Genomic DNA, 133,853 nt, shown 5'->3' on the forward strand with positions numbered 1-133,853 from the left:
ATCTCCATGCTCACGATGAAAGAGAATACAATCATTACAGCAAGCATGGATGGTATCATAATCCATACCCACCGTTGTTAGCATCTTTTTCGCTTCATCTCTTGATGCGGGCATGGTATTTGGTGCAGGCAACATCTTTTGGAGCAACCTATCACAATTCAAACATACATAGGCTTTGAACAATGATGATTTGGTACACTAATCCATACATAATGATTCTCAAAACAAACAATATCCAAATAATGAGTCAAATTAATGCAAGAGCTAACCTCATTAAGGCCGAGACACTTGTATCCAACCACCCATACTTTACTTGCAGATTCAAGATTGAGAGACAAGCACATAGTTTAGACATCCTAGCACCCTCGTACAATTGTGTTGATTACAACTCTCGCATTTTGACCTCAGACTCTGACATCACGTGTACATGGGATGTAGTGCCCCTAAAAATAGAATCCATCATGTCGACCATACCCTCGTCATCATCCCGGAGACTATAGTCTTGCTCAAAGTGTGAAGGTATATGTGTACCCTCATTAGCCTCCTCATCCTATTTTAAGATTTTGTGTAAATATAAGATCTTGTATTTCTTGGTATCCAATATTAACCGCGAACTTAAATAGCTTTGACTTATCAATAATTCATCAACATGTGCAACACCAATGGTGGGTATTGGTTCAGGCTCCTCCCTATACATCTGCAAGTGGCGCATGATAATACGACGTTGATGTCATACTTCTCGCTTGCAATGAGTGCAATGACAATATAACCTGGTCATAAGCCACTTTGTGCTCCCAGGCATTGGCGCATCATCGGATGAGCTTCCACTTGTCCCTTCCATCTACACTTATAAAATCACAACATAAGTTGCAAGGAAATATATTAACAGTAATAAAATAGCATCTATGAGCTTCTTTTTTAACTTTAAACATAAAGTGTCTTGAAGCATCGCTATATAGTGACATTTTGACCTGTTCCATTGCTATATAGTGACGATTTGCTCTGTTCCATCGCTATATAGCGACACTGTGGGTTAAAACCTGAAACTCCACGCGATGCGTGGAGCTTTCTTTAGCACTCTCTAATCTCTATTGTAAGCAAAGCAATCTCTCCTCCCACCTATTTCCAATGACCTCCCACTCTATTCTCCACTCCTCACCACTACTCACCCCTCTCCTAGCACTTGTGCTCCCTCTCCACCCTTCTCCCTCTTTGGTTTCTTGAAAGGAAGTTTTTCAAGAAGGTGAGTTTTTTTGAACAATGTAGGTAGGTTTTTTGTGAGATTTCATTTTGTGAGTACTTTTCCTTGTATTGCTAAAGCTGTGTACTAGTTTTCATGCTTGATTTCAAAGGATTGAAACAAAAAACGAGATTTCAAGAAAGAAAGAAGACTCACCTCTTCTAGTCTTTTTTGTATTTCTCTTCCTTCTCTTTCTCCTTGTCTCCTCAATCCAATCTCTTTAAGAAGTTGCTTTTGTAATCTCCTCCTTCCTCTAACATCTTATTTGAAAAATGGTATGTTTCTTCTCTTTTATAGGGCCAGTCCACAAAACACCGAGCGGGATGTACTAATCCAAGTAAGTGCTTCCTCTTTTTTCCATTTGTTATTTTTGTTATTTGCATTGGCCTGCAACTAGTGCCTTAAGCACTAGCTGCAGTGATGGGCGTAGGAACCCTCTCTTCCCTCTTCTTTCCCTCTTCTCTCCTCTTCTTTCCCTCCTTTCCTTCTCCTTCTCCTTCAATCTTTCAATCTCTTTCCCCCTCTTTTTTCCTCTTTTCTTTCGTGCATAAGCATAAGCATGAGCATATGTCTCCTTCTCTTATGCCTTATGCTTATGCTTATGCTTATGCTTATGCATAAGAGGTCTCCTCTTATGCATAAGCATAAGCATAAGCATAAGAGAAAGAGACATATGCTCATGCTTATGCTTATGCATGAGCATATGTCTCCTTCTCTTATGCTCATGCATAAGCATAAGCATGAGCATATGTCTCCTTCTCTTATGCTTATGCTTATGCTTTTTCCCTTTCCCCTTTTCTAATGTCTCCCTCTTTTCCCTTTTCCAATCTCTCTTTCCCCTTTTCCAATCTCTCTTTCCTTTCCCTCTTCTTCTCTCTTTCCTCTCTTCCAATCTCTTTTCCTTTCCCTCTTCTTACTCTTCTCCTCGTCTTTCTCTTTTCCCTCTTCTTCCTCTCCTTTCCCTCTTCTTTTCCTCTTCTTCTCTCTTCTTTCCCTCTTTCCTTTCCCTCTTCTTCTCTCTTTTCCTCTTCTTCTCTCTTTCTTTCCGTCTTTCCCCTTTTCCAATCACTCTTTCCTTTCCCTCTTCTTCTCTCTTCTCCTCTTTCTCCCCCTCTTTTCCCTCTTTCATGCTCATGCTCTTATGCTCATGCATAAGCATAAGCATGAGCATATGTCTCCTTCTCTTATGCTTATGCTTATGCATAAGAAGACTCCTCTTATGCTCATGCATAAGCATAAGCATGAGCATATGTCTCCTTCTCTTATGCTTATGCATAAGCATAAGCATAAGAGAAGGAGACATATGCTCATGCTTATGCTTTTGCATGAGCATAAGAGAAGGAGACGTATGCTCATGCATAAGCATGAGCATATGTCTCTTTTTCCCTCTTTCCTTTCCCTCTTCTTCTCTCTTTCTTTCCCTCTTTCCCCTTTTCCAATCTCTCTTTCCTTTCCCTCTTCTTCTCTCTTCTCCTCTTTCCCCCACTCTTTTCCCTCTTTCATACTCATGCTCTTATGCTCATGCATAAGCATAAGCATGAGCATATGTCTCTTTCTCTTATGCTTATGCATAAGAGGAGTCTTATGCATAAGAGGAGTCTTATGCATAAGCATAAGCATAAGCATAAGAGAAAGCATAAGCATGAGTCTATGTCTCTTTCTCTTATGCTTATGCTTATGCTTATGCATAAGAGGAGTCTTATGCATAAGCACAAGCATAAGCATAAGAGAAAGAGACATATGCTCATGCTTATGCTTATGCATGAGTATAAGAGAAGGAGACATATGCTCATGCATAAGCATGAGCATATGTCTCTTTTTCCCTCTTTTCTTTCCATCTTCTTCTCTCTTTCTTTCCCTCTTTCCCCTTTTCCAATCTCTCTTTCCTTTCCCTCTTCTTCTCTCTTTCCCCTCTTCCAATCTCTTTTCCTTTCCCTCTTCTTCCTCTTCTCTTCTTTCCCTCTTCTTTCCCTCTTCTTCTCTCTTTCTTTCCCTCTTTCCCCTTTTCCAATCTCTCTTTCCTTTCCCTCTTCTTCTCTCTTTCCCCTCTTCCAATCTCTTTTCCTTTCCCTCTTCTTCCTCTTCTCTTCTTTCTCTTTTCCCTCTTCTTCCTCTCCTTTCCCTCTTCTTTCCCTCTTCTTCTCTCTTCTTTCCCTCTTTCCTTTCCCTCTTCTTCTCTTTTTCCCTCTTCTTCTCTCTTTCTTTCCCTCTTTTCCCTTTTCCAATCTCTCTTTCCCTCTTTCCTTTCCCTCTTCTTCTCTCTTTCCCCTCTTCTAATCTCTTTTCCTTTCCCTCTTCTTCCTCTTTTCCTCTTCCTCCTCTTTTCCCTCTTCTTCCTCTTCTTTCCCTCTTCTTCCTCTTCTTCTCTTCTTCTCTCTGTCCCCTCTTCCAATCTCTTTTCCTTTCCCTCTTCTTCCTCTTTTCCTCTTCTTCCTCTTTCTTTTCCCTCTTCTTCTATCTTTCCCCTCTTCCAATCTCTTTTCCTTTCCCTCTTCTTCCTCTTTTCCTTTGCCTATGCCTATGCCTATGCCTATGCTTATGTTTGTTTTTTGTTTTTTATTTTCGTGTTTGTGTCTATGTTAGACATGGGATCACCTCACACATCCGATGAGTATGGACAGCCTCATAGGAGGAGACACATCATGATCTATATGCTCCAGAGAACTTTGATTCCTCTTAGGCAACACCTGAGGGGACTACCCCTGGTCCAACTCCTCTCAAACCTAGCATTGCGACTACCCCTGGTCTGACTCCTCTCGGGCGTAGCACTGCGACTACCCCTTGGGGAACTCCTTTGCTAGCCATGCATGGCTTTGTCGGGAGTCCCAATGAGTTTGTAGCACAAATGACCAATGAGGAGGCAGCGAGATTCTTCTCTCTGCTATCTCAGAGGACCTTAGCAATTCCCTCCCCTACATTGATAGCTGGACCTACTACCCAGCCATCCCCTTGTGTCCTTTCGACCGAAGGGTCATCACCTGCGCATGCCTCTCGTAAGGAAAGGAAGAGTAGAAAGGGCCGTTTATGTTGTGCTGACTCGGGAGATGTAGATGAGTCAGCACACTCACATCCCTACACATCTCCACTTGGTCCGGAGACACGGTATCAATCAGGTCCCTTGCCCTTTCATGCTCCCACTACTACTCCTCGCTCCAAAAGCGCTCGCACAGCTTCCACTCCTTCTGACTCTACTACCATCAGTCCTCCTTATTCAGTCGAGGATCTCTCCTATCAAATCACGGCTACAAGAGAGATAATAAAAGATAGAAAGGGCAAAACAGTGATGGCCACCATGAGGCGGTTGATGAGCCATCACTTCAAGAGCGGCATTGCTATAGATTGGCAGTATCAAGATGACCAAAAGAAGTAGGCGGTCATCGATGAATTAAAAACAAAATACCCTAACCCACTAAATTTGGAGTTTAATGAGAATTATATGCGAAAGCACATGGGTTTGTTCTTGAAGCATCGTAGATCAACCTTGCATACTTCCATCGCAAAGGGGTTGGCTAAACCTAGCTGGGCAGACAAAGCTGATTGGAAGTTCTTCAAGAAGCAGAATAGGGACCATCCTAAAATATTTGAGGGTCAGAGGAGGGCTGCGAAGAGATGGCTGGACATTGTAGGTACTTCGCACTCAACTTGGATCTCCCCAATCATAATTGTCCCAAAAAAGAACAATAAGTTATAGGTGTGCATAGATTATCACAAGCTCAACACTCCAACAGTGACCGTGATCCTTTCCCTCTCCCCTTATGACAGTAGTTGCACTGAATGTTTAACATATTGGTGGATGCATTCTCTCATCCTTGGAATCTCTCTCGGTTGGAATGATTTCCTCTTTGCTGATGTTGATATTGTTGAGGATGATGCTGATACTTTGATACTAATTTTGTTACTGATGATGACCACTTCATTGGAATGATCTACCTCTATCTCTACCTTTGCCTCTGCTTCTATCTGAAGCTGTGAATGCTTGATCATTGGAATGACTTTGCGTGCGTGAACGTCTTGTGTCCTAAGTTCTTAGGTAAATTGTTGGCCATGTACCAAATGGCATGATCAAACCAAAGTGGATGGAATCTGTAATTCATTTTTTCTTCCATGCATGATTTGCATTCCAGATAAGGGCAACCCACCTTGAAAATATCATTCAAATACCATAGAGAAATGACCTCACTCAACATCTAGAAAAACAAATTGGAAGATGGAGCTCTTAACCATGCAAGGCATGGAAATTTGATTTTGAGACCTAGCTAGGGAAATAGACAAAAACCTCTTTTTCTCAAGTAAGAGGGAGATTTTTGGTGTCCATGCTTCTTACTCAGACTCACCATAATCCCCATATTGTTCTCATATTGCTCTTCTTGATTGTCTCCCGAATTCTTCATATGCACCATCATATATGATATTGTTGACCAAACATGGTTACACAGATAATTTTCTACTTTTTATATTCTTAAACTCATTCTTCTTCCCTCAGTGGCTTTCATTAAAGAGTAGACCCCTTTTCAAAATTTGAGCAAAATTTTAAGACACAACTAATAGACTTGTTGAAAAGAGACACTCTTCATAGGCCCCAGATTGTCAATGGTTTTTTTTGTGAGCATCTATGTGTAAGGAGTGTAAAGATGCGATTGGATGCAATTGTTCGTTTCTTTTCATAACATTTAAAAAAGTGGCATTTCTTACACTTTAAAATGCAAACTTTAAATCTTCATCTTATTTGAGCTCAAGGAGCTATGTAACTTCAATTAGGGGGACTATTCTAAAGGCCCTTAATCTCAACAATTTATTCCTTAGATATAACATGACCAACAATCTTAACATATTATTCCATACATAACTTGACCCATGGAGAAAGCTAATTGAAAAGGCCTTTAATTTTCAAGAAATTCAATTAATTTCTTGATTGAAAAGATGGAGATCCCACTAAGATAAAGGTCAAGCTCAAGATATCGTTCTCCCACTCATAGGGTCTTTTTACTAGGCTACATCCTGCCTGCAGATTTTGTAAAGAGTCTTTGTAAAAGGGTTTTGAATTCTCACCCTCATAAATAAGAGTAATCCCGTTGCAAACATCTCTTCTACTTTTTGTGTATGGTTAAGCATATCCGCTTCAAATTTCTGAATCTCTAGCTTCCCATCCGCTGCCCACATGCTGACTACGAGCAAGCCTTAGAATTCCAACAGTGCCAGTCGTTTCTCCCCTCAAAATCCTACGGTGCTTGGATCAAAACCATTGAGGAAGCAGAGGTGCCTCTAGACCAATCAGTTCTCTACCATTATCATGATTGTTCTGAGTTCTTAGTTAAACATGGACTGCACCCTCGAGTAGTAATATAACATGCCCTTTTTGTAAAAGACAAATCTGTCTCGCATGCGGTGTGCCCTGGCATTATAGTCTGAGCTGCTATGACTATGAGAAACTACCAGTTGATGATCAGTGTCCCAAAGATGTGAAGTTATTCGCGCTAGCAAAACGTGAAGGATGGTGCCAATGTCCTAGGTGTCGGCACCTAATATCACGAGATCAAGGTTGTGACCACATGATATGCAGGTAAGCATCTTCCATGCAAAACAGATAGTAAATCTGTTGTCGTGGTCATGGGTCAGTTTGAATCCGTCTTTGGGCACTTCAACCATTTTTCTGCAAATTGTATGCTTTCAAACAACATCTCCATCGGATGGCCTTTCTCATGCAAATTTTTTTATGCGACCACATCTTTCCTGATGCCCCTTTGAAGCATATGTTTTCTGTAGGTTATGATCTATTTTAGTAGGAGATGTGTTTTTGAAGTACAGAGTAGACCAGAGGATTCACGTCAAGTGAACGCATATGCCTGTGTGCGAACTAATGTTATATTGACACGGTACAAAAGGTAATCCAACTTGAATGCAATTTTAGGTGTGGACAAAACTTTTCCTATCGGTCTCGACAACTTTGACTGCGCTCTTAATTTGATCGCCGATGGACCTTAAGGAACTCTCTCTCTCACATTCTCTTGAGGGACTTGGGGGTGCATGGTCATATTTAATGAGGACCTATCCTTTGAAATGCTAATGATAATTGCTCCCTAGCAGCTTATAACCACCTTTTCCTCTTTTGAAACATGTGCCCTTCACATATCTCACCTCAACAGGATGCCTTATGCTTTACTTTTTCATGTATGATTTTTGGAAAAACCCATGAACTTGTCTTGATGTTATAGTATGGGATAACTTCCTCATGCCTATTTTTCTATTACTATGGGTTGATGTTGTTCCAAATGTATCTTATTCTTTCAAAGCTAACATGAAATAGCCAATTCAAAAATGTGTTAATTAGTGGAAAAGGTAGGAGGGGAGGCTTGTAAAGAGGGATAAGCATATGCCACAAGGGATCATATGACGACGTATTTGAAAAATTGTGTTCTGCATACTTCTCGTCTTCAGCTGCATGCTTCTCATGTGCATCTTCTCCTTCCAAACACTTGATCTCGTCTTCATCTTCTCTTCTCTTCTCTCTCTCTCTCTCTCTCTCTCTCTCTCACTCACTCGAACTTGTGAACTCAGTTGTATTTATTAGGGACTCTCTCCTCAACTCAACTATATTTATTTGGGACTCTCTCCTTGAACTCAACTATATTTGTTAGGCAATTTCAATTTCAGTACAAGAACAAAAACAAAACTATATTCATTAGGCCCCCTAATAATGGTTTTGTGTCTTGTTAGCTTCTTTTTATTTTGCCCAAATTTTTAGCCTCTAAAACAAACAACCTCTCTCTCTCTCTCTCTCTCTCTCTCTCTCTCTCTCTCTCTCTCTCTCTCTCTCTCTCTCTTCTCCCCTAACCCTCCCCCTCACCCAACCTAACCCCCCTCCAACCCAATCTCCTTGTAGCGCCAGCCTACTGTCGATGGCGGTGCTTGGCCAACAACACTTGCTTGCTATGCCTAGCTTCCCTGGTGCGACCATAGCCCACCCTCCCCCACTCAGCCCCCATTCGCCTCACAATACCTCCCTCCAAACCTCCACCACCCCTCCCACACCTAGCCATCGTCCCAAAAAAAAAAACTAATCCTAATCCGAACCCCACCCATTAACCTTAGGTTAAAATAGGTGAGATTTGGTTAGGTTAGGTTAATCGAGTAGTTAGGTTAGTTTGATTAGTTGAACTAATTGGTCAATTAGGCTAATTGGATAGTTAAGTTAGTTAGATTAATCGAGTAGTTATGCTAACTATTTAGTCAGGCTAACTAAGCTAGTTTTGTAATCTTATGTCTAGGTTCTTCATACCTAACCTTAAGCCCCCCAAAAGGCCTAAGTTTGACCCTAATTTAGTCCTCTATAACTCACCCATTTGGGACTCAAATTGAACCCTATTTGAACCCAAATTTCACACGCAAAAAACACCACACTATGCGGTATTTTTCCATACCATTATGCACCATTTTGTCATGCTTAGCACTTGTTCATTTGTGCCCCCGTGTGGGCTAATTTTTACATGAATTTGCTCATACCTTTTGCTCATGACCTCCAATTGACGGTCAGTTTGCATTGGCACATTCCCACTCTCAAGAGGGACATTCCTAGGCACATTTTCTAGCATGGCATTCCCCAAAATACTAACACATCTCTAACCCCATAACTCTTGCAATTCAATTTCTAGACCAAAGGAGGAAACACTCAATCAACCACTCAGCTAGTGCACATGCAATTACAATCCTCAATCCTCCTCATCGAATCCAACTTTTGCAATTAATCAAATCCCTCTTCCTCTTTCAATCAGCAACATGGTAGATCACCGTCATGCTAATGATGCCATTGACTTGGATAACGATGGCAACAGCACCCAAACTTCAGCAACCATGGAAGAAGACCCCCTGGGAAAGCTTAAACTTCTAAAGTACAATGGCGGGGGTGATCCACAGAGATTCAAGTCAACTCTTTGATGCTGCATGTAGAGAGGGAGGTGATCAATCCAATGAGACCAAAGTCGCTTGTTCCCTATGGCATTGGTGGACAAAGCCTCCGAATGGTACTTCGATCTTCTGGTCGAGGAATGCAACACATGGGCCGTCCTTTCAAGCCAATTCAAATGGAGATTCTAAATTGTTCACGCCTTCAAGATGACTCATCTCTCCAACTAGGCAAGATCTAATACAACTGTAGAGAAAAACTCCACATATTTGGGCTAAATGAAGCACCTCAGGGGATGAAGAGGGAAGGCTTTTATATCATCATCACAAGATACAATATGCCAACCAAGGTAAGTTTCAAAATTGATCTTTATTGAGGTGATGAAGGTCAAAGTCTTTTATACTCATCCCCCAATCCAAGATCGATTTAAAAATTAATTTTGGATTAGGAGATGAATGTGATCAATTTCGCTAAGATCTATTCTAAAATAGGTCTTGGATTAGCCTTCATTATACGACGACACTTTGTGACTCATGTTCCCTTCAGGATGTTCCTTTCACTCCTTTTGGAGTTGCTCATGCCTCAGTAGACACATGATGGGAGATTCTTGATAGCATTATAGCATGGCATATATGGAGGGCCAGATGTGCTTCAATTTCAATTTCACTAAGATCTATTTTAAAACCGGTCTTGGTTCATCCTTCATTATATGACAACACTCTATGGGATCATGTTCCCTTCAAGATGTTCCTTTCACTCCTTTCAAAGCTACTCATACCTCCATAGACACATCATGGGAGATTCTGGATAGCATTACAGCATGGCATATATGGAGGGCCAGATGTACGGAGGCAATAGAGGGATCACAATTTCATCTCTCCCAGTCTATGGCCACTATATGGACTGATACTATACATATATGACACTCTGATGGCCATCTGGTTAAGCGTGCGGGGTTCCTCTAGAGCAACTATTGCTATGAGGGCCACCTTCTTCAGAGTTTGGAGAGGATCTTCCTTCTTCTCTGAGTCTTCTTCAGGTTGAGGTAGCATTTTTACCCTCCTCCGATTTTTGTTAGCTTTTTTTTAGCTTTTTTTTTCTTCTCATGCATGGCATGTTTTACTCCTGCATTAGAGCTTGCTCTTGTGGTTTTCATGAAGTGATATTTTTTATTAAAAAAACCCGGTCTTGGTTAGGGGATGGAACACCTAGCCTTTGTCCTTCATCTCCCCAATCAAGATGGGCTTGAAGAGCCATCTTGGTTGAGGGGATGAGGGCTAAACGACTTTACCACTTACCCCAATCCAAGATTGGGTTTAACTACATGATCAGTTTCAAAACTGATCTTGAATTAGCAGATAAAGGCAAAATCCTTGGTCTTCATTCCCTTCATCCAAGATCGGTTTCAAAAATGATCTTTGTTGAGGTGATGAAGGCCAAAGGCTTTTACATTCATCCATCAATCCAAGATCACTATTTAAGCCGAAATAGGAGATAAACACCATCCCTCAATTCAAGTTCAATTTCACCCAGATCAAGATTGGTTTGAAAACCAATCTTGGTTGGAGGAATGAAGGGCAAAATCTAGGCTCCAAGATCAGTTTCAAAACCAATCTTGGATGAGTAGATGAAGGCTAAAGTCTTTTACCTTCATCCCTCAATCCAAGATTAGGTTTAAATCCAAGATTGGTTTTAAAACCAATCTTGTATTGGGGGATGAAGGAAAAATCCTTTGACCTTCGCCACGTTCAACCAAGATTGGTTTCAAAATCAATCTTTGTTCAGGTGATAAAGGTAGAAGGCTTTTACATTCATTCCCAAATCGAAGATCAGGTTTAAATCCAATGTCGGTTTTAAAACCAATCTTGGATAAGGGGATGAAGGTAAAATCCTTTGGCATTCATCCCCTTCAACCAAGATCAGTTTCAATTTGGAGTATGAGATGAATGTCATTCCCCAATTCAAGTTCAATTTCACCCAGATTGGTCTTAATACCGGTCTTGATTGGGGGATGAAAGGCCTAGCCTTTTTATTTCATCTTTCTAATCAATATGGGCTTTGAAACTGATCTTTGATGGAAAGATAAAGAGGAAAGTCAATCATTTCAACTGGGGTTGAAGGCCAAAGGCTTTTACCTTCATCCCCTAATCCAAGTTCAATTTCACCTAGATCGGTTTTAAAACCGGTCTTGATTAGGGGATGCAAGGCCTAGCCTTCTTCCTTCATCTCTCAATCAAGATTGATTTTGAAACCGATATTCGATGGAACGATAAGGAGCAAAGGAAAAGTTTTTGATTGGGGTTGAAGGCCAAAGGCTTTTTCCTTAACTTCAGTTTCACCCAATTTGGTTTTAAAACCGGTCTTGATTGGGGGATGAAAGGCCTAGCCTTTTTCCTTCATCTCTCCAATCAAGATCGATCTTGAGACCGATCTTTGATGGAAAGATAAAGAGAAAAGGAAAAGTTTTTTATTGGGTTGAAGGAAAAAGGCTTTTATCTTCATCCCCTAATCCAAGTTCAGTTTAACCCCAATCGGTTTTTAAATCGGTCTTGATTGGGGGATGAAAGGCCTAGCCTTTTTCGTTCATCTCTCCAATCAAGACTGGTTTTGAAACTGACCTTTGATGGAAAGATAAAGAGAAAGGCAAAGTTTTTGATTGGGGTTGGAGGCCAAAGGCTTTTACCTTCATCCCCTAGCCCAAGATCGGGTTTAAATCCAAGATCGGTTTTAAAACCGATTTTGGATTGGGTATTGAAGGGTGAAGGGCGAAGGTTTTTCGTCTTCATCCCCCCGAATCATAAGAATTGAAATCCAAATTATTGAAATTTCATTCATTTGTTTTGAATTTTCTATTCTAAAAGGATGTGAACTATGTAAAAATATTCAATGATACTAACACTCCCTTGGGGGATAAAGATGAAATCCTTTGTTCTTCATCCCCTCAACCAAGATTGGTTTTAAAACTAATCTTGGTTGAGGTCTTGACAGACAAAGTCTTTCACCTTCATTCCCCAAGACTTTTGCTCTTTATTTGCTTTGGAGAAAATTAAAAACCCATGTTGTAATTTAAATCCAAAATTTCAAATTTTCAAATAGTTTTTCCAATTTGAATTTTGTGAAATAGCAAAAACTAATCATGTGACTTTTGTTTCTAACCTCCACCAATATCAATCATAAAATTGATCTTGGTATAAAATATCTAAGGGGAGAAGCTTAAATTCTTTAGAATTCAAATTTAGCTTGTAATTTTCATGTTACTATATTTAGTATAGTAAGAGAGAGAGAAAGAGAGAGAGAGAGAGAGAAAGAGAGAGAGAGCATGAGGGAATGAGAGGTTCAAGACAGAGAGAAAAAGAGCGAGGAAGCATGAGGGAATGAGAGGTTCAAGACAGAGAGAGGTCTTCCTCAATTTGCAAAGCTATGGTGAAGCACTAGAGCAGAATGACCTTGAGGGGACCTCAGAGCACTTGACTGTGAAGATTGGAACGAAAGCCTACCATGAAGACGATCATGAAGGAGAAGACAAAGGCGTACTTTTAGGAGGCATCAACGACATCCTTGAGGGAATGGAAGGTGTTGAAGGCATTGGAGGAGACCATGCAGATTGTGATGGCAACCTCCGCGATGCCTTTGGTGCAAACTGCAAAGGATAACTTGCAAACGGTGAAGGAGAACTTGCAAACAGTCAAGGAGACCTCCATTATGGCAACCTTGTAGATCATGAAGGAGAGCTTCACGATGGGCGTGGACCACAAAGGAGAGCTTGGTGATGGCACAGACCGCGATGGAGAGCTTGGCGATGGCACAAACTGCATGGAGCATCGTGATTGCGCAACCCTCTGTGCTACAGACCTCCCAAATGGTGCAACCCATTCTCCAAACCTCTGAGATGGTGTGGATCTCTGTGATGCAGCATCCCTCTATGATGTAGACCTCAACCTCCGAGATGGCGTGGATCGTGAAGCAACAGCCCTCTGTGATGCAGACCTCCAAGATGGCATAGATTGTGAAGCAAGAGACCTTGGAAGGTGTGCTGATAGCAATGGTGGTGATGGCGACCTCGATCATGATGGAGAGGATAACGATGGCAATGGCCCAAAGCTCCATAGGGGTAGGTCATCGGACGTCCTTACACTTTAGGTTTAGCTTAGGTTATTAGGTCCTTATGCTAGCTTAGGTTATTAGAACATTACCTGTGGCTCAAGAGCTGAATGTTGCTGGCCTCCCCTTTCTAAGGACATACGAGTGAAAGGGTTCTCCATATCTGCTAAAATCGTTCAGCCTAGCCATCCAAACGTGTTGGATATTGTCCCTCTTAAGCTGGAGGCTACGAAAGGAGCAGGAGAATGAGGTGGAACTAGGCTAGAGTAGGGGGCTTTGGAAGCCCTCAAGGTCTTGCATTTCCTTGTTCAAGCTCTCCGTCTTATCGGAGCTAGAAGGATCCTCACATCGAGGCCCTAGCACTGAATGAGAGCTAGGAATGGAGCTCCCGATTTTAGCCAATCCCAAGCTAGGGCAAAAAAGGCTGAGCACAGTTCAAAACACTATCCTCAGGCTCTGGTTCTGGGCTCCAGTTCCTTCGACAAAATTCTTCCAGACCTCAAGTGCATGTATAAGATCTCCGCAAAGGTACACTATGCCTGAAATTTAATTCTATTTTTTGACCGTGGGTCTGTCCCCAGAGCTATCCTCATGGTTGGAGGGTTAGCTATAAGGCAATGGTCATAGTGATAGACTTATAGCGATGGGTTTAGGAATCCTTATAACGACGGGTGTGGTGATAGGAGTATGGCAACGGGCATAGGGATAGAAGTATGGCAATGGGTGTAGGGATAGAAGTGTGGCAACAGGCGTAGGGATGGAAGTATGGCGACGGACGTAGGCATAGACTGTTGACATGTGTTGGGAGGTTGGGAGTAAGGATGGTATTCCCACAGTTGAAGGGTTAGGATTAAAGCAAGAGGTGGTAGTATGTTCGAGTTAGCGGGATGTGAGTATGGCGATGGTTGTAGGGTTAGCTTACCCTGTAGGGATAAATGTATGGCAATGATCGTAGGGTTAACGGTATGGCAACATATCAGAGGGATAGAGCTAAGGCAACAGGACAACGCTTGTCAGACCCATGGGATAGCAGATTCTAACGGCAACGAGTTAGTTGGCAGACAAGTGTTAGGTCGTGGGGTTAAGCCTAGAGCGATGGGTCAACACAGGTTTGACAAGAGGGATAGAGTTGAGGCGATGGGTCAATGCCTATAAAACTGGCGGGATAGCAGATTCTGACATGTATTAAATAAGGTGATGGGTTAGTCGGTGGACAAGTGTCAGGTCGTGGGGTTAAGCCTAAGGCGATGGGTCAACGTAGGTTTGATCGAAGGGATAGAGCTAAGGTGATGGCCATGGGGATAGGAATGCACAGTGTTGCCAACTGGTTTTTGATGATTCTCGACAATTTTGGAGTTTCTGTTCAAGTTATGAGGGGATGCCAAACTACCTAATCTACCTACCCAATGCAAAAAACAACAAAAAAGAACAACATTTGAATGACAAAAGGGGTGTTTTGCAAAAGGTGACTGTTTCTTCTTCCAAATCAACTTCAAAATTCACTCAAAGCATCACTTTTGGGTGTTTTTGTTGGTGTTTGCTATCAGCAATCGTCTAAACTATCTTCCTATCAGTTCAAAGCACTAAAAAACATAAAAAGCAAGCTTCAAATGATAAAAAATGCTTTCCAACAGAAAATTATAGTTTCATCTTTTTCCATCACAACTCACCCTTCTTTACTCATTCCTCTTCTACAACTCTACTATCAAAGCTCCAAGCTAAGCTTGAAACAATGAGCAATGGGTAAATGATGAGAGAAAGCAAGTCCAATGCAAAAGGATACCTTGAACTCCCCAACAACGGCTCCAAATATGTGTAGTCTCAATGATGACGCACATGTCATGGGGATCTTGAAGGAATGCCATCGAAGCCTCCACTCCAAGCTACTCCTTATGAGACCAATGCAAAGCACCAACCATCTACAAGTGTCACACAAGCAGCTCCTGGATTATTGCAATGTGTTTCCACGAGAGAAAAAGGGAAAGGAAAGAGGGGACAAGAGAGGGGAGAAGGAAGGAAGGAGGAGGAGGGAAGAGGAGAGTGAAGGATGATGGAGTGGCAAACACAAAGGCACTACAAAGGAAACAAGAGAACACCCAAAGACACTTTTGAAAGAGAAGAGGGAGCTTGTATTCCAAACTTGTACCCTTTTCCTTATACCACTCTCTTTCATCCCTCTTTTGTTACAACCACTTAGGCCCATCTGGTGCCAAGGCATTTGCTATGTCTCTTGACCTCCTCTCTGTCTGCAAATGGCTCTTGTGTTATCTTTATATGGGATCCAAATGGCTCTTGTGTTATCCTTGCCAATTTGGATGATCTCGGCGACGACTACCTTGATCATGAGCCATTTGTGGCTCAAAACCTGTAGGGTTTGGATGGGGCAGATCCGTTAACATGCTCAAAGGCTATTAACCTATTAACATTGACCAAGAAAGAGTCAAAAAATCCCGGAAGGAGAAGAAAAAAATAAAGAAGAAAACTAGCAAAATGGAAAAGTTGTTGAAAGAGAAATTGAAAAGTTTGGCGAAGCGACCAAGTTAGTGTCCTAGATAGCATGCACAATCTACACCAAAAACCATCCAATCAATGTGCATTGGTATAATCCTAAAGCTCAAATGAATTCAACATAGCAAGTGCCTCGAATGCTAGCAATAAGGAGCCAATCATGTGGCAATCGATCCAGTGGTGGTACAAAATGTGGCATAGACTCAACAAAGTAATAACTATAATTAGAGAAATAACTGGAAGTAGAGAGGTAACTAGAATCCACAAATGGCATGGGGCCGAAATTTTGGCATTGATAAAGATTGTAAGTACTGTTTAGAAAATGGACGCCAAAAATGTGGTGTGGTCTCAGCGGCGGTGACTCATGTGTCATGGGGTGGTTGAAGATATGCCGACGAAGGTTCCACTCCCGGCTACTCCTTGTGGGAGCAATGCATAGCACGAGCCATCCTCAAGTGTCACTCAAGCGGCCTCCGAATTGTTGCAATGTGGTTTCACACGAGAAAGAGGGAAGGGGAAGAGGGGAGGGAAGAGGAAGAAGGAGGGAGAAGGGAGGAGGAGAAGGGAAGAAGGAGAAGGGAGTGAAGGGGGATAGAGTGACAACCACAAGGACACTACAATGGAAACAAGAGAACACCCAAAACACTCTCTTGGAAGAGAAGAGGGAGCTTGTATTCAAACTTGTACAAACAACAATGAAGACCAAAGTCAACCATTTGGCCTTTTATACAAGTCACCTTTTGAAGGGAGGGCCAACCCTAATCTCTTTATACCACTCTCCCTTCTCACTCTTTTACCATCCTCTTGGGCCCATCTAGCTCCAAGACACAATCTTGGCTCTATGGACTTGCCATTGTCCCTCAAATCACATCACTTAACCAGTGGTGGCGTATTGTTAACCATTATGCTAACAACTATCAAAAATTTTCCTCAAATCCTATGACATGGCCTAAACTATTCATAGTCAGAGTGCCACTACCCTTGATGCAATGAAGCATTGAACGAACATGAAGTACGCTCTCACTGTGATGGTCCAAGAAAGGCACCTCCAATGATGGAATGCTATCTACATGGGAGCCACACAACTGGATAGTAACCTTGTCACCTCCACGTAAAACTATCTTCCTTGTCAAGCTTGGAGTTTGGGTAATGGGCTACACACAATTGCAGCTGTAGCAATAAGATTGACGATGATCTCGGCTGACACGCGTGTCGACACAAACCTCGCAGGAGTATTCCATAAGCTACGAATTCAGATTTGTGAGCTCAAGCAATCCGCTCACTTGCAAAGTGAAATGAATAAGACCATTCAAAACCATTTTGAAAAAGCAATTTCTTGAGCGGCATAAGTTTAAAAATTACATTCAACCGTATCTAAGATTCCCCACTTGAGTGACAAACACTTATGCTAGCTCTTCTCTCTTTGGTCCCTCTGGAATGTTTGCCAAATTTGTGAAGTCAAACATGCATAATGTGTTTCTTACGGACATGTACGACACATTCTTCAATGTGTACATTACAATGCCTTCTTCATTGTATTCTTTGACTAGGCACGCAAAGAGGCCTTCCACTCATTCACAAATGTGAGCTGTAAAGTTGAATAAATTAACATGTACTTTTAAGATGAGGAAAGATTGCATTTAAAGAAGTGTCCAAGGGGAATTTCTCACCATAGCATGATCTTCATTTATTGGGTCATTTGCGATGATGAGTTGATCTACTGCTCCCCCATCCATGTCAACTCTGATTACTAAAAATGAGATAGTGCCCATTGCCATATTGATTTGTTTTAAAGACTTGCAATTCTTTGTCACGTAATGCACATACTTTGCAAGCTTATGGTCATTCAATAGTGTGATAGTACCTTGGAATGATTCACCCTTCAGTAGTATTGTTGTTGTTGCAAGAGTTTCCCCTCAAAGGCAGACCTATGATTAATACAATCGGTGAATTGCCATATGTATAATATAGGGAGTGAGTTGGTCATGCAGGCCATGGGTAATTGTGGGAACTACGGCTTGCTTGTTTCCATCATCATTTGCTAATAGTATGCCCTTCTCAAGCCCTTGATGACTTTACCTCATCCTCAGGGATCTTCACTGGTGTTGAAGACACTTTGCTTGCTGCAAGGAATTATAAAGTTGCAATACGTTCTTTCATCTTTGTTTTTTCCCCAAGGCATTTACTATTAAAGAAATACAATGTGTTTGCTATGTTATGATCTTTCCACGTAAAGTATTGACAATCTTTTTTAGTGATCTTACATTACATGAAGGCTTTTTTTCCGTAAAGAAGATAGCAATGCAATTGCTATAATAAAATGTAATTATAGTGCATAGAAAGGTCAATAACAACAATATTAAGAATTTATTTGAGTGAAAGAAAACTCCATGTGCTAATAAACTTTACTTATGTTGTAAGCATGTCATTCGTAGCATAATAAATAAACATCAATTAACACCAATCACTATGCAAAATGCATTGCCTTGCATTTGTATACTTCTCTCATGTTGTACCAAAGAAAAATGGGCAAAGAGACATTAAGCATAAAGTAACAAAGCTTTGCATAGTAAAGCACAATTCCACAATGACAACACGCATATCAAATAAACTTGAACACATATAAAAGCGGTTTGCTAAGGTCGTTGCTCAAATAGGGTAGTAATCTTTTTTACAAAATTTGATTTGGCTGTTTTCATATGAGAGAAACGAAGTTGCACAAAATGAAAAAATAATTTCACTATAGTAAAGGAAAGATCAAAGTTTGTGGACCATAAGACTAGCCACGTTAAAACATTAACCGTGAGTTGCAAACACATAGAAGTCTATACCTAACCAACAATGGTATCATCGAGACCACAAAACGTTAGACAAATGAAATAGATGAATGAGATTTACTGAGATTGTCGAAGGCAACAAAATGCGGTGACTCAGGCCCGCCATCAAACACGGTTTCCTAGTGACGAAAAGTTATAAAAACAAGGAGACGGAGGTGTTAGAGCTAGTTGGTTGAAACTAGGACAGATTGTACGCACGAATGAAGCTTGTAGTTCTTGCCTCATCTCTACCATTACTTCGTAAGAATGAGGGATTAGTAATGGTTCTGCAACGTTCTATAGGCGTTGAACAACAAGCAGCACTTCGAATGTAAGAACATCGAAGATAATATTAAAAAAACTAGAGAAGTATGTTAGTCAGGTCCCACGGTAGTAGTAAAATAACACTTTTTCTTCACACAAGCTTCCCAACAGTGTAGGGGAAAACAAAACTTTGCACAAATGAACGGACAAAGGAAAAAATGGCAAACAAAACCTGCACCTTCAACAAAAATAAGAATCATGCACACTCAAAGAGATCGACCTATTGCACACACTGTATGTGCAGCGATAGGTGGAAAGTCGACTATTTTTGTAGAAAATACTTGCGCAAAACAAAGGAAGCAACATGCGGTCAATATGGTAATTCCACAAAAGCGAGATACATTCAACGGAATTTCCAGTGGACCTTCACCTTTAGCATAAGCAGCTTTTGCAGTTGCCTAGAATGCTTTGCGTAAGGACCGCTTTGTAGATTTCTCGATTGAAGGTTGCCTCACGGAAAGCCCATCGTTTGGGGGTTTTCCAATGGTAGTAGTCAAACCTGGAGTGCAAGGAGAAGCAACAGACGTTCATAGTTTGGAGCTTCTATTGTCCTGAGCTTGCCGAATTTGCGTGTAAAGAATTGAACAACAGACAATCAAAATGAGGAAATCTCTGTGTGCATCACAATCGACACGAGGAAAATAAATACTTTGGGCAAACCAACAACCCAAGTTTTTGGCATGCTCATACTTGAGACATGATCATTTTCATCTTGCCCTTCCTCGTTAATTTGCTTTCCATAGCGCTTCGCAAGTTCTGGAAAAGACCAAATTCAATCAGTAATCACACTGCATGGTTTCGCAAGCACATAAAATATAAGACGAAGATGAAGTATGAAGAATACGAAGTTAAAACCCACCTTTCCCAAACGTGTTGCTCTCTGTTTCCATAGCTTCAGGGTACTGGTTGTTTTCAACCATAGCTAACGAGCTGCCAAATACAAGCATGAACATGCAAAGCTGTTGCATGCCCTTGTAAGGAAATCGAACTGCACTCCAACTCACAAAGAACTGACGGAATATCTCCTCTATCAAAGGGCAAATTTTCTCTATTCCACAAGAGAACAAGAGGCCATCAATTGAAGAACAATCTTGTAGAGAGAATCGTCGAACTTGTAAGAAACAAACGATGCAACCAAAGTTAAACAGCCGATTAGTAAAGCAAAATTAGGGCCTCCCTTAAAAACTTGTGAGGGACCAATAAAGAAATGCCACTCTGACATGCACAAGAAAATCCAAGCAAAAGGAATTTCTCTTCTTAAGTTGTTGAATCTTGCCTATACCCGTCAAGGTCATGGGTTGGTGAAGATGCAATCCCACCGTTGGATCAAGCTCTCTTAAAAGGGTGGAATGCACCTCCCAAAAACCGGCAATCATACCTGCCACATGGCGACCACCGCCCCTTCCCCACTTTCGTTGACGACCAGGAAAGGTCATGTGTAGGCCTTCACAGTCGGAATCCGACCAGATCTGGCTCCCGGCCTATCGACCAGCCATGAGTGCCGGATTCCTCGTGGGAAAGGCCTTCCCCATGGCCCTTCCGTACTCCTCGGCTCTCAGGCAAAATAAAATAAAATATTGTATTGCCAAGTCTCTTTCAATAGCGGAGTGCATAAGCATGTGTACCTTCCGGCTTCCTTTGACAGATCGCGAAGCCGAATTTGGGTTTGTGGGCGAGAGTCAAGTTCAGATTTTTCTACGAATCTAGTGGGATTCAAATTTCAATTTTATCCCTGAATAAGCTTGATACGATTGCAAAACTAGCCTTCAATCCACCCAAATCATCGGATTGCACAGTGACGGGAGTCTGCTAGACCTGCAAATAAGGTGGGTTTCGAGTACTGCGAGACATACAAGAGGTAAGTCCTATATAAAGAAGTATCGCCCAAGTTCAATTTACAGTTTTTGCTCTCAGCGTCCATCTAATTTAAAAATTCACAACTATTGGCATCAGTGCGCAGCGATGGACCCGGAGTTGTTGCAACTGCAGAAACTCTTCGAGGCAGCTCAGGAGGCCAAAGCAAGCGTGCGGCTTTCAGAGCGCAATGTTGTGGAACTTGTCGCCAAGCTGCAGGAGCTGGGTCTGCTTGACTCAGACCTGCTTTACACAGTCTCTGGCAAGGAATATCTGACGCAGGCATTATAATTACTCCCTCTGAGCCTTCTTCATTGAATCGTATAATTTTTGAACTTTCCGATAGTTCATATGATTCACTGGACTGCCATGCGCAATTTCTATGTGATAAACTTAATGTATTGCACAAATTCTACAAAATGTCGCACGAGCAGTCAACCATGGTCAATTTAATTGAAAGGACTCTATGAGCCTCGGCATTGCAATACTACTCTCTCTCTCTCTCTCTCTCTCCCTCTCCCCCTCTCCACACACACACACGCTCACACATGCGCATGAGCATGCGCACGTGCACACACACACACACACATACACACCCCCCATTGATTTCAAAGAGGGTTCTTATATGCCTCGAAAAGTGCACGATCACTAAGCTTTGATGCTGCAAAGGCTGTTTTCTTAGCAGGAGCTGAGGTTCAGAGTCATGCAGATGGCCAAGGAAAATACTCCTGGCCCTGATGGAACGCCTGCTGAGTTCTTTCAGTATTACTGGGGTACTGTAAGTTGCAGAGGGTACGTCTGATTAATTGGTGCTGCTTGAAGGGTGAACTGCCTAGTGCTCTGAACACCGGGTGATCAAACTGATTCCTTAGGGCCGTAGTAGACTGAGACCCAGTCAATGGAGACCTCTCTCCATGCTGAACACTATTTATAAGATCATTGTGAAATCGATTGCTAATAGGATCAAGTTGATATTTGAAAGGCTGATTCACCCTAACCAGTTCGGCTTTGTGGCTGGAAGGAACATTCATGAAGTGGGGTTAAATGCCTTGATAGCAGTGGATTATGCATTATCATAGAATGAGAAGAGCCTTGAGGCCCCTCCATTCAGCTCAACTATCAAGAGGTCAACCAAGTTATCCGAGAGGATCTCTTGCAGCTACACACATTTAACACCTAACGAGCTTCATGTGAAGCTCAACCTCTACACAGACCATTGCTTGCGAATTTCAAACGAGGGCTTCAATGACACACTAAGATATATGCAAATTCACCCATCCCATTCCTTGAGGATATCAATCGAGCACTTTTATACTAAGAGAAGGCTTACGAAAGTTAATCTAAAATATTTTAAAGAGGACACCTCAGTGATAGTTCTCGAGACAGCAAGAAAGCAGTGGGGAAATTTCACGCTCCACTTGACAGTTTGGCTGTGTGGTCCTTTTGACTTAGAAGAGTTTGGGAGGTTACTCCCTCCTTTAAGGTAAAATTTCTTTTATGGAGAGTGATGGTTGGAAAGCTCCCAGTGAGCTAGGATTTCTAAATGGAATCCAAATGTGAGTTCAGTTCACCCGCTATGCAACACTTGCAGGATGACGCCCATTTGCTCTGGGACTGTTTTTTCACTCGTGAAATCTGGAAGGAAGTAGTCAGAAGCCTGAGCAAGGCACATATTCAGATTAAGATTAAGTGGAAGATGGCCCTACTAGGTGACCGGGGGATTTTGAACGATTCGTTATATGATATATGGCAGGTGGTCAGGGGCTTAGTAATTATGCATCTATGGAAGCACAGGAATGATGTGGTTTTTCAGAGACCCTAGCATGGGACGTTGCTTGGTCCTGTAATTATCGAAGAGTCCAAAAGAGCTTTACAGTTTTTTGGTAAAAGGAATGAGGTTTTTAGGGCTTTAGGTCAAGTTTGGGTTTGTTTGTCTTTGCCTCTTTGCAAGAGGCAGTCGGATTTTTCTTTCATTGTTTATATCTTTTGTTAATACAAATTTGGAGTTTTGCACAAAAACAAGAAAAGAAAGAGGGTTCTTATATCCAGATAGTGTAATGTGTCTTGGTTTTTTAATGAAACATGCAATACTCATGAAAGTCCCTGCTTTCATTCAGAATGGTTTTCTATTTAAAGAGGGAATGAAATAACGACTCTGAGTTTGATGTAAAATTGTGTAAAGTGAGTGAAGGTCCCTGCTTTCCTTTGGACTTATATTCTGCAGTTTTTTATTTTCTTCCTCAATAATGTAGGACCACCTGAAAGCTGAGATGGAGGCAGAGATTAAAAGGCTTGGTCGTATATCTTTGATTGAATTAGCAAACACAATTGGTGTGGACCTGTATCATTGTGAAAGGCAAGCTGAAAGACTTGTTGCTACCCGTGATGACCTCATGTTAGTTCATGGAGAAATCTTGTCAGCAAGCTATTGGGACTCTGTGGCTGAAGAAATCAATGATAGTTTGCAAGAAGCAGGCCAAATAGCACTAGCTGAGCTTGGTGCCCGTTTGAATGTTGGTGCGGAAACACTGACAGCCATATTGCAGCCTCGAGTGGGAATACTTGTAAGCCAAATTTTTTTACATCCATCAATTATGTTGTTTGTAGACAAACTTAGTCTTTTGGTTGGTGCCTGATGTTAAATACAGATTTATCAATGGATGCTCAAGTATGCGTGGGAGTGTGGATATGTATGTTGTGAAAGCATTATTGCATACTATAGTCTACACCCACTGTTATGCACTCACGATATTGGTGGAGATGTCACAGTAGCTAGTCCCTACTATGCGTAATGGTTTTCAACCTTGTGAGTGACTGTGATGAGATTGAAACTGCATTATGCGTTGTGTTACAGTGGATGAGTTAGGGCATGTCCGTGGATTCATCTAGATGTATATCTATCAATGGAAATTTTATTTTTTGCGTTTGAATCAAGCTGACATAGAAGTCATGCTGGATCTTTAAAGAAATAGGCCAAATATTCTATACGTTTTAGCAAAGCTAACCGTTGTGAACTTAGAACTATTGGAGGGGCTGGTTAGATGATGCTGGTCGGTATCATGGACAATTTTTGTTATTTTACAATCGAAACTTGTGTGATAGCTCTATGCTTGGTGTTTTGGAAGTGTTCTTATGACGGTGAATTCTGAGATGGGTTCTTGCTTAATGAATGTCTAGTTGCGTTATGTTTTTGAGATGAGTAGTTGAAATTTACTGCATCCTGTGGTGTATAGTTTTGATTGATTTTATTTGATTTTTCATGTTGTGCATTCACTAAAAACTGCAGATACATGGGAAGCTGGAGGGAGGGCAGCTTTACACGCAAGCTTATGTTTCAAGAATAAAGGCTATGATTCGTGGGGCTATCAGGGCACTCATGGTTCCTACAAATCTATCGACCGTATGGTCTTCGTTGCAGCAGCAACTCTTGGAAATGGATGAAAGTGCAGGTGGACTTCTAGGGGAAGGAAAATTATTTCAAAGTCTATTCAATGGGTTATTAAAGGAAGGAGCATTTTCTGGCACACTTCGAGGTGGTGGCTCTGTTTGGACTCCTGCTGTAAGCATACCTCTGAGTCAAGCTCGGCCATACTGGCCTGCTTTTGAATTATGCCCTGCTTTTGCTTGGTGTAGATTGTTATGTACTTCATAAATTTCGAACTCTTATGGAAACATATATGGACAGGGATTGGGTATGTCTACTTTCGATTAGAATCCTCCATTATTTTAAGAACGAAGTTTCACATATGTAGTTTATAGTTTTGCCACTGTTCTTTCTATGTCGGTGGCAGAATGGATCGTAGAGGATTGCATTTGATTAGCAATCATGGCTGCCATGTAAAGGGGGCAAAGTTGATCTTTATAAGGAGATTATGGAGCATAAAGCAAGATCCAATATTGCTTACTTCCTAAGAACTGGGAATTGCCAGGCTGGATGGTATGATGAAAAGTATGACATATGAGAGAAGGTCAAGAACCTCAGAGGAAAAAGACTTAACATCGAATGGAATGATATGTGGGGTTTATAAAAAGTGCTCACATGCTCAAAGCTATTGAAGGGACAGACTCACAGGTTGAGGGGCATGGAGATTTGGATATCAGAGGAGTTCATTCCAAATCAGTGTAAAATAAAGTAAGGGAAGCCAAGGAGGGCAATTGGTCTTTTTATAGCCTAAACTCAAAAAGTCTGAGTCTTAATGAAAGAGCTCTCATTTTGTGTAGTTTTTGCCATTCTATGTCAAATAGACTTCCTTTTTAGTAATGATAGAGGTGCTTCATGCACTCGTGTTTTGGGATTTGATGTAATGGCTACTTATTGATTGTGTAGACCTTTTTGGCCTTCTGCGAATGTTAATTGAGCTTTCTTTTCTTTCTTTATACCAAAGAGCATTTATTGGCCTTATGCGAATGTTAATTGAGCTTTCTTTTCTTTCTTTATACCAAAGACACTAGGCTCTTTTGGGGGAAGGGTGGTGCCAGCTGCCATGGGTGCTGGAAAGAGTATCCAGGAGGATACGTGATGGGACGTTTCCGGAGATGGTAATCAAGCACATCATGGACGTGTCTAATTTGCTGCTCCCCATGGATGAATTGAGAACCTTGTGGAGCAGGTTCCAAGGGGATGTTTGCATAGTGCCTTAGTGGACCGCTGAGTTCTATTTCTTTTTCAAAGCTTAATCCGTAGTTCTCATTTCTGCAAAAAACTCTGTTCTTAGCTGATGTCAAAGATCACAAAGCTTAATAAGCGTAAATTGTTGCATGCATCTAAAAATGGTGTGGTGATGGTGTCTTTGATATTATTGATTATCCGATTTTGGAGCAATACATATTACTGTTTCTACTCTCATGTGCATGGTTCGTTTCATCTATCTATATTCACTTGTGTACACAATAAGGAAAAGGAATGAGATTTAAGTTAGCCAAGTGTGATTTCTGGGCAACTTTTTTACAATCTTCCACGCAGGAGTGTTGCAACAGAAAGCATCTCTTTTAGAAAACTGAAATCCCACCAGAGGGTACCCCGCAGCAGAAGACTTATAGATAGCCCAGGAATTACACGCGGAAGTGTTTCAATATGGAATCAAGCTTCATCAAATGTGTGTACTTCACAACATTCATGTCTATGTGCAGACTAGCAAATAGACTGTGCTTCAGAGCAAATATAGAAGCAACACTTTATATTTCCATCCGTCCACAAACTGGACAAGATACAATACCAAAAAGGTTCTCCTACTATATGCCTAGCACCTCTAGATCTCTGAGCCCACATGCTCGACTGAGCGTATGTAGACTCTCTGTCCAAAGGATCTCCACCTTGCTGTCCGGAACCTCAGCCTAGGTGGGCTGCCACTCAAGCTGAGTCTGCAACTCCTTCAGGGTCACCTTCACCTCCTGTGTATAGGTCCAAGACTTCCCTTCTCGCTGCTCCTGTCTAGGATGCCTCCAAATGGCCCACTGAATCAGGGTCCCCCCCCCCCCCCCCCCCCGCCCCCCCCCCCCCAAAACCCAACTTCCTTGTAGTATACCAGCCCCTTGTGGGGGCACAAAACTAGGCCCCTTCAGGGCCATTTGCATGACCTGCCACGTGGCATTGCGCCAATGGCCAGGTCCCTACTGCCTCAGATCCAGGGCCTATTGCAGGCCTCTCACCTGCCCATAGCCCTCGCTATCTGCCCCGCCTACTTGCTGCTCCAGATCTGCCTCTTCAGATCCAGGCCCTTGAAGTTCCCGCGATTTGCTCCGTTCTTGGTGCCATCTGTTGCAGCCTCTGTCGCCTCTCTCTGGAGCTCTATTCAGCCATTGATCTGCTGCTGGTCTTTCCTCTGCCAGTCGCCTCATCCAGTGTGCTGATCCATGCTCCTAGAAGGTTCTAGGTATGTCTTTAAATGTGCTGCCCACATGACAGCCATCATGCTGTCCCATGTGGCAGCCCCCTCTTTCCTTTCTTGATGTCTGAATGATGCCCCCATGGCAGCTAGGATGCTGCCCATGTGGCACTTCCTCAAACCCTAGGGTCACCCCCCCAATGCTTCCTCATATGGGGGGCTTACAGATGGGGAGGTGACCTCTATATTTCCAACACCTCTATCTCTGTCTTTTAACATGATATCAGAGCTATGAGGAAGACTCACAAGTGTGGGAAGCTTGAAGGTGAGAACCTTCGGAAGGAGATCTCAGTTTTGGCTGTACTATTCATCTCAGACAAGTGTGTTTCAGTCAGGGAACTCCTCCTCCTTGTCATAATGGAGGAGGGGGTTAGTACAGGATCACATCACTAAGATGAAGCTAGTAACAGATCAATTGTTAGCACAAACGGATTTGGCTTGGATAGGCAGGCTTTTTGCATGGTATGCTCCCTGTGAGCTACAAAGATTTAAGGACAACGACGATTGCAGGGTAACAGCTGGTACTAGTTACATCGGAACAACTAGTGCCGCTACTTCTGCGGGGGAGAGTGTATATGGGAACTTTCTGACACCTTGGGTGATGCTCTTTATCACATATTGTGTGATTGGAATAATCTCACTTCTCTCAAGCTTGAAATATATATTCTCTCAATATGGCTCGTTAACTCTGGCCTTTTTGGGCTGTACTCATGGTCCAGAAAGTTTCACCGGAAATTTTGGGGTTCCTATGTCTGTTTTGGTTTTCGTTGAGTAAGTTGTGGAGGAAGTGGGCCTTTATAGAAAGTGGTTTGGGAGCTTTTAAAAGAGATGGAAGTATCAATGCAAAGCTGCCAATGATTTGTTTGACTTTTCTGAGTTACATGTATTTTTTTTGTAAGAGAAGGTTAGGTTCTTATAAAATAATTTGATAACTAATACTCTGATTTTGGCTACAACCAAGCAAAATGGTAAAAAGCATAAACAACCAAAATAACTAACATAAGCTATTGCCACTTTCATCCCCCAACCCCAACCCCAACCCCAATCCCAACCCCAACCCACCCAACCCCAACCCACCCAACCCCGCTGTGAATCCCTACATTACTTTCCCTGCTCCACAGATTTGTATTTAAGAAATTTGTCCTCTACGAACAAAGACCTTGCCAGATAAGAGGAAAGTCAAATGAGAAGGGAAAGGCAGGAGTCCTAGAAGACAGCATAATTCCACTGGAATGCCAGCAAAATGTGGAAGATGGGGGCCCTGGAATATTTAGGACTAAAATATATGCAGTGGAGGAAAGTTTTGAGTGGTAATGTATTACCCTTTTCATCTCTTTAGGCAGACCTGGCACTATTAACGTAAGGCTTTGCAATTTGGAAATGCACTTGTGACTTGAATAGCACGTTATTCTTGATCTGAGTTTTCTAATGCTGTCAATTGCTCAATTTGTTGTAGAAATCGGAATGCCAATGAGTCTCACACACATCGTGTTTAATATTGTTCTAGGATTGGAGTCTAATTGAGCACATCATGTAATGCAGGTGTTTGAAAAGGCACAACGTGAAGGGGTAGAGTCTTATTACTCACAGGTATGTCTTCCATTTTGAAGGCATTCATTATAATGCATAGGCCTTAAAGTATGGGATATCACAGGATACGATGCTCCGGTGGATTTGAGATTTTAACATCCAGGCTTTGATTCTACAGAACTCATACATCACCTATGATGTGCTTCGAAGACTTGCAATTTCACAGCCCAAACAGTTCTTGCAGGTTTGCGTTTGATGAATTAGATGGACACATTACATTGGGCTTATTTTATTTGAGGCATCTGAAAAGATTTTGTGCTTTGTACTGGCTTGGATGGACATGCAGGGAAAATATGCTGATGGTATTGCTCTGGATACTGTCTTTATACATTCTTCTGTCATTAACATAATAGATGCAGCCGCAGAGGAGGCAATTGATAGTGGTGGATGGTAAATATCACAATTATTTGATTTATTCTTCATAAGCAGGTGTATTTTAATAACTACATATTTGCACAATCTTTTGACATTGTAACACATTTTTAATCCACATCTTTGACAGGGTTGATATTATGTCAATTGTTCCTCCATTGTTTACTAGCACTGACATTACGAAGTTGGTGCCCTTCTGCCCCTTTGTAGGGAGAGCTCTAAAAGTAAGCTCTACTTTTGTCATCTTGTTGCTGCTCACTAATCACTCCATACTTTTGTACCACGTTGTGGACAAGTGACAGATACTAATTTGCTCCTATGTTCTGGTGCAAAATATTTGCAGGAATCAAAAGCTATGATCTTAGCAGACACTTGCCTTGTGAGCATTGTTTTCCTCAAGGTTCCAATAAACCTACATAATTCACTTGTGTTGGCGGTGTAGTAATTTTAGTCCAATATGTATGCTTCTCTCTGTTATCATTGACTAATAACTTTTTCAATTTTTGAAAGGGTAAAGCAACACTTATAGAAAGGCTGCCCGCAAACAACAACAACCCCCCCCCCCCCCCCCCCCGCCCCCCCCCCCCGCACGCGCGCCTTCCTTTTCCCCACCACCACCACTACCAGCTTCACTGGGTGCTCTCTAAATACAGCATGCAAGTACTGCTCAATTTTTATGAAATTAACCAACATATTAGCATCTTGTAGCACTGGTTGTACAAATGGCAATTGCCCAATATCTTTCAATAACAAGTTGAGAGTATGCACACCACATGGCATGTCAGCATGGGATATATCATATTATTCCATGATTATCTCTCATGCAGTCTTATAATTGGAAACGTTATCTTTTACTAATGGAGTAACATTATTGCTACCACCAATCTTAGCAAGTGCTCTTTCATAGACTTTATAAATGTAAGGTGAAGGTTTTTCTTTTAGAGAAGTATCAATACTCTCTAAAAACATCATTCCCTTTGCAGTAATGCACATTATATTTATTAAGGACATGTCTTGCTTACTCATCCACCCATCAAAAGCAAGAGTACATCCATATGTTTGAATAAAATCTAGAATCCATTCTGCCACTTTTTTAAAACTTTGTTGAGATGGACCGTTCTCATTTTATTATAATCTGGCAAGAGAAATCCTATTCTTGCGCATGATTTTAATGCATTACCAATTGTCTCATCTCTTATGACATTGAATGCAATGCCATTCTTTATAAACGCTTCCGTCCATCTCAAATGCTTTTTAAGCACTTGTTTCTTTTGCAAACCATTCTCCATGGATGTTTGTCCTGCCTTTTTTCTCTTTTTAACCGACTCATATTTAAGGCATCATGCACCACCTGTGATCCACGTGTTAATAGATCTACATCCTCCACTGCATCTCTTACATTAGAAGTGACACATCTCCTCAAACCTCGAGGGCTTCTGCTCTGCTAGTCCACCCAGCCATGGATTCCTGAGAGTCACATGAACTTACTTTCTTTTTTCAGTTCCTTCTGGAATCCTCCCTCCTAGCCTAGTGCCGGCCACATGGTGTTCTCTTGAGTGCCATGTGTCCATTTGGACCTTAGAGTCTCTATGCCCATTTAGGCCTTACTTATGCACTCCGTATTGATGCAAGCACTATCTAGCCCTCTAGTTTCCCGCTTTACCATAACCACACTAGACGATTCCGGGATTATGGCTGATGTAACATTCCCTTCCCCTTAAGAATTGTTTACGTCCTCGAAAACAAAATTGGGAAACCTCCTCTGGAGACTGCTTACCTTTTCCCATGTTGAACTCTCTTCAGGTCTATCTGTCCACTTAACCAGACATTCTTTCCATATAGTATGTCGCGTTCTTTTTTCTTGTGTATCTAAAATTTTTTCTGGTTCATGTGGTAAATATGCGGGTTCAATAAGTTCAACTAGGACTTCATTTCCAAAGGCTAATTTGTAAGCAAGTTCTCTAATCCTCTTAAGTATTGTGAATGGTCCACAATACCTAGGAGACAACTTTGGACATTTATCTGTTTTTAGAGATTCTGAGGATTCAGGTACCTTAAGGTAGACTTTCTCATTTACTCCAACTTGTTACGGTGGGGGTTTGCATAACTTCGTGCTCTTCTTATGCTATCTTTAGCTAACTTAAGCATTTGATTCATATCCTCAAGAAAGTCTTTGGCCGCTTGAACCTTCTCTTTTTCAAGTCCCACTGTCATTGGGGCTCTAGGTTGAAATCCATACATCATCATGAATGGACTAAAACTTGTAGCTGAATGTTTGGCACTGTTATATGCAAATTCTAATATGGGCAAATACTGTTCCCAATTACTTTGCCGTTTATTTACATATGCTCGAAGCATATCCTCAATGATCTGATTGACTCTTTCAGTTTGACCATCAATTTGTGGATGGTCCGCGGTGCTCATATTCAATGAAGTTTCTAGTCTCTTAAACATAGCCCTCAAAAAATGGCTGTTAAAATTGCTATCCCGGTCACTAATAATACCGGCTGGTAGCCCATACAATCTATAGATATGCTCCACAAATAGCCTAGCTAATTTTGGAGTGTTAACATCTTCATTCACAGGAATAAAATGAGTCATCTTGGTCAACTGATCCACAATTACCCACACAAAGTTGTGCCCCCTCTGTGTCCTAGGTAGTCCCATAATGAAATCCATGGAGATGCTTTCCCATTTGCCAGATGGAATCTCCAATGGGTGTAGGAGACCTCCTACCTTAAGGCGTTCAGCCTTATTGACCTGGCATTTTTGGCACTTCAATACATAATCTTGGACATCCTTACCTATTCCAGGCCAAAAGAATTGTCTTTTCAGAAGTACATATGTCTTCTGAATTCCCGGGTGTCTAGCACTCGGACTATCATGACATTCAAAAAGGATTTGGCGCCTAATGTCATTATCATCCGGGACACATACTTTGCCCTTGTAGAGTAGGTAGCCATCTTCAATAGTATATTTTCTCCATTTGAGTCCTTTATCACCAACCTGTGGTTGTGTCGCGATTTCCATGCGACTCCTCAGTGAAAGCCTCTCGATTAGTTGGATCCCTGTTTTTAATTGCTTTCCATATTTCAGAGAAGTGAGGATCAAATTCACATTTTCCTTTTAAGGACTCTAGGAAATCATTCTGAAATTGAGTAAAACTCAATTCATTAACAATTGGCATTCGGCTAAGGGAGTCTCCTATCACATTAAACTTCCCTTTCCTATATGTCAATTGTATATCAAACTCTTGCATTAACTCAGTCCATCTAGCTTTTCTACCTTTAAGCTTTGGCTGATTACAAATCTATTTAATGCTTTCTTGATCAAAGATGATCTCAAATTTTGCACCATATAAATAGTGCCTCCACTTCTTTAAAGCATAGACTATAGCATATAGTTCCTTCTCATATGCCGAGTAATTCCGTTGGGCACGATCTAGCTTTTTGCTTTCAAAAGCTACTGGTCGACCTTTTTGTATAAGTACCGCCCCAACAGCAAAATCACTGGCATCTGTCTCAACCACGAATGGTTCATTGGGATCCACTACTTTTAAGACAGGAGCTGCCGCTATAGTTACCTTTAATTTTTCAAAACTTCTCTTTTGAGGTTCATCCTATATGAAGGTGCTTCCCTTCCCCTGAAGTTGGTCCGTCATCGGAACAACAATCTTAGCATAATCTTGGATGAATCTCCTATAGAATCCTGACAAACCTAAGAATATCTGTAATTCTTCTAGATTTGTAGGATGTGGCCATTCCAATATGGCCCTTACTTTGTCAAGGTCCATTCGAACCCCTTCTTGGGATATTATATGTCCCAAGTATTTCACTTCCTTTGCAAAGAATTCACATTTGGATTCTTTTGCAAAGAGTGAATTATCTCTAAGCAGTTGGAACACTTTTTGCAAATGTTTCAAATGTTTTTTTTTGGTTTTACTATAAATAAGGATATCGTCTAGAAATACTACAGCAAATTTCCTTAAGACACTATTCATAAGTGTCATGAAAGTTGCTGGAGCATTTGTTAATCCAAATGACATTACTTTAAATTGATAATGCCCATACCTAGTACGAAATGATGTCTTAGGGACATCTTCTTCCCTAATTCGTACTTGATGATATCTTGATCTTAAATCAATTTTAGTAAAGTATTTTGCCCCTTGCAATTGATCAAAGAGCTCATCAATGCGAGGCATAGGATACTTATTTTTTATGGTGATTTTATTTAGTGCTTAGTAATCTATGCATAAACGCATAGTACCATCCTTTTCTTTACCAGTAAAACTGGTGCAGACCAAGGTGAACTACTTGTTTGGATTTGGCCCTTTCTAAGATATTCCGTTAATTGTCTTTTGGCCTCATGTTCCTCCGTTTGACTAAGCCTATATGGTGGTTTACAAACAGGGGTAGATCCAGGAATTAAATCTATTTTATGATCTACTTCTCTCTCAGGAGGTAAACCATCAGGTAAATCAGACAAAAAAACATCTTTAAATTCAAACATTAAATCTTTGAAAGAAGATTTATGCTTTTTAACATTATCAAAAACAACATTACTTCTTTCCGATGCAAAAGACATAAAATCACCAATAAAAGTAAGTTCACAAAGATATACCTCGCATTCTTCTTGGTGTAGTAGTCGTTCCAATTCCATCGAACAAATAAGGGGAGAGTTAGGCACATCATGTTCTCCTTGAATCTGAAAGAATCTACCCTCTTTTTCAAACATAATGGAGTTATTAAGATAACTCCTCTGTAAGCTATGCCCAAGACTATACAGCCATTCTCGACCAAGCACTACATTTGTTCGGTCGAGATGCATGATTTGGAAATCCAAGGCATCCTGATAGCCTTGAATATCCATCTCTACACGATATATCATGGTGTCCCAAACTTTTTTATCACTGCCCTTCGCCAAAGAGACCACATATTTATGGGCACTGGGACTCTCAGGCAATTTTAATTTCTTAACTAACGAGTAGTTTAAGAAATTATGTGTTGCACTATCATCGACCATTACTCTTACTATGACACATCTCCTCAAACCTCGAGGGCTTTTGCTCTGCTAGTCCACCCAGCCACGGATTCCTGAGAGTCACATGAACTTACTTTCTTTTTTTAGTTCCTTCTAGAATCTTCCCTCCTAGCCTAGTGCCTGCCACATGGTGTTCTCTTGAGTGCCATGTGTCCATTTGGACCTTAGAGTCTCTATGCCCATTTAGGCCTTGCTTATGCACTCCGTATTGATGCAAGCACTATCGAGCCCTCTGGTTTCCCGCTTCACCATAACCATACTAGACGATTCCGGGATTATGGCTGACGTAACAAGAAGGCTCTCCCACTTCCTCATTTTCATCAACCTCAGTGCTCGCCGTAGAAACACTTCTAGGTTAATGGGCAGTTTGGGCCCTATATGAGCGGGTATCATGTAAAGTCAGGACTTCGACAGGGCGGACAGAGGAGATCATGAGCACGATTAGAGTCAAACAAGGTTGTCCGTTATCACCAATCTTGTTTTGCCTGTACATCAACGAGCTCAAGTCCATCACGACTCTAGGAGGCGCAAACTCTTCATTAGTTGGCTCCTTGATTCAAATTCTACTATATGTAGAAGATGTGGTCCTACTCTCCTCAGCTAAAGGTCTCCAATGACATTTGGATGTGCTCTATCTTTTTGTGATACATATGATTTGAATGCCAACTTGAACAAAACTAAGGTTATGATCTTCAAAACATCTGGAGGGGCCACACACAGAGAGCAGTTTACCTTCGATGGGGCTTCGGTAGAGATTGTTGTATCCTACACATATCTGGGTGTCCTCTTTTCATGATGAGACCAGCTATGCAGACCTGCACTAGCCATACTTGAGCGCCAGTGCTTTAACTCACATTTTCAAGATCCCAGAACCAAGTCTCTTCTTTTTGACTCATTGGTCCGCCTAGTAGGAGTCCCTTTGGGGGACATACTTATAGGAGACAGATTGGTCCCACATAGAGAGACTTCAGGTTCTGCTTCTTGATCGGATGATCCGCTGTAAGCCATTGGTCCCGCATGAGATCATACTTGTAGAGTTTGGGACCAACTCTCTACAGCTTGATCCAAGAGAGAGCTAGAGGACACGACTCACTAGATCGGACCTCAAGTGGACACTCACATGAGGGCCCACAGACATAGCCTCTCTCTTCAACATAGGGAAAGTGACCATTGGAGTGACCATAGTAGTTGTCAGACCATTGGAGTGCCTATTTTAGTGGCCCCCACCTCTGGTCTCTTTCAGTCTCATAGACCCTTTGGTCTTTCGTAGACGTTAATAAACTTTCTTTCTTTCTCTCTCTTTCTCTCTCTCTTTCTCTCTCTCACCCTAAAATATGCAGGCAGATCTGATTAAATGGGTAGGTTCGGAGGCATCTAAGTGGATAGGCAACATGTTGATGCAACTGCAATACGAGGGTTCCCAGAAGACTGAACAAGCAATTGGATCAAGCCCCTACACAAAGGGGGGGGGACATAGGAAATCCTAGAAATAACCATGATCAGATCCACCCTTGCTAGGCTCTACGATACCATCCTCAAAACTAAAATCACCAACGAGGCAAAAAACCAAGGCAAGAGAGCAAAAGAGCAAGGGGGATTCCAAAAGGCTCACAACACAATCAATCATGTGGTCACACTCAAAGGCACCCATGGAAGTGAACTGGCTGTAGGGGCGGAGCCTGACTTGCTGCTTTGTAGATTTCCATAAAGCCTTTGAAATGTTACCCAAGAAATACCTCTAGTAGTTTCTTCTTGCCATCCCTTCATGTCGTCATTCATTTGAGCACGTAGGTTTGAAAACTCATCCTTCTTGTATTCTTCCAATCTCTTTGTAAGCATTCAATTTCAGCACCTTGTAGCATACATACCTCTTTGATAGTGGATAGACGTGCTTTGGCATTCCCATCCTCTACTTTCTGTCCTTTGGTCCAAATCATGCTGTATTTCCTGTCTTTGTCCCCTCTGGTTTTCTGATCGGGTGGGCTTTCCATGGCCCCTTTTTCTGATTTTACTGATTTTTCTGCTCTTTTTTTCCAGGCCCTTCTTGGTTGGACTGCCCACCACCTAAGGGCTGCCCATAGCAACCCTTGAGCTGCCAAGAACGCATCAGCAACTCATGAGAGGGGGGCTGAACGCCCTGGCGCAGGTTATAGCAGCTCACGATGAGCTCACGGGTTCTAAGAGCCCTGGACTCGATCGCACAAGGAGCTCACGGAGGGCACAGAGCCCTGGCGCAAATCATGAACAGCCCGGGGGCGTTGAGGTTTTATTTGCAGATCGCAGGGGACCTTGGGGCCCTGTTTGCAGGTTACGGGGCCGGGGGGGGGGGGCTTGGGGCCCTTGTAGCTTGTGAAAGTGGCGCAGTAGGTGGTGGGGAGTGGTATGGTAGGTGGCAGGGGTGGCGCAGGTGGAGCGGGTGTTGGCGCTGGAGCCTTGGAGGCCTGATGGCCTGTTGCAGCAGCAGAACAGCAGGAGCAGCAGGGTGGCCTGCTAACAGCCCGCACGGAGGCTGGAGGGCAGCACTTGGGGGTCGCAACCACAGGTTGGCCTGCTGTAAGCCCACGCAGGGGCTAGAGACCACACGTGGAGGTAGGAGAGAGAGAGAGAGAGAGAGAGAGAGAGAGAGAGAGAGAGAGAGAGGGGTTATTAAAGTCTTCGGAAGACCCTTCCCTCCCCTCCTCACCTCTCCTCCCCACCCCCCTCGTGCGGCGCTGCCATACCTCCCCCTCCCCTTCCTCTCACCCCCCTGCGCTGCGCTGCCCCCCCCCCTCCCTTTCTTCTCCTCCTTCCTCCACCACCCCCTTCGTCACCACCCTCTCCCCCCCGCTTCCTCATATCTCTCCATCCCTCCTTCTTTCCTCCCCCGCCTTAATCCCCCATCCCCGCCTCTTCCGTTTCCTTCCCCTTCCCCCGCCTTGGAGCGTTCGCAGTTAGTCAATGCGATATGGCAGCCACGTGCCCGGAACCGGTGGCCCAGACGGACCCCCCCCCTCCATCAGCCTATCGCGTAACATTGACAGAGCACCAGGTCTCCTTGGTGAAGCAGGCCGCCATGGACTTCTCCCAGACATCCGTTTATGGGAGTCATTGGCTACTCCCCTTCACTAGCAGACATCAGGGACTGGTTGTAGTCCACCCTCTACCTCGAGGACAGTCACATCGAGGAGGTTGCACTCATGGGACGGGGCATCTTCTGGCTCAAGCTCTCCTCAGCACAGGCTGCGAGCGATATGGTTAGGCGATCCCCTACTTCTGTGGGTGGGAAGATCATCCTCATGGTCCCATGGTACAAGGGTTTCAGTGTAGCGGACTTCGATGCCCGCTTTCGCATTTCTCGCCATCCAGCTACCCTTATCTTCCCAGGTCTCGCAACTAAGCTTCGCTCAATCATCAAGGACCTGGGGGCGCACTTTGGCTGGCCTATGCAGGATACCTACGTCGATGCGGTGGCAGCCCAAGGGGTGCCACGTGTCAAAGTGGCCATCCTCGATCCACAGAGCATCCCTTCGGAGTTCGAGATCGTGACAGACACAGGTGTGGTGACGCAGCGCATTCTGGTCACTGGTGGTCGCCCAAATCAGTGTCTGAGATGCCATGGCTTCGGGCACCAGGCATGCTCATGCCCTCGCTTCACGGGTACAGAACCTCAGAAGACCCCCGTTCAGGCAACTCAGGATCCTCCCCACCAGTCAGCGACATCCCCTCCCGAAGGGGAAGGCTGGACGGAGGTCAAAAGAAAACGGAAGGGAAACAAAGCAGGCCCCAAAAAACCTGCCCAGCTACAGCAAGAGCCCCCTTCGGTGGTCCCTACTAATCAGTAGCCCGGTAAGGGGAAGGAGAAGGGAAAGGAAAAGATCAGCCAGCCTCCCCCTCATCCTTCACCCCGCCCTCCTCCCCCTCCCCCCTCCTCCTCGATTCTCCGACCCCCACCCCCTCCAGGATCCCCCTTTGCACCGGTGGTTTCCACTCCACTCTCTTCCTCGAGCATGATCTAGAGGGAATCCCCCCCTCCGCCTGAGCCACCTGCAGCCCCGAAGCCAGCACAGACCTCACCCGTGCCTACCCCTCCTGGCCCGGTGGAGGGGGGAGGCCCTTCCCCGCAGGTGGCCAGCACCCCTCTCTCTAGTTCAGACTCCTCATCTTCGTCCCCACGCCCAAGGGCTGCTCCTAGAGCTCTCCCATTGGAGTTTTATCGAGCAGGTCCAGCGGGTATTGGCTCCTTCCCTGCATGCCTAGACATCAGCATCTTCTTCCTCCGCAAGGGGGCGAAGGGTAAGGTGTCCGTCCTTGCCCCACACGATGGTCCTAGCTATTCCTTCACTATCTCCAGTGAAGGGAATGAGCAATGGATGAATGAAAATGTTTGGGAGACGATACGAGATCAGTCACAGGAGCGAGTGCAGGACTGGATCGGTAGTAGAGCAGCGGAGCTTCTTCAGCAGCAGTGCCAGGAGGGTAATGTTCGTCTGCGATGGCGCCACAGCGTCAAACGCTTCCGACTCCTAGTCATTATTAGGCCACCTTTGGAGTGGGCCTACGCGGAAGGGCTCCGCCCGTGGAGGACCTCAGAGGTAGCGAGCTTCTACAGGATTTCCCTGGCAGAGGCGTCGAGCTGGTTAGGGAGAGCCTACCACCACGGGACGAAGGGCCTCTCCCCTCTGCTGAAGGTTTTAGAGGATGGGTCCGATGATCCGGCCTCTCCTTCGAAACCTTCACAGAAGCGCCTTCGTCTCCACACAAGACATCCTCTGACCACTTCGACATCCACCGCAAGCAGACAGCTGTTTGTGGCCCACCTTCCCTCCTCATGAGTATACGCATTATCTCTTGGAACGTCAACGAGTTCCACTCATCAGGAATCCGTGGCCCCAGGAAGATGGTGCTCAGGCAGGAGCTCCAGCCAGCCTTGGTGGGAAGGGTAGATGTGCTCCTACTACAGGAACACAAGCTTTCGGCTTCTCAGACCAGTATTTGTGGGAAGGTCCTCACAGGACGCTCCCACACCTACTGGGAACCTTCGATTGGTGAGCAGGGGAGGAGCGGGGGTGTCTGTACCTCCATCGACGCTTTTCTAGTTCAGCATGTGTGTGGTTTTGGCACTCTGATCCCAGGACGTGCGATTTGGGTGGGGGCTTGCATATTGAGGGACTCCGTATCGGCATCCTCAATATCTATGCCCCGATTGATCTCAGATGGAGAGCCGTTTTTTGGAGGTCCTTGACAGACTTGTTGCCAGAGATGGACTCTTGGATTGTAGGAGGGGACTTCAACAACCTTGAGACCCTAGAGGATCAGCTGGGACGGGGCCCAGAGTTCCTCGGTATAGCTCAGGCAGAGCAGGCAGATTGGGACTCCTTCCTCTTCACAGTGGGAGGTCGGGACAGTTGGAGGGAGCCTTCCATTCGCAGATGGTCAGGGAGTCTGGACTTCTCTTGGGGTTATAGGAGGGAGGGAGGCAGACTTCTGGAGCGGCTGGACCGTTTCTATGTCAACGATTGGGCGCTTGGCAGAGGAGGAGAGTCAGGAGTGGTTCCAGGGACGACACTCTCAGACCATGCCCCAGTCATCCAAGTCCTGGACTCAGCCTTTCACTCCTCACCTCCACGCTCATGCCGGATCCTAGACTCCATTTACTCCAGAGCAGCGGTTCACAGCAGGATTGGGACCCCACCAGGGACATGGCAGCACAGGTAGCTCAGGCGCTTACTGAGTCTAGCCTCATCTGCCAACAGGAGGCGAATTAGGTCAGGCAGGAGTGTTGGGCACGGGAGAGGGGTCTCAGACGTGATCTTGCTTCGATTCAGCGGATGCAGCAGTCTTCTCTAGGTTATGAGGAGCTCAGACAGCAGGAGGTTTGAGCCCGAGCCATGCTAGAGGAGATCACCCAGCGTCGCTTAGAGTTCTCATTTCATGCTTCCAAGTCCTTCTGGGCTAGGAAAGGCCACAGGATGTGCAGAGAGTTCTTCAGGACTCATGGACAGAGGTCAGCAGGGGAACAGCTCCGTTCTCTTAGGGCACAGGATGGTAGTGTCAGGACAGATCCAGACGAGGTTCGGGACTTGGCGACAGATTTCTACAGATCATTATTCCAGTAGGAGTCCCCAGACCCTCGTGGCCGCCTATGCAGGGAGGAGGTGTGGAGATCTACACCGTGGCTCGTGCAGCCCAGCATGAGTGACGCCCTTCTCGCCCCTTTCACCGTGGCGGAGATGCAAGATGCAGTGAGCGCTATTGATGGGCAGAAATGCCCAGGTGAGGATGGCCTCTCCAGAGCTTTCTTCACCACCTTTTGGGAGCAGATCCACCGGCCCTTGCTCGCAGCCTTCCAGCATATCTTCTCCAGCGGGCAGATGCTAGAGAGCCTTGCGACAGGCTTGATTTGCCTCATCCCCAAAGGGGGGGATCGTCAAGAGATCAGACAGTGGCGCCCTATCACCCTCCTCCCGACCGTCTACAAAATCCTCGCCAAGATGATCAGTAGCCGCATCCGCCCCCTGCTACGCGACTTGATTCATGACACCCAGACTAGTTTTGTCCAAGATCGCAGCATTTTGGATAACATCTTCACTTTCTCAGAGGCGACGGAATGGGCCTAGCACAGCGGCTAGCACCTTGCCATACTCCTCCTCGACTTTGAGAAGGCGTACGACAGGGTAGATTGGTTCTTCTTGGAAGGTACACTCTCTCGGTTTGATTCCCGGACGAGTGGATCAGAGGTATTGCTGGCCTTTACAGGTCGGCCTCCAGTCGGGTTATCATCAGCGGCATGATGGGGGAGAGATTCACACTCGAGTGCTCGGTGCGTCAAGGCTGTCCGTTAGTGCCCTACCTCTTTCTATTTTTTGCGGAGGCGATGACCCACTTCCTTCGAGCCCGTACCACTGGTCTTCGTGGGATGCGTCTCCCTATTCGAGATGATGGAGAGCTTCTGGACTCCGAGTATGCAGACGACACAGCCCTATATGTGCAGGATGATGTCGAGTCACTAGAGCGAGTGAGACTGTGCCTAGAGATTTTTTGCCTTGCGGCTGGGGCGAAAATCAATTGGCATAAGTCAGTTGGTTTTCTTACGGATCCGGGAGCCAGCTCACAGCGGGGTATTTTCCTGGGGTTTTGCTGGACTCCTAGAGGACAGACGACATGTTACCTGGGATTCCAGGTAGGCCTGGACATCGCACCGGCTCAGCAGTTCTTGCCGGTCCTAGCTTCCATATGACGGAAGCTTGCTTTTTGGAGCACGGCTCGGCTTTCCTTGGTAGGCAGGGCCCTTGTGGTCAACCAGGTCCTTCTTGCCACTGCATGGTATGTGGCCTCTTGTTGGTGTTTCTCGAGATCATGTGTAGCCCAGCTGAGGAGACTAGTGCGGAACTTCCTATGGTCTGGTTCAGACGGCTTCGGCACCACCAGAGCCAGGGTCGCTTGGCAGACGGTCATTCTCCCCCAGACAGAGGGCGGCATTGGCATCATAGATCCAAAACTGCAGAGTCAGGCACTTCTTGGCAAGTTAGTCATCCGCGGTCTGATCCCGGGAGGGCAGACGTGGAAGCTCTTGCTACAGCATGGTCTCAGCGCGTGTACTCCCACCAGAGAGGGAGTGTTTGGCAGCCTTCTATCCGATGGATCTTCACCTCTGCTCCTTTGACTTAGCCCCGGTCCCCCTTCCTCCGTAGTCTCATCTCGGTCTGGAGGAAGTTGTGACACAGCCTCTCCTAGGTTCCCCCTAGCAGCCGAGAGGAGATAGACAGACATCCCCTGATCTGGAGCAGCCAGGTGATAGATGTTACAGGTCGCCAGCTTGGAGAGAGATCCCATATCCCTTGGGCGCTCTGGGCGCGTGGGCCCGCGCTCTCGCTCCGGGTTTGGAGGGACGTCTACAGCCAGTTGAGCCCAGGCGAGCTGGCAGCAGCAGTATGTACGGCACGTTGGATCCAGGCTCGGTGAGCGGAGATTGATGCTGCCATTCCTGCAGGTTGGAGGATTCCCATAGTCACCGGACAGCTCCTCCCGGGAGATGAGAGGTGGCTAGGACAGTTCACTCCACGAGGCATTCCTTTGGTGGTTGCAGGCCTTTTCTCGGACTCCTCGGTACACTTCTTCTCCGTCACTGATGATAGCCGCCTACAGAGCAGAGAGGCCGTGATCGACCCCCAGCTTCCCTGGCAGCGCCTTCGCATTGTAGGGCTGCAAGGGAAGACGTGGCATATAGACCCCCTGATTATGCAGGACCAGGATTGGAGACTCTAGATATGGGAGGGTCGTTCCTTGACAAAGGTGGAGTGGGACCCAGGAGAGTGGCGCTGGCCACCATCGGAGACCTCAGGGAACCCTATCCCTTTCTTTTCTTACAGTGCGCGCACGGGTAGGCGTGCTCTTGGGGCTCTCCAGCGCGGGCTACCTACACAGGCACATAGGTGGTATGCCCAGGGGATATCTTTGGTCTTTCTTTGCACTTTCTGAAAGACTCTTTGGGCTAGCTGGCGGCTGAGGAAGATCTCCTACTTCCTTTGGATGGTGGCACACAAGGGGCTACCAGTTGGCAGTTGGCTGAGGCAGATGGGGTAGGAGGGGCATTGCCAGATGTGTTTTCAGGAGGAGTCATCCCTGAAGCACTGCCTCTGGAGCTGCTTGCATGCGCAGACAGTTTGGAAGGGAGTCATGGGGATCTTAGCGAGGGCTACACCCGAGCTAGGACCGATCACTTGGGGAGCCGTTTGCTGGTGCAGCACTGAGACGGGACACCATTTGGCTTATGAGTTCTCTAGACAGGATCCCGTCTTTTTCATCACGCAGGCCACCTGGGCATGCATGGACAGCTTCCCTTGGCATCTAACAGAGACAGATGCAGGAGCGATGCCTCGGCACCCAGTTTGGGAGATCATAGGGAGCATTGCAGGCTGGCATATCTGGACTTCCAGATGCGCGCAGACTGTAGGAGCTCAGACTTCTTCTGCTACCCAGACCCTAGCAGACATTTGGAGCACGATTGTTCACACGCTCAAGGGTCAGTGGGATCAGATTCAGGGTGAGTCCCAGGCAGGGAAGGAAAAGAGACGACGCTTCCTTCGCGACTGGGACCACCGGGAGTTGTTCTTCCAGCACTCTACTCAAAATCTTCAGTGGCATTACGCCCCTCCACCGTGGCTGTTTGTCCACTCTCCGATGATTATGCCCTGAGAGGCTTGTATTTAGCATTTTGACTCCTTGGGCTGAATCCGTTTTGTGATTGCAGCCCGCTGGCCTTTAGGCCTTCTTGTACTCTCGCTTTCAAGTAATATAACTAGCACTACTTTTTGCGAAAAAAAAATGAGACTGTGAAAAACCTGGTACAAAACAAGCTGTAAGGGTGAAGCTACTAAACGAGCATCCACACCAATGCAGAATGCAAAAATGCAAAATGATAGTACTAAGTACAACATAGTCATGTTAGTGGTCGACTACATATCATCATCATCATCATCATCATCAAAACATTAGGGTGGATGAGGCAATGGAGGCATAAAATCGGCGATAGAGTGTTGTCGGCTGCTCATGGGTGCAGCCTTGTGACGTCTCCAAGTCGTAGCTTTGCGCCTAACAAGGCCACAATAACCCTAGTAACCCCTGTTGGTCGGGCTCTGATTTTGAATAAAGAGGGGATATCCCCAAGTCTAATCTGCGCGTCAACCCTCTGTCTGAGCTGTCGGGTCATTGGCTCTAGGTCACGATCATGTCGAGGCCTCGTCTCGTGGGGGTCCATGTGATCTGGCAGGAAGAACTCCGTGATAGAGCTCTAAGAGGGATCTGCAAAGGAAGAAGTATGCTTTTGTCTTTGTGATTGAAGTATCCTCTCGCGGTGCCTGACTACCTCATGGGTGAAGTCCACCAAACATCTCTAGTCTGGGTAGGAGAGGAATTGGGACAAAACTCTAGAGCTATCTTTGAAGAGGCAGTAGAAACACCCTTGGATCTCATAGTAAACAGGGCACCTGAAGATGAAGTGCTCCTCCGTCTCAACCTCTTGTATGTCACATAATGTGCATATGCGCCTCTTCCTGGGTAGGCCCTTTGCTTTGCCGCTCTTGATACAAAGTCTATGTGAAGAGACTCGGAACTAGCCAATAGAGATCCTCAGTGAGTGGGGTAAGTGGATCTGCATGTATCCTGGTGGGTCAATGAAACCCTCCTCTGTGATGTGCAAGCAGTGATCTCTGTAGAAGTTGAGCTTCACTTTGAGTTCGCTTGGTCCCAACCAGGTCCAGAATGTGTGTAGGTGTAAGAGGTCCTCACGGATTATCTGGTTAACCTGTGTGACAGGAGGGGAGAAAATGGAGCGTCCATACTGTACTGGAAGGGAGGGAGTCTCTCCATGTGGAGCCGTAGTCGCTCAAACCATCTATATGTGCGTGTATACCAGCATCTGTTGTCCCCCCCTGCTGAACGTGCCATAGAGGAGGACAATGCTAGCCAAGGTAGTCTGCTACGCCCAGAAGTGTAATCCCTGTACTACATGACTCGGTACATATACGTGATGACATGAAATGTAGCATCTAGCTATAATGGGGATGACCCAAACTCAACCTGAATGATTTGGTGAGGAACGGATGGCTTACCACTGTTGGGGTAAAGGCACATTGCCACCCCTTTATTAAAGATATGACACCTATGACTGTCTTAAGACAGTCATAGGGTGAAAAACCTAATCCTAATAAAACCTATGAGTTTGTGGTGTGGCTCATTACTTCACACCCGCATCTTTTGTGTCACCTCTCTCTCTCACTCTCTCCCTGTTGTACTTCTCCCTCATTCTTTCCCTCTCAACTGGTATCAGAGCCTTCATCTCTCCCTCCCCACTCTTGCCTACCTCTCCCTCTACCCCACCTTATCCCCTCGGGATTCGTGCCCTCAGCAGCGTGCAGGCAGCGTGGGCGGAGCTGGGCATTGCGCAGGCAGCGCGGGTTGCAACGGGGTAGCGCGGGCGGCAGCGTAGGGTAGCGCGGGCGGCAGCGCGGGGCAGCAACGCGGGGCAGTGCGCGTGCGGGCAGAACAGGGCGGCGCGGAGCAGCGCCAGCAGCTGCAATAGCAGCAGCTAGCTACTACCCACTACCAAGCGGGCGCAGCCAGTGCGCAGCACCGGCGCGCACCCAGGCAGCCTCAGGGCCTCGAACAGGGCGGCGCGCAGGGAGCTTGTGTACGGACGTACGGCCGTCCGTACCGCCGTACGGACACCGTACAGGCGTCCGTACTGTACGGACGCCGCCGTACGAACTGAGTCAGGGAGCTGCGTCAGGGAAGTGCATTTCGAAATTTCTTTTGGATCTGTACCCTGCACAGGTACAGCAGGTACAGTGGTACCCTGCACAAGTACACAGGTACAGAAAGTACAGCAGGTACAGCAGTTTTTCTTTGGGGTAAGAAGAAAAAGAGAGAGCACTCTGCTCTTCACATTCCCGGCTGTTCAGTTCTTAAAACTGTGTGTTGAAGGTATAGCAAGTACCCTCCTGTCCCTCGTGCTTGAGGTGACTAGTACCACAGTGTGTGGTGGTTGCACAGTTATCTTGATTCGGGAAGGTAATGCCTTGATTTTGCAGAGGGCTTTTATGCTTTTGCTGAGTGCAAATCTCAGCTTTTGGGTGACATTTTCAAAGGGCTTTTGCCTGGAAGCTTATGCAGTGTATGCCTTGAGGCAGTGTGGAGCCAGGGAGCCCACATTGGTCTTGTTTCCGCAGTGTATTCAGTGACATTTCTGCAGGTCACATTTTGTGTACGACACCTTGGAAAATCTCAGTTGAGCCATGCTTGGCCAGGGCGCATCGAGTTTACTCGGTCCCTAACTGTCCATCGTTGACAGTGCTCAAAAGATTTTCTCTTCAGTGTTTGTACGTTGGGATCTGTGTTGTTATTGTGTACACAGGGCTGTTTATGCATTGCATTGTCAGGTGAAAGTGCCAAGAGAGCGCTGTATTTTGTATGCTACCTCAGTGTTGAGGTGTTTTTCACTTGGTACAGGTGTCAAATCAAGGGGCTTTTGCCCAGATTTTGCTTGAGAGCACTTGGGTTACTGTTTGAGACCTTCAGATGCCTTTTATCCCCTTGGCAGAAGGGTGATTGCTTGGGATTTGTCCCATTTAGGTAATCATGTTGTTGCCATAACCGAGCTGCCAAAGGTTTCATTGTGGCATAGCCGGTTGGGACACATGTCCGTTAAAGGAATGCAAGAATTGTCACGTTTGGGTTATCTGCCGTCTCTTTCATTTTCAGATTTGCCTACTTGTGATCATTGCATATTTGGCAAGCATTCTATGACTCCTCATAAGAGGAGAACTCCCCAAAATAGAGCACCGCTTGATCTAGTGCACACTGATTTGTGTGAGATGCCACAGTTATCACTAGGGGGTGCAAAGTATTTCATCACTTTTATTGATGATGCCACACGCAAAGTGTGGGTCTATTTCTTGAAGCATAAGAGCGATGCCTTAGATGCTTTCAAGAAGTTTGTCGCTCAGGTTGAGAATCGGACAGGTCGCAGGCTGAAATGCCTCAGATCCGATAATGGGGGTGAGTATGTGTCAAATGCTTTTGTACAGTTTTGCGAAGCTAAGGGCATTAAACAGGAACTCACAGCCCCTCATAATGCATCTCAAAATGGTGTGAGTGAGCGGATGAATCGAACTATTCAGGAGAAGGTTCGATGTATGTTGTCTTATGCTGCATTGCCCCATGGCTTTTGGGCAGAAGCCGTGCAAACAGCAGTTCACATAATTAAGAGGTCGCCGAACAAGGCTTTGGAGTTGAAAGTGGTAGAGGAGGTGTGGTCTGGCAAGCCACCTTCATATAAGCACTTACGTGTGTTTGGCTGCGAGTGCTTTGCTCATATACGCAAAGAACTGTGCACCAAACTGGAGCCAAAGTCTTCCAGATGCATCTTTATGGGTTATGGTGACGAAGGTGAAATGGGGTACAGGTTATGGGATCCCGTTAAACAGAAGATTATACGCAGCAATGATGTCATCTTTAAAGAGGATAGTGTACACAAAGAACCCGTGCAACCTGTGGAATACAGGAGGGTTATTTATGATGATGTCGGACAGCAAAGAATGCCCATTTATATGCAGCAGCAGGCTGCTGCAGATAACCCTGTTCAAGAGGGTATACAGGCTGAAAATCAGCCAGATAATTTTGCCAATGATGCACCACTGAATATGCCAGCAAATGGGGCTGTAGAACAGCCAGATATGGTGGTACAGCCACCCGTCATGCATGACGAACAGGCTAGACAGCAGCCTAATCCGGAACATTTTGTTAGGAGGAGCACCCGTGTACAACGGCCTCATGACAGGTTTGTTCCAGGAGCCAATAATGTGGCTGATTTTATTATGCTGACAGATTGTGGTGAGCCTTCCAGCTTCAAGGAAGCTATGGGAAGAACAGAGAAAAGGAAGTGGGAGAAAGCCATGCAGTCAGAAATAGACTCCCTACTTCAAAATGATACATGGGACTTGGTGCAGCTACCTGCAGGCAGAAAGGTTTTACCATGCAAGTGGGTTTATAAAGTCAAAGTGGATTCAAATGCTTTACCGAGGTATAAGGCCAGATTGGTTGCCAAGGGATTTAAGCAGGAGAAAGGCATTGACTTTGATGAGATCTTTTCCCCTGTAGTCAAGATGACTACTTTGAGAGCAGTGTTAGCTCTTGTTGCCCATGAGGACATGGATTTATGTCAGATGGATGTGAAGACTGCTTTTCTTCACGGAGATCTCCATGATGAGATCTATATGAGTCAGCCAGAGGGATATGCTGTTAAAGGGAAAGAGCAGCTTGTGTGTAAGCTCAAGAGGAGCTTGTATGGACTCAAGCAGGTACCAAGAGAATGGTACAAGAAGTTTGATGCCTTCATGCAGTCCCAAGGGTATCATAGGTGTGAGACCGATGATTGCTTGTACACCAAACGGGCAAAGGATGGCAGTTTGATGCTACTCATTCTATATGTGGATGACATGCTAATTGCCAGTAAATCTCAGCATGAGATTAGTGCTTTGAAGAAACAACTGCCTAAGTCTTTTGACATGAAAGACTTGGGTGATGCAAACCATATTCTTGGCATGCGGATTACTCGTGACAGGTCCAAGGGACTTTTGTTTCTGTCACAGAAGGAGTACATTGACAAAGTAATGCAGAGGTTTAAAATGGAGGGGGGGAAGTCTATTAGTACCCCGTTGCCTCCACATTTAAAACTCAGCAGTAAGGACAGCCCCAGATCAGATGATGATAAGGCTGAAATGGCCAAGGTTCCGTATGCATCTGCAGTTGGTTCTTTGATGTATGCCATGGTTGCCACTCGTCCGGATATTGCTTTTGCGGTGGGAGTCATCAGCAGGTATATGGCAAATCCAGGCAAGCGGCATTGGGAAGCAGTGAAAGGTGTCTTGAGGTATCTCAAGGGTACCAAAGACTTGTGCATATGCTATGGTAGGCAGGATGCATTGGTGCATGGTTTTACAGATTCAGACTATGCAGGGAATGCAGATAACCGAAGTCTACTACCGGTTATATTTTCACATTTGTAGGAGGTGCTATATCATGGGTGTCTCGGTTGCAGAAATGCGTTGCATTGTCAACTACTGAAGCTGAATATGTTGCAGCCACTGAGGCTTGCAAGGAAGCAATATGGCTTACTCGGCTGGTGGGAGATTTGGGCATTACAGGAGATATGCCAGTTTTGCATTGTGATAGTCAGAGTGCTATCATGTTGGCAAAGAATCCGGTCTTTCATCAGAAGACCAAGCACATAGATGTGAAATATCATTTCATCAGGAAGGTATTGGAAGACAAGCGACTTGAGCTTGTGAAAGTGCATACTGATGATAATCCTGCAGTTTTGCTCACTAAGAGCTTGCCTACAGAGCGGTTTGCACATTGCCGCCACATCATGGGATTAGGATGAGACCATTCTTATTTTATGGTCTTGTATATAGTAACTGTATATTGCTGTAATTTTTATTCTTTTCTCCCCTTTAGGCACATTGGCCTTTAGGTGGGAGGTTGTTGGGGTATAGGCACATTGCCACCCCTTTATTAAAGATATGACACCTATGACTGTCTTAAGACAGTCATAGGGTGAAAAACCTAATCCTAATAAAACCTATGAGTTTGTGGTGTGGCTCATTACTTCACACCCGCATCTTTTGTGTCACCTCTCTCTCTCACTCTCTCCCTGTTGTACTTCTCCCTCATTCTTTCCCTCTCAACCACGAATCATCCACGATAGCATGAGAACTTGTAGCCGTTCCACACGAGCCCACTCTATATTCGACAAGTCTGGCCCCTAGTAAGGGCTGGCATACATCCCCACTGGGCAAACCAAGGAGTAAAAGAGCAGCCCCTTGGACTGTGGATCCTGAAAGTGCGAGCGGAAGCACTGTCTCTCTAGTTTGGCCAATGAAGCGTATCCCCTGCCTAGACGGGCCTGCATTGCGGGTCTCAGTGAAGATGGGTCCGGAGAAGACAACCCCAAGATACGTGTATGATGAAACTATCTCAATAGGTGACCCATCAAACGTGAATTGCTCATGGCGCATGATGGCTCGAGATGTATTGAAGATCATAACCTTGGTTTTACCAAGGTCGACCTTCGAATCATGAGACTCACAAAAAAACTGTAGTGCGTCAAGGTGTCTCTGGAGCCCCTGCTGAGGAAGACAAAAGTGCCATGTCATCTGCATACAGCAATATCTGGATTAGAGTGCCAGCAAGAGAGCATCCATCCCTCCCTTGTGTCTGCATCATTGTCTTGAGCTCGTCAATGTAGAGGCCAAATAGGGTAGGTGATAAAGGACACCCTTGTTTGACCCCAATAGTGCTCATGATCTCGTCTGTCCACCCAGACCCTGCCTTGACTTTGCCTGAGACTCTTTCGTAAAGTGCCATGACAGCCCAAATGATCTCTTGGTCATAACCCAAATCCTATAGGCGCCGGAGGAGGCGGGCTCTCGGGACTGTATCAAATGCTTTGCGGAAATCCACAAAGCAACAGTAAACTCTTTGCTTCCATGCCCTCGCCTCCTTGATGATACAGTTGACCGTGAGAATGTGATCCATGGTTCCATGATCCTGCCAGAATCCAGCTTGTCTTGCTGCTCTAAGTCCTTGACACTCTGCAAATGGACTGACCTCGGAATCAAGCACTGATGCGTAAATCTTGGACATGACATGTCCAATCATAATGGTCCTGTAATTCTCCGGGCTCATGGGATCCCCTGCCTTGTGGATGGGTGAAATAGTGTTAATGGTCCAAGTGCGTGGAAACCCCGAACAAACAGCTTTATTAAAGAGCTTTGCTAAGATCAGGGCTAGGAGGTGAATCCCATATGCTAAGATCGGGGCTAGGAGAGAGAGAGAGAGAGAGAGAAGGCAGCAAGTAGGAAGGAGGAGGGAGAGTAGATAGGATCAGATGTTGCATCAAAACTTAAAAGTGAGTACAATGGAAGTGAGGTGGCTTATATAGTCCCTTCACTACTTAGACTTATCCCACACTAACTTAGGCTAGTTTTGCCCTTCATTACAAACCATCCCCACCAAAAATAAAATTTCCCTCAAAATCGCAAGTGGTGGCTGGAAAACGAAGGCTGCTTGCTGCTGCAAAAAGGTCATGCCACCTGGCTCAAATGGAAAGTAAGATAGTTCTTGTTCCCATAAGCTGTAGCACCACCACAGTCACATAGAGATTGGCTGTCCCCAAGGCAGTGATTTTACAGACTGCTTTTTACCACGTCAGAAGCATTCATTGTTTTGCCATATACCTTCCAAAGCAGCTTTGATGAGCTGTTGTTGCATTGTATTTTTATCTGTGCTCGCCTGCCAAATGCTAAGAACTGAAAATCATTCTCATTATAGCTGCTGTACTGAGGCTTCAATGGCTCCAGAAGCATCTTTGCTTTCTCAATATTTGTTGGGAGCACAATGACTGTAGCAGTGCTCGCCTGCCCAAATTCTAAGAACTGAAAATCATATTCATTATGGATGCTATTATCGCGCTCGAACAGTTCCAGTAGTTCTCGTGCTTCCTCAACATTCCAGGGGTTTTCAGTCCTCACATGTAATGCCTTCAGCCCTGGGTTGGACCATTGTAATCACCTTTGAGGTCTTTGAAAGCTTCCCATGTATAGTGCTTCCAAGAGGAAGTACTTGTCTTTAACCAGATGTGGGCATGGCACTGGCCATCATAAGGAATCTTGCCCTCATCATCCATTGGATATAATTTGAAATATCCTTCCAAAGCTGAGAGCCATTCTTCCTGCATTAGGATTCTTGGTTTCTCCTTTGAATCTGTGGTCCATCAAACTAACTTTTAAGTGTCTACCACACACTTTTCCAACCAGGTCCTTGCCATTGCCTAATGTGAGAGAGACAAATTATGTCCAACCTCAGATGGTAGGTCCATGTAAGCATGGTGCAGATTTGACAAGGGAGCATAAATGTCCCACTCACCATGCAAATGCATGTGCGTATGGCATCCTTCCAGATAAATCTGTTCAGGCTGCATTTGCTGTCCAGGTGGTCTAGACTCTATGTAGAGCCTTTTGTTTGAGGCCAACTCCTTTCATAGGCATTGTGTTGAAACAAATCTGAGAAATAAATGCTAGAGCGATAGGCTCTCCCAAAAGCATCCACACTAGGCAGTAGTGAAGACTGGCTTCTTTCGACTCGAGGACATCACCCCTTGGAAGAGTCATTGGTGGAAGTCTTTCGCCGAAATCTCCAATTGGCAAGATCATGGTGGACTGTCACTATCTGCCTGTTGCCCACTGTGCACCTGGTGTGGGCTTGCAGTGAAATCCACATGCATTTGTGTACGTTGGTGCTCTACTGACAAGGATGCAGCATTATCATGCCCTATGAGATCACAACCCTCAGAAAGAGGCTCTTTATTCTTCAGGATCCTCAACTTCTGTTGTGGCAAGTGTGCCTCATCCCCAACTATAGACTTACCTTGGTCTCCTGCAATAGCACTTCCTTGTGCACCTTTTCCATCAAGTTGCATATCTGCATTACCTTGCTGCTGTGCACTAATGTACTTCTGGGGACAGTAAGCAATGTGGTTGTGCAAGGGCTGCTTGCCAGCAATATTATTATGCCCATTTTCAAAACTGTCATAACAGCCATCTTCCTTTTGTTGTTCATTGTCTTCATAACTTTGGCTGTCATTTTCAGGTTGTACCATGTAGATGCCACTTTTGTCATTGGCAGGGGTCATGAACATATAAAGAATCAGCTGTAGGGCTCTGCCATTTGGTATTAAAGACGTTCAAAATGGGGTTGTGAAGGTCTATGAGTTTTGAGGGTTTTTTTTTTGTTGGGGAGGAAGGGGGTTCCTATGTCGCCTAGGACAGTTAGGTCACGGACCTCGGACTTGCTAAGACACTTAAGTCACAGGGTTAGTTGAACCTAACCCAACCCTAGTTAGTTTAGCTCTACGTACCTATCCAACCTAACCTAACCCCAACTACTAACCTAGCCAACCAAGCTAACTAAATTTAGCCTTAACCAAACCCCAATAAAACTAACCTATGAAATAATTGAAGCCTAATCTAACCTTAGGGCTGATTGAAGCCTAATCTATGACCTTAGGGCAATGGACGTCGAGGCTGATGACGGCAACGACGTGGGCGGCTGCGCGGGTGAATCTATGGAACATCTGCTGCATCCCCAGTACTCATATACGATAAAAGATTTTGTTTTTTGTGCCTATGGTACATAGCTGGGAATATGTGTTGGATCCCCAATACTGGTCCTTTCCTGTTTTGTAATGGATGTTTGTTTGAGAAGCATGTTTTGATGCCTTGGGAATTCTAAGGGATCTTTGTTTGCATCAATAGCAGGGGATTGTTCAGATGCATGTTGGTGTGTAATCTGAAAATTTCAATCCAGAAGTCTTGTTTATGTTTCTCTCAAAGAGCATCTATAAAGGGATGAACTATGTATTTCCTAATGAGAAGGTTAACATGTCCATTTTTGCCATATACATGATGAACAGAATGATGTTTACATTTCAACTAAGGTGATGAATAACTCAAAGCATTTTGAAAAATTTCAGATCTTATTAGAGAGGCTTGAAAACGAAGTTAAAGAGCTAGCGAAAAAGAAGTCATTGACGGATCATGTGAAAGATTCGAGGCAGGATACTCCAAAGATAGGTGTTGATGCTGGGGCCGAACTACCCTATACAACAGCTTCTAGAGATGCCAAAGAGCTAAGTTACAAAGAAAATAGTTTGCAAGGAAAAGTTGGGAAAAGGAAGGGAAATAGCCTTGCACCTTCAAAAAGCACAAGCTTTGAAACTGCAGAAGAAGAAAACATTGTTGGAAAGGGAGCAAAAGGGAGAAAGAAGGGTGGTAAAGTGAAAGGAGGAAATAGTTCTGTGACTGTAGGAGACGTGGGAGCGTCATCCAGGAAGGGTTCCTTTGAAAGACCGGATTCACATGAAGATGAGGTGCTATCCGAAGAGCAAATTTCAAGTAGGATTCTTGAATGGTTCCCAGAAATTGAAGGTGCTGGCACAGGTATATATGGTTGCATCGTTAGATTTTAAATATAGTTCACGTTTCATTTACATGCTTATTTTGGTTGGATGGTTTACTTTCATTTGGCATTTTGGGTCACCTTGTGAGGATATTGGATGCTATTTTCTGGTTATGTCTTGGGCAATCATCTTTAGTAAGTCAGTTCATGTAATGTACAACCCTGATGTATTTGTTTGAACTCAAGGCACAATGCTGTATGTATGACAGTCTGTATACATGCGCATGTCACTGTATGTTGTCTTCAGTTAATTTTCTCTTCTAAACACGATATACTATACTATCTGGTATTGATGCTCAAACACACATGGCGGGTTGGGGTTGAGAAGTATGCTTAAAGGATGGGGCAACCCAAGACAAAACCTTGCTCATGAATGTGGTTTTCAGGAACCTGCTAGTATGTCTGTGCCATGGCAGTTTAGCTACCCATTTATAGTTAGGTTGAGGAGCAAACCCAAAGGATGCGGCCAGAAGGAAGTTGTCTTTGTCCTATGAGTTTGTTTGTGCCATGGCAGCTTATATTAAGAAGCAAGGGTGGTTGACCTGAGAAGGAAGACCCCGTACATCGATAATTCTTTTGTTTCATGTGCAAAATTTAACAAAGGAATCATCTCGTCATCATTTTCAAGGAGTAGCCATCTTTTTCAACTGATTGACAAGAAAGGTTGGATGAAAATTTAACAAAAGCAATCATCTCGGTATCATGTCCAAGGAGTAGCCATCTTTTTCAACTGGTTGACAAGAAAGATTGGATGAACTCATTCTCCTCCTGGTAGAGATAAACTAATTCAGCTCACCCCAAGTCTGATGAATGTACAGATGCCATAGGTCATCTGTAATAATCCATGATTCTTCTACTGTGTTAGACACATCCAGGGAGTACTGGTTTCTGGTGGGTACTCAATGGACATGCCTTGGGAGTGAAATTATCTGTTGCTGACAACTGCATACAGCAATCTGTCTGCCGGCTTCAGTCCGGCGATGCTGCTGAACATCTCTACGTAAAACCTTGCTGGAAACTCTGCCACCACTCATTGTGTGGAGTGTATCTCTTCCCTCGAATCATGCATGCCTCCCTCCCTTGAATACCTCTGCTGCTGGTCTCACTAGAGACACAAATTGAAGGTATTTTGTGTTGATGTGCAATGTGATCCCAATCAATGTTAGGTGAAATTTCTGAGTTCATTGCCTCTCGTCTCAAACTATGCTTCAAAAAATCACCCGATTCTAAGTAGAAAAGCATTATTGGCCCTCCCTTGTTCTTTGTGATCTACTTGGAGGTCGGAAATCCACCAATCCGTCTGGTAATCCCCCAATTCTAAGTAGGAAAGTATTTTTGGATCTTGCATTATTCTCTATTATCTTGCTTGGATGTCATCTTTGTTTACTTTTGTGTCCATTCTATTGTAATCTCTGCTTTTATTGACTTCATCTTTGGAGTAATGATATCTTTAACAATAGAAACCAATTGTGAAGTAGGCGGTGTATTGCCTTCGAGTGGTGGTCCATTACCTTTCTCCTTCTCTAGCTTCCCAATTCTTTACAATCTCTGTAGTAATGATATCGTTAACAGTAGAAACCAACTGTGAAGTAGGAGGTGTATTGCATTCGAGTAGTGGTCGATTACCTTTCTCTTTCTCCGGCTCCCCAATTCTACCTACCATAGTTCCTAGCATCTTCTCTTTCACTACTACCTCCTTTCCTTCTTTCTCCGTGTTGTCGAATTTTAACTCCTTTACTGTCAGCTTATGCTGAGCTCTTGTCCCTTGAGCTATGGTAAACAAATCTGTTTCTCATCCATTTTGCAAGTATAAGTCCTTGAGATTTGTTGGAGTTGTTGAATCACTTGGCAGCAGTCTTTGGAAAAGTAACGGAGTGTTTAAGGAAGCCAATGTGTAGCTCTTTTCGTAGATCCCTGTTGTCCTCCAGGATCTATGTTGTACCTCTTCTCTCTTATCCAGTGAGCCATATCAAGAGTGACGCCTTGGCTCGGGCGGTCCCCTCTAAGTAGACCTGGGATGGATCATGGGCTTAACCTCCATCGTGTGTGCTCCGGTCAGCCTTAGCATCGTGCGTGGTCCCCGTATCTCTAGCTCCACCACTTGTCATCGTCTCTTCCCACTGATCCTTGTTGCCCTCATGTTAGCTATCTCCTCTTCCTCTACTCCACTGTCTTGGGGCAGACTCGAATGCGTAGAAATCCGTGACATGTCGTTGAGCTTGATCCATCTCCATCTCCCGTGCCACTGTCACCTCTTGCTATTTGATTTGACGCAATAGGGTACCTTTGTGTTGCTGCATCTCCATTAGATAGAGACTAACACAGACCGAATCAACCAGGATAGTGGCCCAAACATGTGACGAAGCTTTTGTAGCTCCTGGAAAACATGCCAAGCAAAAGCCTAACCATCCTCGTCAAATCCATCACTTGACAAGTTTGTTGAAAGTTCTTCATTTTAGAGACGTGGTCTTGTATGCTATCCCCTTCCTCCATGTTCATGCCGTATAGTTTCGTTTCAACGTCAAGAATCGTCGTGTCATTATTCACCTTGTACATATTCTTCAATATGGTCCACGCAGCAAAGAAGTATATGCTGGCTGAATGTGAGGAAGTACCACATCCACCGTGGTGCCAAGAATAATGGCCAAGGCCTCCCCATTGCACGTTAGCCAGGCTCTCAGTAAAGCAAGATCTGCTGGTATTGCAACCACCACCGCAGTTGCAATGGACGGAGTCACGGTGGCTGAAACTCAACACCCGTGTTGACCAAGGGCATGACTAGTACCACAACATGATCGGGCCTCTTGTGGCACGGGATTGGACTAGGACCACTTGTGGCACGGGACTGGACCAGGCTTCTTGTGGTATGTGACCAAACTTCTTGTGGTACATGACCGGACCCGGTTACCTATGGTACATGACAGAGAAGCGAGGCGGAGATATACGGCCCACCACGGGTCCCAATGGCCAAGGTTCGCTGAGAGTACGCACATAGATACTATACTCTCCTCCACATGCAAGAGATAGGCATCGCATAGGAGTTATGGCACCGTCCGCCCAGTACAGAAAATGACACCGCATAGGAGTTATGGCACCATCAACGAGTTAGTGCCGATGCGGAAGACAAAGTATCATAAGAGATATCATGGGTGAGCCTTATCGTGGAGAGGGAGGACCATCCACCAATGGGGAGGGAGGTATATCATAGCAGCCAATGGAGAGACTGCCAGAGGTGAGAGACGGGAGGTGACGAGAGGAGAAGAAGAGGAAGGAAGGGGGATTCAACCGCATTCGATCATTAAAGGGGAGTGGAGATAGAGGCTGGAGTCATGAGCTCGCCTGGTGTATCTCCCATTGGGTGTATCTTGCATTGGGTGTATCTTCCAGCGGTGTATCTTCCATCGTTTTATTCTTTCAAGTGTTCCCATATACATTATGCTCCCTTCCACCTCTGTTTGCTATGGTAGTACTTCCTCTACATCATATCTCTCTCTCCCTTCATCTTCCTTCATCGAGTACAACGGAGGACCTTGGGCCATGTGGCTTAAGTTCCGTTTTATTCATGTTGAGGGTTGGCTTTTGTGAGTGTACTCTACTTTTGGTGTCCTTGCTTGGTCACATCAGTGACTAAGGGGACTCTTGTACTTCTCCGTAATCATTCTGCACTTGCATAATGATCAACACCACTGTCCACTACTCGTTGCCCACGTGCACCATCACTGGTACCACAGTCACTTACACATTACCACATACTCCATTGCACCGTCGTTTACGATGAAGCCTAATGGGTTTGCATCCGCATCCATAGCTGCAAATGTCACGCACACTTTGCTCCTCGAAACCTCCGGAAGTGATCGGACGTCCCCTCAGACAATTTATGGTGATCATGGTGGGACATTGCTAGTATTGAATAGCAAGAGTGAGCTGGTATCCTAGGGTCCTAGAGGAGAGGTGTCTTATGCCGAGTAGTTCTGATAGCCTTGAAGGAGCTAGTGAGAGAATGTCACGGGGACATGAAAAGTGATGTAAAGTATCTTTGTAACTCAATCCACGCTTAATCCGCGGTTAACCATGGTTAATTGTAGTAATGGTTTGGCCGTGAGGGAGTGGCTAGAGGAAGTGCACACTTTCTAGGACTTTAATGAAGGGCCAAGTGGCATGCATGCAAATGCATGTGCTTCCCTCCACCTACCATCTCTCTCCCTCACTCTCCTGGAAGCATCTTCCAAGCTTGGGAGAAGGAGAAGACTGTGCTAGACATTTTCCATTGTTCTTGTGCTGTTTTTGAGTTGTTTCAAGCATGCTTTCAGCTGTTTTAAGCCTGTTTTAGCTGTTCCAAGGCTAATACACACTTCTAGGAAGTGTCAGAAGTGATTTTTTGACTTTCTGAAAAATTTCGTACGAACGTGTATGGCTGCCTCCAGCAGGTGCCCAAAGTTGTCTTTTGCTGTTTTGGACCTTTCTGCACGTGTTTCTGGCTGTGTGGTGGCTTCTAGAGCTGTTTTGGACCAATGCAGATTGTAGGAGAAGTTTTCCCTACTGCTTTTGGCACGCTCTCTTAGGAGGACTCAGGCATAGATCCCGAGGTAGTCATTCCGGGACAGATCTGTGGACCATCTTTCCTCTACACCTTTTTCTTGCCTTCCTTCTGCTTTCTTCCTCTCCTTTTCTCTTTATCCGGAGGTTGGGAGTTACCTACACCCTACTGGGAGACTGGACAGGGGATAGGTGCGAGAGAAGAACTTGCCCCTCTTTCACAGATAGCTGGTATAGTTGTATTTGATTTCCTTTTCTTTAATTTTTGTTATTTGGAAGATTTTGCTTTGCATTTTGTTGCTTGGAGGGCCCTCCTGGGCCTTGCAGGCTCAAGTAGACACCCAGTTATAGAGGGTGTGCTTGGGAAGAACCCAGAGGGTCATTTGGATGCAATTGAAAGCCTTGAGGCTGTTTGAGCAGAATTTGGGGATTTGTATTTGATGCCTTGATGCCTTTAGTTGGCACAAATAGAGGGGAAATGCCAAAGCATGCTTTGCCAGTTGGATCTCAGTGGTGCACCGTGAATTAGATGCCCAAAGCTTGACATAAGAGTTGGAAGAGGAACAGTTCAAGGGTGAGCCCTTGTTGTAAAGCTTTTCACATTTCATAAGAAGTAAATAAATACCGAAAGGGGCGCCAAGCATTTAGGGCCAGTGGGTGTCTTGTGTACTATTTTGCATTGAGCAGGGGCATTCTAGCCTCCCCTTGTCGTTGAAGTTTCTTTTTGAGAATTGCCAAGTGGTTGAAGTAAATAAAGTTTGCTTTATGGCTGTAATTGAAGTTTAAGACAGAGTAGAAGAAGATCACTACCCTTTGGATTCCTGAAGGCCTCACTCACTGTGGCAAAACCCACGTTCTTGATGCCAAGTTGAAGGGAGAATCCATCCCTGTTGTATCTTTTGCCATTGGCAACGTAATGAAAAAGTACCTTTCAGCGTACTTAGTGTTTGCATCTGAAAAGAAGTCGGTAGAAGAAGAGTCTCATTTTTCTAAGTTGGAAAAGCAGCGGATTTTCTTTTTTAGTTTAAAGAGTGGTTCTCTGATTCTCTTCCATAGTTGTTGCCCCCTGAAGGGCTAGAAGACCATACGATAGACATAATCCCTGGTAGCAACCCACCTAACAGACCTCCTTATAGGGTCAGTGCAGCCCAGCAAGAGGAAATTATGAACCAAGTCAAGGACCTGTTGGAGAAGGGGCTGATTCAGCCGAACTCTTCACCCTACTACTCACCCGTGCTTTTGGTTGAGAAGAAGGATGGATCTTGGCGGATGTGCATTGACTACCGAGCCCTTAATAAAATTACAATTAAGAACATATCCGCTATACCCAAAGTCAATGATATTCTGGATAGGTTGCAAGGGTCTAGAATGTTCAGCTGCATTGATATGAAGAGTGGTTATCATCAGATCAGAATTCAAACAGAGGACGTGCACAAAACAGCATTTTGTACCGTATTTGGTTTGTATGAGTTTCTTGTCATGCTATTTGGGTTAATGAATGCACCTGCCACCTTCAATTGAATGATGGACATGATTTTTAGAGAACACCGAGCCTTTGTTGGCACCTCATGTTCTCTCAAGACGAGCCAGAACATAAGAAGCACCTGGCAATTGTTTTTGAGGAGCTTTGGAAGCATAAATTGCTTGTCAATGCCAAGAAAAGTGATTTTTTCATGATGAGATCCACTTTCTTGGGCATATTGTCTGAAAGGATGGAGTCAGGATGGACCTAGCCAAGGTAGAGGCCATGAGAAATTGGCTGCACTTGAAAAACCTCCACGAAGTAAGCAGCTTTCTGGGCTTGTGCTCGTACTACAAGAGGTTCATCTGGTATTTTGCAGAGATTGCATCTCCTTTACATGCCTTACAGAAGAAAGGGGTCACCTTCAGATGTGGTTCCAAAGAAATTGCAGCTTTTAACCTACTAAAGGAGAAACTCTCACTCTGCTTAGATCCTGTTATTATTCTGCTAGATCTTCGCAAACCCTTCGCTGTCCAAGCAGATGCAAGTGGGAACAGCGTAGGAGGGGTACTTATGCAAGATGGTAGAGTGGTGGCATACAAGAGTAGAGTGCTCTAGGATGCTGAAATGAATTTTGGCATCTATGAGAAGGAGATGTTGGCTATCATACATGCTCTTTCGATATAGAAGCATTATCTTTTGGGTGCTGATTTTCATGTTTAGACCGATCACCAGTCGTTGTAGTACTTTCTCACTCAGAGAAAGTTATCCGAGAAGCACATGAGGTGGGCGAATTTTCTTTCTATGTTTCATTTTCAGATTGTGCATGTGCCAGGGAAGAAGAATGTTGTTGCAGATGCACTCTCTTTTCAAGCCCACAACAAATGCAGTGTCTGTTAAGCTGCAAGTTTCAGCAATGACCATTGCATATCATGATCACCTTGATGCCATGAAGGATCAATATGCCAATGATGCTGATTTTGCATGGATTTATGATTAGTTGGTCGATGGACAGAGGCATGAGCACTATACTCTCAAAGACGGTTTTCTGATGATGCAGAAGGATCAATATGCCAATGATGCTGATTTTGCATGGATTTATGATTAGTTGGTCGATGGACAGAGGCATGAGCACTATACTCTCAAAGACGGTTTTCTGATGATGCATGGCAGATGTAAGCTCAAATGCAACAAATGCTACTTTCCGTAGTATGGCACAAGAGATATGGACATGCCAATTTCAAAAACTTGATTCAGCTTAGAAATCAGAATATGGCAATTGGAATTCCTAGGCTATAGTTTCTTGGAAAAGTTTGCGAAGCATGTTGCTTTGGTAAACAAAAGCGAACCAACTTTTGGCAGCACCTCTCAAGCTAGAGGTATTCTTGATTTGATACACATAGATGTATGGGGTTATGCCCAGACCCGTAGCATCAATGGTTCACTTTACTACTTGACTTTCATCGATGACTACAGCAGATATTGTTGGGTCTATTTTTTGAAAGATTGCTTTGGTAAACAAAAGCGAACCAACTTTGGCAGAAGCACCTCTCGAGCTAGAGGTATTCCTGATTTGACACACACAGATGTATGGGGTTATGCCTAGACCCGTAGCATTAATGGTTCACTTTACTACTTGACTTTCATCTATGACTACAGCATATATTATTGGGTCTATCCGGCTTCTGTCTGTCATACTTCACCTTCTGGCAGGTGAGGCACTTCCTGACATAGCCTCGACATCCTTCCTCAACGATGGCCAAAAGAAATAATGCTCCACAGCTTTGATGATGGCATCAATGCCTCTGTGTCCTGCATAGGGTGGGGCATGACTTTCAGTCAATACTTTCGGCCTCACAAAATATGCAGAGATGCCCAATGCGTGGCTTGTGTCCAGTGAATGATTCATAAGGTGTCATATCCTGAATCGTTTTGGTAAGAATCCATTTAAGCAAGTAGTTTGCAGTGGCAATTGCTTCTACCCAATACTGATTCAGAAGATGCTTCTCACTGAGCATTGCTCTAGCACTGTCTGCAAAAGTACCGTTCTTCCTTTCAGCTCTTGCATTCTGTTGAGGGGTATCTATACAACTGAATTGTTTTTGAGTGCCATTACTTCTACAAAAGGTTATGAATGCTGAAGACATGTATTCAACTCCTCTGTCTGATCTCATGACTTTGATCTTTCTGCCTGTCTGGTTTTCGACCGTGGCTTTGAATTCTTGAAATCTAGAAAAGACTTCAGATTTCTCTTTCAAAAAGAATTGTTGCAGCCTTTACCTATTCCCGATCGGCCCTGGCAAAGCATTGCCATGGATTTTATCTTCGATCTTCCTTGTACGCCATCAGGACATAATGGGATATGGACCATTATTTGCAGATTTAACAAGCAAGCCCACTTTATTCCCGTAAGGACGAAGATTACAGCAGACCAGATGGCAAGACTTTTTATGTCTCATGTGTTCAAACATCATGGGATGCCTCAATCAATTGTCAGTGATCGAGACCCGCGGATGACAAGTCTTTTCTGGAGAGGTATCTTTGAGAATATGGGTGCCACGCTGAATTTCTCCTCCTCTTTCCATCCTGAATCTGATGGGCAGTCAGAAGAAGGCAACTCCACTACCCTTGATCTTCTCAACTGCTATGTTTCGGATCAGCAATCGAAATGGGAGCAATCTCTGCCACTTGTTGAGTTTGCGTACAACAACACTGTACACTCATCCACAGGGAATGCACCCTTTGAAATTGTGGCAGGAGAATTGAAGGTACCCCTCCCATTCTACATACGAAAGAGAAGATTTTTGAAGCAGATAGATTTGTATATGTTCTTCTCATTCTTGACTGATTCTAAAGCATTGACAAGGCATCGACTTATCACTAAAAAGTTTGGATGCTGCTTACTAGAAGGTCAAAACAGCCCTCCAGAAAAGCCAGGAGAAGCACAAATAGGCAGCAGATAAGCATAGTTGAGAGTAACTCTTGAAAGAGGGCGATCGGGTGCTGCTGCATTTTTAGAAAGCACGACTTAGGAAGATGAAAGACAAGACCAAAGTGTTCACAAAGATGAAGATGAGGTACTATGCTCCTTTCCACGTTTTTGAACGCATTAATGATGTAGCTTATAGGCTGAAGCTACCTGCCACTTGGACCATGCACAATGCCTTTCATGTGAGTTTATTGAAGCCTTTCCAGGGTGATGTGCCTGCTGACTTGCTTCATGAGGATCAGCCCGAGATTGAAGAGTTGGATAAAATCTTGGTTCCGGAACATATTTTGGTACATATGGAAAGAAAAGTAAAAGGTAGAGTTTCCCGTCGCTTACCTGGTGAAGTTCAGGAACTATCCTGCACTGGATGCGAAGTGGTTGGAGGAGATGATCTGGCAGAGTCACTTCAGATTTTGCAGCTCAGCATTTCAGCTTGAGCCCACTGTGGTGCGTGCTCCTACAGGTTCAAGAGAGCAGAGTTATGGACCATTGCCTTGTGCTCGAGAGGAGGGTAGCACCTCCACTTCCTTGATGCAGATTGCTCACGTCTCTGGAGATCGCTTGGTGACACGATTGTCTTACTTGAGATATTGCTTGTTGATAGTATTTTTGCTGTGAGGTATCCATGATCGGTGTTCGCGACACTCGACACAAAGGATGCATTGATGTATGGATGGACTCTCGAGCTCTCCTGGCCCATATTATCATTGTAGGTTGTATCTCGCAGATGATGATCTTTTGGTATGGGCTAATTTCTGCCTCTTTACTTTACTTTACTTTCACCGTAAGTTTTCAGCAGCAACTTGGGTAGTTTGCTGTTTTAAGAGGAGGGTATGTCACGGGGACATGAAAAGTGATGTAAAGTATCTTTGTAACTCAACCCACGCTTAATCCGGGGTCAACCATGGTTAAGTGTAGTAATGGTTTGGCTATGAGGGACTGTCTAGAGGAAGTGCACACTTCCTAGAAGTTCCTAGGGGCAAAGTCTAGGTGTACCACTAGGCCCTAGGGGCAAGGCAAAGGCTTTTAAGAGGAGTCTAAAAGTTGGGCCCAAGGAAACCAACGTTGTCCTTGGTATGGTGGTTAGGACTTTAATGAAGGGCCAAGTGGCATGCATGCAAATGCATGTGCTCCCCTCCACCTACCATCTCTCTCCTTCACTCTCCTAGAAGCATCTTCCATGCTTGGGAGAAGGGGAAGACTGTGCTAGACGTTTTCAGTTGTTCTTGTGGTGTTTTTGAGCTGTTGCAAGCATGTTTCGAGCTGTTTTAAGCGTGTTTCAGCTGTTTCAAGACTAGTACGCACTTCTAGGAAGTGCTAGAATGTAGGGCAGCCTTTGCATGGCTGCCATGTGTCCAAAGGAAGTGCCGAGTAGGAGGGTCCCACTCCCCTGCCTCCTAGCCACACATATCTTCCCACTTTCCGAAAAAGAGCCGGTTGGGATAATGGGGAGAGTCTCAAACCCTTCTTTATATCCCAAGATTCTTGTGATTATCCCATGCCTATGGGATTTCTTTTTCCTTACATATCCACATGTCACCTACACGTGCCAAGGGCCACTAAGACCCCTCTATTTCTTTATTTGTCCATGGTACCATGAGGGGGTTTAGGACCACACCAAGGCCCCTTATTCCAACACCCCCCATGGGCCTAACACCCGAATGTAGAACTGCTAACCAGGTCTAATACACTGACTACCCCTGGGCCAGCCTAACACATGGCAACCACCCATAACTGGGCCGGGTCAACCATCAATAATACCTGGGCATCACTTGACGACTGGCCCAAGCTAAGGGCCAGAGCCGCCAATGCATAGTTCATAGGCCACCAATTCCCGCGTCAGTCATCAAATTAGTATATAGCACACGAGGGTCATCACTTCTTGTGTTTGTAGCTGCCAGAGAACTGCACGTGGCTTTCCACAGACAGTTGCCGAAACTGTCGCATGCGCAGAGGACCAGAATCGCCACAGTCCGCAGGCCAGCCACTTGCTCTGATACCAATGTAGGGCAGCCTGCCATGTGTCCAAAGGAAGCGCCGAGTAAGGGGGGTCCCACTCCCCTGCCTCCTAGCCACGCATATCTCCCCACTTTCCCAAAAAGAGCCGGCTGGGATAATGGGGAGAGTCTCAAACCCCAAGATTCCTGTGATTATCCCATGCCTATGGGATTTCTTTTTCCTTACATATCCACATGTCACCTGCGCGTGCCAAGGGCCACTAAGACCCCTCTATTTCTTTATTTGTCCATGGTACCATGAGGGGGTTTAGGACCACACCAAGGCCCCTTATACACAGAAGTGGTTTTTCGACTTCTGAAAAATTTCGTACGGACGTGTACGGCTGCCTCTAGCAGGTGTCCGAAGTTGTCATTTACTTTTTCGGACCTTTCTGCACGTGTTTCTGGCTGTGTGGTGGCTTCTGGAGCTATTTTGGACCAGTGCAAGCTGCAGGAGGAGTTTTCCCTGTTGCTTTTGGCATGCTCTCTTAGGAGGACTCAGGCACAGATCTCGAGGTAGTCATTCTGGGGTAGATTTGTGGACCATCTTTCCTCTACAGTTTGCCTTCCTTCCGCTTTCTTCCTCTTCTTTTCTCTTTATTCGGAGGCTGGGAGCTACCTACACCCTACTGAGAGCCTGGACAGGGGATAGGTGCGAGAGAAGAACTCACCCCTCTTCCACGGACAGCAGGTATAGTTGTATTTGATTTCCTTTTATTTACTTTTTGAAGACTTTTTGCATACCAAACTCGATACAAGAAGCATTACGTACGACGGAAGTTTCCGAAGTCCTTAGGGTGAGCAAAAAGTGAAGCCATTGGAGCAGTAGCCAAAGCTAGCAACTTCATTGACGCTCTCATGTACTTGGACCAGCAAGATCCGTGGGTGTCAGATCGGGACTCTATAGGGGAAGAAGAAGTGCAAAGTGGTGAATGAGTGAAGGAAGAAGGCACTAAGGATTAGGCTTCATTGGAAGCTCGTAAAGTTGAAGACAACTCCTTCACGCCTCTCGAAACTATGTCATCATCATCTATGGGCGTGGCGATGGCATGGGCATTCAATTCGACATGGCAAATTGGTCAGGCTACTATGCCATCTCTCATGCAGAACCGCGGGTTCCTCTCCAGTCTCACTACTACATCTTTGGCACCTTTGGGTTCTCATTTTGCTTCGGTCATGTCACTACCTGCCATGAATGTTTCACCTCCTTTTTCCTGTGCATTTCCTTTCCCACTATCTCTGCCCTTTCCTGCCTGCCCATCATTCATAGCTTCAACTCCATCACTGTCTCTCTCAACGGCTCTTGCATCTTCATTGACTTCCGCACCTTCTACATTCTCACCACTTACATTTGTGTCCATGGTGTTTGCAGCACCTGGCGTACCGCCCCCTTCTTCATTCCCTATGTTCTCACAATCCACTTTGGCAGTGGTAGTACCTTCAACACCAGCACGATCCATGTACTTTTCATCAATGGCTACATCAGTAGGTAGTGACTTCATCATTAGGGCCTTCTTCAGCAGGAGTTATCGTGTCAGCCTTGCCGTCACATGTCTCTGTGGCACCCACAGCTACTACTGCTTCGTCAAGGGGCCTGTAACAACAATGGTTTGGCTCTCTTTCTTCACCACCCAACCTCGGCTTCCAAGGTGCTCATCTTGTTCTCAGCCTCAACCCTGTCAATCCAGGTTCCTTCTCTCTCTACCTTCTTCAAAGATGAGCTCTCTCCCTAAAAACCTCCCCTGAACGCAACACTTGCCAAGTGGCAATCAACTTGATGCCACGTATCCCTCAAAGTGCTTTGTTGACGTAACGTTCCCTTCCCCTTAAGAATTGTTTGTCCTCGAAAATTAAATTGAAAAACCTCCTCTAGAGATTTCTTATCCTTTCCCATGTTGAACTCTCTTCAGGTCTATCTTTCAACTTAATCAGACATTCTTGCCATATTGTATGTCGTGTTCTTTTTTCTTGTCTATCTAAAATTATTTCTGGTTCATGTGGTAAAGTAGTAGGTTCAATGAGTTCAACTAGGACTTTATTTCCAATGGGATTATCAATCTCTTAACTTTTTTTTTAGCCTACTCACATGAAAAATTGGATTTACTCTACATCCCTCTGGTAAGGGTAATTTGTAAGCAAGTTCTCCAATTCTCTTAAGTATGGTGAATGGTCCACAATACCTAGGAGACAACTTTGGACATTTACCTATCTTTAGGATTCAGGTACCCTGAGGTAGACTTTCTCATTTACTTCAAACTATGGTGGGAGTTTCCATAACTTCTTGCTCTATCTTGGGCCCTTCTGATGCTATCTTTAGCTAACTTAAGCATTTGATTCATATCCTCAAGAAAGTATTGGCTGCTTAAACCTCCTCAAGAAAGTCTTTGGCCATTGGGGCTCTAGGTTGGAATCCATACATCATCAAGAATGAACGATAACTTGTAGCTGAATGTTTGACACTGTTATATGCAAATTCTAATATAAGCAAATACTATTTTCAATTAGTTTGCCATCTACTTACATATGCTCGAAGCATATCCACAATGACCTGATTGACCCTTTCCGTTTAATCGTCACTCTGTGGATGATCCGCAGTGCTCATATTCAAAGAAGTTTCCAACCTCATAAACACAACCCCCCAAAAATGGTTGTTAAATTTGCTATCCCGGTCACTAACAATACTATCATGACACTCAAAAAGGATTTGGTGCCTAATGTCATTATTATCTGGGACACATACTCTATCCTTGTAGATCAGGTAGCTATCTTCATTTGTATACTTTTTCCATTTGGGTCCTTTATCACCAACCTGTGGTGTGTCACCATTTCCATGTAAGTCCTCAATGAAAGCTCCTCAATTATTTGGATCTCTCTTCTTAATTGCTTTCCATATTTCACAAAAGTGAAGATTAAACTTACATTTTTGTTTTAGGGTCTCTAGGAAATCATTATGGAATTGAGTGAAACTCAATTCATTAACAATTGTCATTCGGCTTAGGGAATTTGCTATACCTTTAAGCTCTGGCTGATTGCAAATCCACTTAATGGTTTCTTGAAAAAAAAAGATTTCAAATTAGGCACCATCCAAATAGTGCCTCCATTTCTTTAAAGCATAAACTATAGCGTAGAGTTCCTTCTCATATGCCGAGTTTTTTCATGTATGAATCTCCTATAAAATCCAGACAAACCTAAGAATGTTTGCAATTCTTGTAGGTTTGTAGGATGTGGCCACTCCAATATGACCCTTACCTTTTTTGGATCCATGCGAATCCCTTCTTGGGATATATTATGTCCCAAGTACTTCACTTATTTTGCAAAAAGAGAATCATCTCTAAGCAATTAGAACACTTTCCTCAAATATTTCAGATGCTTTTTCCTCGTTTTACTATAGATTAGGATATCATCTAAAAATACTACAGCTCCCAACAACACACTCTAGGCCCCATAGACTTCTACACCTAGTCGGAATTTTCCTAGATATGGTCTCAAGCAGCTTCATCACGAGCTTTGGGATCGAGGTCCTCAACTTGTTTTCATGTTCTTTTTCTCACTGTTGTTTGCTGCTTGCTCCCTCTAACTACTTTGATCCCTCTAAGGTCCTTATTGCTAATTGATAGTCGGCATAGTACGCTTTATAGTCGCATTTCCTTGTGATAGTGTGAGGAAACTTGGTTGTGAGTTTTGCATGTATTCGACACGTGTTTCGTTTCCCTTTCAAAGGTTATGTTAATTGGTCAACCCTTCTCTTAAGTAGTCATCCTTAGGGTTGATTAACTTTTTTTTGCTTATCGTCCCTCTTCCTTTATTCATTCTTTTACATCTTTATTGATCCCCCCCTCTTTCATTTCTCTATGTAATCTTTTTTACTTTATCTAATTGGTCCAACTTCTCTCTCTGTACAAACTTTTCTTCTTCTTTATTTTACTCTGGTTATGATTGTAATTTTCCATTTTATAAAAGCATCTCTTTATTACTTTTATTTGTTTATAATTTTTTCTAGAATATTGTAATTTTTAAATTTTCTTATTTCTTTCTTATCTCTTAGTATTTCTTTCTTGTTAATTAGCTCTTCTTTTGTTTTCTTTTTCTTTTCTCTTTTTTTCATGCTGCCTAATGTTACTAATTTTATTTTTTAACCCTTTTTTATTATACTTATTTATATAGTTATCTCACGTCTCATCTTTCATTTATGCTCTTCATTGACGTTATTTTCTTTTCTTTATGTTCAAAGTCTTTACTCTTATGATAACTTTATATATATATAAAATTAAGTTAATTCTTTTTACCTTGTTGTTTATCTAGATTAATTTACATTTAGTTTCGATCTTTTTAGGTGATGTTCACAAGTAGTTGAAAACTTCCTAGTCCCCCTAAGTTTTGAAGTATAGGCTAACTACAAAGATCCTATTTCTCTCAAAGTAGTTATATGCATAATTTATGAATAATTGTTTTTTAATTTCTTTATTAAATGCTTTATGTAAATTAAAGCTTACACTTTCTTCAAATTTATCGATTTACCAATATGGATGTGGAATACCCCCTATGGTAAAAACATGTTTTAACTATTAAGTGGATTACCTCCCATATTGGCACTTCATAAGTGTCATAAAAGTAGTTGGAGCATTAGTTTAACCAAATGGCATTACTTTGAACTGATAATGCTCGTAACTAGTACAAAATGATGTCTACGGGACATCCTCTTCTCTAATTCACACTTGGTGATATCTTGATCTTAAGTCAATTTTAGTAAAACATTTTGCCCCTTGCAATTGATCAAAGAACCCATCAATGCGAGGCATATGATGCTTTCTTTTTATTGTGATTTTATTTAAGGCCCTATAATCTATGCATAAATGCATAGTGTCATCTTTTTTCTTTACCAGTAAAATTGGTGATGACCATGGTGAGTTACTAGATTGAATTTGGCCCTTCCTTAGGTATTAAACTAGTTGTCTTTCGACCTCACGTTCTTCTGCTTGACTAAGTCTATAGGGTGGTTTACAAATAGGGCTAGATCCATAAATTATGTCTATTTCATGATCCACATCTCGCTTGGGAGGTCAACTATTAGGCAAGTCATTGGGAAAAACATCTTTAAATTCAACTATTAAATCTTTAAACGAAGATTCATACTTTTTAATCACATCAATAGAAAATTTATTCTTTTCAAATGTAGCAGAAATAAAATTATCAATAAAAGAAAGTTCAAAGAGATATATCTCTCATTGTTGTTGTTGTAGAAGTCGTTCCAATTCCATCGAACAAATAAGGGGAGAGTTGGGCACATCATGTTCTCCCTAAATTTGGAAGACTCTACTATCTTTTTCAAACACAATGGAATTATTTAAGTAACTTCGTTGTAAGCTATGCCCAAGACTATACAACCATTCTCGACTAAGAACATCTGCTCGATCGAGATGCATAATTTGGAAATCCACGGCATCATGATAACCTTGGAATTCCACCTCTACACCATGAATCATGGTGTCCCAAACCTTTTTAGCAATGCCCTTTGTTAGAGAGACCACATATTTATGGGCACTTGGACTCTCTGGCAACTTCAATTTGTTAACTAGCGAGTTGTTTAAGAAATTATGTGTTGTACTATCATCGACCATAATTCTTATCCTTTGCCCCTTTATTTTTCCATGCATCATTAAATCATGAGGTCCGAAGGTGGGTTGCCACATTTTCCGATGATATACAGCACATGTGGGTGTTGTTCTCATGATAAACCTCTACCTCCGTGTACTTTTCAATACCATTAAGTGGCAACACTTGCACCACATGAACTTGTTTTGGTAGAGGTTTATCTAGGGCTTTAGCTCTCGCTTGTTTGTTTTTAGGGCAGTTCCAAGCAGCGTGATCTTTGCCTAGACAGTTGAAGCAAAGATCTTCTTTCTTGGCCCTTGCATAATCCTCTTTCTTCAGGAGAGGATTTTTGTGTTTGAGGTTTCTTAGATGGTGCCTGAGAAACCTCCTTCTTGAAGTGCCCCTTCCTTTTCAAATTGGGAGCAAAACCTGTTTGTTCCAAAGTTCCAGCTTTAGATTTCCCCATCGTATCGTCGTATATTTGGGCATACTTAATTGCTTCTTTAAAAGTTTTGGGAGAATTTCTTCACATCTCAACCTTATTGTTGTCTTTTAGACCTCTGACGAAACCCATTATCTTTTGGAATTCATCGGTTTCTTTTAGCTTAAGGACTACCTCCCTATAGCTCGCTATGTACTAGACTAGAGTATTTTTACTTGGTGGCTGGCGACATGTATAGCCCGCTGAAGTCTCTTGGTTGTGGCCTTGTGGTGAACAAGTGCTTTGGTCACTCCTATGGGTCGTGCATCAGGCCTAGTAAGCATGGAGGTAAGGTCCCCTAGCATGATCTGTGCCTCAGTACGTTGGTGAGTCTGGCGTGTCTCTGGATCTAGCTCGAGCCCTCATGGGCCGCCGCCACTGTGAGTCCTGCTGATCAATACTGTCCGACTGGAAAAACTCGGCGATCATAGTTTGAGCAGTGTCTAGATGTGTGCCATGGTCTCCTCTACATGCTCTGAGCAAATGCTCCCTATGTTGTACGGCCTCATGTATGAAAAATGCGAAACATCATTGGTTTGGGTAGGGTAGGAGGATGGGTAGGCAGCCGAAGTCGTCTCTAAAGAGGTAGTAGTATTGACCTCTGATCTCATAGTACACCAAACCACGGAAAGCAAATTGCTCCTTTGATTTGATCTCCTAGGAGTCGCATAGGGTACAGATGCGGCCCTCTTCGGGTATGCCCTCCACCCGCTACTCTCTATATGAAGGTGGTGTGATGAGACTTGAAACTGCCCAATTGAGATCCTCATGGAGTGGGAGAGGTGGATCCGTGTGTATCGTGGTGGGCCAATGAAGCCCTCCTCTGAAATCCGCAGGCAGTGGTCTGTGTAGAAGTTGAGCTTCACATGGAGCTTACGTAGTGCTAACCAAATCTTGAATCTGTGTTATTGTTGGAGATCCTCTCGGACGACCTGGTTCACCTCGTGAAATGTGAGTAGGATAGACGGGGCCTCAACGCTATCCTGGAAGGAGGGTAGCCTGTCTATGTTGAGCCCAAGGATCTCAAACATTTGCAAGTGCATGCATACCAACACCTCTGGTCACCTTCTGTTGCCGGTGTCAGGGAGGAGCATAAAGCTAGCCAAGGGAGCCTACGTCGCCCTGTGGTGCAAGATCCATGCTGTCGAATGCGGAACAAATATGTGATGACCTGGAATGTCGAACCAATCTGTAGTGGGGATGCCCCAAACTCAAAGACAATTTGATGTGGTACACAAGGCTTACTCTGGATCATCCGTGAAAGCTTGAGAACTTGAAGTCTCTCAACTTGAGCCAGCCCCGTCTCTGATAGATCAAGACCCCCAACGGGGGCTGCGATAATACCTACGGGTCGAACCAGAGAGTCAAAAGTAGAGACTTGGTCTACGGGTCTTGGAAGTGAGAGTGAAAGCACTGTTGCTTGAGTTTTGGCCAGCGCAGTGGACCCTCTGCTCAGTCGAGCCTATAGTGCTGGTCGCATCATAAAAATCATGCCGGAGAAAGGACCCCCAAGTACGTATAGGATGCGACTACCTCCATCGGCAACCCATCCAAAGTGAAATGCTCTTTGTGCATGGCTGCCCGGGATGTGTTGAAGATCATAACCTTGGTTTTACCCAAGTTGACCTTCAAGTCATGTGTCTCACAGGAAGTATGTAGTGCGTCTAGGTGTCGCTGAAGTCCCTTTGCAAAGAAAGATAGTAGGACCACATCATCCGCATGTAGCGGTTAGTGATAACGGACAACCTTGTTTGAGCCCAATAGGTACTCATGATCTCCTCTATCCACCTTGCACCAGTCCGAACCCTACCCAAGACTCTCTCACAAGCTGCCATGACTGCCCACATGATTGTAGTAAAGTCTGCATAAGACCCTTGCGGATCTAGAGAAGAACAAAAGATGTATTAACGTATGTAAGAGGCCTCGTGGGTCTATGAGACAAAGTGCAAAATCAAAAGGTAGCTCATACAAGCCATTGAGGGCTGAAGCAAAGGGCTCACTAAGACCCTTGCTGAAAGCTAAAGTGCTAAACTAGTGAACAAAATGCCAGAGTTTTGAGTAGCAAATAACAGAAAAGTATTAGGTACTCAGAGCTAGTGCTCCTAGTACATGCTCAGGTTCGATATATCCAGGTAACCTGGTGGCTCTCTGATGAGATGTGAGGAGCTCTTGCATATTTGTCTGTCAAGCTATCTCTCGATGCGGTGGAGGGCGTGGTCTCCTCGATCTCTGGATCTGGTGGGCTACGTCAAGGGTTATCCCTCACCTCTGGCGGTCACCTTTGAGGAGGGCTGAAATAGACCGAACCTCGATCGTGCGTGCTCTAGTCCATCTTTGTGTTGCGCGTGGAGTGTGCGTCTCTCGTCTGGCAGCATCGTGGTGGACACTCCCATAGCTAATCCATGATGCTCTCATCTCATCAAGCTCCTCTCCCTTCGCCTCACCGGCAGTTGACTCAGATGCATAGAAGAAGTCTATAACAAGTGTCTGTGCTCTGTCGATCTCGCTGACCTGTGGCATCAGTCCCTGCTGCTCTCTGGTCTGTCACGTCAGTATATCTCTCTGTTGTCGCATCTCAATCAGATAGAGCCCCACACAAACTTGATCTGAAAAATGGATCAGCCGTGTAAGTGGACCGAAGCCATGCCCCTCTTGAAAGAGGCAGTGATATCGCCTCGGATCTCATAGTAGACTGGGCAGATACATAGGAAATGCTCCTCTTTCTCGATCTCCTCCATTTGGCATAGTGTGCAGATCCTCTGCTCTCTGAGTATGCATGCAACTCTCCCTGCCTCGATCCTCAGCTGATGTGACGAGACTCGCAACTGACCGATGCGATCCTCAATGCATGTGAGACTCTCCTATCCTCTACGTACTAAGGTCTGATGATGAGACCATGCTCTTAGACCCTTGAGAAGTGGTCATGGTAGAACTGGAGCTTTGTGGTATTCCAAGACTTCCTTTAGGTAGCTGCCCAGCTTTTTGGCTTGGTTGTTCCCACAGGGTTTTCAGGTTGTCATTGCTGTCAGTATATTTTTCTGACGTGTGCATAGTCTCAACATTGTAGTAGCACGTGCTGCTCATTTTCTACCTCGATTGTGGGGCAGATTTTGTAGGCTCTTGCATCTCTTGGGATCTTGGGTCTTTGCCCACTTGCCCTTTCCGCCTCTAGGTGATGTGAGCTGGTTCTTATTTTGCAGATCAAATGCCTTTTGAACATTGATATATCCTCCCTGAGGTATTTTGCATTTCATATCTGTCCACCATTGGATTAATTTCCTGTTTGTAAAACTGCATTTTCATCCTTGGGTCTTGCAATAGTTTCTGTAGCATTCTCTGAAATTCCTGATTGCATCTATATCTTCTAGTATATCTGCTGCCCCTGAACTGAATCCATTTCCTTACTTCTTTTTCCCATCCAGTGGTCTTATATCTGCTGCCCCAGAACTGAATCCATTTCCTTCCTTCTTTGTGCCATCCAGTGGTCTTTGTAGCCTCCATTGGTTTGTGTGGTATCTTGCTTGCATCCATCTTCTCAAGCTTGTTGAGGTAGACCATGTATTCAATCATTGTAGGGCTCCATACACTATTATGATGATTTTGGGCCTCTGTATTCTTGTGTTGAACATGCTATGTATATGCCGCCCCACCCGCTCCCCCGCCCTGCCTTTCCCCCGCCCCCCCCTGCATCTTTCCTGTGCTTCTGCTCTAAAATCTTATGTGGTGATAAGGTGTAAGTCTGTGAAAGAAAAGGATTCTTTTTTTCTGCTCAGAGTCTACCTGGCAATATAAGGAAGTTTATCTTAACAAATTACAGTTCATGGGAGATTAATGCCCATTGAAGTCTTAGTTTTACAGCAGTCATGCTACCATGTTGTAAAGAGGCCTCTCATCAATTCTTACTTTGTTTTACCACTCAAACTCTATAGTGCCAATGAGGTTAATTAGGCTTGGTTGATTAACTGGATACAGGATTGACATTTTTTTTCCCCTTTTCAATAATTTGGGAAGTCATCACATGTGTTTTTCAAAAGTATGTTTTACAGTTTTTCAGTAGGTATGTCTGGTGATGTAGAAAAGAAATAAAGGGATGGTTGGAGTGAGTAGTCTTTTGTTCACTTTAAAACGTTGTTTGCAATTTTTGCAGATGATGATAATATGGGTGGGCTATCCAAAGCCATGGCTGCATACGTAAAGCCTTCGGTTGTTTCAACCTGGAAGAAAATTCAGCAAGCCTCTTTCACTGCAGAAGCTGAAGAAAGGCGACAACGGGCAGAGGTTCTACAGAGAAAAATTGATGAGGTTTGAGATCAACTGAATTGATCCTTCTTTTTCAATGTAGTATAAAAAATTTCTAAGCTAGAATGTCTTTTGGTGAATGCATGTGGAGCTTTGAATGGGTTTTAATGAAATGAAATTGTTGTCCAATGACAGTTGTATGCAAGCTTGCAACTTTTTATGAAAGCTTTGGATCTGTTCGAAGATGACCAAACGACTTTGGTAGGTGTACCTCTCGCGTGGTTTGAATTCATAACTGCTGCATCAAAATTAGTCAGTAGTCCAACCCCCTTCTGAAACAAGACACTGATTGAAATTCATTACAGTTAGCTGAAGACATTTGGTTCAAGTCGTTGCCTCTGTTGGTCTTACATACCTTTATTGCATTCCAGGCTGCCCTTCAAAGGCATTTATTGCGCACAACTGCCTCTGAAATTGCTGATTTCATCCTGCAAGGGCAAGTATGACAGTGTTTCATCTCGAGTATAAGATCATTGAAATTGGAAAGATCCAATGAGGAAAGATTTGTCAATAATGATAGGCTAATATGACAATAAAAGCTTCATGTCCCAATTTATAAAAAATGGTGGTGTTGAATGTAGGATTCCAGTGGATTACTGTGTACCACATGGATTGACAATTCTATGTTGATGACTGTAGGGTTTCACGTCCGATCACTATCTGGTGTTTCTTAATTTTTTTGAGCTACATCCCACTTCTTGCTCTAGCAAAGTTAGAATTCCAGAGGTTTTCTATACGGAGGAGCTGTAAGGGGATGTTGTCTATATTTCGGAGCTTATATTCATGATAGTGTCCATTCTTCTCCTGCTTCGGTAACAGCTCTTCTTCACTCAGTCTCCAGGACCACGAGAGAGGATGTCCTTAGATTGGAAATTGCCAGTCTCTAGGATCAGGAGAGAGGATGTCCTTAAATTGAACAGTGGAGGGCAATTACACTTCCAAGCAAGCCAAAGAAGCTCTTGCCTCAAAAGAATCCCCAAGACAATGCCATTCTTCAAGAAGGCTTTCCCAAAGTCCTTCACCACCCCGAAAGTAAGTATGTTCCAAGAGAACTAACGAGGATCCCATGTTGAGGCTGTCATCACTGCTCTGCTACTTCCTGCAAAGCCTTGCAATTATTTTTGCAAGCAGACATATCTTTGTAGGATGGGCTCTTCAGAATATAGACATAACCTGCTCACTATTGGCATTCCCCTGTGCGTAAGCGTGCATAAACTTGACAAAATACCAAGAAACCAGATATCTGCGATGGCTGAAGGTGCTGAAGGCTGTCATGTCTGTGTTTTGGCTCAAACAGCATCTTGTTAGTTCCACAGCAACAAAAGAAGAGCAGATTAGTGATCATTACATAGCATCTCGGGCCCCGTTTGATGCCTTTGTCACCAGCGATCAACTTAGATTTTGAATTTGCTCTTCGCTGGTGAATAAAGTAGATATGATTATTGCACAAAGAAATTTATTGCTTGGGAGCATGTTAAGGACCAGCACCATGTGGGTGTGGTCTACTCCAAAGCCCCATTTTGGTTGCATGTGCGACTGCCCAAGCCTATTCTGAGGTCCTGTTTGGGGCTTCCATCATCAGCTCAAAGACACCATTTTTGCGTTGCATCCACCTGATCTGCTTGACAGCAAAATAAAACCTGCTGAGCTTATGCAGCTGCTGATAGTCGGCAACACCAATAGTGTACTGTTTTCCCACGGTGTGCTCTAGTAAAAGGTGAGCGACAAGTTTGGAAGCCCGTTTACAAGACTTTTTGGTAGATACAGGCAATCAAGGTTTCTTGGCAGGTTACAGCCCGTGATCTGATATGATGATTTGTGACAGGTATAAGAGTATCAGAGTGGTAGATTACAGAGAAATCATCTTAACCATAGACAAAATCAGCTCACATTCTTGAACCTGCAAACAATAGAGACATTGTTTTTCTTGTAGGTCAGAAGCAGAATGCCTGAGACTAGGGGTGACAAATGGAATGACCTTTTGACATACTTGCGTTTTGCTTGGGGATTGCTTATGCACTGTGTGCTGATCTGCACCACCTGCACTAGCTAGGCAAGGTTCTATGTTTGACTAGGTGGCATGCTGTGAGAACAAGGGAGACTAGAGAGCGAGAGTGAGAGCAAGAGTGTGAGCTATAGAAGAAGTGATGTACAAGTGAGAGTGAGGGGTTTTGTCTAAGTGACAAAACCCTTATCCTATCCACTAACCGTAGTTAGGGATTGGATTGTGGTTAGCGGAAAAAACCTCAATGAGGGAAAAGTGCCCCTAACCTACTTATTACAATACATTGGCCACACTGCCTAGAATATAATAATAATTCTAACACCCCTTTGCAGTGCCAATGTGGTGTACAAGGCAGTGATCAATTACCAAAAGGAGAAGTTTCTCACGTGGAAGTGCTTTGGTGAAGATGTCTGCAACATTGTTGTGTGTTGACACATCGATGATCTCCCCTGCATGCAACTTCTCTCTGACATAATGATAATGAACCTCAATGTGCTTTGTGCGAGCATTAAACACATGATTCTTTGCCACTGCTATAGCACTCTGACTATCAGTGAGAATAGGAGAAGGACCCTCCAATAAGAGACGAAGATCAGCAAACAAACGACGCAGCCAAACACATTCAACTGTCTACTGCCCCTTTTCTGGCTGCTGCAAAAAGCACTCAGAATGCATTTGATTCATCTTTCTAGTGTACAAAGGCATGCATTTTCTCTTTTCTGCAAATCTCTAATTTCTCTGCTTTTCTGCTGCTTTTCTGACAGTAAAAATCTGACAGATAGGTGAAAATTGATGGCCAGAACTATCTATGCAATTGTCTTTTTTTTTTTTTGAGACAGTAATCGGATGGGTAACCGGCTGGTTACACTAACCAGACTAGTTGGCTCTGGTCTGGTTAGTCTGTGACTGGATGGTTATTATCTGGTCAAACTGACCAGACTGGTTCTGTTCTGGTCTGGTTTGGGTGGCTCCCAACTGGGCCTTAACCCACTGTGGTCTGGTTAACCAGCTATAGTCTGGTTAACTACACCCAGAGTTAGTTGGTCAAACCTGGTTTCACTAACCAGTCTGGTTTGGTTGGGCCAACTAATTGGACCTCTGACCAGGGTTAACTAACCAGAGTTACACTAACCACATGTTAGCCACATGTCTGCCACGTGTCAGTGCCTCGTCAGCATCAGAGCTGGCTGCCATGTGTACTGCCACATCAGCTGGTGTCCTCACTGCCATGTCACCTGTCACGTGTCAACGTGACACGTCAGCATGCGACACGTCATTGCCACACGTCAGGTCACACATGTGCCACGTCAGCTGCTACTAGCGCCATGTGTCAGAGTTGCCATGTCATCATCTCTCCAGCCTTCTAGATGCTCAAGCGACGCTTGGTCTCCTCGACAGGCGATGGCGAGCCAGGCTGTGTGGCGATGGCGATGGCAGCTCAAACTATGCGTAGTTGTGGCTATGACTCATGATTGCAATGAGGTCCGCCCATTTGCATCACGTTCTTTCATTAATGTGTTCCAAGAATCTATCACTAGTCCATCGCCCACGAGCAACGTCAACATCTGCAGTGTCCTGCTTGTCTATTCCCAAGAATCCAGTTGGGTTGGCACTGGATAACTATGCCTGGCCGCCTCTACAACGTGGAAAAATCCAAGGGCCTTCCCAAAAACTACACGATGCGTCTCCGCACTCCACCAGCAGTCTTTAGAATTGCACCCCCAAATCTCTACTTATGTCGAAGATAATTAGGCATTGTAGCTACGCTCAATTGCCAAACGCCAACAAGATGGGCTGCACTAACGTCAGATGCAGCTCCTCCATTCATTCACCAAAAAGACCTGCGCAATCGACGTGAATGCCAAATTCCAACGTCCTGCGTTCATTTCCATCTCGTGGTGCTCCATCAATTCTCATGCGTACCATACCAATGAAATCCGCTCGGATCGTCAAAGGCTTGAGAAAGCCTTGAGCCCTGCTCTGATACCAATGCAACCTCCATATGAAAAACGTCTTGCCTTTTCTTTTCAACCTTCCTGCTTGCTGAAATCTCAGGAGACAAACTGCTGCAAAACACTCTCTCTTGCTCTCCCTCTCTCCCTCTCTCTACAGACACACTAGGGCCTAGGACAAATGTCAGGTTGGACCCGTTTTTATTACTTGAGAGAAAATTCATTACAAGAGTTCAGCGTAGAGCTGCTTCTACTGTCAAAATATCCAACTAAAATTTAGTACATGCCACAAGAGGGCAATCTCTGGGGTCTTCGATGTTCCTTGGTCACACGAACATCTTTTGGTTGCTTGCTAAGCTCCTTAGCGCTTGGGAAATTAACCCTTCTTACCTGCAACAATTAATTAAAGGGTAGCACCATGGCACCCATTAATTGTTAGCGCTTTGCATGCAAATAATGAACTGTGGGCTAATCCTAGTCACAGGTGGGTGTCCCCATTGAACAAACATGTGAACAAAACATAGAACACTATTCTTGGTCGACCGGTCAACCCTCCTGGTCGTAATTAAGGGGCTTTGACCAATGGTCGTGGCGCCTTAATTATGCCAAGTCTCTCCAACCGAAGCTGGCACATCTCTCCAACCGAAGCTGGCACGACTTCGTTAACTGTAGTTAACCCCTCTTGGCGCATGCCAAGTCTCGTTGACCGAAGTCAACACTCTTTGACCGTAGTCAGCTCTGTGGTTCTCTAGTTAACCGCAGTTAACCTTATTGGTAATAAACCAAGTCTCCCCGACCGAAGTCAGGCTTACTTAACTAGAGTCAAGTATCTTTGATAGTAGTCAATTCTTTGACCATTAAAAGAACTCTTTGACCATAATTAACACATATGAAAACTCTTTAATTATGATCAAATAAATGGTCAACTGTACTTTGACTTGAGATATTTACATTGCGGTGATATTTGGATCTATTATATTGAGGCCAACTTCCCACTTGGATAGGATAAGAGTCTCCGAAGACACCTTGGCTCTAGTATCTGTCATTCCATCTAGACCACTCTAAATCAAATTCCTTATTGGTCTTTTGAGCTGAGTGATGCAGTCCCTAGAATGGCACGAGGAAGAACAAATAACCAAGCTATGGCTAGGAATAGTTGATTGAGCACCACTACCCTAGAAGGGAGGTCAGGTTTGGATGAGCTCCAAAAAAGAAGCTTCCTCGTAACACTCTTAAGCACTCAGGCGAATTGCTACAACGGAGAGTTGCCTACACGGACCTAGCAGCCCGATTAGAACACCCCTCTGGATCTAAGTGAAGGCAAAATCAGCTTCCCAGGCTGGAGTATCCTCATCACTAATCCAAAAGCCATTGTATTTGTTCCAAGTAATGTGTGCACATGCTGCAATACAAAACAAGTCCAAGGCTTTGAAGAATGTCAGCTTCTGTATGTTCTGTCCTCATCACTAATCCAAAATCCATTCGAATTGTTCCAATTAATGTGTCCACCTGTTGCAATACAAAACAAGTCCAAGGTTGTTCTAAAGATGTAGTGTTGGCATCCCAAAAAATAGCAGTATCATGAGCGAGCTCACTATCCAAGAGGTCCTCATCATGTCTAAGAGGAAGTCTCTCCTCTAATATGCACTTGGGTGTGGGCTTATCTATATAAGGACTAACCACTCTAATCCAAGCATTTGAGAATCCAAAGCATGTAAGGGTATCTTAAAAACTTCCAATCAATTCTGTCATATGCCTTTCAAAATCTAGGAGTAGAATGGCAAGGTGCTGGTCACTTTGCATAGCCCAATGGAAGCTTCCCAAAAAGAGATAATATTATAAAAAATGCTTCTACCATGCACGAAGCCAGTCTACGTATCGCTAATAAGATTAGGAAGGAAGGGTTGCAAACGCAGACTGATTGCTTTGGCCAAGGTCTTGTAAATGGTTCCCAACAAAGTGGTGGGTCTCCATTGGGAGATGAAATTTCTGCAACCTCCCTTTGGGATAAGATGAATGAGACCCTTTGTAAGTGAATCGCGCATGGTACCAGAGTCCCAAACGCCCTGCAGGGCTGAGGTAACATGGTTCCCAATCATGTCTCTAAAAGCAATAAAAAAGGCAGTTGTCGAACCATCTGAACCTGGGCATCTACTTCTGTGAAGGGAAAAGTGTGCAGTCCTGAATTCCGTATGGGTGAAGGGTGCTCTGTCATATGGGGTTTCAACAATTCTGGAATACTCTTCCAAACCATGTCTGTCATTATCTCTAGCAGGTGAGTGAAGACCTATTGAAAGAAGGAATGCATATAATCTATAGCAATTTGCATAACGACATCAGGATCTGTTTGCAAAACCCTGTTAGAGTAGTCAATAAGCTGGGATACTCTTTTCATGTGAGCCCTTGCTGTAGCAAGGCGCTCTTGAATTCAAACATCTGTATGTCTTTTCTGCTCTTCTCTCTGAAGGGCTGCTAACTGCTTGTGGAGGCCCCTCTCCTGACTGAGAATCTTATGTCTCATGGTGTTAGGAATAGTATGGCATAAATCATTAATACCAGATAGGGCTGCTGCAACATGTGAAGGGAATGACACTCCACCTCCTCTGCATACAATGCATCTAGAATCCTGATACTAGCATAGTGGTATCTCTTATGGGCTAAGAAATCATAAGGACCATCAAAACTGATCTGAGGTGGAAACTCTTGGTGCAATGCATATTCAACTTTCTTTTGCCACAAAAAAGAAGTGTGGGCATATGTGAGTGTATTATATTTTTCCTCCTACTCCCTTATTTTATATTTATTACAATTGTAAGTTTAAAATAAACGAATAAAAAATGGACTAATTAAAAATAATGATAATGATTGTTTCCTTGTGTTTGCCTTCTCGGGCCCACTCTGTATCCGACAAGTCTGGTCCCTAACATGGGCTGCCGTACATCCCCGCTGGACGGACCAAGGAGTCAAAAAGCAACCCTTTGGTCCGTGGATCCTGAAAGTGCGAGCGGAAGCACTGTCCCTCTAGTCTGGCCAATGAAGCCTATCCTCTACTCAAGCGTGTCTGCATCGTGGGTCTCATAGTGAAGATGGGTCCGGAGAAGATAACCCCAAGATTAGTGTATGATGAAACTATCTTAACAGGTGACCCATGAAATGTGAACTGCTCCTGGCGCATGACGGCGCAAGATGTATTGAAGATCATAACCTTGGTTTTACCCAGGTTGACCTTCAAATCATGAGACTCACGAAAGGACTGTAGTTCGTCAAGGTGGCTCTAGAGCCCCTTTGCTGAGGAAGACAAGAGAGCTAGGTCATGTGCATAAAGCAATATCCGGATCAGCGTGCCTCCCTGTGTCTGCATCACTGTCTCATGCTCGTCAATGTAGAGGCCAAACAAGGTAGGTGATAATGGACACCCTTGTTTGACCCTGATAATGCTCATGATCTCGTCTGTCCACCCAGATCCTGCCCGGTCTGTCCACCCAGATCCTGCCTGGACTCTGCCTGAAACTCTCGTATGGTGTCCCATCACTTCATACGGACACGCTTTGTTGGATATGGGTAGGATGCATGATCTCGTCATCTACAATGGTCTTGAGTGATGGCCCTCCTCAGGTGGATTCACCATGTTTCCCACATGGAGGGGGCATTAGTGTGGTTGACTATATCATGGGATCCCCTACCTTCACATCACATTAGTGACTTCTCTATCTCACCACCTCCCCTAGGGGCAGACCACACTAATCTCTTCTTCACAGTCTCCACTCCCCGTCTCACGGTACCACCCACTGCACCGATCATGCACACCACTTATCACGACATACACTTCGATCACGACTTGTCACCCGCATACTCCGCATGGCTATATACACTACTCACATACATGGATCACATATTATTACTAGAGGATCGTGCTGCCTTGATTAGCCACTCACTCCATGAGGTTGCTCTACACGCTTTCCTGTATACCACACGCTCCACTAAATCCCTACCACTTGGTTCTGTGCCGTGCAATAGCTAGTACGATGAGGATTGTAAGGCTCTTCGCCGACAGCTCCGACTCGAGGCCAAACTTAACCTCTCGAGCGTACTTGACATGATACGTGAGTATCGTCGTCTGTATGCCAAAAGAAGTAGGCATTTGTCTGTTGAAATGAGGAGTTGCTGAACACTCGTTCAGCAACAATTCCAGAGGATTTTTTTCTTTCTCGAGGACAGAAGAGTCTCACATGCGCTAAGGATTGCCATTGGGCAGATACGGGTTTCATCCCATCAGTTGAGGATTGAGACAGGGAGAGCAGCACGTATACCTAGAGAGCAGCGGACCTGCACGCTATGCACACTAGGAGTGGTTGAGACAGAGGAACGCTTTCTTTGCACCTGCCCAGCCTACTACAAGATCCGGGGACGATACCACTGCCTCTATCAGGACGGGAATGGCTTCGGCCCACTATCATGCTTCATCCATTTCCATGACCAGGTCTGCATTGGGATCTACCTGCTTGAGATGCACCGACACAAGGAGACCTTGCTACGACAGATCAGAGAGCAACAGGAGGCGATCACACCACAAGATGCAGAGGCTGACCACAGACAGCGGCACGTCACAGATTTTTATGCATTCGAGTCAGCTCTAGGACACAGTGGGGTGGAGGAGGAGGAGCTAGTTGCTATGCGGGCAGCCTGGAGTACCGAGAGAGGACTGCAGAGGCCACCCATGACACGGAGACCGCCAAGAGCACACTTGATCGAGGTTCTCCCTATCACAACTTTCCTCAGAGGGGACCGCCCGAGATGAGGGGTCACTCTGAACATAGCTCAGCGGGTTCAGAGATCGAGGAGACCACCCCCCCCTCCGATGCCACAATATGAGACAGTCAGACAGACTCAGATTCGAGACATTGTCACCACTCATAGACGAGCCACCACAGTGCCCGGTTTCAGTTTTTGAGTTTTGAGTCCAGTTCCAATTCTCAGCCTGCTCCTGATAGCATATAGCACATGATATGATATATTTATTTTTGTACTTATTTTTGTTTGAGCCAGTGAGCCCTTTTTATTTCAGCACAGTACTCAGCAAAGGTCTTAGCGCGCCCTTTGCCCAAGCCCCTTGTGGCTTGTATGAAATTTTCTCTTTGGTGTCACTTTGTCCCATAGGCCCACGAGTCCTTCTGTGGACGTTAATATATCTTTCTTTCTTTCTTTCTCTCTCTCCCCCAGAGGGAGAGTAAGTGCCCCAGGAGGTCTATCGGATTGGGTTGAGAGCATTATCGGAGTGAAGAAAGGCTGCCCCCTCTCACCGACTCTTTTCAGGCTCTATATCGATGAGATTACATCCTTTGTAGACGGCGTAGGCAGAGAGGGTTTACTCCTGGCTGACTTGATGGTGCAGATACCGTTAATCCTCATATCATCCTCAGCAGAGGGATTGTAGGAACATCTAGAGGCTTTGGAGGTGTTCTGCAAAGAGAGAGACTTGACAGTTAATATTGGGAAAACCAAGGTTATGATCTTCAATACCTCACGAGCAATGCTTCATCGACATAGTTTCACGTACTGAGGTGAGCTAGTGGAGATAGTGCAGTCTCACACGTATGGCAGTGTTCATAGGACCAATCTCCACGATGACCCATGTAGCTACAACACAACTCACACGAGGGCAGGGTGGTTTGGGTAGTGTAAGTAGATACACAAAGAAGGTGAAGGGAAGCTTTATCACTTTGTGGAGCATGAAGGGGCTCTAGTGTACTAAAGATTCTGAGTGGCAAGTTCATAACAAGAGAGGGGACAGGGTAAGCCTGTTGGCACGGGGGTGACCCAAGAGCTATTGCAAGGGGAGTCAAAACATAAGGATCTCTAAGAAGCTACAAAAGTGCAAGGTCTCTGTTGTCACCTTATTGACAGGAACTGGACATCACCTTTTTATTTTGCATGGACATTTAGTTTCTATCAAGGATAATACAAGAGAAGCTCAAGCCTGAGTAGCCAAAGAACGGGAGCAGCCATTTCAGATGTTAAAAACAAATACAATGAAAGAAGATTTTCAGACAGGAAGCCTCAAGGCTCAATCAATGCAGTGCAAAAGATGAGCTGCTAGAAGCCTTGGTACGTGTTACATGATTTTGACTCTCAATAGGAAAACACACAGACATTTTTCCTTGAAATATCTTTTGTGTATGCATGTCTGTCAACACTAGTTTTTTTGAAATCGATAATGTCAAGGAACATCAAGTTTTCATGAACAATATGTCCTTTAATATGTCAACTGAATTGAAAGTTGAGCGAGTGTATTATATGTTGAAATACCTTTGATGTGACTAGTTTGATGAAGGCATCTGTGATGACACCAGGATATTGAATGCAAAGACTTTTTTCCTTGGAAAAGCTTGTGTGTGGGTGTGACTGTGCTTGTCTTTTCAACACTAGTTTTTTTGAAATAGATAATGTCAAGGAACATGGCAGGTGTGAATGTTCTTTTGATGAAGGATATGCCCTTTAAAATGCGTCAACTGAATTGACAGTTGAGCAAATCTGTTTTACTTTAAAATACCTTCGATGTGACTAGTGATATCAATTTGATGAAGACATCTGCGATGACACCAGGACCTTGAACAAGGATTGGATGATGGAGAGATATCCAAGGATTTACCGAGTAGTTTGCCACTAAGTACTGCTAAAAAACTAGCGTTGGTATGCTGTTCTGTCATTTCTAACTGATCATGTTCACTTGTGTTATGACATTATTACCCACATTCCTTGTTGATCTGAAGTCCAGCAGTTTACCTTTTGCAGGCCAAAGAATTGCATGGTTCATTGGCACTCAAATGTGTAAAAATGGTGGAAACATTGGATGGGAAGGTAATCATGGTCAAGTGTGGCTACAAAGGGGGGGCCATTTGATAGAATGAACAGTGTGTTATTTGATGGATAAAGCTATATATATTGCTACATTTTTTATTTTGAAATCTGCACAGCAGACAATGTTTGCATATGGGTTCACTGGATTTTTTTTCTTTTGGCGTTTGTCAAAAGGCTCTGGGTACATTTGATGCTGCTCTTCAAGAGGTGGCTGATGAGTGGTAAGATTCTCTTTGCTTTGAAGCACTCAGACTGTGCTCCCACTCGGCTGGTTTTGACCTGCTTCCATTGAATTCAGTGGCTTGCGCTTGAAGAAGCTGGACAAGAAGGCAGAAAGGGCCTTCCTACAATCTTATCGAAAGGTAGAACACCAGTCTTATGCTCTTTAAAATGTGCTCTTGCAAGTTGCAAATGTGATTTTAGGACATAACAAACAACTGCTCAATGGCACTAGCAGGATACCTGAGTATAATAAGTGATGAGGTTTTACTTCTGTTTCATTTTCAAGCCATGGCAGGCATTTATTTTTTGCATCAAACGCATTTGTCACTATTTAGACAATGTGAGCTATCTACGGGAAACTTGTGCACACGGTTGTGCCAAAGATACCAGATTGGCATCTTACCATGGAAAACTTAATTACATGGTACTCCCCTTATCAAGACTAATCTTTTCTTTTTATTCAGCTGGATGTCGTAGAGCTTCCGAATGAAACAATCCTTAGAGATGTGCACTCTTCTGAAACTTCTTCTTGGACATAGTTGGCCCAAAAGGCATTCCCAAAATGTGTTGATCCGAAATGCGCGCTTCGGAGCACCTAAAAATCCCCCAAATGGTCAAAACCCCCCAAAGCGTTCGCAACCCAAAATGTGCATTTCAGAGCACCTAAAAAACCCCCAAACTGGAGTACCTATCAGCATCATTTCAGCTTTCAAAATTGAACCTCGTCATGTGACATGAATCATGATTCATGTATCTTTTCAGTTCTGAAATATGACCATTGACCCTTGAATCTTCAATGATGTTGTTTAAATTTTCTAATTTAGAAATAAGTGATATGTTTCAAATCTCAAGTTCTAAGTGTCAAATATTTGTGCACCATGTTTCATGAGTTTTTTTTGAAGTATTGGATTTTTTTTTTTTGCAAAAAAGAGAGTTCTATTAAGTAAGAAAGAAACTCGCTAGAGCAAGCTCTGTGCGGAAATACAACATGCTAAGCATGTAATAAAAACACCTCAGAGGAATGAGGTAGAAAGAAACCAAGGCTGAGGCTGAAAATGCCAACTCAACCCTGTAGAAGTCTCACCAAAGAAGGGAGAGTCTCTCCAATCTGTGAGAAAAGTAACTCTCCTGGACGAGGCTGCTCGAGATGATCCGTGCATGGTCACCCAAATGGCCATTAGAGTGTGTACCGTATCTATCCAAGTATTGGCCAAGATCTGAGAAGGGTGAACCTGAGAACCCTCCAAAGCCTCAGTGCATTTGGCTTTCCAAATGTGCCAAGCTGCAATGCTATCTAAGACCTCCCATGGAGAGTCACAACCGAGGAATGAGCAGCCCTGAAGAGAGTGGCCGGAACATCCTCTAGAGAGCACGATTCCACAAGGTGTCGTCGGATGTGAAGAGCACAAGAGGAGTCAAGTCTCTCAAAGAAGACCTGGGGCCTTGAAAGAGTGAGCCAAGCCACTGATCCTCAGGTTATGTAGAAAGGTAGGCGAACAAAAGTGCTGAGAAGTCTTGTCATCCCCTTCCATACGATTCTCACCTGTCTGCAATCCCAAAGGCAGTGTTGTATTGTCTCCAAAGCAGAAAGGCAACGAGGGCAAGAAGGGTCAGCTCCGAACCTGGATCTCCATTGGTTCACTGCTATCCCACCATGAATAGAAAGCCAAAAGAAGAGAGATTTTTCTATTCCGGTGGGATTTCTAGAGCCTCTACCAAAAAAATTTCTGCAAGTCAGCAAAAATCTGAAAGGTCTCCCAATGAGGAGCTCTGGTAAGTCTCCAACCCCTACAGATGAGCTGGAATTTCTTGGCATTACTGACCGTGTAACGAAAGAAGGGGATGCCCTTCTCTCGGTGCTCTTCATCTATCCATTCCCATTCCCAAGGGTCCCATGCTCCATGAAGCCCACTATCCTGACTGGCTGAAACGGTACCTCCAACAAGATATTGTCTATGGATCTGGACAGCCTGCCCCCGAAGAAACATCAAAGACTAAGGCATCCTCATGTGTGTCATGAAAAGCAATCACCTGTAAAGGAACTCCCAATCTGGAAAAAGCCCCCGTTCAGGTGGAGCAAGTAATAGGCATGTCATCTGTGTCCACCCAATCCAAGGGCAAGGCTGCATCAATCTGCTGGACTCTCCGTGCACTTCCTTTGAGATTAAGAACCATCTGGGCTTGTCGGTCTGCAGGAAGCTTCCTAAATGCTTTCCATGCTCCCACGGTAGATGCAAGGCCCCTCTCCCATCTTGAATCCTGCTGTCATCCTGCTTCAACATGTATCCACTTGCTTGGTACTATTTCTTTTTGTTTTTCAATAGTATGCTTATTAAGAAAGGAAATGTTTTCCTACTGTTCAGTTACGGACAATGGGGGCTAGGTCTAGCATTTGAGGGTGGACCCCCTTGCTTGGGTTATGGGCATTAGTGACCCACAAGAGTGATGGCTTCTCTTTGAGAGGGACATCTGGAAACCACACCCCACCTGAGTACCCAAACATGGGACCAATCAAATGCACAGATTGCATACTAACCTAGGAACCATTCAAGAGAATGTTCCTTGAGCTTTGGGTGGGGCTAAGCAGCATGCCAAGAGTGAGCTCAGTATGTCTCAATTATGACCTTAGAGTACGTCAATAGATAGTCCAAGCTGTTAGGAACCCATGGGTGCGATTAGAATTGAATTCTGACAACTTTGAAATTTTAGGGTTTTTGGGAGTGACGTGGCAGCTGACACGTGGCAGACTGTCACATGGAATCTGAGCTGGCAGCTCAGTCCACTTGTTCCGCACATGTGGCAGCATGCATGGCAAGTGGCAGGGCATGCAGGCCAAGTGTCTGGCCCCAAATCAGGTTGTATCAAAAATCTGGGACAAGTGTCCACCTTCCACTCTAAGCTTGGGGGGGGGGGGCTGAGCCCATAAAAGAATTCCTCTCCCCTTCATTCCCTACATGAAAAATTCGTCACTTTTCTTCTCTCTCCTTTTGGTTGATGCAGCAGAACCTCTCCAGCTCCTTGGGTGCAGCCAGCTTCTCCCACCTCAGCAGCACCTTCTCTCTCTACAGCAGCACATTCTCTCTCTACAGTTCCAGCCCCTCCTCTCCAGAAATCTGCCCCCTCTCAGCTCTTCTGGAACAGCAGCAGTATCCTCTCTCCTTCTCCTAGCCTGGAGCAACCACAGCCCCTTTCTCTCTCTTGCTGCAGTCTTTCTCTCTCTACTGCAGAATTTCTCTCTCTACTGCTCCAGCCCATTCCCCTTGCAGAAATCTTCCTTTCTGTGCACCTCTGGAACAGCAGCAGCTCCTCTCTTACATCCCCTCCCTTGGGATCAGGATTAGCACACTCTCTCTACAGCTATCACTCCATAAAGGCTTTCTCTCTCTAGCCTACAGGCTGTTTTTCTAAGCTGTTCTCATTCCAGCCCCATTTCCACACTCTCCTCACCCAAGGTAGCTTCAGAGGCATCAAGGACTTCATCTACAAACGGGTCAAGTCACGAAGGGAGCCTGTATTGTCAAGTTTATCTCATTTACAGCACTATTTCATGTTGTTTCTACTATCTTTCTAGAAACTAGTGCTTGCCTCTAATGTTGGATGTAAGTGGTGATTGTTGCAAGCTTCTTCCTTGTGAATTGGGCAAGCCAAGAGTTGAAACCTGAGCTTGGAGTCCTCCTTTTTGTTGTCTACCTTGCACATATGTTCTTGAGTCTTATATCTAGGTCCTAGGTTTTCATTGAGTTCATCAGTTTGGAAGGTGCATTGCACCCATAGTCACATGAAAACGCGTTTCGTCCTGTCGAAACAGGACGAAACGTTTCGTGCCGAAACGTTTCGAAACAATTCGAAACGCTCCCAACGAAACGCGTGTTTCGCCCAAATCTCAAAATGGCGATTTCGCCCGTTTTTTTGTTTCTGCCCTTCGCGAATCGATTGCGATCCTCCCGCCTGAATTTGTTGCTAGTCCGCTGCCCGCTTCTGCTCCCTATGCTACCTACGGTGAGCGCTCACGTGAGCAGCTGAGCTTGTAGCTCGTGACGCTGCTCCATTCGGCGTTGACCTGCAGCCCAGCACCGCCGCTGCTCCTTTGACTTGCAGGCTGCTTGCAAGGCTCAAGCTAGCTGCTGCTAGCTACCACTATCACAAGGCCTGCAATCGACTCCCACGCTCTGACGCCATCAACGATCTACAAGCTGCAATTGAGATTCATCAATGACAATCATTCGACTCCTACCGGTGACCGTCCACGCCTAGGGCCTGCAGCCTGCTGCCATCGACAGTCCTGCCCACCATCCCCTTTGTTGCTGCTGTTTTTTGGTTCTGCTCAAGGAGCAGCACCTGGATCAAGGAGCAACAGCCCAATTTGCCCCAATTCTCTGTTTCTTCCCAAATTTCAAGGCCTTCTCCATCATGCCTCCTCGCAAGTCTCCCACTCAGCGTGATGTTTGGCAAGATTCAGTTCTCATTAGCAAATATGGTACTTCTGGCACAAAATGTGTGGTTTGCAAGTATTGTGGGGAAACAATTCGAGGAGCATCAAACCGGGTGAAGGCACATTACATTTGGGAGAGAGCTCAAGGAACACATGGCTGCACTCATGTTCCAGAAGGTATTTTTTTGGCCCATGGTGGATTGCCATCAAAGTTTGAAGAGGTCCGGTCATTGCTCCTTCTACCTTTGCCTTCGGAGATAATTGATGGGAAGGTGCAAGAAGCCAAGGAAAGTGAAGCGCTGAAAAGAGGGGCCTCTACTTCAACAAGAACCTCAGTTCAAGTGTCTTCTCAAAGTAATACTGGGGCTTCTTCCCAAGTTCATATCACCCCGGAGTCTTCTAACGTTGGTGAGTCTTTACCCAATGTCAATGCAGATGAAGCTCCCTCGAATGTTGTGGCTTCTCCACATTCATCAAGCTTTGTTAGTGTTGCTGTGGGTCATGAGAGGATCCCAACATCCTCCCATATTCATCTCAAGGCTGCAACAACAAGAAAGAGGGGAAGAGACCTGCCAAGGCGCCAAATCACCCTTGATGCTAGCTTTGCTCCAAAGTTGAAGCAAGAGGCTCAAATAGCTGAGCATCGTTTCTTCTATCAATGCAACCTTGCTTTCAACATAGCTCGATGTCCAGCATACCAAAAGTTCCATCGTGCACTTGTGGCAGCAGCCGCAGCAGGAGCTACAGGTCTACAACCAGCAAATTGTGAGTCCTTGAGAACTACACACTTGACAAACCAAGTGAGGCAGATTCAAGAGGAGCTTGTGGGTTTGAGAGCTTGTTGGGAGCGATATGGTTGTAGCATCGTGTCAGATGGATGGAGTGACACTGTAAGTTATAAGTACAACCCTTCACTCTTGACTCTTGAGTCTTTGGTAAGATTTGTGGTGGCTGATTTTAGTATTAACAACAAATGTATGATTTACTTATGGATCTTGATTCTTGTGACTTGGCAATGTGGCCAGCGGCGGCGCCACATGATAAATATCTTGGTCTCATCTTGTGCTGGCACTACATTACTTCGTGTAGTTGATGCCTCCACCCCTGGCTTGAGTATCACTGGGGAATGGATTTATGGACACATTAAAAATGCCATTGAGGAGGTTGGGCCAGAAAATGTGGTCCAAATTATTACTGACAATGGCTCCAATTGTGCCAAGATGGGAGAATTGGTTGAGAGAGATTATAAAAGCATTGTTTGGACTCCATGTGCTTCTCACTCGATGGACTTGATGATGGAGGACATTGCCAAGTTGGATTGGGTGCAATCTACTCTTAATAAAGCAAGCCAAATCATCAAGTTCATAACAAGAAAGAGCATTGCATTAGCTCTTTTCAGAGCAGTATGCAAGTATGATCTTGTGAAGCCATCTAAGACAAGATTTGGCTATCTCTTTCTTGTTCTTCAAAGGTAAGTCAACATCCTTTTTTAGCTAGCAATTGAGAGTTAATTTCAATTTTCAATTCTTAATACTTATGTATTCAAATTTTGATTCTTAACTTGTCCTAAACTTGTAGGATGACACAAACGAAAGATGCGCTTAGGCGTCTCGTTTGTAGTGAAGAGTGGGAAGCTTGGAGAGGAAGCCGCAAAGCAGAGGCATGTACAATCACTTCATACATCTTGGACAGTATGTTTTGGGAAGAAGCTGCAGCCATAAAGGCTGCCATTGCACCTTTGTACTTCATTTTAAGATTATTTGACCATGAGGGAAGTACAATGAGTCATCTTTATCACTACATGCAAATGCTTAAAGAGAGTATGCTCAATTGTAGATCTCTCTCAAGTCATAGGTATGCAAACTCTTTAGTGATTCTATCATGACTCATGAGCTACTACATAGAATTTAGAGAATGTTTATTTATACATAGTATTGAAATTTAATATATTGCAATTTACAGGGCGGATGATCTTCGTGCCATATGGACAAAAAGATGGAACTGGTTTCATAAACCAATCCATATTGTTTCCTACATGGTGCATCCATTGTACAAGCAGGAAAGTCATTGGTCCGATATTGTTCTTATGAATGGATGGACATCCTATGTGGATACAGTTATCCCCTCTGAAGAGCAAGGAATGTGAGTACTAACTTCTAAGTATCTTGATTCTTAATTCTAGACTCTAGTATATTGTACGATCAATTAGCTTTTACTTACAACCTCTTTTGACTCTGGCATGCATGCCTTTAAAGTCTACTTCATGAATCATTATCCTAATTCCTATCTAACACTAAAGCAATGTCCATGACTCAACTTATAGGATTGAAAGAGAGTCTGTCCTCTATGTTCATGACCGTAGCCAATTCAGGCGAGATGTGGCTATGAGTCTAGAGCAAAGGAAATTTGCTGTATCATGGTGGGAGATAAATGGGCGACTTACTCCCACTTTGCAAAGATTAGCTCTTCGAGTTTTATCACAGGATTGTACTAGTGGATCAGCTGAGCGCATATGGAGCATATGTGCGGACATCCATACTAAGAAAAGAAATAGGTAATCCAACTTATAAGTTATGAATGGTTGGATGCATTTCTTGAGTCTTGAGTCTTCTCCAATTTTACGAATCATGACTACTTAGAATCTAGATTCTAGATGCATTTTCAATCTTGTTTTAGTTCAAAATATTTACGTTTTATGTGATGTAATCATGTATCATGTTACAGATTGAGCACATCACAGCTTGATAGGTTGGTCTATGTAAATGCCAACCTTCGTCTCTTGGAGCGGTTCAAAGACAAAGAAAGTACCAGTGGGGCTGAAGGGGCTGAAGTGTTACATTGGAAGGTGAAAGAGGTTGATCCTGAAGTTCTAAGAAAGCTTGAGCAAGGCTTGGCTCGAGGGGAGAATATTGATATATCATTCATCCAAAGGCGCAGCGATGAGGATATAGCATATGATTTCCTTCGAGAGGATGAGGCACGCTTTCGACGTGTCACACGTTCGCAATCAAGGGTTATTGCACAAGCATCTACTAGTGCACCACCCTTGATTGCAAGCATTGGCACTTCATCTTCACCACGCTGTTATAGACGCCGACGAGATCGTGGTCGTACCCTTGCTACTAGTGGTCATAGTAGTGATTCCTTTGAGGAGATGGTAGCAAGGGTAGAGGAGGAAGAGAGTTCCGATGGCACAGAATCCACAGATGAAGATGCAGATAGTGATAGTGAACTTGGTAGAGAGAGTAGTGAGCACTGAGTAGTTTCAAATTATGATTTGTTATCACTCATGCTACTCATTTTTGGAACTTTGAAGTTTGAGCTTACAACTCGTCACTTTGGGAACTTATTATTTCATATGTCTATTTTGGGAACTTATATTTACTTGACATTTTGGAAAGTAATGACTCATATATCTAGATTCAAATTTCAATGAATCAATGATGTTCATATCTCTAGAGTCTAGATGCTAGAATCCAATGTCCAATGTCAATATGCTTTTAAGTTTTGACTCCATAAATATTAATTGGTCTAAATTTGAAACTTGAGAAAGGAGACTTGAATTATGATTCCTGAATGTGTTTGTGTTTTGGATTACCTAGAGGCTAGACACTGGGTGTCTTGACTAAGGACTTGTCACTTGACACTTGTATTTCTCTTTGTTCACTCTAAACTTGAATATAACATGTCTTATCTGCCCCTATCCTTGTATATATCAAGTATCATTTCGAAACCTATCCGTTTCGTCCGATGATTCGAAACGAAACGAAACAAAACCTGTCGAAACCTCGAAACAACGAAACGGACGAAACGTTTCTTGTGACTATGATTGCACCTTGGTCTTGTATCTCCATTTTCAAGAATAAAGTGAGCCTGGATAAGGGGGGGGGGGGGGGGGGGGGGGCGTCTTGGCCCCTCAATCATATTGCAATTTCCAATGATGTCACTTTGTGTTTAAGCTGTATAAGTCTTAATTCCAGCTTAATTGCAAACTCTTAAGTTCAAGTATATGTGTTTGGCAACTCGCAATCTTTTCATTCAAACGCCTCTGCAAAATCCGTTGTCTGAATTGATAGAAAGCACTGAGTAGTTTACATTGGTATCAGAGCTTAGGCAGTGGTCCTGTACTCTGTGCTTTCTCTTGTTGAGTCTCTCCTATCATGGCAGCGAGACACTATCTCTAATATGTTTGGGCCCATGAGTAGAGAAAAAGTGTTTGTTGACCTTGCCATCCATTTGAATCCAAAAGGATTCCTGTGCATGAAAGGCATATTCTGCTCTCTGATCCAACAATGTCTGTAAATGAGCCCTTGCTGCAGCAAGGCGCTCCTAAATCCAAGCATCTGTGAGCCTCTTCTGCTCTTTCCTCTGAAGGGACGCTAACTGCTGGCGTATACCAATCTCACATCTTCTGGAATCAGCGACTGTATGATAATAATTATTAATTCTGGATAAGGCTGCAGCTACCTGAGATGGACGGACAGCTCCACCCTGTATGTGAGAAACCCAAATTTGTAAGATATCCTTCGTGAGGCTCTCCTTTGCATAAAAAGCATCTGGAATCCTGACACTGGTAGAACGTCCTCTCCGATGAGGCTCAAGGATCTGCAACACCCTTGGAAAATGATATGAGGTGGAAACCGCATTAGAAATGCATACAGATCCTCCTCTGTCAAGTGCCCAATTGTCTACATAAAATCTTTCAATACGTGCATGGATGGGCATGTGTATTCTCCTGTTCGACCAAGAATACAGGAGTGACTGTGGCATAACATGAAAGGCATCATCCAACCAAGTGTCCTTGCCACTGTACTGAAAAAGAAAGGCATCCCAGGCTGCCCTCTCCAAAGAATGAATTCCACCCTATCTGCCTCCCTTTTTGTCTGATGGCAACTCAACCATGTTGAAATCGCCACCAATGATCCAAGAATCTGCAATGGGGGCCCAAGAGAGTAACTCCTTCCAAAAGGAGATCCGCTCCCCTCTGTAGTTGGGAGCATAAAGATTGAGAAGACCAATCTTACACCCTCCAATCAAAATAATGATCCATTGAGCTCTAGAGGGGGAAATAATACCATGACCAGCAACCAAGGGGAGAATAGAGGGAGAGACCGAAATGCAAGTACCTCCCCTTGTACCCATAGCAGGCGACCAGAAGGTATGTACTGAAAGCAGTTTGCCCAATTTAGAGCAATCACTGGCATCCAACTTGTGTTCCTGGATAAAAAGGATATCAATAGCACCTCTAGTAACACTTGGATGAAGCGGATTCCGGATCAGCTGCCTACGGCGACGGTGTGGAACTCCGCCTAGGCCCTGTATGTTCTAGCTGACTATCCTCATTGACGGGAGGATGCTGGATGGAAAGGCTTACCCGACCTAGTAGAGGAGACTTCCCCTTGGCTGAAACACTCCTGCTGAGGGCAGGAAACTCAACAGGTGAGAGGATCCCCACACCTACTGAAGGGGAGGCCCTATCAAAAGGAATCCCCATGACCGGGACCCCTAAGATGGAGGGCACAAACTCCTCATCATCCATGAAAGTCACCGAATCTGCCAGTGCCGAAAAAGAGTTCCTAATAAGCAAGTCTGGCCGAGGAGTGCGAAGAAGACCTACACTCATGGAAGATGGAGGAGGACTTGCCAGACCTCTATTAGCAAAACTGGAGCTGGGTGCTGAGGAGGCTTGTGGTTGGGCGGAAGAGAAATCTGGAGTCCTCATCTGTGCATGCACTTTCTCGGTTGTCCTGACTGTGGCAGGAACAGTTTGCGGGGAAGAAGTGCCTGTAGCCCCCTCGTGGTCAGCAACCAAGGTGACTGGGGCTGGTGCATCTAAAGGCCCCTCCTAATGTGGAACTGTAGTGTCTGGGGCTGCAGCAACATCCACCTCTGGAGACTGGAAGGCGTCTGTCTGCTGAACAGGATAAAAGGTCTCCTCTTGAGCTCTCCACCGTGGTATTGGGTGTGCTGCAGGCATTGGGCACTCTGCTGCCCCTAGTGGTCCTGGGGTGTGCGAAGCAGGGCGCCCTGCTGCTCCTGGTGATCTTGGAGTGCGTGGTACAGGGTGCTGGGGAGGTGCAGTCGGGGTAGTTCGTGAAGGAGCCGCACGAGAAGACCTCTTGGGTCTTTCTCTTCCTTGGGCAGTCTCTAGCAAAGTGCCCAAGGGTCCTACAAATCCTGCATTGGTCCTGTCTACCTGAAATCTCGACTCTCTGTCGAAAGAGAGAGCTGTCAGTATTGGAGTTTGGGTGGTAATAACTCTAAAATGTTTAAATGTTTTTGAGGAAAAAACATATATTTAAATACCCTATTATACACGAAATGTTTTTACAGAACTTTCAGGATGGCTTTGAAACGTTTCCAAAACCCCGAAACTTCTTGACTACTATGTTGGAGATGATAGAGAGATTGCAGGAAAGGTTTCAATAAGTATTGGGTGTTACAACAATGGAAAGTAATTGTTTCTTTTCAAAGTACACAGTGAATCTGTAGGTAAAACATGCTCCATGAGACTGTAGTAATTGACTTGGAATCTGAACGGTCAAAAGTGCCAAGTTGACGTATCTGATAGAGGTAGAGATTCACGTTTCAACTTTCACAATCACAGGGGTTTATAGTTTGATATGTGGTCCAAAGGGTGAACCCCTTTCCTATCCTCTCTTTGAGCATCATAGTTTAGAAACAAGGCATATGCCATCTCAATTCTCTTCAACACCATGTTCCTCTAGTGTGAAGAGGTGGAAGTTAACGAATCATTCACACATTTTCTAAAGAATGAAATGTTGAGAGTTGTGGTGCAATGAGCACATAATAGAGGTAAGTAAAGGCATGAAGGCAAGAGCATGTTGCCTCATGGCAAGGAACTTTTATCCCACATGTGAGCAAGCAATGCAGGTATGTTTACACTCCTATAAAAGGGAGGTCACTTTATGCAATAACATATGCATGTTTCTCAAGTCCATCTATGACTACGAGCGTCAATCTTGTAACCTAATCGAGCTTAATTCTATGCTTATTTAGTCTAGCTCTTCATCATGTGTGCACTTAGGATTCATCCACCATAGATTAGGTTAAGCGCTCGATAGATCTTGAGGTATTCATGTTTTCTCATGGTATTAGAGCTCTCCTCATACCATCGGTTTGAAGAACTTCGAACAAATGGTCATGTTGATTACAGCTGCCTTCTCCCTCGAAATTTTTTCAGATTCTCTCACTCTCTTACACACACAACACTAGGGCCCAACACAACATGTCGAGCTGGATCCCCCCTGAAGGTATTTATTATCAAGAGAAATTTTGAGTACTTTCGTTATGCAGCACACGGGCTAAATTCAAAATACATACGCGAGTCCTTTTACAAAAGATCTCTTAGCTCTCTTGCTTGGCAACATGCTACTTGTCCAAATCCTAGACGAAGGCCTAATTACATGCCTCAAAGCGCAAACTTTGGACTCTCGGAAGCACTTGGTCCACGGTAATCTCCTAGATGTTTGCTAAGCTCCACATTGCTTCGGTCTTGAAGTCCTTTTGGTACCTGCAACAATTAACTAAAGCGCCCAACCATGGCACCTATTAATGGTTAGCGCTTTGCATGCAAAATAATAATCTGTAGACTAATCCTAGTCAATGTGGGCATCCACACCAAGCAAACATGTGCACATAACATAGAATAATTTCTCTGGTCGATCAAGGTCAACCCTCTTGATCATAATTACGGGACTTGATCGACAATCGAGGCACCTTAATTATGTCCGTCTCTCCAACCGAAGTTGGCACATCTTGGTTAACCATAGTAAACCCTCGTGGCGTAAGCCAAGTCTCGTTGACCAAAGTCAAACTCTCTAACCGAAGTCAGCTCTGTGGTTCTTTGGCTAACCGTAGTTAACCCTCTTGGTCTAAGCCAAGTCTTCCTAACCGGAGCTAGACTATTTTAATCGGAGCTAAGTATCTTTGACCGTAGTCAATACTTTGACCAATAAAAGATAACTCTTTGAACATAATTAAATAAATAAACAACTCGTTAATTAATGGTCAACTGGAAGTTTGACTTGGAGTATTTACAACTTAGTGACCCTTGCTACTTGTAGACTCCTCCTGTGTGAGCTTGAAGGTATAGGGCACTCTGATATGAGAGTTTTTTTGAAAGTTTTTCTAGCCTATGCAAAGTACTGCAGCCTATCTACAGCTAGTCTATTGTAACAGCACAAGGCCAGCTAGCTACAAGCAGCGATGCTGACCCTATAGCTACTAGCATATAACAAACAAGGCAATCCTAAAACACCCTTGATAGACTAGGTGACCAGCAAAGGCTCAATGAATAACTAGAGGATGATTGTGTTGGAATATGAAGCCAAAGTGAGTTTAAAAAAATGAGTGTACTAGGTGTCTAGGGGGTGTCATATTGGGAGTTATCCCATATACACTATGGCTTTCTAGAGTCTAGTCTCACACTATATAGTGTTGTATTTGTCTTGAGTCTCAAATAGTTGTCAACATGAAGCTATCAATACATTGTGAGTATTTTGGTTATTGCCTTGCACTTGTACTTTCTTTCCTTTCCATTTTTCCTTTCATTATGCTTTCCATATTTCCATTTCGTTCCTAGCTAGCTACTATGTCTCTTCATGTGGTATCAGAGCTAGCTTTCCTCAAGGAATGAGGGGGTCTTAAAGCCCATCTCAGACCTATGGAGAGGCTAACTCCTCCACTCCCTCTCCTCACGAGCTCCTCTCCACCTTAGCTCTCTTCTCCTCTCCTTCCTTGAGCACTCCCTCTTCCACCCAAGCCTCAGCAAGGAAGGTTCGCATGAAGCTACAGCATCCGCCATTGCTTAGCCAATTGAGCCGCCATTTTTTCGCCATTCTGCTCGCCTCTTTGCATGCCATCCTGCTGCTCTTCTGCCCACCTCTCTACCTGCCATCCTGCTACTCCTCTGTCTGCCATGCTGGTTCTCTGTCCGCCATTCTCTGCCGTATGATCTGCTCAGCTCCCAGCTCCCCTGTGCTGGCCAGCAACAGCCCACATTGGCTCCTAGCTGCTGCTGCTGCTGTCCACGCAGCTCCTGCTGCCCATGCAGCTCTAGCTCTAGCCAGTCCTACTTGTTGAGCTCTCAGCAAGGAGCATCTCTTCTTCAATTCGACTTGCCCGAGGTGAATCTCCACTTCCCACTATTGCATTGGAAGTGAACATGCTTCCAGCATGATAGAGTAACTTCTTCGATTGGTGCATTGCTTCGAGCTTGATGTAGACCACTCTACATCAACAAGTGACTTCCCCGACATTGCTTATTTGATCGGTGCCATAGTCACAAGAAACGTTTCGTCCGTTTCGTTGTTTCGAGGTTTCGACAGGTTTTGTTTCGTTTCGTTTCGAATCATCGGACGAAACGGATAGGTTTCGAAATGATACTTGATATATACAAGGATAAGGGCAGATAAGACATGTTATATTCAAGTTTAGAGTGAACAAAGAGAAATACAAGTGTCAAGTGACAAGTCCTTAGTCAAGACACCCAGTGTCTAGCCTCTAGGTAATCCAAAACACAAACACATTCAGGAATCATAATTCAAGTCTCCTTTCTCAAGTTTCAAATTTAGACCAATTAATATTTATGGAGTCAAAACTTAAAAGCATATTGACATTGGACATTGGATTCTAGCATCTAGACTCTAGAGATATGAACATCATTGATTCATTGAAATTTGAATCTAGATATATGAGTCATTACTTTCCAAAATGTCAAGTAAATATAAGTTCCCAAAATAGACATATGAAATAATAAGTTCCCAAAGTGACGAGTTGTAAGCTCAAACTTCAAAGTTCCAAAAATGAGTAGCATGAGTGATAACAAATCATAATTTGAAACTACTCAGTGCTCACTACTCTCTCTACCAAGTTCACTATCACTATCTGCATCTTCATCTGTGGATTCTGTGCCATCGGAACTCTCTTCCTCCTCTACCCTTGCTACCATCTCCTCAAAGGAATCACTACTATGACCACTAGTAGCAAGGGTACGACCACGATCTCGTCGGCGTCTATAACAGCGTGGTGAAGATGAAGTGCCAATGCTTGCAATCAAGGGTGGTGCACTAGTAGATGCTTGTGCAATAACCCTTGATTGCGAACGTGTGACACGTCGAAAGCGTGCCTCATCCTCTCGAAGGAAATCATATGCTATATCCTCATCGCTGCGCCTTTGGATGAATGATATATCAATATTCTCCCCTCGAGCCAAGCCTTGCTCAAGCTTTCTTAGAACTTCAGGATCAACCTCTTTCACCTTCCAATGTAACACTTCAGCCCCTTCAGCCCCACTGGTACTTTCTTTGTCTTTGAACCGCTCCAAGAGACGAAGGTTGGCATTTACATAGACCAACCTATCAAGCTGTGATGTGCTCAATCTGTAACATGATACATGATTACATCACATAAAACGTAAATATTTTGAACTAAAACAAGATTGAAAATGCATCTAGAATCTAGATTCTAAGTAGTCATGATTCGTAAAATTGGAGAAGACTCAAGACTCAAGAAATGCATCCAACCATTCATAACTTATAAGTTGGATTACCTATTTCTTTTCTTAGTATGGATGTCCGCACATATGCTCCATATGCGCTCAGCTGATCCACTAGTACAATCCTGTGATAAAACTCGAAGAGCTAATCTTTGCAAAGTGGGAGTAAGTCGCCCATTTATCTCCCACCATGATACAGCAAATTTCCTTTGCTCTAGACTCATAGCCACATCTCGCCTGAATTGGCTACGGTCATGAACATAGAGGACAGACTCTCTTTCAATCCTATAAGTTGAGTCATGGACATTGCTTTAGTGTTAGATAGGAATTAGGATAATGATTCATGAAGTAGACTTTAAAGGCATGCATGCCAGAGTCAAAAGAGGTTGTAAGTAAAAGCTAATTGATCGTACAATATACTAGAGTCTAGAATTAAGAATCAAGATACTTAGAAGTTAGTACTCACATTCCTTGCTCTTCAGAGGGGATAACTGTATCCACATAGGATGTCCATCCATTCATAAGAACAATATCGGACCAATGACTTTCCTGCTTGTACAATGGATGCACCATGTAGGAAACAATATGGATTGGTTTATGAAACCAGTTCCATCTTTTTGTCCATATGGCACGAAGATCATCCGCCCTGTAAATTGCAATATATTAAATTTCAATACTATGTATAAATAAACATTCTCTAAATTCTATGTAGTAGCTCATGAGTCATGATAGAATCACTAAAGAGTTTGCATACCTATGACTTGAGAGAGATCTACAATTGAGCATACTCTCTTTAAGCATTTGCATGTAGTGATAAAGATGACTCATTGTACTTCCCTCATGGTCAAATAATCTTAAAATGAAGTACAAAGGTGCAATGGCAGCCTTTATGGCTGCAGCTTCTTCCCAAAACATACTGTCCAAGATGTATGAAGTGATTGTACATGCCTCTGCTTTGCGGCTTCCTCTCCAAGCTTCCCACTCTTCACTACAAACGAGACGCCTAAGCGCATCTTTCGTTTGTGTCATCCTACAAGTTTAGGACAAGTTAAGAATCAAAATTTGAATACATAAGTATTAAGAATTGAAAATTGAAATTAACTCTCAATTGCTAGCTAAAAAAGGATGTTGACTTACCTTTGAAGAACAAGAAAGAGATAGCCAAATCTTGTCTTAGATGGCTTCACAAGATCATACTTGCATACTGCTCTGAAAAGAGCTAATGCAATGCTCTTTCTTGTTATGAACTTGATGATTTGGCTTGCTTTATTAAGAGTAGATTGCACCCAATCCAACTTGGCAATGTCCTCCATCATCAAGTCCATCGAGTGAGAAGCACATGGAGTCCAAACAATGCTTTTATAATCTCTCTCAACCAATTCTCCCATCTTGGCACAATTGGAGCCATTGTCAGTAATAATTTGGACCACATTTTCTGGCCCAACCTCCTCAATGGCATTTTTAATGTGTCCATAAATCCATTCCCCAGTGATACTCAAGCCAGGGGTGGAGGCATCAACTACACGAAGTAATGTAGTGCCAGCACAAGATGAGACCAAGATATTTATCATGTGGCGCCGCCGCTGGCCACATTGCCAAGTCACAAGAATCAAGATCCATAAGTAAATCATACATTTGTTGTTAATACTAAAATCAGCCACCACAAATCTTACCAAAGACTCAAGAGTCAAGAGTGAAGGGTTGTACTTATAACTTACAGTGTCACTCCATCCATCTGACACGATGCTACAACCATATCGCTCCCAACAAGCTCTCAAACCCACAAGCTCCTCTTGAATCTGCCTCACTTGGTTTGTCAAGTGTGTAGTTCTCAAGGACTCACAATTTGCTGGTTGTAGACCTGTAGCTCCTGCTGCGGCTGCTGCCACAAGTGCACGATGGAACTTTTGGTATGCTGGACATCGAGCTATGTTGAAAGCAAGGTTGCATTGATAGAAGAAACGATGCTCAGCTATTTGAGCCTCTTGCTTCAACTTTGGAGCAAAGCTAGCATCAAGGGTGATTTGGCGCCTTGGTAGGTCTCTTCCCCTCTTTCTTGTTGTTGCAGCCTTGAGATGAATATGGGAGGATGTTGGGATCCTCTCATGACCCACAGCAACACTAACAAAGCTTGATGAATGTGGAGAAGCCACAACATTCGAGGGAGCTTCATCTGCATTGACATTGGGTAAAGACTCACCAATGTTAGAAGACTCCGGGGTGATATGAACTTGGGAAGAAGCCCCAGTATTACTTTGAGAAGACACTTGAACTGAGGTTCTTGTTGAAGTAGAGGCCCCTCTTTTCAGCGCTTCACTTTCCTTGGCTTCTTGCACCTTCCCATCAATTATCTCCGAAGGCAAAGGTAGAAGGAGCAATGACCGGACCTCTTCAAACTTTGATGGCAATCCACCATGGGCCAAAAAAATACCTTCTGGAACATGAGTGCAGCCATGTGTTCCTTGAGCTCTCTCCCAAATGTAATGTGCCTTCACCCGGTTTGATGCTCCTCGAATTGTTTCCCCACAATACTTGCAAACCACACATTTTGTGCCAGAAGTACCATATTTGCTAATGAGAACTGAATCTTGCCAAACATCACGCTGAGTGGGAGACTTGCGAGGAGGCATGATGGAGAAGGCCTTGAAATTTGGGAAGAAACAGAGAATTGGGGCAAATTGGGCTGTTGCTCCTTGATCCAGGTGCTGCTCCTTGAGCAGAACCAAAAAACAGCAGCAACAAAGGGGATGGTGGGCAGGACTGTCGATGGCAGCAGGCTGCAGGCCCTAGGCGTGGACGGTCACCGGTAGGAGTCGAATGATTGTCATTGATGAATCTCGATTGCAGCTTGTAGATCGTTGATGGCGTCAGAGCGTGGGAGTCGATTGCAGGCCTTGTGATAGTGGTAGCTAGCAGCAGCTAGCTTGAGCCTTGCAAGCAGCCTGCAAGTCAAAGGAGCAGCGGCGGTGCTGGGCTGCAGGTCAACGCCGAATGGAGCAGCGTCACGAGCTACAAGCTCAGCTGCTCACGTGAGCGCTCACCGTAGGTAGCATAGGGAGCAGAAGCGGGCAGCGGACTAGCAACAAATTCAGGCGGGAGGATCGCAATCGATTCGCGAAGGGCAGAAACAAAAAGACGGGCGAAATCGCCATTTTGAGATTTGGGCGAAACACGCGTTTCGTTGGGAGCGTTTCGAATTGTTTCGAAACGTTTCGGCACGAAATGTTTCGTCCTGTTTCGACAGGACGAAACGCGTTTTCATGTGACTATGATCGGTGCTTGAGGTACTTCGCATTGATCAACTTTTTGATTGCTAGTGGTACCTAAGGCCTCTACATCGACTTTTGGGTGACTCTCACTCCGACATTTTGAGAGTCATGTCTTGACTGCTCCATGTAGCTACCCCATGGACTTGACCGACATATTTTGGGGCATCCATGCCTAGTGCCTCATTGGCATCATCATCGACTCGCAGGGATGTGCACACATGTGCAGTGGCTACTTGGAGGACATCTCTTACTCTTAAGAGATTTATTCTTTATTTATTACTACAACTTGATGTATTTTGGGGTCCTCTGCCCTGGGTAGTCCCCCTAAAATGATATGTATTAAGTGTTTGGTTTTCATTGAGTCTAAAGGTCCTCTGCCTTGGATAGTCCTCCTAAAAAGATATGTTGGTTTTCCTATTTTTTTGGTGTGTGACTTCATCCCGATTTCCCGATATGAAGCCAAGGGGGAATGTACTGTGGGAGCCATATGTATTGGCTTTGATAAGTTTAGAGGGGGATTTATTGTGGAAGCCATGTATTGGCTTTGATAGGTCTCGTTATCAGGCCTTGGCCGAGTTCCAAGATGTTGGTGTATTCCTAGACCTATGAGCTGGTCATGTAGCCATGCTATAACATAAGCCTCTGAGCATGTTGAGTCTCAAGCCATGAGAGTGCTTGGATCAACCTCTGAACACGCTCAGACTTTAGCCTCTGAGTTACATAGGGTGCACAGTTCGATGACCGTCATTGTCATGTTTTGTTCTTGGTTCCATTCCAATAGTCCCTTACCTTAGACCATCATTGTCATGTTCTGTTCTTGGTTCCATTCCAATGGTCTCTCACCTTGCCTTCATGGGGGGGTGTTGGAATATGAAGCCAAAGTGAGTTAAAAAAAATGAGTGTACTAGGTGTCTAGGGGGTGTCATATTGGGAGTTATCCCATATACACTATAGCTTTCTAGTGTCTAGTCTCACACTATATAGTGTTGTACTTGTCTTGAGTCTCAAATAGTTGTCAACAACAAGCTATCAATACATTATGAGTATTTTGGTTATTGCCTTGCACTTGTACTTTCTTTGCTATCAATACATTATGAGTATTTTGGTTATTGCCTTGCACTTGTACTTTCTTTCCTTTCCATTTTTCCTTTCATTATGCTTTCCATATTTCCATTTCGTTCCTAGCTAGCTACTATGTCTCTTCAGATTGATGCTCACATAAAACTAGGCCAGGGACGGACTACTAGGCCAGGGACGGACTACTAGACGCAACGTGCACCTCTCAGACTACAAGCCTTGACGAACGGCTCAACAACAAATGTGCAATTGATGGACAATAACAATAACGAAGCACTAGCGACACAGAGTAGACTGGAAAACTTGAACAAACACAAGTAACAAAACAAGAAGCGAGCAACACGACTTGAACCACAAGACAAGACAACACCTTAGTAGACATACTTTGCACAGTCGACAGTGCCGCGTGGCACACTTGCGGCATGCCACATCAGCAACATGTGGAAATATTCAATGGTGGAGTCATGTGCTGAGGGTGCTTCAACCCTTAGTCACCTAGCCATGCCAAAAGACCTCATTCCTTTATAGGAATCCGGAGTATATGAGGTCTCCTCCATCTAAGGCTTATATATCTTCCACATTAGGCCCTCGATTAGGCCCCGATACTGTATGTGGCATTAAGACATTGTACCATTCATCACAGGCCACACACCCCTTCACAGGCTCACACAGCATGTGCAAATTTTGGCAGGCCGGAAATTTTGAACATGCATTATCTCATTTGGCTCATTTGGGTACTAGTCTAATCCATCATATAGACTCCATCACACTTAGATATTAGTTTAATGCAGCACATAGTCTCTCATTGGGCTACACTTGATACTAGTCTAATCTATCACATAGATTGCAAGGAACATGCTAAAGATGCTTGGGATGTTTGGAGCTAAAGAACGGAATCGAGAAATATGTCTCAAGATGGGCTTCAAATGAACTTCAGTGAATCTTTGGCATAAGTTGTGAGGATGCTAATAAGTATGATGATCCAATTGGAAGGCATAGATGCAAAGGTATGAGAAAAGGATGCATTTTGCAATTCTCTCTTAAGAGTATGTCTAAAGAATACAATGCTTTGACAACACCCTTGAAGAATATTCTTGATCTAACATTTGAGGCACGTGTGTCATCTCTACTAGAAAAAGAAAGGGAATCAAAAACAATGATGAAGAACAAGCCATAATTGCTATTGAACGATAGAGCTATCCATGGTAGCCTGCTACGCCTGGAGGTATAATCCCCATATTCCCTAACTCGGTATAGATACGTGATGATCTGAAATGCAGCATCTAGCTGTAAAGGGGGTGACCCAAACTCAACCTGAATGATCTGGTGAGGAACGGATGACTTACCACGAATCATCCGTGATAACATGAGAACCTGTAGCCGCTCCACACAGGCCCACTCTGTATCCGACAAGTTTGGTCCCCAACAAGGGCTGCCGTACATCCTTGCTGGGCGAACCAAGGAGTCAAAAAGCAACCCCTTGGTGCGTGGATCCTGAAAGTGCAAGCGGAAGCACTGCCTCTCTAGTCTAGCCAATGAATGATGAAACTATCTCAACAGATGACCCCGCAAATGTGAACTGGTCCTGACGCATGATGGCTCGAGATGTATTGAAGATCATGACCTTGGTTTTACCTTGGTTGACCTTCAAATCATGAGACTCACAAAAGGATTGTAGTGCGTCTAGGTGTCTTTAAAGCCCCTCTGCTGAGGAAGACAAGAGAGCCACGTCATCTGCATAGAGCAGAATCTGGATCAGCGTGCCCGTAAGAGAGCAACCTACACCCCCCTGTGTCAGCATCACTGTCTCAAGCTCGTCAATGTAGAGGCCAAACAAGGTAGGCGACAAATAACACCCTTGTTTGACCCCGATGGTGCTCATGATCTCGTCTGTCCACCCGGATCCTACCCGAACTCTGCCAGAAACTCTCTCGTAAAGTGCCATGACAGCCCAAATGATCTCCTGGTCATAGCCCAAGTCCTGAAGGCGCCGTATGAGGTGGGCACTCGGAACCGTGTCAAATGCCTTATGGAAATCCACAAAGCAACAATAAACCCTCTGCTTCCGTGACCTCGCCTTCTCTGTTAATTGTTCGGGACGAATTGTCAAGCTCACCACCTTGAACGTTTTCAGACATGGGATCTAAATCATATGTCCCTTGATCACCTGCGTTGACGTACATGTCAAGTTGGAAATCGGTGTTTGAGTGGAAGACAATTTGGTGAACACAGAGGTGCAGTAAAGAGAATTTGCAGAAGCCTATGTTCATATAGCAGAAGGCCGTCAGCTACTAGTGTTGGGGAGTAGACCCATAGTGACGATCGGGCTGTACAGGAGGTGTTCAAGATCATAGATGTAGACCAAGGTTGTGCGATGACGAGTATTGCACGGGGAAGAAGCGATTGGTAAGTTGACCGGCGCAAATCGGAGGGAGGGGGTGGCAAGGGACGCTGTGAGAGAGCTCTATATTCGATAATTGCAAATCGTGCGTGATATTGAGGGATGCGTTCTCGGTCGTTCTGGATGGAGAATAATTTTCACTGTTGTGTCTGAATAGAAACCAATCTACAGGAGGGGAAGGCGTACAAAAATCTGTGTTGTCGTCTTTACTCGTTGCTTTCTGTGCCCGAATTTCTTCGTCTTCCATCTTTGAGAAATGGGTCATATTGCTACTTCTATGTCTTGATTTGCACAGCGTGTTGGAAGTGTAATGTCTACCAGTGATATACCTTCTATATCAATTGCTAGAAGGGGCAAGAGACAAGCTTCCTTAGCTGTCACATGGCATGCTGGTAGGAAGGTAGAGGTAGACGCTACAGTGGGGCATATTTTTAAATAGTGGTGACATTGCCTTGAATCAAGCCCGTAATACTTATTTTATGGATATGGTGAGGGCGATGGCATATTTTGGCCCCTCTTACTCGTGTAGGCCATCTTCTAGTGATGCCCTATGGGCCATGGTATGTGCCTTTTAGGCATAGTTATAGGCACTTAGTGTTTTAGTGCCTTTTATGCCACATAGGACATTTAGTCCTATGTGACACCTAGGACACTTAGTCCTAGGGTCTACCTTCAAGTACTAAGTACTTTTCATTTTATACAATCTAGTTGACGTGACGGTTTATCTCCCTCAACTCTTGTACTTGCTCTTTTGCACATCGCCCCTACAGTGGTAGCAGAGCGAGGTTGGACCTGCCTCTTGCCCTTGGACTTGCATTGCTCCCTGTGCCCCCATCCGTACAGTCCGTACGATTGTGCAGACGTCTGTACAGATCCTGCGTCAGATTCTGTACGTCTTCCACCAGCTGCCCGTTTTATCTGTACAACGGTACGTAACTGCACAGGACATATGTCGTACAGCCGTACGTACAGTGGTACCTACGTTGTACTTGCTTCGTACGTGTTGTACCTGCGCAGTGCGTTGTACCTGCTCCGTACAAGTGTATCTGCAAAGTGCCTGCTCCGTACAAGTGTACATGTGTCGTATAGGTTTATCTGTTGCATACCGTACTTGCTCCGTACAAGTTTATATGTATAAGCGTACTTGCACCGTACCTGTGTTGTATAGGTTTATCTGCTGCATAATTGTTTCGTACAATCTTCCGTACAAGTATACATGCAGATCAATTGTTTGCAGCTTGTACTTGCCTTCCATACACACGTGACTGCAGATCAGCTGTCCGTACAGCTCGTACTTGCTCTGGGAGTTTCATACAGGTTTCGCATGTGCGAAGTTATCTCCAGGTTCTGTATTTGTTTTAGCATTGGCTGTGAACCAGGTTCTTGGTTCTTGCTTGCTATACCTTTTCTGGGTCTCACTGCAGTCATCTTCAGACATTTGCAGTTTGGGGCTTTTGCAGGACATTGGCAAATTTGGGGCTTTCAGTTCTTTTCACTTCTTTTGGTTGCAATTTCTTGCAAGACATTGGAGTGTTGGGATTTGGTCTGCAATTTCTTGTTTAGATTGCAGTACATTGGGTCAGATTGCAGGACATTGAGTCACATTTGCAGGGCATTGGGTCAGATTGCAATACATTGGGTCACATTTGCAAAAACCTCAGCAAAATTTGGGGCTTTTCTGTATTTGCTCTCTTTTTGGCCTATTTGCCCTCATTAATTTTGGGGCTTTTGCCAGATTTGCTGTTTTTTGCAGTGAACATTGCCCGACACAGTCAATTGGGGTCAAATTTGCATTTGCCCTTTGATTTGGGCTGGAAATTTGCAGAACATTTACTTGCAGACATTTGCTGTCTTTTTTGGACAGCCAGCTCTTTGCAGTGATAGCCTTGAGGCTTTTGTGTTTACAGGTCTCTTCTTTTCAGGGTATCCCATTTGCAATGGCTGGCAACAATCATGATCTATTTGGCATTCTTCGTGAAGATGATAAGTTGGATGGCACCAACTATCTAATGTGGTCTTATCTCATGAAACATATTCTTGTTGCAAGGCATTTTTGGAATATTGTTTCTGGGATTGATCTGAGGCCAGCCAATGCTACAGTGGCTGCCCCTACTGCTGGTCCCTCTACAGAGGGTACTCCTCCTGATGCCTTATCCTCTAGCACCCCTGCTGCTGCTCTTCCAACTCAGGAACAATCAAGATGGGATGCAAGAGATGCAAATGCACATTCATGTATTGCTTTATCATGCAAGAGAATCATTATTCCGCACATCCGGTCTTGCAGGACAACAAAGGATGCTTGGGACGAATTGGCTTCTCTTTATCAGATTCGCAATGAGGCACGTGTTGCATATTTAAGAAGGCAATTGCAGGAAGTCAGTATGAATGAAGGTGACTCTATGGATGCATACCTGACAAAGGTCAAGGACCTCATGGAACAACCTGCCAATATTGATGAGGTGGTGCCAAATTCTCAGCTTGTCAGTACCACATTGAATGGACTGCCAGATACATATCAAGGGTTTGCTTCAACCCTTCGATTAGTGGCCATGGGTAATCCAGACCACTACTGTCTTGATCAGCTAGTCACTTTGCTTTTGCAGGAAGAGCAAAGTCGAGCTAATACACAAGATATTATTCCTGATTATGCATTTGCTTCACAGCAGACAGGAAGAGGCAAGGCTTCCAAGCCTATGGGCAAGCCTAAATATGGGCCTAACAGTGGCAATTCCTCCAATGCATCTAAAAATACAGCAGATAAGTCAAAGAAGAAAAGATGCAACTATTGTCGCAAGCTTGGGCATGAAATTTCAGAATGCAGGAAGCGCATTGCTTCGGAGAAAAAGAAAGCAGGATTGACAGTTAATGCCTCACATGCAATTGAATCCCACGAGCCAGCAGATGCCTCACATGCACATGCTCTCCAGAATGATTGGGCATGGGCTGTCCATTGCTCCTTTGATCCCTCCCAAGTTGATGCATTCTTTACTACTAATGATGCTTAGTCTTGGTATTTTGATAGTGGTGCTTCCAAGCACGTCACATCTTGCAGACAGTTGTTTCATTCCTTAGCTAATGCACCTCGTGGGGGAACTGTCACATGTGCTAATAATGCCTCCTATGCTGTAAAAGGAATTGGAGATGTGTAGCTCACATCCATTTCAAGCCATCCTGTCACTCTGACTAATGTTCTCTTCGTGCCTGGAATAGAAGTCAACTTGATTTCAATTTCAGCAATTGCCACTTCAGGTTTCAGAGTGATTTTCGATGGACACAGATGCCTAGTATATGATCTTCGTGATGACAATGCCATAGTTCTCACCGGCACTTTGAAAAAGGGGCTTTATCACCTTGATGATCACTCAGCTGCATTCTCTATTGAAGCATTTGCTATTTCAGATTCACAGCTTGCTCAAACTCATCTTTGGCATGAGAGAATGGGTCATCTCAATTATAGAGCTCTTGCCAAGTTACATTCATAGGACATGGCAAATGATGTACCTCAAAGTCACACAGTTTCCAAACATGTGTGTGAGGGTTGTCTTTTGGGTAAAATGCATTGGTTTCCTTTTCAAAAGAATTGTCCAAAACTCTCACAAAGGAAATTGCAGCTAGTGCACAGTGATGTCTGTGGCCCAATGAGGACAAATGCCATTGGTGGATACAAATATTTCATGACTCTCATTGATGACTTCACAAGATATTGCTGGATATATGCTTTAAAAGCCAAATCTGAAGTGTTCTCATGCTTTCAAAGGTGTCTGAATATGGTTGAGAATGAATCAGGATGCAAGCTTGTCACCCTCGACACAGATAGGGGGGAGAGTATATGTCAAAGGAATTTGATGCATTTTTGTCTTCACAGGGCATTGTTCACTCATGCACTACTCCTTACACTGCTCAGCATAATCCTGTTCCTTAAAGGAAGAACAGGTCCACTATGGAGATGGCCAGATGCTTGCTTAAGGCCAAGTTCTTGCCCAATAAATTTTGGCTTGATGTAGTGATGTGTGCCAACTATGTGCTGAATAGATCACCTACAAGGGCATTGAAGACTGTTACACCTTATGAAGCATGGAAAGGCAGGAAGCCTTCACTTTTCACACATGAGAGTTTTTGGGTCTCTTGCATATGTTCATGTATGATCTCAGCTGAGACATAAGCTTGATGACAAGGCAATCAAATGCATATTTATTGGTTACAGCCAAGAGAGCAGAGGGTATAGGTTATACCAACTAAATACTGGGAAGATTATTGTCAGTAGAGATGTAATCTTTGCTGAACATTCGGCTTGTCCTCTTGTGGACTGTAAAGCTAAGCCAGAAGTTGACATGTTTGATGCCTTTGAATCTTGGTTACCTCTGCCTTCCTCAGAGGGGGACTTTGACTAGCAACATGAGCCTCGTGCAGGCCCTCCAATAAGCAATGATCAGCCAGTACCCCATGCTGATTTGCAATTTTCTCTTCCAGTACAAAATGATCCCACTATTCCTGATGCAGTGATTGAAGAAAGAGCTGTCAATAGACAGCAAAGGCAAGTTCTCAGATGGCTTCTTGATACATTGAGGGACAACAAACAAGATCAACCTTTTGTTGCCCGGACAAGATCAAGGAATAGAGAGATGCATGGTCACTTTCTTGAGTTTGCACTCCTTGCTACAGCTTGCAATGAAGAGCCTTTGTGGCATAAAGATGCTTGCTACAGCTTGCAATGAAGAGCCGTTGTGCCATAAAGATGCTTTTGACAGCAAAGAGTGGATGGATGCAATGAGAGCTGAGTTACAATCCATTGCCAAAAATGACACATGGGAATTAGTAGATCTCCCTCCCGTCAAGCATGCCATTGGTACCTGGTGGGTCTACAAATTAAAAAGGAAATTTGATGGCAATATAGATCGACACAAAGCCCGTCTTGTTGCAAAAGGATATGCCCAACAACAAGGCATTGACTTTGAGGAGACCTTTGCTCCCACATCCAGGATTACTACTATTAGATGTGTCATTGCCATTGCAGCCCATCACCATTGGCAAGTGCACCAGCTTGACATCAAGACGGCTTTTCTTCATGGGGATCTGCAACAAGAAGTTTATGTGACACAACCTCCTGGCTTTGAGGTTGTTAATTCTGAAAACAAGGTATGCCGGCTTAGAAAAGCCCTTTATGGTTTGAAGCAGGCACCCAGGGCATGGTATGCCAAAATTCATGCACACTTACTATCCCTTGGTTTTCAGAATAGCCCCATAGAGTCCAATCTTTATGTCCATGGGAGTGGATTTGATTTTATATGTGGATGATATGGTAATCACGGGCCCAGATACTCAGCATATTGCAGCTTTCAAGGCTGATTTGCAGCAGGCTTTTGAAATGTCAGACATGGGGCAGCTACACTATTATTTGGGCATTCAGTTTGCTCATGTTGAGGGGGGTATCATGATGTCACAGTCCAAGTATATTGGACAGCTCCTTGATCGTTTTCAGTTTGAGGATTGGAAGCCAATCTCTACTCCAGTGGACCCTGGCTTCAAATTTTCAGCTCATGATGGGAGCCCACCATGTGATATCACCCTTTACCAGTAGGTTGTTGGATGTCTTATTTACTTATGTCACACCAGACCTGACTTACAATATGCAGTATCTCAGCTCAGGAGGTTCATGCACATGCTCAGTTCATAGCATTGGCAGGCAATGAAGAGAGTCTTTAGATATCTCAGAGGCACTCAGGATTTAGTCCTCTTCTATGGTGATCAGGGTTCACTTACCATGCATGCTTACACGGATAGTGACTGGGCAGGTTGTACCGACAGCAGAGTGTCACATACCGGCAATTGTTTTTTGCTTGGCAGTTCATGTATCTCTTGGCTCAGCAAGAAGCAACCAACAGTTGCCACATCTAGCTGTGAGGCTGAGTACAGGGCAGCCTTCACTGCTACAGTAGAGAGTGTCTGGCTTCGACAGTTACTTACAGATCTTGGTATTCGCTAGACATCCTACACTATGGTCTACATTGACAGCCATAGTGCTTTGGCCATTGCGAATAATCTAGTGTTTCATGTGCGTACCAAGCACATTGAAGTTCACTATCATTATGTTCGAGAGCGGTTGTCAGCAGGAGACATAGAGTTGTCCTACCTTCCCACAGAGGACAACATAGCAGATATGTTTACAAAGGCACTTCCTCGTCCAAAGTTTGAAGTCTTTAAACAGGCTTTACACTTGGTTCCCTTTGTTACATGATCTGACATACCTTGTACATTCATAGGTGGCTATATCCTTTTGAATGAACATGTGCCACCATGACCAGAAAAGTACTAGGTATTCTGAGACGTTTCCAGAATACTTCAGCCCATACCACGGAGGGGGGGTTATAGGCCATCTTCTCCCGGTTCTAGTGATGCCCTATGGGCCATGGTATGTGCCTTGTAGGCATAGTTATAGGCACTTAGTGTTTTAGTGCCTTTTATGCCACATAGGACATTTAGTCCTATGTGACACCTAGGATACTTAGTCCTAGGGTCTACCTTCAAGTACTATGTACTTTTCATTTTATACAATCTAGTTGATGTGATGGTTTATCTCCCTCGACTCCTGTACTTGCTCTTTTGCACATCGCCCCTACAATTCGCCGCCACCTTATGAATCCTTGAGAACTACCACCGCGCATCATGCATGTAGTTTCTAGGAGTCCTCTTTTCTTGTATCCAGATTCCAAGATTCAAGTTGATCTCAGACGCTTGAGCCTTGTCTATTATGGAATTTCCTTCTATATTTTTGTTGCCAAGCTATAATATATTATCAATTATCATTCATTTATTCATCTATCATTACAGTTTTATTGATGTCCTAAGTCCTAAATCCAAATTTGTTCCAATAGCATTTGTAACTTGTTTTCAGTTGCGAATTCAGTATTGAATTTTCTTGAATTCAAAGTTTAAGCTTTCTAATATATAGACTAGTGTGTTTGTTTATGGTTATGGTGACATGGTGTTCCTGTCCTGCTGTTCCCTAGGATTTTTGTGTTCCCGTTTCCTAGGGGGTCAGCTTTTCATTGGCTTGCAAGTTCCTTAGTACCTATGGAACACGGCTCTTCAACAAAGCAACTTAGAAGTGTCACCATTGTGGAAGGATGGGTAATTATCAAAGTGAATGCAGATTGTCGAAGAAGTGTAATTATTGTAAGAAGTTAGGACACAAGGAAGAAGAAAAGCCAACTACTTGAAGAATTCATCAAGCAAAGAAGAGAACACCAAGGACAGAATGTTCTATGAGACAAAGATAAACTTTACCACCTTAGCCCATGATTGTAAGAGGTCACCATATCATGAGCATAGAATAGAGCAAGATATGAGGAAAGGTATGGAGGCAAGAGCATGCTGCCATTTGACAAGGAAGCTTTATTCCACATGTGAGCCCACTCCTATAAAAGGGAGGCCAGTTTCATGCAATAACATATGCAAGCTCTCAAGTCTCTCTTTTGAGTTCCTTTCTTTGACACCCAAAAAAAAAAGAAAAAAAGTCTCTCTATGATTACAAGTCTCAATCTTATAACCTAATTGAACTTGAGTCTATGCTTATTTACTCTAGCTCTTCATCATGTGCACACTTACTCCATTGTAGAATAGTTTAATCAATCCATAGATGTTGGTGTATTCATGTTTTGACATGAAACCAATGTATGGATGGTTGGGAGCAGTTTCCCCTTGTGACTGGTAGGAAGTGTGTCATTTCCTTTTAAAAGAGTAATCCTGTTTTAGAGATCTTTCTTTTACGACTTTTTCAGTCATCTTCTTCCTTTCTTGAGTGGATATTAAACAAGAAATTTTGTTATTCTGATCTTTATCTCCATTTATGGTTAAGCCGATGGATATAGCTATCCTTGTAACCTGGAACAATATAAGCCATTTATGTAAAAGGGCATGTGATAATTTTTACTGAAACAACAGTCAGAATTTGTTTCTTCTTGACCGTTTGAAAGTGGCCACTAAGGGGCCTTTCATGCATGTATTGCATGGAAGGATGAATCCTTTGTGTTTCCTTCTTACTTACATTAGCTTTTGGTACGAAAATTTACCTAGATGAAAGGATCTCTGTTTTCTCTTATTTGTTCTTGGGTTTATCCAGAAGAATTAAAAAGTGGGCAAGGATCTTTTGTCATTCACATCTTATGATAAATGGAAATTTTCTGCCAGAATGCAATTTATTGAAGTGAAGTGGTTTGCTCATTGTGTGTGTCTGTTTGCACCAGAGCCTTGCATTGGGAATAGAAAAAGAGAGCGATCCAGTTGCTCTTTTGCCAAAAGTTGTTGCACTAATGTTTGCACAGGTAAAGTAACATATTTACTTTTGCAAGCTTCTCCTGCTATCAAATCTTCACATCTTGAGTGCTATTGTTTTTTGCCTTGTCCCAACAGGTTCACAATAAAGCTTTGCAAGCTCCTGGAAGAGCTATTGCTGCTGCAGTAAATCACTTAAAGGTATGTATGTTGTTTTTCTTTTCATACATTTAATGTTTCGTATTACTTGCTTGTGGCTGGATGATGTATTTTGCTGTCATATCTTCTGGATCAGGATGGAATCTCAGATGCTGCTTATACAACTCTTCTGGAGTACCAGTCAGCAACCGTTTCACTTCTTTCGATGCTCTCAACTACCATTCCTGGGGTTAGCACAATTCCTTCCATATTAGGCAGATCAAGAAGCTTATCGTTGTCGGTAGAGAGTTTTCTCACCCTCTATGGGATACATGGAGTATTATGGAACGTAAGAACGTTTATTAAAAAATATTTCAACAGAGAGCATAAAATGCAAGGATGAGAAAGAGAAGAGATTAAGAGGCAATAAACTGTCCACAATTCTTGTCAGTGATCCAATCTTTCAAAGTGGGTTGCTATTATGGCTAGAGATGGACTTTATAATTAATCACCCCTTCGTAAATGAGTGTTTCCTCGCCTAATGCAACTTTTCAGGTTGCCTACCAGGTTGATCAAGCATAGTTTTTTTGTTTAACTTGTTTCATAAGGTGGTTTATTTCTTGAACAATAAGATGCTCCAACCAAAGACATTCCGCAGATACCTGGAGCCTTGGATCTGAAAACAAATATTCATTGCCCAGATAAAGGCTTAGATTATGTACATGTTACACTCCACAAATTTCTTCATTGACCATACCGCTAGTCAAAAAAGTTACCTGTGTTTATTTTGCAATCTGGGTTCTACCAGAAATGCTTTCCTCCCTGTATCAGCTATAAATGTGCATCTGAAATGGGAGGGATGGAGTTGGACGTTCACAAGTTGGGATTACTCCATGTGAACCTTTAATTCTTTTGTTCATGAAATGCAATGCCTGATAGTAAGGCATCTCCTGAGCAGGTCGTTGCTGGGTTTACAAAACCCCTGTTGAGAACAAGTTTGAAAGGTAGAAGGCTATGCTAGGGCTGCGGGGTATAAAAAACTGTGTATTAAGGGAGAGTGTAAGAAGATGAAGCTTGGTTTTAGCTGCATGTCGTTCAATCAATGATTCATGAACCTTAGATTATACCTCTATGTTGGCCTGACCTCTAATCTTATGAGGAAGAGTAAAAAGGCCTATATAACATCTTTTGCAGAGTGTCTCTATAGGGTCTAGGGACTGATTCGAGACTACTCTTGCATATGTATGAGGGTGTTTTTTTTTGGATCATGTAAGGCTGGATGGTGACAGCCCTTGCCAGTCCATGATGCTGGGTTAGTTTATAGGAGTGTGAGTGCCCTGTGTGTTACAGGTGTAAGTTTGCATTGATGGTAGTGGCACAATCACTATAGGATGTGATGGCCCATGGTGGTGGCTGCTGTGATTGGTCGATGTGGCATTGACTTGTACCTAATTCCACTTTTGTAAGGGGGCATGGTCCTAGGTGCCTTACTGTAGTTGGAGAAGAGAGACACTCTATGGAGGGTCTTTATTGAGGACAAGACTTTGGAGTCCTAAGAGTCCAAGTTCTAGATGGAGCTAGCTTGGGCATATCAGGATGAGCTCACGGGATCAAAACACTGACCTGTTGCAATTGTAGGAAGGTAGATAGGGGGGTGTGTGTGTGGGGGGCGGGGGGTGTATTTTCATCCTATGTTGCAACAGGCCTGTGATTCAAAAATTCCGGCTTCCAGCTTATACTAAGAAGAATCACAAGAAAACACAGGTGGTTTTTATTGATGGTGCAGTTTCTTCACTGCATCAATTTTTACAAAGCAACAATTTAAAATTGGAGGATGTTGTGTTTGATCCTCCTCCAGTTTGATCTTGTAACTTTTACTTGGTTGCCTCATGACTTTTGCTCTGAGGCTTTACTTGTAAAATTTTCCTTTGTACTTATTGGTGGGTTTTTACCTCTTTTTGGGGTTTCCCATGCAGAAATATAAAATTTCACTAAAAAAAAAGTATGTGTGTATTTTCACTAAAAAGAAAAAGTGTGTGTGTGTGTTGTGTGGGCGGGGGGGGGGGAGGAAACAGTTTCACAGTTCCTTGTAATATAATACAAATGGCTTTCACGAAAAAAGAAGTGTGTGTGTGTGTGTGTGTGAGAGAGAGAGAGAGAGAGAGAGAGCGCTATTTAATTTGTAACCTTTGTCACTCAGGGGACAGATTGCACGTCTGACAGGATAGAAAGTAAACGGGAATTACTGGAGACTCTTATGCCAAATCTGAAGGCACTTGTACTCTCAACACAATTTCGTAATTAAACAGTTAACTCTAGTACAAGTTCTGAGCCTGGGCATGTCTCGCAATCAGCATAGATGAACAACCAAGGTAGTCCACAACTTCTTTCTGGAAATTGTGTGCGTCCTAGTGTTCTCTGAAATTACCTTTGACTACAAAATTGCTGTCCGGGTTTAGTGTTATTTTTAAAGTAAAGGATGTTGATCAAGTCTACTGGATTTTCACAAAGCTGACTCTTGGCGGCTGGTCTATTTCTGTGCTCCTTTGTTAGTTTTTATGCTAATCTTAATAGCAGGTGCACATATAGATGGAGTGGCTTTTTCAATTGGCATGGTACTCCAAAGAAGACTTAGATATCAAAATCCCACCAAAGGAAATAAGGGATAATTGCAGTATGATACTTGGTATTAAATTTCTTTTTTCCCGGTATTGCATGGGAAGAAGTATTCAGAGTTCCAGTGCAAAGCATTATGGGTTTGAGACACCTTCAGCCAAGTCCATAAGGCTGACATGTTCGAATGTTCATGTTGGAAACTGAATAAGGCAGCATGATGGCCTTTTTTGTGAGCTATGCCAAGTGTCCCCACATATTGAGACAGAGACTAAGGTGCTTCCTTCTCGCAGATCTTCCTGTGACTGTATAGCCACAAGGTAGCTCGAGAAGTAATATTGTCATATACAGGTCTAAATTCACCCAATGATATGGACGTAAATCAGATGAGTATGCCATCAAAGTACACTACTCAATGCCGGGGGGTATCTTGAGGTCATCTTATGTGGACTCGTAGATTTTGTTTTTTTTAATGGAGGTGTGGTCCTCACATCACATAAACAAATTGTATTTATTCTTAGACTTAATCCATGACAGGTCTGTCCGGATATACTCCTAGATTTCTTCAACTATATAAAATCTTTGTGCAATTTCGCATCCCTTGCATATGTACGCCCATCTATGTAAGTTGACGAGATGGAAAATTTCTCGTATATGATTTATGATTTCCTCAAACGTGTCAATGATGGATGATTGCCTTTTCTTTTTCCAAACCAAAAAAACGAAGGAGAGGAGTAACTCTTTGTATTTAGATGGTCAGTCAAAAAAAAAAGCCTAAATACAAAAAAGGGGCTATCCACCCTAGGCCTACCCTACTGACACAGGCAAAGGAAAACCTTGTAGTAAGTCCTCATCCTATGAGCATCCTCAAGTTCGCCCTTACTATGGCTGTAGCATCCTTATTTCTAGACTTATAGAAGGTCATAGCCAACCCAGCATGCCTAGTCTATAGTCTAACATTAAAGAGCATTTTGTAACGAACTTGTCACAAGGCATAAAGACCACAAGCTCTGAGTATATGCCATATCATGCTATATCTTAGTTTAATGAGTGCTTAAACAAATATTGGCATTGTTCATCAGTGGTTAGATGGAAACATTTTTAATCCCTCCTCGCCCTTGAGTAATGCATCTTTATAAGTCATCTTGTAAAACACTCACCATATTGATGTTCTCCTCCTTGACAAGAGTGCCAAAATAGCCACTCACTACCTTTTACAAGATGTGGAGGGTTTAGTCACATGCATGCATTATGTGGGCTTAGGGCGGTGGATATTACTAAAATACTATACCTTAGATTGGAAATGTTTGTTTCTTGAAATTTTAAGGATTAAAGGGACGTTCGACTATCTAGGTTTAGAGTGTAGAGTTAAGGGTGAGAATGGAGAGCACCTTTGGCACCATCATGAGGTGGGTTGGGTTTAGAAAATCTTATCTAAGGGGTCAAGGAGTAGATCTAGGCCAGGGAAGTAGGGAAAAGAAAGTGGTTTGGGTGATAGGAGTAAAAGGAAGAGCAGATATAAGTTTTAGGGAGTAGGGATCAAGGCTAGGAAAGAGTTTAAAATTTTAAATGCGGGAACGAGGAGAATAGGGTTGGAAAAGAGTATTTGCACATGTTGTCTAAGTATATTGTTTGACGTGTTGTACATCGGGTCCCTAACTAGCTTGTCTATTCATCCTATATCTTGCTACCCAATCTCCAAGTGTGTGTGATTTTAGGAGGGGTTCAGGGGGAGGCACATCTGTCATAGGTTTCCTCAATTGTAACCATACAAGAAGTGCTTTTGCTTGTCATTACATTTAGCCACACATTGAACCTTGCTTCTATCAAATTCTCACCATCCAAAAGAGAGATTAATTCATAGCTTAGACACTGAATAATTAGGTAGGCATCATGCTCAAAACCTTGGTAGATCATTGTTAACACCACGGTGCTAATTAGTGGTTCTGTCCACCTTTTGTCATAAACCTTCTTGGATTTTCCTATGTAGCACTTGCTAGATTTTACATCGACTAGCCTTAATCAAAGCTCATAGGCTCTCATATGATCTTCATATCTCATTCTGGATCGACAGACCCTCTTACATGTATATGTGTAATTAATGTACTAGCAATTAGCTTATAAAACTCGATGTTTAAGCAAGCATCAACACTCATCAGTTATCTTTTAACTTCTTTGGGAAACTCATACCGGTTTTTATTCCTTAGCATTTGGCTAGATCTTGGTTTAATAGGGGGATTACCAGAATGAGTGATTGCGTTCGAGCGAGCCTAAAACTTGAGTGAGCCTAAAGTTCGAGCGAGCCAACACTTTCAAATTTAGCACTGGAGTTCATTTATCAATGTTGCAAAAGTAGCAATCATTGATGTCAAACCCTTTCCTCTTGGGCGAAAAGTATAGTCTTGTTTACACCTGCCCAAGAAGGACCTTGCTTTCATTATTGGTGTAAGTTTTTATGTCTATCTTGCTTCCTTATAACAAATGTTCTTGACCCAAAACACCCATGAAGACAAAGTAGATGTGTTTGCATGGAATCTTTCTTTACATCTCGTTGCATCAAGTCCTTGCAAGAGTATTGTGGAAACTTTGATATTGTCATAGTGTATGTAAGGCCTTTTGCAAAAGAACTCTCCATACGCCCATGAAATAGATGCATTTCATTTGAAATAATTATTTTCTCTTGCAGAACTTCAGCATTCAAACACTGAGCCTTCTGAATCCTCTCCTGAAAATCTTTACTCAACTTTGATCGCCACTTTACTATTCTATTATAGCTTCAGCCCACACGAACATGACTCATTACTACAATGCTCCTTGGCACGTGTGCTCCCTCACATGTAGACTATCATCCTCCTCAAGCACAAAACCTTCTTGTTGCAATTGCTCCTTTTCATGTGTTTTAATGGAAGTCCCAATTGCAACCTTCCATACCCTAGGTGACTGACCATGCGCACCCAAGATAGACTGATCAACACGCCAGGTATGGGCCACGGAGGTATTGCAAAACCACACAAATAGCTCCTTGATACCATTAGGATGTTGTCTTCTACCCTTGAAGCAAGGTGCAGGGACAGCTACACTCACACTTTGACCCATTACATTTATGAGTGTGGAGGGACAGCTACACTCACACTTTGACCCATTACATTTATGAGTGCTCCACACGTAGACTTTGTTTTAGCAATAAATCCAAAGCATGTGACCACAATACATGGCTCTGTTCTCCTGATATCCCAATTAGGGTCATGCACAAAAGTCTCTTTGCATATATTGTCATGTTCTTTTGCACTTGATGAGCTTGCTCTCTCCCACCAACTGGCCGCTTGCTGGTAACATAAATATACTCCGGCCTATGACTGCAGCAGGAGTGGTAGAGCCTCTTCTCCTTGTAATCTGAGTTTGCTCCATATATGGCCTTCATATTTCAGGTGTCTGTAGGCTAGATTCTTCTATGACATTGTGAGCCACACCAAGCTTTTTTGTAGATACATTGCTAGAAGCACCTATCATCATCCTCTCCCTCAATTTATCCAGACTAGGACCTATCCCTAAATGTTTGAGGGTCAAGTAAGCATTATAGTGTGCACTTTGTAGTACAGACAATGACAAGTCTGAAGCACTAGCCTCCTACAAGCTTATATATTTACCATACCCATGAGCAGCCTACATGATGGAGTGCTTGGTCTCTGATAAATTCATTGCAGGGAAATGTCCATTGTCCTTATGTTGTTCAAGACCTAAACAACCCCCCCCTCGGGTGAACATCCCACCATGCCAACCAATTCTCAAGGCCAGGCAACTCATCATCTTTCATGTGCAATGGTGTCCACTAATTTCCTTAGAGCCTCCTTGCAAATGCTTCTCTCCTTCAATTTTGGCACAATTGCTTGTGCTCTTCCTCCTGAAATGGCGGCCTAATGCATCTCCTTGTGTGCTCTATCATGCTCACATCCCAATGGATACTACATGTTCTCTCCTTACCTTCCATTACATTGGAAGGCCTTCCATTGTATATGGTCCTAACTACAAGCCAATTCGCACCCGCACCATCGGCCATGAAACCTCTAAATTCGGGTAAAGGGAACCCATACTTTATTAACTGTTCATTAAGCAGTTGCCAAAACTGTATATGTGCACCATTGTCCTCAATCTTGAATTCACATTTAGCAATCGTCAGGAGCTCTCTAATGAATGGGTCACAAACGTAGGCACCCATGGTGGACCATCCTCTTACTCGGAGGACATGATAAAAATGCAACCATTGCTCACCCAAGCTTGCACCTGGTCTCATTCTATTCACCAAGTCAAGTCCTAATCCTGGACCAACAATGGACATCTTAAAGACGTGAGGCTACCGATAATCTGATAGTTGGCCAAGGAAAAGAATGCTTTACAAGAATGAATATCTACAATGACTTTTCAAATCCAGTATTGCATCAAGCCCATTGTCCATGCCTTCAATCCCATGTTCTACTTGACTGAATAGCTCTCTGAATCTGTCTTTTTTCTGACAATGGTGTAATACTCAGAAGAACCTCTTCGAAACTAGTCTCATTCAACTCCTTTTTGGCATGCTCTTTTCCACCAATCAACATTCCATGATAATGTCTTTGGCAACACTAACCTCATTTTTTTTAGATGACGCTGAGAGGTTTCTTTTTGCATGCTATGATATCATATCATCCACATGTTTTTTTTTTCTTGATTGCAACCTTCATCCATCCGGATGCTCATGAACACCCGCGTGTACTGCACACCTCGTAGTGTGTTCCTAGTCATCACATTGTGCAACACGTACTGGTATCTCACTACAATGAACACAAACAGGGGTACCACATTCTCTATCGATTGGGTCTACTAGACATGCCTTCTCAATTTTCCCTTCTCAATGTGTCTCGTTCAATAGTTTAATTCACTCCATGTAAGGACAGCCCAAATTACATCTCAAATATCATGCACATCTACTACTTTACTTGCATCCGAGTGTGTAGAGACCTTGGAGGAACCTTTGGAAAAGTCACTTTGGCTTTGCAAAGTGGTTTTGAGAGCCTGTTAAGTATTTCAAAGAAAAAGTCGTTTTTTGAGCTTTTCCCTGTTCCGTTCGATGACAGAGACTCCGTATTGACTTGTAGAGGCAACTATTGCTTACTTTTGGTATCCACTTCACTTCAGGAGCTTGGAAACACCATTCATTCTTGAATCAGGGATCATTTCATTGGATTTCTGACTCACTGTGTCAGTTCCTATGTTTTTTTGCCCGAGTGTTGGAACTCAAGTTTGGAGCAACCATTTGTAGATCTATCAGTTCCGGTGAACTCAGGAGGTCCTAAAACTTCTATGTTACTCATCATTCGCACTCCAGTGGAGTTTACAAACATCTCTGTTTCCAAAAACTTTTTTCAGTCCGTGTGTTGGACCCAGTGATTGAGATCACGGTTTCTAAAACCGTCTGTCCTATTGTGTTTCGGATGCCCAAAAACCCCTACTTGTCAGTTCTTGCATGATTCGGTGGAGTATTTTCAGAGTTATAGATCTCTGTGTATTCGATTTCATCTCTCTGTTATGTATTTTTCATTCTAAGGTTTTGAAACCTTAGATTTATGCCACATGGCAGTGGATAAGTGTTGACTCCCATTTCTTACTCATCGGTTGGGATTTTGGAGTTGCGGCAGAAGAGAGATATTTGTAGATTTTCTTGCTGAGTTCGATTATGCAATGGCGCCCATGTTTTGAGGCATCTCAGGTTCTATTTTCAGTAGCGGTCTTTTCCGTGGGACCATGATTTCTTGAGCATACCTTATGCAAATTACTCTGGTTGCAGTTTGAACCATGTGCACTCATTTGTGGTGTGCATTGGGTTGCAGTGGATGATTTATAGGCCATTTGGATGCATTGCGATTCTTATTGGATGCGTTGATAGGCCTAGATTGCCTTGTGGAATGCTATTTTTATGGACGCTTTGCACATGGATGCTATATTATGATGAGGGACAGCTTTGACACATTGTAGGTGATGCACTGATAGTGTTATGCTCTCTTGGATGAGATATTATTGATGCATATGCCCATGGACGGTGTTTATGCTTGAGTCATTTTGGCACTTATTGGCATTTTGGATTGCCATTGCAGGTGGCATTTTCTTTTGGGCGAGATTTACTCATATGGATGCATAGTACATGCACATGAGTCAGCTGCATATTTTGATGCTTTGAGCTTTGAGTTTTGGTGATATTTCAGTCTATTGTGGCATACACATTTGGGTGCACCTGGTATTTGGTGTGCTTCTCTCTTACAGGCACTAGCATTTGGGATTTTGCTTCATTTGCATCATGGCATCCTCTTCCATGTCTGAAAAGGAGTTTTTCAGCATTAAAAAGTTTGATGGGACAAACTTTTATTTATGGAAAGAACAAATAAGGGATGTGCTTATTCAAAAGAAGCAGATTAAACCCTTGGCAAGTATTGAAGCTAAGCCTGCAAATATGTCTGAGGATGATTGGAATGAGTTGGATGCATTAGCAAAGTCTACTATTAGACTTCATCTTGCAGAGTCAGTTTATTTCACAATAGTAAATGAGCAGACTACAAAAGATTTGTGGAAGAAACTGTGTGCCACTTATGAGAAGGAAACTGTCTCTAATAAAGTTTACCTCATAAAGAGGTTGTTTGAGCTGCAGATGAAGGAAGGGGTCTCCATTCCTTCTCACTTGAATGAATTCAATATTATTTTCAGCCAGCTTCAGGCTCAAAAGATGAATTTTGATGCGGAGACAAAGGCAATATTTCTCTTATGTTCATTGCCATCCTTATGGGATACCTTCCGTATAGCTATCAGTAACTCTGCATCTGGTGGAGTATTGAAGTTTGATGATGTTGTGGGTAGCTTGTTGGCCGAAGAGATTAGATGGAAGTCTATAAACGGCAACAAGCAGGATGCAGCCTTAAATGTGCAAAGGGGCAGATCACAGTTGAGGGGAAAGTCCCAAGAAAGAGGGAAGTCTCGTAGCAAATCTAGGGCACGGAACATTGAGTGTTACCATTGTGGCAAGAAGGGCCATATGAAAAAGGATTACTACAAGCTGAAAAGAGAGCAAAAGGATAAGAAAAAGAATGGAAATTGGGGTGCAAATCAAAAGGAAGAGAGTCCAAGGGAGGATAAAGGAAAAGTGAAGATCGAGGAGATCAATGTAGTCACACATGATAGTGACAATGACGTTCTCTTAATGTCTAGTTTATCTGCAGAGTTGCTTACCACTTCAGATGATGCATATTCCCAGGATTGGATTTTTTATTCTGGTGCTTCATTCCATGTTACTCCCCATAGGGAATGGTTCTCCACTTATGACAGTGGAAAGACAGGTTGTGTGCATCTTGGAAATGACTATGCATGTGACATAGTGGGAGTAGGTGACAAAGTTTTCTTTTGCAAATGGGTCTGCATTTATTTTAAAACATGTGAGACATGTGCCTTAGTTGACCAAGAGTCTTATTTCAGTGGGTCATCTAGATGATGCTGGTTTTCACACCACTTTTGGCTTTTAGAGTTGGAAAATTTAGAAGGGCTCTATGCTTTTGGCCAGGGGTGCCAAGTGTGGGACTTTGTATCCCTTACATGTATCAGGGGTATTTGATCATGTTGTTGCAATAACCGAGCAGCAAAGCACTTCTTTGTGGCATTGCAGGTGGGGGCACATGAGCCAGAATGGAATGAAACTCTTACGCTGTTTGGGTTATGTACCGCATTTGAGTTTCTTTGATTTTGAATTTTGTGAGCACTGTCTCTAGGGGAAGCAGACTAAATCAGCCCATAAAAGAAGGGAAAAGAAAGAGTTTGAAAAGCTTGATTTGGTGCATTCAGACGTATGTGGTCCCATGCCTACACGGTCATTAGGCGGGGCTGAATACTATGTGACATTCATTGATGATGCAACTAGGAAAGTGTGGGCTTATGCTATAGCTTGGAAGAGTGATGTGTTCTAGGTATTTCAGAAATGGCTGGCCTTGGTTGAGAGGGAGAGTATTTCTCTCATGACTTTCAGCATTTCTGTGATACACGTGGGATTAAGAGGGAGCTTACCTCCCCTCGTACTCCAGAGCAAAATCCAGTTGCAGAAAAGATGAAAAAAGATGAATCGTACCATTCAAGAAAGATTGCAATGCATGCTTTCCAATGCAATTCTTTCTGGTGGTTGTTGGGCTAAGGCAATGAAGAATGCAGTGCATGTGATCAATAGATCACCTAGTAAGAGTCTAGATGGTGGTATTCCTGAAGAGGCATGGAGTGGTAAGAAGCCCTCTTACTCTCATTTGCATATATTTGGGTGTGAGGCATATGCACATGTGCCGAAAGAGCTTCGAAAGAAGCTAGATCCTAAGTCTAGGAAATGCATCTTTCTAGGTTATGGTGAAAGTGGAGAGATGGGCTATCGTCTCTGGGATCCAAAAGCAAAGAAGATCATACGCAGCCATGATGTAGTCTTCAATGAGAAGAAGATGCATAAGGCACCCATGAGGGATGTGGAAATGAGGAGAATCACTTTCCAAGATGTGAATCCACTTGCATATGTTGATAGACAGCAAGTTGTCAATGCACCAAATGTGCAAGAAATGGTACCACCAAGTACTCCCACAGGTATACAATCAAGGGTAGATGATGAATCATCTATTGGTGAAAATGATGAGCCAAATGTGGCTGATATGCAAGTGGGATAGCAAGCTGAAATGCCCTTGAGAAGATCATCCAGAGTGTCCAAACCGCCTGATAGGTTTGTTCCAAGGGTAGACTACGTGATGCTTACTGATTGCGGGGAGCCTTCTTACTACAGAGAGGCTATGATGTGCAAGGATCAACACAAGTGGGAGTATGCTATGCAATCAGAGATGACTTCACTTATGAAAAATAAGACTTGGGACTTGGTTTCTTTGCCACATGGAAAGAAATCATTGCCATGTAAATGGGTCTACAAGATGAAGGTCACAGGTGATGATGTGCCTAGGTACAAGGCCCATTTGGTCGCTAAAGGGTTCAAGCAAGAGAAGGGTGTGGACTTTGATGAGATATTCTCTCCTGTTGTGAAGATGACCACACTTAGATGCATGCTTGGACTAGTGGCAGCAGAGGATATGGAGCTTATGCAGATGGATGTCAAGACAGCTTTCTTGCATGGGGATTTGCATGAGGAAATTTACATGGTTCAGCCTGAAGGCTTTGAAGAAAAGGGCAAAGAGCATTTAGTTTGCAAGTTGAAGAAGAGTCTCTATGGTCTTAAGCAAGCGCCTAGAGAATGGTATCAGAAGTTTGATGCTTTCATTTGGTCCCAGGGTTTTAGGGAGTCAAGAATGTGCAAACTCATCTATGCATTGAGTCCCACCACAACAAGAGCCCCTCTCAGTCTTGCTAGGGAGAGTGGTGTAGCTAGGGGTGGTGGAGGTAGGGGTGGAGATGGGGCTAGCGGGAAGGTGTACATCTCATCCACATCTGCGGCCGCAACTGCACCTCCATCCCAACAACTACACTTCTTAGTCTTTCTAGAGGCAGGATGTCGGATCCTAGGCAACGATGCCTGACTAAATGTGACAAGTGATGCATGTCGGGTAAGCAATGCTGATGCTCTAGCACTAGGGAGACCCGATGCAGTAGGAGAGGCACCAGATGAAGTCATTAAAGACTAGATAAGATGCTAGTATCTCTCTAGGTCGATTGGAGTCGTCTGCGCTATGAAGTCCTCAGGACACATGAGGCTATGGCCTCCCCTAAAGCTTCTAGACTACTCTGAGGTGGAAGATATGCACTGTGAATCCATGCTAAATAAATAAAACACAAACCCAAATAAAAAAATAAAGATGAATAAATATAACTATAGAAATGTGAAGAGGCTTATTAATGCAAAAATAAGAACATAGGAACGGAGAAGAGAGAGATGATGAGAAAAGAGGAGAGGAGAAGAAAAGAATGTGAAAAAGAGTAGAAGAGAGGAGAAGAGAGGAGAAGAGAGGAGAGGAGAAGAGAGAAAGAGAGAAAAATAATGCAAAAATGCAAAAAAGAATGCAAAAATACAAAAACGAGTACAAAAATGCAAAAATACAAAAAACAATGTGGAAATGCAGAAAGAATATAGAAATGCGAGAAAGGGTGCAAAAATGTGGAAAGGACACTGAAATGCAAAAAATAATGCAAAAATACAGAAGAGAATGCAAAAATGCGAGAAAGCGTACGAAAATATAAAAAGAATGCGAAACATGGAAAAGAATGTGGAAATACAAAAGAGAGTGCCGAAATACGAAAAACAATGTGGAAAGAGTGCGAAAATGTGGGAAAGAGTGCGGAAATGCAGAAAAGAATGCAGAAATATGGAAAACAATGCAAAAATGCAAAAAAGAGTGCGAAAATGCAAAAAAGAGTGCGAAAATGCAGAAATGAATATGGAAATGCAAAAAGAATGTAGAAAATGGAGAAAGGGAGGAAGTGACACGAGGGTGTGGCGTTAAAGGGTGTCGATGCTAAGATCAAAAACTTGAAGAGAGAAAGAGAGGAAGAGCAAGACAAAGAGAGAAAGAGAGGAGATAGAAGAAGAGAGAGAGAGAAATAATGAAGAAAGAAAATAGGAGAAAGAGAGGAAGAGAGAAAAATCGAGAAGGAAGCAAGAGGAGTAAGAGAGAAAGAGAGGAAAATATGAAAAGAGGAAGAGAGAAAGAGACAAAGAAGAGAACTAGAAGAACGACGAAGACCCGGGGGATTCACTCTTCATTAAAGGGGGATGTCACCTGCATGCATGAACTTCAAGACCTATTAAGATCCACGTAGGATGATAAAACACCCCTATTTAAGCTTATAAGATACCACCAAAATTCTATTGTGTCCCCCCATTTCCTTAAATCTACTTTCTTTCCCAAGCATTTAGATTACACAATAAGCAAATTTAGATTACTTTCCCTATAACTATTTAAGCAAATTTAGATTACTTTCCCTATGACTATTTAAAACCATACACAAAACCAAACTTGTTTAGACTAGTTACCCAAGGTAGCCTATACTATGTCCCCCCTCTTAAATATGGCATGGCCCCTCTAAGTTAAATTCAATATTGGGAAAAAATAAAAAAGGCCCCCCACCCCTAATGTATAAGCTTATGCCTCATTTCAAAAAACCCCCTATTATACACTCACATGATATCATTAGTTTCCCCCCCATGAATTCCCCAGGGATGAAGAGAGAAAAAGAAAGAAAGAGAGCAAAAGAGGAAAAGATTATGAGAAAAGAGAGGAAGAGAAAAGAGAGGTAAAGAGAGAAAGAGAGAAAAGAGAGGAAGCAAGAGAAAGAAAAAGAGAGGAAGAGAGAAAAGAGAGAAAGAGGAAGAGAGAAAGAGATGGAAAGAACAGAACTAGAAGAAAGAAGAAGAGAGGAAAAGAGAGGAAGAGAGAAAGAGACAAAAAGAGAGAAAAGAGAGAAAAAGAGTAGGAGAAAGAGAGAAAAACCTGGGAAAAGAGAGGAAGAGAGAAAAGAGACAAAAGAGAGAAAGAAGAGAACTAGAAGAAAGAAGAAGAGAGGAAAAGCAAAAAAAAGGAAGATAGAAAGAGAGGAAAAGAGAGAAAAAGAAATAAAAGAAAGAGAGGAAAAAAGAGAAAAAGAGGAAGATAGAAAGAGAGGAAAAGAGAGGAAGAGAGAAAACTTGGGAAAAGAGAGGAAAGAGAGGAAGAGAGAAAGAGGAAAGAGAGGAAGAGAACTAGAAGAAAGAAGAAGAGAGGAAAATAGAGAGAGAAAAAGAGGAAGTGAGAAAAATAGAAAGGGAGAAAGAGAGGAAAAGAGAGAGAGATGGAAAGAAGAGAACTAGAAGGAAGAATAAGAGAGGAAGAGAGTAGGAGAAAGAGACAAAAGTAAGGAAAAGAGAGGAAGAAAGAAAGAAGGGGAAAGAGAGAAAGTGAGGGAAAGCTTGAGGAGGAGAAAGAAAGAAAACCTTGGAAATGAGTGGAAGAGAGGAAAGAGATGACGAGAGTAGGAGAAAGAGAGAAAAGAGTGTAGAAATATGATGCAGCGGAGAGATTGTTTGACAACAACGATAGTACAATAACAAGAGGATAGACAAATAGAGCTGAATAAAAATTTTGTATCAGATACAACTGATGGTGCTATCCGCCCGTGCGCTCTCCAGTAGAGCTTCAATGGCGATCTAGATAGACTCTGGATGGAGAAGGACTGGAGGTAGGGGTATTGGCATTCGATGTTGAGCTGGAGAAGTGGCCTCCTTATATAGCCCTTTGTAGTAGACCAATTCCACCACAATGGTGGGTTCGTGGTGGCACATGCTTATTGACTTAGCACAATGTGTGATAGTGTGCAAGGACGGTGGCACATGTTGCTTGACTTTCGCCACTGGCCAAAGACCATTGACCATTGACCATTGATCAAGTGCGCGATGGCGAATTCACACGAGAATGATCGTGCACATGCAATGGAGGGCATACCATCATGGGATGGGGCCTACCAGTAGGCCCCAAACCCCACCGTTGGGGGCGTTGCCCCCACACCCCCACCATTGGGGGCGCTGCCTCCAGACCCCCAAGATTGAGGGCGCTACCCCCGAACCCCCGAGGAGTACAGTGATCCTTCTACCATCAAACGATCACCATGAAACCTCATCTAGTGTTAAAACTAGGATCCTACCAATGTCCAATGCTCACACCATGGCTTCTCCTCATAAAGGGGCCTTATAAAAGAAAACTATGGAACATTGGTGGTTACATATGAAAGGTGGGCATTGCACATATACCAACCCTGGGATGCCAACTGAATATCTAATACATTACTACTATCGTCCAAAATCTAGGGTATGGGGGGACAAGGTCCATATATAATATGCATGGATTTCCTTAAGAAATTTCAAATATGCAAGGGAAAAATATGAAAATTTCATGTCCCCCCGCCCTCAAAATATAAGGTATATACTCGAAAAATATGCAAGATTTTAAGATTTGTACATATTTTTCATAATTATATGTGAGGCCCAAGGGGGGGGGTCTTTTGGATGGGGGGGGGTAAAACAAAAAATACACTAAAATATGAAAACCCATCTACTTTCAAACTAATGTTACTTTTTCATGTGTTACCTAAATTTCAAGGTGTAAAGACATATTTGAAGCTCTTTTAGTGTAGAACACAACCATGTTGATTTGAATGATTTTTACTCATGGCATATTGTTAAATTCATCTCATACTCAAGATTTTGATGGATTTTCTTAATAAAGGGAGTTGGTACCCTAGGATACCAACAAAGAGAGGAAAAGAGAGGAAGAGGAAAGAGAGAAAAGAGAGGAAGAGAGAAAGACAAAAGAGAGGAAGACAGAAAAGAGAGAAAGAGAGTAAGAGAGAAAAGAGAGAAAGGGAGGAAGAGAGAGAAAGAGGAAAGAGAGGAAGAGACAGAAAGAAGAGAACTAGAAGAAATAAGAAGAGTGGAAAAGAGTGAGAGAGAAAGAGAGGAAGAGCTAGACGACTCCAATTATGGCACATAGAAATACTGAATGGAGACCATTCTTGTACTTCAAGACAAATGGGAGTATGTAGATGGATCTACACCTAGACCATTCGATGCTCCAGCCAGTAGTAGCACTACTCCACCTGTTGTCACAGGACCAGCACCGGGATCTCCAACTACAACAACAATCCGCACCTATAGCTGATCCTGCCATTGCCCAAGCTTAGGCAGAATGGGATAAGAAAGATAAGTATGCATATCATCTGATCAAGCATAATGTGCAAGATGTCATGCTAGGACAGCTTAACACTGTCAAGACATCAAAAGAATCATGGGATATATTCACAGCTCTCTACGGGTCCAAGAACACTTCCAGGATTCTCACACTGAGAAAGCAAATAAACCAGAGTTTTTGCAATAGCAACAAAACTAGTCATGCTTACGCACTCTAGATCAAAGACTACAACAATCAACTTGCAACAGCAGGAAAGACCATGAATCTAATAGAAATGGTTCAAGTCATCCTGAATGGACTAGGAGAGGGATACGAGAATCCTGTCCAGAGTATTGCCATCCAACAGCAAATGTCGACACTGGAAGAACTTCCTGCCAGTACCTGAAAAGCACAGCCTTGGTATGGATGTTAGTATAAGTGTCGATATATATTGACACCTATACCGACCACCATACTATCAGAATACAAAACTTGTTATTTGAGTTCAAGATCTTTTTGTCTTTTATTTTAAACTTTGGCATGGTTTGGATGTGTGTAAATCGATGGGATGAGTGGAACCTCGTCAAATGAAAGGCCAATGCTTGGGAGTTCAGAATGGCTTAGGCAAAGGCTGCCTTATCCTTGCACACATTGCAAGCTATAAATTTTACATCAGCATCGTATTCTGATGGACAATGTGCAAGTGTATGGGGAGTCTTCATGGGATGCTTTCAGATGTTAATGATGCTACATCATCGGTAAGTCAATGATGTTTAAATTTATGATTGCATAACAATTGCACACACTAATTCATTTACATAAAACCATTATTGAGAAAGGTGAGAGAGTACCTATACCTCTCATGGTTTGCACTCGACATGACCATGCAGTCAAGGAGGTTTAAGCAAGCTACAAGGATTGCTAGAGAGAGGCATGGATTATGCTTGGAGCTTAAGGATAGTCTCTCTGATGTGCAAGATGAGGATAGTCTCTCTCATATTTGAGACTAGGGTATGGGCGACATGATGGATGCAATTTATAGAGGCACAACAACACATGTACACAAGATGTCTGAATGTAAGAGCATCAATATGCATAAGTTGCAATCAATAGCCTTGTATGATGGTGCTCAAATGTCAAAACTATGGGCTTGCCTTTCGATCTTAAATGTGTAAACAACGTATGGTTGGTCTGACACGAGTGTCTCGACCTTATTGAGGTTAGTGAATTTATATCAATTGGTATTTGTATTTTATTTTAACAATTACTAGTAGCATGTCTTAAGGTTCCTTGCATATATGAATTCGCACTAGGTTGCTCCAAAAAATGTCGCTTGACCCATATCAAGGGATAAAGTGAAAAAGATGTTGACAAGTGTTGGGATGGATTATAACACTATCCACTCTTGTACTAATGATTGTATATCAATATGTCTGTCAGTATCTGGAATGCCAGAGTCAGTATAGTATGGATTCCATGCTCACAAAACCTGCCAAAGTATTTTGCAATCATAGTGCAAAAGAATATTCTAAGGCCCACAAAATGTTGGAAGATAAGAGTCAAAACTAGACCGGCATGTAGTAGTGCCATCAAATTCTTTTAAAGATTTCATATCGTGGGATGACCTTCAATAGAAACTGATGCTCACTTTGGATGTCGTGCATCCTTGTGACAACTTGGCTATGCCGATGTCACTTTAGTACTTGGTTGCAAGCTATAGTTGTATGTAAGCTTTGTGAGTATTATATAATGGCCACATAGTAAAATGTTGGGTGATTGGCATTAAATGTTGCCCACACGTGAAATCTTTTGACACATGGGAAAAAGTTGCCATGACTCAGGGTTTATAAGAGGTTGTTCATGCTCAGTGCTTG

General features: G+C 43.7%; 3 protein-coding genes across 6 annotated transcripts; 2 read left to right on the top strand and 1 right to left on the bottom strand.

The window, feature by feature from the left end:
• Positions 1-20,459: 20,459 nt before the first annotated feature.
• On the top strand, positions 20,460-118,910 carry LOC147895110 (E3 UFM1-protein ligase-like protein). Of its 4 annotated transcripts, none has more exons than XR_015541945.1 (22): positions 20,461-20,747; positions 20,843-21,025; positions 22,996-23,307; positions 24,030-24,302; positions 28,171-28,218; positions 28,337-28,402; positions 28,505-28,608; positions 28,721-28,814; positions 28,934-28,990; positions 52,700-53,165; positions 74,389-74,543; positions 74,676-74,741; positions 74,912-74,980; positions 85,101-85,187; positions 85,290-85,355; positions 85,530-85,576; positions 85,654-85,717; positions 115,519-115,596; positions 115,685-115,747; positions 115,842-115,934; positions 117,885-118,056; positions 118,262-118,910. XR_015541945.1 is itself a non-coding variant. In XM_087383290.1 (21 exons), exons 2-21 carry the CDS (start codon positions 20,852-20,854, stop codon positions 117,987-117,989), a joined length of 2,487 nt encoding a protein of 828 aa, XP_087239416.1. In that variant the 5' UTR covers positions 20,460-20,747; positions 20,843-20,851; the 3' UTR covers positions 117,990-118,910. The 4 variants fall into 4 exon arrangements, 2 of the variants coding, with proteins under 2 accessions (XP_087239416.1, XP_087239417.1); XR_015541946.1 differs by having other exon boundaries at positions 118,274-118,910; XM_087383290.1 differs by having other exon boundaries at positions 20,460-20,747; positions 117,885-118,910.
• Positions 91,589-93,345, top strand: LOC147895111 (uncharacterized). Its single transcript, XM_087383293.1, has 4 exons — positions 91,589-91,863; positions 91,972-92,151; positions 92,333-92,563; positions 92,734-93,345. Exons 1-4 carry the CDS (start codon positions 91,589-91,591, stop codon positions 93,266-93,268), a joined length of 1,221 nt encoding a protein of 406 aa, XP_087239419.1. The 3' UTR covers positions 93,269-93,345.
• LOC147895112 (uncharacterized) lies at positions 99,801-101,557 on the bottom strand. The gene is made up of 4 exons (XM_087383292.1): positions 101,283-101,557; positions 100,995-101,174; positions 100,583-100,813; positions 99,801-100,412 (listed from the first exon to the last, which is right to left on the bottom strand). The coding sequence occupies exons 1-4, from the start codon at positions 101,555-101,557 to the stop codon at positions 99,878-99,880; spliced, it is 1,221 nt and encodes a 406-aa protein (XP_087239418.1). The 3' UTR covers positions 99,801-99,877.
• Positions 118,911-133,853: the final 14,943 nt, after the last annotated feature.

This window comes from Dipteris shenzhenensis, chromosome 13 (genome assembly GCF_047967505.1).
Source record: "Dipteris shenzhenensis isolate YYH24624 ecotype China chromosome 13, Dip_SZ_1.0, whole genome shotgun sequence".
Lineage (NCBI taxonomy): Eukaryota > Viridiplantae > Streptophyta > Polypodiopsida > Gleicheniales > Dipteridaceae > Dipteris > Dipteris shenzhenensis.

What these genes read in the sequence shown, in the direction of transcription:
- LOC147895110 (XM_087383290.1), top strand. Translation starts at nt 20,852, where the DNA reads ATGGACCCGGAGTTGTTGCAACTGCAGAAACTCTTCGAGGCAGCTCAG. An exon ending in TACAGAGAAAAATTGATGAG is followed by an intron (nt 74,544 to 74,675) that starts GTTTGAGATCAA and finishes GTCCAATGACAG; the next exon opens with TTGTATGCAAGCTTGCAACT. An exon ending in TGGAAACATTGGATGGGAAG is followed by an intron (nt 85,356 to 85,529) that starts GTAATCATGGTC and finishes GTTTGTCAAAAG; the next exon opens with GCTCTGGGTACATTTGATGC.
- LOC147895111 (XM_087383293.1), top strand. Translation starts at nt 91,589, where the DNA reads ATGACACAAACGAAAGATGCGCTTAGGCGTCTCGTTTGTAGTGAAGAG. An exon ending in CCCTCTGAAGAGCAAGGAAT is followed by an intron (nt 92,152 to 92,332) that starts GTGAGTACTAAC and finishes CTCAACTTATAG; the next exon opens with GATTGAAAGAGAGTCTGTCC. An exon ending in CATACTAAGAAAAGAAATAG is followed by an intron (nt 92,564 to 92,733) that starts GTAATCCAACTT and finishes ATCATGTTACAG; the next exon opens with ATTGAGCACATCACAGCTTG.
- LOC147895112 (XM_087383292.1), bottom strand. Translation starts at nt 101,557, where the DNA reads ATGACACAAACGAAAGATGCGCTTAGGCGTCTCGTTTGTAGTGAAGAG. An exon ending in AGATCTCTCTCAAGTCATAG is followed by an intron (nt 101,175 to 101,282) that starts GTATGCAAACTC and finishes TGCAATTTACAG; the next exon opens with GGCGGATGATCTTCGTGCCA. An exon ending in CATACTAAGAAAAGAAATAG is followed by an intron (nt 100,413 to 100,582) that starts GTAATCCAACTT and finishes ATCATGTTACAG; the next exon opens with ATTGAGCACATCACAGCTTG.